At 33.8% G+C, this 144,179-nt stretch overlaps 6 protein-coding genes and 2 pseudogenes across 14 annotated transcripts in view; 3 read left to right on the top strand and 5 right to left on the bottom strand.

The window, feature by feature from the left end:
• Positions 1-38,833, top strand: part of LOC133200595 (tubby protein homolog) — a 56,899-nt gene extending 18,066 nt beyond the window's left edge. For 3 of the 6 annotated variants that reach the window (XM_061336389.1, XM_061336391.1, XM_061336388.1), the window contains 14 exons: positions 4,926-4,976; positions 6,486-6,537; positions 8,452-8,605; positions 9,301-9,345; positions 12,151-12,312; positions 13,339-13,554; positions 17,258-17,553; positions 17,885-18,088; positions 18,376-18,488; positions 18,885-18,984; positions 19,276-19,374; positions 20,144-20,231; positions 20,513-20,596; positions 21,002-23,968. In XM_061336389.1, the coding sequence (XP_061192373.1) occupies positions 4,926-4,976; positions 6,486-6,537; positions 8,452-8,605; positions 9,301-9,345; positions 12,151-12,312; positions 13,339-13,554; positions 17,258-17,553; positions 17,885-18,088; positions 18,376-18,488; positions 18,885-18,984; positions 19,276-19,374; positions 20,144-20,231; positions 20,513-20,596; positions 21,002-21,135 (1,798 nt within the window). In that variant the 3' untranslated portion in view covers positions 21,136-23,968. Of the gene's footprint in view, positions 1-4,925; positions 4,977-6,485; positions 6,538-8,451; positions 8,606-9,300; positions 9,346-12,150; positions 12,313-13,338; positions 13,555-17,257; positions 17,554-17,884; positions 18,089-18,375; positions 18,489-18,884; positions 18,985-19,275; positions 19,375-20,143; positions 20,232-20,512; positions 20,597-21,001; positions 23,969-38,784 lie in introns of those variants that run through there. The other 3 variants (XM_061336392.1, XM_061336390.1, XM_061336393.1) reach the window with 3 other exon arrangements.
• LOC133200597 (tripartite motif-containing protein 2-like) lies at positions 30,677-32,491 on the bottom strand. Its single transcript, XM_061336394.1, has one exon. The coding sequence runs from the start codon at positions 32,486-32,488 to the stop codon at positions 30,722-30,724; it is 1,767 nt and encodes a 588-aa protein (XP_061192378.1). The 5' UTR covers positions 32,489-32,491; the 3' UTR covers positions 30,677-30,721.
• Positions 38,834-44,251: 5,418 nt separating the features above from the next.
• On the bottom strand, positions 44,252-45,996 carry LOC133200612 (E3 ubiquitin-protein ligase TRIM36-like; annotated as a pseudogene).
• Positions 45,997-67,527: 21,531 nt separating this feature from the next.
• On the bottom strand, positions 67,528-72,802 carry LOC133200569 (uncharacterized; annotated as a pseudogene).
• Positions 72,803-80,719: 7,917 nt separating this feature from the next.
• On the top strand, positions 80,720-93,542 carry LOC133200568 (tubby protein homolog). The gene is made up of 8 exons (XM_061336349.1): positions 80,720-81,133; positions 89,263-89,466; positions 89,776-89,888; positions 90,231-90,330; positions 91,808-91,906; positions 92,572-92,659; positions 92,908-92,991; positions 93,409-93,542. The coding sequence occupies exons 1-8, from the start codon at positions 80,720-80,722 to the stop codon at positions 93,540-93,542; spliced, it is 1,236 nt and encodes a 411-aa protein (XP_061192333.1).
• Positions 93,543-113,751: 20,209 nt separating this feature from the next.
• Positions 113,752-115,502, bottom strand: LOC133200606 (uncharacterized). Its single transcript, XM_061336399.1, has one exon. It carries the CDS (start codon positions 115,482-115,484, stop codon positions 113,766-113,768), a length of 1,719 nt encoding a protein of 572 aa, XP_061192383.1. The 5' UTR covers positions 115,485-115,502; the 3' UTR covers positions 113,752-113,765.
• Positions 115,503-117,562: 2,060 nt separating this feature from the next.
• LOC133200594 (uncharacterized) lies at positions 117,563-128,926 on the top strand. Of its 3 annotated transcripts, XM_061336385.1 has the most exons (11): positions 117,563-117,650; positions 119,031-119,153; positions 119,291-119,454; positions 119,747-121,575; positions 122,258-122,345; positions 122,526-123,440; positions 123,748-123,885; positions 124,644-124,715; positions 125,914-125,993; positions 126,886-126,909; positions 128,005-128,926. In XM_061336385.1, the coding sequence occupies exons 1-11, from the start codon at positions 117,631-117,633 to the stop codon at positions 128,116-128,118; spliced, it is 3,567 nt and encodes a 1,188-aa protein (XP_061192369.1). In that variant the 5' UTR covers positions 117,563-117,630; the 3' UTR covers positions 128,119-128,926. The 3 variants fall into 3 exon arrangements, with proteins under 3 accessions (XP_061192369.1, XP_061192370.1, XP_061192371.1); XM_061336386.1 differs by lacking the exon at positions 126,886-126,909; XM_061336387.1 differs by lacking the exons at positions 126,886-126,909; positions 128,005-128,926 and adding an exon at positions 126,451-126,575.
• A 10,426-nt stretch (positions 128,927-139,352) lies between these two features.
• Positions 139,353-144,179, bottom strand: part of LOC133200609 (GDP-L-fucose synthase-like) — a 7,960-nt gene continuing 3,133 nt past the window's right edge. For both annotated transcript variants that reach the window (XM_061336403.1, XM_061336402.1), the window contains exons 2-9: positions 144,157-144,179; positions 143,660-143,774; positions 143,160-143,288; positions 142,658-142,731; positions 142,190-142,323; positions 141,720-141,851; positions 141,084-141,263; positions 139,353-139,678 (exon numbers count right to left, since the gene is read on the bottom strand). The exon at positions 144,157-144,179 is cut by the window's right edge and continues 125 nt beyond it. In XM_061336403.1, the coding sequence (XP_061192387.1) occupies positions 139,623-139,678; positions 141,084-141,263; positions 141,720-141,851; positions 142,190-142,323; positions 142,658-142,731; positions 143,160-143,288; positions 143,660-143,774; positions 144,157-144,179 (843 nt within the window). In that variant the 3' untranslated portion in view covers positions 139,353-139,622. The remainder of the gene's footprint in view (positions 139,679-141,083; positions 141,264-141,719; positions 141,852-142,189; positions 142,324-142,657; positions 142,732-143,159; positions 143,289-143,659; positions 143,775-144,156) is intronic.

The raw sequence follows: 144,179 nt of genomic DNA, 5'->3' as shown, positions 1-144,179 counted from the left end.
GCTTCTAGTAAATGCATTTGAGATGAAAAAATTTGTTTCAATCTAAGTATGTTATGACTTTGAGGTTATCATTGAGGTTGTCATCCTTGATATTTTTGAATTTGTTGTATTGAGTCATGGGATGCTTACTCCTCCATGGCACCTGATCCCACCTCTGATGTTTTTAGAGGTCCATGTTTGCTCTGCTCCCAATTTAATATATTCTTTCAGTGGACTTTTGAGCTTGATTTCTGTTCATTATCTTCATATTTCAATGTCTTTCCTTGATTTGCAAGTTATACTGCATAGCCATTGAACAATCATTTGCTGGCTACAGAGGAATGAGCACCAATTACATGACTGATAATTCCATTTATTTAGACTAGGTCAATATAAAAGTTATTGATGTTACTAAATAGTCAGCAGGCTTCGATGTTTGCATTGTTGGTATAATGCGTTACATGCTAAGTTAACACCATCATTTATTAATAACTCATTGCTTGTATATTTTCCATTACTTTGACATAAAATCTATATACCATCAGCACAATCTATGTGCAAAACATTGATCATCTTTGATTTTCTTTTTTTATAAAAAAAAACCAGCAACAGAGAATATTGGACTCCCATCTCTTGGTCTTGAACAGCATAACCTGCCAAAAATGTATAAATCTCTGCAGAGAAGGTATTTTGATTTGAAGGCATGTTAAGTTCAGATCAGAGCTAATGAAACATTGATTTGGGCTCAGAGCAGAAAGTTTATTAGCCAAAGGATCATTGTTCTTAGTAAGAGGATATATTGTTTACCTGCCATGTACCACCATTAAAATGACCTACCATACATCAGGATTTGCAGTCTGGAAACCAATATTTACAGGGAAAACATTCTCTATTTAAATTATAAAACAAGATTCTGATTTGCCTTGAACCGATTCTCTTTCGAAATATTTATCCTTCTTTTTGAAGCAAGGGATTTTTTCAAAGGGAGGAGCATATAAAGTTTTGGTTTTGGGAAGGCAGTATGTTCTTCTTAAAAAATATACTTTCCCATGCCTTAATTGAAACCTATCGTGGAAACAGATTTTTTAGGAAGGATATAATTTTGGGCATTATTTGAGAGAATGTTGATTAGAAGTAGTTTCAATTGAATGCTGCTGACAATTCATTCTTCATCAGAGGTAGAAGGAGAAGGTCCATAAATTTATGTCTTGCTAAAAATTCAACTAAGGTTTTAACTTGGAAGAGTAAAAATTATTATAAAAATGTATTATAAAAGCAATTATGCTATGTTCCTGTGCTATATGACTTTTAATGACTGTTTGAGTAAAATTACATGAAAGCATTAATTTAGGAAATGACGATGTTCATTGACATTGCCAGCTCTCTCACCATTGCAGTGTGACTCTGTGATAGAACATACTAAGGCATTATGATCTTATAAAGCAGACACTCCACTGCAACCCACTAAGGGACTATATATGATCAGATGCAGTTTTCGCATCAGTGTAGATTGATGTCGAGGTCACATCGACTTTTGCAAGACATCAGCTGTGACGAAATGAAAATTATTCAAAACCATAGGGATGTACGGATGGTACACCATGACAGTAAACTAATAATTGTCTTTATCAATTGTACCACGTCCCACATTGAAACAGAACATTGATTAGCAAATGATTCCTAATAAGTAATTGGGTGTTTGGAAAATTGAGTATCAAGATCAGGTCCACCTTTTACAAAATTACATTTGCCAAAAAGGGGGTGGTGAAGGTAAGATTAAAACACATTCAATAGTGTATATGAATTATTTTGCAAAGAACTAGACAGACAGGTTGCATGTGTAAAGACTGCAAATCTAGATTATTTTTCAACTTCAGCCTCAGGTCAAGCTCACTAGCAGACTAATAGTAGCAGCTGAGCTTTAAACAGTTCTTAAGATAAATAAATGTGATTTTATTTTAATTATCCCTACTGACATGCTATGCTGGTGTATTTAAGCTAGCTAACACATAAGTCCATATTAGTGCCTTCTTAAATGTTAGGGGATTACCATACAGGCATGAAAGAAAAAAATTGATTTTGCAGGGTTTTTTTTATTTTAGCTCACCTGAGCTTTTCTGATCAAAGTTTGTCCATTGTCCATCTGTATGTATACTTTTCTGAATCACGTTTTTTAGTTTAGTCTGCAGAACCGCTGATCAAGACCAATTTAAACCGAGCTTAGCACAGCATCCTTGGGTGAAGGGATTCAAAATTTTTTCAAATGAAGGGCCAGATCCTCATGATAGGGGAGATAATCAAGAAAATGTCAAAATAGGGTAGATGTATCAATAAAAATCTTTAAAAATCTTTTCTCAAAATCAGCAAGGCCATGAGTAGTGGTATGCAAGCATCCTCAACTGGTAGTCAAGATTCAGATTTATTTAAATCAAGTAGGGGAGCACAACAGAGGTTCGGAGTTTACATGGGAGTGTGTAGATTTTTTTAACAGCAGGGTCATGATAAGTCATATTTATGTGCAAGCACCCTCAGATAGTGTAATACACTAGATTGTTAAAGTCAAACCTCCAGGAGGTAAGGTGGGGCCATAACAGTATATTAAATTTTTACATGAGAATCTGTAGGGAAAAAAATTAAAACCCTCTCAAGAACAGCATGGTCATGATTAGTCATATTAATATGCAAGCATCCTCAGGTAATGCAGATTTAACTTTGTTCAAATCATAGCCTCATGGGGTAGGGTTGGGCAATTTATGAGGAACAACAGTCGGCTAAGATGACTCAGGTAAGCATTGTGGTCCATAGGCATCTTGTAACAGTTGATAATTCATTGTTGGTTGAATTAAAATCTTAGGTCACTGCTTAGTAATAGAATGCATGTTCAAGAAGTAAAAAAATAGTTAATGATAGAAGAGGGAGCCAAATAATAGGAAAGGGAAGCAGATTTTCAAGATTTACAGTGACTTTTCACAGGAACTTGCAGTACATATTACCATTCCACTTAGTAAATAATAATTTTTAAAATGATAGGGCAAATCAATTTATATGGAGAAATTGGCTCACCAAAAGACCCTTTAAGTAATGAATTTGTGAAAACATGAGATCAGAGCAGTCACTACTGAGAGATCTACTTGACTTCGACTTTAAATGATGTGCAGAGTTTTTATCCATGAAGCCTCTAACTATTTGTACCTTTATTAGGGTTTGATATAGGAGGGAGGCAAACATATGAAGACAATAACATGAAGTGTACTTGAGTTATCATGTTGCTATTAAATCAGTCAAAGCTTTTATAGTACTATCTAACTCTATAACTCAGTTACTTATCAGTTTGTTTTATATGTCATTGTGACAGTTATAAATCTCCATCATAAAAGGATAGATTCATAATGGATAGGTCATTGAGGGGCCAAATAAAATTAACATATTATGTTTATATTGAACTTTATATTTCTATTGTGTGTGAACAAATTAAAGAGGAGAATTCAGTAGACATATCAATGTTTAACATCAGAATGAAAAACCCAGATTATGGTATTATATTTTCTTACATTAATTTGAGAGGAGGGTATATATTAGATAGTCTTATTTTTGTATGAATTATGGTTTCATATGCAGATAAAATCTGTCAATGAGACACAATTTTTTAGGTTATAGTAAATTGTTATTATTAATATTTTAAATTCAGCAAATGAAAAACTAAACAAAAAAAAAAATAAAATAAAATAAAATAAATAAGATTTTTAAAAATCAATGACAGAGGAAAAATTGGAATTTAAGAAAAAGTCTATTTTCCACTTTTGTCTGGTAATTCTGGAAGTGATAGGTGTTCATTAATTAGTAGGTGTTAATTTCATCAATAATTAATGAGACTTAATTGTCACCTAATCAGCACAAAGTGAGGCACATCTGATACTTTGACATTCATGTAGCAGGAGCAAACAGTCAAATAATTAACTGATTAATTATTAAATTGATTAGTTTTTAGCTGTATAATGAACATTTTCACTGCATGTGACAGCATCAAAGTGAAGGCCTGTACTATATATTAAAGACAAGTTGTCTATATGCTGTGTTGTTTAAACAGAAGTACCTTTGAGCAGGGAACTTGCCTTAATGCCATAGGAAATTAAAACTGACCTAATTTGAAAGTGTGTTAATTCAGTGTATAGTTTTATTCTACCAAGGATATTGATTTTTTTTTTCTGAAAGAAAAACCATTGTGTTGATTAAATCAAGTAAGTAGTACACTGGAAAAAATGAGTGTATTTATTTTTAGTAGTGTCTTGATTGGAATTAAATTTGTGCTGAAAATTATTTTGAACCCTAATGTCCCTGCTGCCCTCATTCCCAGGGAAAACAAACCCCTGAAAAAATGACAAGAGAAAACATATAAGAAGGGGCAAATATAAAAGAATGTGATTGCCCCATCTTTTTTTATTTTTAAATAATTTTTGAGACCATTGTCATTGTCATCCCCTTTAGAGACATGTTGATTCTGCTTTTGTACTTCATACTAATCAACAAGTTCTTAGGCTAGTATTAATCTTATTGAAAACCGTATTCTTTTTTAAAGTACAACATTATTCAAGTGTGCGGTACAATATAATGATGTGTTGCATTTAATGTGCATTGTTATGAAAGTAATGACAGTGTGTATTAGGGGGAAAAAAGGTGTTTCCCTTCAAGGCATTTATTTATGGCAGTTACAGTGTAATAAAAGCAACAGAAAATCATTATATTTAAATGGAATTTGTTGCCGACTGCACTGAAAACATAACAGGTACTGTTACGTAAATGTGCATGCATGTTTGATTTCATCACATGTTTATTTGACTCCATTATTGAAACCATTAATTGATTCAGGAAATAGTTTGTAAAATATTGATAGAAATTAGGTTCACTGTATTGTATGATAATTTATTTGACTTTCCTTTTTTTTGCAGACAAGATTTTGAAGAGAACCACCAGTGGACAATGAGTGGCCCACCTGGCAGGTAATTAGTAAACTACATTAATTAAAATAATAATAGATAGTGGTCAGTTAGGCTACTTAAAGTTTCACCTGTACGATTTATCTTTCATTATATTGCCATCTACTGATGTGTCAATTATTATGGTATAAATCTTCCTGTCTGTCTGTTAGTTTTCTGGTTCACCTGGATTGAAGGCTCTATAGTGAGCTTTTCTGATTGAAAAGTGGCTGGCAACTGTCTGTCTGTCTGTCTGTCGCCTGTCATGTGTCATGTGCTGTTAGTCTATATACTTTCCTCATTTTCATATTGTTCTCCCGAACCACTGAGCCAATTTCAACCTAACTTGCCACCAGAGAATTCAAGTTTGTTCATATGAAGGGCCATGTCGTCTTTCAAGGGGAGATAATTAAGAATTAGTAAAATTTAAATTGCATCTTTTAAAAACCTTCTCAAGAACCAATGGGCCAGAAAATATGAAATATATGTGAAAACTTTATTACATAGTGTAGATTCAAGTGTGTTCAAATCATGACCCCCGGGTGTAGGGTTGGGCCACTACAGCTTGGATCAAATTTATAAAGAGGAATAAATATGATTGGGAATATATATAATGAAAAATCTTTGAAAATCTATTTCTCAAGAAAAGCAAAGCCATAATTATTCTTATTAATACAGAAGCATTGTCAGGTAGTGTAGATTGAAGGTTGTTCTAATCATGATCCCCTGGTGGGGTAGGGTGGGCCACAACAGGGGATCAAAGTTATACATAGGAATTTAAAGGAAATATCTTAAATCTTAAAATCTTCTAAAGAATAGGAAAACCAAGATAAGACATTGATATGAAAGCATCTATTAAGGTAGTGTAAATTCCAGTTTGTTCAAATCTTGACCCTGTGGGGATAGAGTGGGGTCACAACAGGGAATCAAAGTTATACATAGGAATATATTGGAAAAATATTTAAAAATCTTCTCCGAAGCATGATTAGTCATTTAAATATGAAGCATCCTCAGGTAGTGTAGATGCAAGTTTGTTCAAATCATCCCTCCCCCCACTTGGGGGTATTGGGTGGGACCACTTATATATTTAAACTTTTCAGTACTGTACTGATATATTCACATTTCTCTTGCCAATGTGCTCAGGTGAGTGATGTGGCCCATGTGCCTCTTGTTTGTGTCAGAGTCATACTTTTACACTTTGACCAGTATCAAACCTTGTCTTGAGAGTCCACAATGGTGTTGCACCCTGAATTGGCCTGAAAGTAGGTCACCATCTCCTCGTCTTTGAATTTCATGATAATACATAGTCACATTTTTGTCTACCGGTAGATCATATCTTGCACCCCGTAATACCTAGAACCATATTTACATTTGGAAACTGCTGATCTTCATCAACTTTTTCAGTTGATACATGATTGGGGGTGGGGTGGGGGGAGGTTTGTACTAACCCAAAAGTAGGTCACACCCTGGATTCTTTTGTGAACATTGTCAAATCGTCTTGATAATCAATCTTTTTTTAAATTTGTTTTTCAGCATTCAAGATCATGATAACTTCAATGTGCAACAGAAGAAGTTGGAAAAAGAGGTCTGTTTTATGATTTTCATAGGCAGCACAGAGATTTTTCTTTGGAAAAATATTTACTATAAGACTAAAATTGTCAGAAAAAAATATGCAACATGAAAGGTCCTCAAGTAATAAACTAGAATACTTAACCTAAAGCTTGGTCTTAAAAACAACGGAATTAATTTAGGGGGTTTATTACTCACTGACTTGTAAGGTATGTAGAGGCAGTAAAATAAACATGAAATCTGAAGAATCAGTTTTGCGACAGTGACTCATGCAGAATTGCAACTTAATTATTTTTTAAAAATGTACATACGTCACTTACTTGTATTTTGAGATGGGGATGTTTTTAGAATAGATATTAATTGATATTGATGATGAACCGTTAACCATCTTCATGCCTAGAAAAAAAGGAATGTCTAATTCATTTTTGACGTCTATGAAAGGAAAATTGCTCATGATCAAACTTCAAGCAAAAAAAACATATCAGATGTCACATTGAGAACTAAAGATGTAGACAATTAATTACTCTCACTACTACATACAAAATTGGTTTGTATTTTATCTTTCTACTTTTTAGTGTCTCTGATATTTGAGATCAAGGGGAAATTGCATTGATTTGGGTGTGACTGTTTTTCTGGCTGTCAGGTTAAACCTTGGCCATTATAAGCTTTTGAACATACAAGATATAATACCTTCATATTTGAGAAAGTTAAAGGGCAAAACCATAGCTTCATGTCAGGTTTAAGGCAACAAGATCAAAAAAAGGACTAACCCTCAGTAGGGAGGGATGGGGGGTTGCAGCTCATATTTCCTTATTTTTGCAAAGGAAGGTGTCAAGTTTGTCCCAAAAATATAGCATGTGTTAATATTTTTTAGAGATAACTAAGAATTTTTTTTTTTTTTTTGGTGTATTTACAATTAAAATAGTATTGATCCAAAAGTGATGAATCAAGGTCATTAGTTTAAACAGGGACCTATATACTAACGGGATAGGTAAGGCCAAAAAGAATAATAGTCTTGTTTCCTGCTACTGCCCTGAAAAAAATAGGGTAGGTAGGTAGGAAAATTATTTTATTTTATATTTTTATTTTATTTTTTTCCGACAGCAGTTTTTGGATATGAACTAATACAAGATCAAATTAAACATGTCACAGGTCAACGTTGTCTTTTAAAATTAAATTTCATGTCTTTTTATGCACAACTCAAGTGGTATTTTATGAAAGTCCATATTTAAAACAAGAATTTCATGAAATGCTTGTTTTGTGTTAACACGGAAACTGATTACGATGACAGAACAATGAAATTCTGGAAATTCCCGAGTTTTTTTCTTCCAAAACTTAAAAAAAAAACTTTAGGGTCGGGGGCTAAAAAATAGGGTAGGTCGGGTAGCAGGAAACAAGACTATTATTTTTTTTGGCCTAACTCTCTCAAGTCTTGCGATATCTCGTAAGTTGCGAGATTTCGTATGTCAATTCTAATTTAATATATCTCTTTTGCTATCAAATATTTCAGAATTAAACCTTAATTTATCTATCAAAAAATTATTCAAGATTTGTTGTTAGCACTGTTTTTACTCCTTATCTTAGTATATAGTAATTACGTTTATTTAAAAATCAGTGCATGCCCCTGATCGGCCGTATTTCCGAGAATTCGCAGATTTTGGTGGTTGTTTACTTAATATCTAAATTATTTTATAATATGTGCCTTAAAATTTATTAAAAATCCATTCAGATACACAAAAAGAATAGATTACATTCATTAGAAAACAAGCTTTTTACTGGGAAAAAATGTAGTTTGAAAAACTTGCAGTGTTGTTTGTGACGTTTGGGGTAAATAAACATCGGGCGGAAGGAGTTGCCTATCCCTGGTATTACATGTACTTGAAAGCTTAGGTTTAGTATTTCTTAATTTTGATATTTTCTACATTTTCAGAGAAGGCGGATTGAAGAACAATCTAGGAAAAAGAGACAGCAGTTAGGAATATTACAACACAACCCCGACAGTCGCCCGACCTCAGGCCGCAAACATCGCAGCGAAACACAACCCCTCGTGGGATCCAAACCGTCCACCCCCACAAATCTCCATGGTAACATATCAACAGTTCTTTAATTATCATTGTCGTCAAGCTTGGTGTGTCTATTAAGGAGAGCAGAACTTGCTAAATGTATAGTTGTCAAATAACATATTTAATGAGGTTTACAAATTTAAAATTAATTCATGCTTTGAAGTGAAATTTACCATATCTAAGATTATATTTGATTATTGAAAATCAAATGTTTGTAGACTTTAGAGATTTTAATCGAAAAAATGCCCAATAATTATAAAAATTTTGAAATATATATATTTTTAATAAATAATGTAATTAATCACTAACATTATTATAAATTGTTAATTATATTGTTAATTAATTGAAGTGTTGATTATATACTGACGGCAAGAACTATTAGAAAGAAAAGCAAGTTTTGTTTGAACAGCTGTGTTGTCCAGGATGAACACTTGTAATTATCATGTCATTTAGCACAGCGCACATGAATTTGCCATTCTTTTTCATTATCATTTTGTTTCATCTATGGTGGATAATAGAAGTCTCAAATTAAGCATTAGTTGGGAGTTTGTATAATTCTCAAAAACAACATGTCGTATTGATTTTGGTTTGTTTATTGTTTAGGCAGTTTCCCCATCTTTCACTTAATTGTTACTTTAAATTGTTAGAAGGTAATTGTCCCTTTTCCCCTTTTTTTGAAAGTTTTTATTTTGCTATTACTTCTTATTATGATATAGCCAAAAACAAGTCAAAAAAGAAATTATTGGAAAAGCATGAGCATGGTAAGTGAGACATTATTTTAGAGCTTGCATGAATTGGCTACTTAAATCTTTCAAGCATGAAAGCTATACTACGTATTACGAATTTAACGTTTCAGTCCAGTGTAGCATATATTTTGAATGGCCAAGTGATCATAGCCTGACACCTGATAAATTAATATGTGATAAATTAATATGTGATAAATTTGGAGACTGCAGATCTTCATCAAAATCAAAACAAGTTTGAATTGAACCCCCCCCTTCTCCCTACCCTAACCCCCTTTTCTATCCAAGGTCCTTAAAAATCCAGTATTCTTTTATAATCTAATCACATTTTGCATGAACAGAGCTCACCCGTAGTAAAATTTACAGATGCCTTTTTTTTTCTCAATCATGCTAACAGACAATCAAACACAAAGATATCACCTCTTCTTTTGAGGTAATGAGGTAAAATACCATCTTAGACATGATGGCATTTAGCCTCCTTTGACAAAACTGAGGAAAAACTTGAAATCTGCTTTGAGGAATTTTTAATTTTGGTCTGTCAGAAACAATTGTGCTGCAACAGATTTCTTATTCCATTAAAAATATTGATTGAATTACTCCAGTCAGTTGTATGGTATCAAAATGTTTGGTTCACCCGAGCCAGTGGGTCGAGTGAGCTTTTCTGATTGAAATTTGTCCGTTGTCTGTCGTTGTTGTAGTTGTCATCATTATTTAACTTAATTCTCACAGTTTCGTCTTCTTCTCCAGAACCACTTGGTCATTTTCAAACCAAACTTACCACAGAGCATCCTTGAGTAAATTTTAGGGGATTAATTCATGTTTGTTCAGATGAAGGGCCATGTCCTCTTTCAAGGGGAGGTAATTAAGAATTAGTGAAAAATTAATGGCATCTTTTAAAAATCGAGAACCATTGGGCCAGAAAAGATGAGATTTATGTGAAAGCTTTGTTACATAGTGTAGATTCAAGTTTGTTCAGATCTTGACCCCTGGGGGTTAAGGTGGGGTTACAATAGGTGATTAAAGTTTTACGTATAGGAATACATAGGAAAAAGGCATCCTCAGGTAGTGTAGAATCAATTTTGTTCAAATAATGATCCCCTGGGGGTAGGATGGGGCCAGAAAAGGTGATCTAAGTTTTACATAGGAAAATATGGGAAAAAATCTTCAAATAGCTCCTTCTCAAGAACAGCAAAGCAACTATTAATTATTCATGTATTTATTAGTATATGGAAGCCTCCTCAGGTATACAGTGTATAGATTGAAGTTTATTCAAATCATGATCCCCTTAAGGCAATGAGGGGCCATGATAGATCAAAGTTTTACTTGGGAATATATTTTTGACATGCAAACATCCTCAGATAGTTTAGATTCAAATTTTGATCAGATCAGAACCCCCATGCAGGAATGGGTTGAGGCTACAATAGGGGATCAGTGTTTTACATGGGAGTATGTTGGAAGAAATCTTTTCAAGAATGGTGGCAAGGCCACACTAAATCATAATCATATTTGTGGTTTCATTTTTTTAAAATTATGAATTATGGGATTAGAGTTGGCCTAAAATCAGAAATCCAAATTCTACATAATGCCTATGTATAGGATTAAAAAAATCATTTTTTTTCAAAAGGGCAGCTAGGGTCATGTTAGTTATATTGATGCATCCTGATGTTGTGTGGATTAATTCCCCCTTATCCCCCTAAGGACTAGGTTTTCATCAATAATATGGAGTCAAAATTTTTATGAAATTAAAGAGGAAATTTTTTTCCCCTAAATAATTTGATGATGAACAGCAAGCCATTAGTGTGACTCAAGTGAGCAATGTGGCCCATGGGCCTTGATCTTGTTAATGTAGGCTTTGAGATTTCAATTATTTATGATATTGAAGAGTTCATGCAACATTAAACAAGACCAGATATAGCTTCAAGTTGGCAGAATAGCATCTGGCTAAGCAATATCACGTGCAGTCCCAGAATTCTGAGTTCATTGGATGTCCTATTTTAAAATCATAAAGGACAAAATTAATTTTCATGCACTGTCTCATAAATTAACATGAAAATAATTCTATCTGTGAACTCTCCTTAGTAAGGAAAGCAACTTTGCATCAGTTAGAATGTATGATATATTGTCATTTCACCAACAGCGTTGTCTATACATGCATCATGGTCCAAGTATATGCATTTATTTTAATGACTTCTAGAACAGCTGATACTGTGTAGCTGAGGCTCTCAGACTTTGTATCAAATTTTTAGATAAGCATGTATTTCAAATAGTATGGACTATACTCTGTTAAATATTCACTGTTATTATTTTATTACTTATCAACCTAACCTTTTAATTTAATTTCTTCATAATCTTTTTTTTTTAATTTAACAATGTCTTGACATTTTCATGTTTAAAAAAAAAAATTGAAAAAAAAAAAAACAAGTTAACAGGCTTTGAGATATATAATTATTTATATATATTTAATATGTATATATATAGCACACTCACATATGATTTATCAGCAAAGGTTCAGTTCATAACAAATAATGTTAATTTTTTTTCTTTAATTCCTCTTAAGATTAGTGATCCTAATTTTGACATCTGAAATCATTATTTGAATCTTTACCAATGCCTTCATTTAAATTTTTAAAAAAATCCTATGAGACTTTTCTCACTGTAAAGAACTTTTATCTTGTTTACATGTAGGCCAGGGAGACAATAATCATAGTAACTATCAATTGAAAACAATCGTGATGTTTTGTGGTTCATTTATCATGTTATTTTTATTTTAGTGATTATCTTAATTCTATTAAATATTTTCATGTCTTATTTCATGTTTTGTAGAATACATCGGTCCTGCAGGTTTCGAGGACGAGGAGGAAATTCGAGGTCACTCGCCAAATCTCCGTCGGAACGATGGCTCGTATCCCGTCCTCAATGTTACGGAGGATAGTTATAGTGATGACCCAGATAGTGATATCCAAGACATTCCGATCATAAATCAAGGTAAACAAACCTGATAACTAATTTGTAATTGAAAATGGATGACTATATTTTTTCTCCTGCAAAATGTTGGGAAGAATTTTTTTTTGTAAGATTAAGGTCTTTAATAACTAAGTTGTGTAAAAAAAAAAAAAAAAAAAAAAAAAAAGAGAGAGAGATTATTTGTCATAAATTTATAGTATTACCATCACATTTATTTTTTCTAAGTTAAATATAGCTGCACATGAAGTCATTTCAGTGTATTTCGTCAGAGTTTGTGTATTCAATACATGTTCTGTCACTACATGTATCATAGACATGATAGAAAACTAAATGTTAGCTTATCTTGAGAACAGAATGCAGTGAACAAATACAATCAAACCTCGTTATCTTGAATTCGATGGGACCGAGAAAAAACTGAATTAAGTTCTGTTAAGTTCTGCTATGGTTTTAGCATTACGGTGAATTAAGTCCTGCTATGGTTTTAGTAAAACAGTGAACTAATTTTTTCAATGGTTTTAGTATAATAGTGAATGTAAGGATATATAATGTAAAAGAAAAAAAAAAAGAAAAAAAAAGAAGGTGTAGTACTTTCTTTGCTAGGATTTACACACTGTCAGTTGACAAACAAGATGACTGGGTCAATATTCACTAAAAACTGACCAGTGCAGAAAACAGCCTTTGAGCTTTGGAAAAATTTGGTGCCTGAAATGGTTTAATTTAACAGTGTCATTGGTGATGGGGATGGAATAACAGAAAAAGAGAGAACTAATTGCATGATGATTGTAAACCTTCATATGTTAACTTTCAAATTATTCCCCATATGCTTTCTATATTATGCATGTAATTATTCAATAAGAAATGTATGTATTTATTATGTATTTCGTTTGGACAGTGGAAGTATATGTGATTTATGTCATCCAAAAAAGTTATGCATGTTGATTGAGCAATTGGTTAGGAATTAAAGGTCTGCCTCCAAAATTTTCAGTGTGACGTAAATTTAAGCAGAAAGAAAAATTTAAATTCTCATGATCATCTCCAAAAAATTAGGTGAGGAATCAAACAAAAAGAAGAAAGACAAAAACAAGAAAGGCAAATCGGGGGGTGGAGGGCAGTGGACAGCCCTCACTCCAAATACCTCCTCAACCTCCCTCTCAAAGAACTCCCGCTCCCGTTCCCGAACCCCCGAGATCATGATTACGGGGGCGGATGATCGTCAGCCAGAGAATGATTCTGACGTGGATGATATCCCTATGTTGGATGCAGGTAGATCCTGAACCTTCTTCCAGTGTCTTGTTGCGGGCCTGTATAGCTAACATGTCATTTTATAACACTGCTAGTTGTAGCATTAGTTTTGTTATTATTCAGTTCTGAATGATGTTAGGCATTTTAAAGGAGAAAGGGAACGTGATCTACAGAGATGAAAGCTTATTTATAAAATTATAAAGATATTTTCATGAGATTTATATATAATTTTCCTGGTTTCTTAAATCACATAATGTAGATAATTTGAATTAACATTAGTATATAAATTGAACATACTCTTTTGTTATTTTTTAGACTTAAAATAATATTTAATTGTAAAATTTTAGTTGAGTTTAAAGTTGAAAATGACTTGAATCGCTGTGGTCACACAAACTAACACTTTTGGTGGGAGAATTTTTCATTGCTCAGAGGGATTTACTACTAACAGTACAGTTTTCTTTATTTATTTATTATCATGTCCTCAGATATAACATGTAGTTTTTGCATGCATTTAGTTGCTTATCAGTAGAAACATATGATATGCTTTTTGCAGATTTTCATAAATATAGGTATATGCGCTGTATATAGGCGACTGTTTTGGATTATGTGGTCAAATGTGTTTTCTGTGTTTGCCTGCTGTGTTGGACTTAAAAAGTGTTCAACATACTTCTTCAGTATATTGGATATTGTTTTTTTTCCCGGTTATATTTTTTCTTTCCCATTTGTGTTGTGAAAAACAAAAGTATCAATTATTAAGCCTCATGGGTAGTTCAAGTCATTGAGAAAATATATCTTTATGTATAAGTGGTCTGTGTTTGTAAGTTACATGTCTTCCCTAGATTTTAATTAATTTTTTTTTTTAAATTTGTATTTCTATATTTCTTGTTTTTCCCTTCCTTTGGCAATCCATGATAATTGGCAGCTCATGTGCATGCTTATTTGTTAATTATATTATACATGAATATTAATTGTATATTAATATGTTTTTAAGTTTCTGAACAAAATTTAACTTGTAAATCAAATCTCTATCATGAAAAGTCTACTTTTTTGTATTTTCTAGTGGTTAAATGGAAAATTCTATCAATTCATTGGTTGTTGGTTCAAGTCCTAGTTATGCCTCATCATTCTGTTAAAGGCATATTCGATGACTGCTGTCTGTAACATAACTTTGTCTCCTGATAGCCGTAGCATTAGCTCAGATGGACTTATGTCCTATCATGGACTGGTGGTATTTAACTATCAGGTCAAAAGGGCATAGCTTCTTTCTTACATGTACATTCCTTTATGTAATGTGGCAGCTATCAGTCTGGAGTTTCAGTGCATTCAGTGAGGGACAGATTGATATCATTGTTTGAATACTGATTAAAGTAAAATGTTTGACCTATTTTCTGCAGGAATACACAATCCCTCCCCCCCCCCCCCTCTTTCCTTTATAAAGAAATGCTTATTTTGTATGTGCATTTTTGGCCCATCATCATTTGTTTCTAAGTGATCATCCTTAAGTAATTAGTTGTTTGTACAACAGTAAATCATATTTGCTTCTCAGTGATCATCCAAAAGTACCGGTAAGTAATATAATGTTTGGACAAAGTAAAATAAAAGCCGAAATGCTATCTTGAAAAAGATGAAAGTAATATTATCATATTGGGAAAGGTTCATAGCTGGATATTTCTGTATTCCTGTAATATTGATTGTCATATGTGCATCATTTCTATAGCGATGTGTATCTTCTTCTTTCTTTGAAGTTCATCTTGGTTAAAGATATTTGAATAATGTAATTGAACAGTAAATGTTTGTCCTGATCAATGAAATTTGGACTCGTGTGATTAATGTCCCTGATAAGCAATTATCAATGAAAATAAACATGAGGGTATTTGTTTTTCTTGACCACATTAAACTAGACAAGGTCACAAGTTAATCACCAGACAAGTCAAAGTTTCAGTAACATTATTTCGTGTAACGTCTTCAAGAGTATAAGATCACAGAGTTGATTGTCTTTAGTGTTTCTGCTTGGAGAGGCACTGCCAGAGGTATATAGATCTCGACGTTTCACAAGACAACATACTGTGACATTATTCAATGAATTGGTTCAAGAAGCATTTAAACTGTTATTAAAGGTTCCTTTTTTTTCTCCTTTAATGCTCAGTGAACATCAATTTTTGGCAGAGGAGATCTTTTCACATTGATGCGCATGTTGTGACTTGTCAGTTGTGTATTTGATAACAAAATTAAAAGAGGGAAAAAGTCTCGGAAGAATAGGGCAAAGTTGTTGCAATTGATCGACGATGAGTTGATGTTTTTTTTCTTGCTTGGATAAATTGAGTTGCATTGATTCCTGCTAAATTTGCTGGAATTGATTAGCTAATTAACAGGAAGTGGCCCATTTCTGAACTCTTTCCTTCACCTGTCAAAGAAAAAATCACACTGTGAAGTTTTTTTAAACCCTGTGTTTTTTCGCACTGTGTAATACATGGTACGTGACTTTCTCATAATGTGAGAATTTTAAGGCAGTAAACCCATTTGGAGTTGTGTTAAGTGAAAAGGGACAATTATGGCAGAAGCCAATTCTGTGGGTGGGCAGTATTCTCCCGATTACAAGAGCCCTTATAGGACTAATGAAGCATTTCATTATGATCCCGCTGAAGAGGAAATTCTGGCTGGTCAACTTGAAGGTAAAAATGTAAACATGTTGTGTACAATACGGGCAGTCACCTGTTGATGAAGATGAAATGCTATTGTTGTTGTTTAGGGAAACTGAAAGACCAGTTTTAGACTCAGGCTTTAGCATATGGTTAAGATAGGAATTTTCTACTAATTATTGATAACCATGCATGGTTTGTCTGGCTCTTGTAGGGATTTTGATGACTTAATTAAAACCTTGGAGTATGTATATTCTCTTTTTTTTGATATACATTGGAGCTGAGGTTCCTTCCGAGTTGTCATTTGTAGAACTTTGACTTTCCAGTATTCATGCAAGTATATGATACTCATAGACATTGGTAGAATATCTGTTTTCTAGTGGATAATATCCTCACATCATGCATATGATGTTCTAATGATTAATGGCCTGGAGTTTTGGAAGATGTGATTGATACATAGAGAATTCGGTAACTTTTTGCCCCCCCCCCCCCCCCCTTCCCAACCCTAAACATTTGCTTAATGTACTACTCTGGTAGTTTACATAATAAGAGTCCAATGAAAAATGTGTTTATAAGATACTGACAAGTGGATTTAGTTTTATCATGGTGACAATTTAAATTTGATTAATTTTCTATTTCAGGATTCTTTATTTTTTTCTTGCTTTTTTTTTTTTTTTGATATAGATTACCTTTTTCAGTAACAGTTATAATAATTTTTTTTTTTATAATTCAAATCTTAGAAGAATTCTCTTTACATTTATTTAAATCTTCATAGCATAATAAACAGGCATTAGAATTCATTGTAGGTACTTTTTTCCTGTCATTACTTATTATCCTTGGTTTCCTTTAGATACTAACATGTTAAACATCGATCTGTTTGATTGATTTTTTTTTAATATTAAGAATTATTGATTTTTCATCTTCCACATGTGCAAAATATCTTTATTAAAATAAAGTGGGTACTGTTCATACAAAATTTCAAATTAAGGACAAAATAGTTGGATGGAAAAACTTTTTTTTTTAAATTAAATTGTCCATATATCTTAGATTCCATTCTTTAACAATAGGGTAATTTTTATTTTCAGAAAACTCGAACAAACCTAGCAAAGGCCAGAAGCCGAAAAACAAAAAAGCTGCCCCTAATAGGCCTCCGGCACCCCCCAGTACGGGCGGTGATCGTTCTGGAGGGCGGTCCCCGATACCCCCAGCAGCTCAGCAGAAACAGAGACAGAAACCCAGCAGCCAACCTGTACAGGGATTCCAACAACCAGACGTGGAGGAAGACGAAGACGACGGGGTGGATGAGACTAGTGCCCCCGTAGTACCCACCAAGTCCCCCAGCAGTAAAAATCTCAAAAAAATGGCTGCCTACAACAATGATGTGAGTCTTTTGAAGTATTTTAGCAGTCACATGATGTTGTTGGTTTAGTACAACTGTTTTAGGGATCATGCATAGTATCATATTTTGCTATTCATGAGTAAATTAAAAGTCTATAGCTTGCAGTTAGGGAGGTATACAGTAGTGTTCGTCATGAAATTTTTGTTTAAAAATTTATATGTATATAGGATAAACAAATTTGTCAATCAGTACATCAGCAAGTGTTTGATTTTAATATTTTCTGAATTATTTTACAAATGCGCAATATATGTCATGAAATTTTTTGGTAATTTTGAATACTGACCAAGGTTTGATATCAATTTTTTTTCCCCAGAATGATGAGCAAGAGGAGGCAGTAGAAGGTGCCGAGGGTCGAGACTACTCACCCGAGCTCACTGAAAACCTGGACGATTTTGTGCTCAGGCCAGCCCCTCAAGGTCATGTAATGAAATGTCGGATCACACGAGACAAAAAAGGTGTGGATCGAGGAATTTATCCAACGTACTTTCTCCATTTAGAGAAAGATGATGGCAAAAAGGTTGGTGGTTACCAGATAATTTTGGGTTTGTTTTTCACAAATATGGCAATAAAATTTTACTGCAACAGAATGTCTTCTATACTAGGGTAAATCCATTATTTTATAATTAAGGGTATACATATCTCTTATGTGAATTTTAATTAGAAAGGTTAGCATGATCACAAATCAATACAGCTAGTGAGCAGTGTTTTCTTCTGTATAAACTGTTGAGTTTGTAATTATAGGTACTTAAATCTCCTTTGATATCTTTCTACATGTGTATCCACTGTTTTTTTTTTTTTTTTTAGGTATTTTTACTGGCTGGTAGAAAGAGGAAGAAGAGTAAAACATCAAACTACCTGATATCCACGGATCCTACAGATCTGTCCAGGGGAGGCGAGGCCTATGTAGGCAAACTCAGGTAATACTTACCTCCCTTATCGGAAATCGTAAAAGTTTTATAGATTGTTGAATGTATAGAAAATCACTTTTAATCTGCAAGAACTAATATTTTTTGTAATTACACAAGGCTGTCTGCTAGTGAAAATGTCATTCTAGAGTACTTTTGTGTTTTTAAAGATGATAAAAAAAATTTCCTTGTTATAAATACTACAGAACCATGCTGCTAATGTAAGGTGTCACAAAAATTTGTCAATCTGTAGCAATTGGTTTCACATAAATTTCTGTCGTGAGCAAAAGAAAAAAAAATTATGCATGTTGTTATTATTGTATGAATTATTTTTTGTAATGTATCACTTTGCAGTGTCCCAATATAAGTGATTGGCCAAGATTTTAATTCCTCTTTGTATTTTTGTAGGGCCAACTTATTAGGGACCCAGTTCACTTTGTTTGACAATGGTGACAACCCAAAAAGCAATTATGAAAATGCTAGAAAAGAATTAGTTGGAATTATTTATGTAAGTATTAAATGAAGATTTTATTATTTATATTGATCAAATAATGTATCATGGATGTACAGTGAATTTAATTATTATTTACCAATTATTACCATATTACCAATATTTAAACAATGTTTATTTACATTTTAATAAAATCTTCACTTGGCTATTGAATATTTTGGTGTGTATGTTTATGTGTGTGTGTGTGGTGGGGGGGGGGGGGGGGGAGGGGGGTAAGAGATTGTTATTATTCTAGAGAATTATTTAATTGCTTATTTGATATGACTATTCCTGACTCATTTTTTGCAGGAAACAAATGTCTTAGGTTTTAAAGGACCAAGAAAAATGACCATTATTATTCCTGGGATGAATTTGGATCATGAACGAGTAGACATCAAGCCAAGATCTGTAAGTTGATCATCAACCTTTTATTCATTTATTTAAAAAAAAGTTGAATTAGTTCCTTCATTTCTTGCTAAGAAAAAGAGTGAGTCTATCCTCTGTCATACGAGTCATTAGTTCCTCCCTACCGGTGAAACTATAGGAGACTAAAGGTGTCCTCCTCATCCATCTGTGTGATTCAAAGACTCCTTCTAGATGTGCCACCAATTCATTGCTCAATGCAAAAGAAAAAATAAATAAATAAATAAAAAACAAAAAACATTTATTTGATTTCAATGCAAAAATAAAAAAAATAAAAAAAAAAATTTAAAAACTTATATTTGATTTTAAAACTTAATCTGTTGTTAAATATGCAACACATGGAAGCAATATAGAGAAGAAAGAAGGGAGATAAAAGAAAACTAAATTGTTTGTTTTGCTTCTCTATAATCACTTTTTTGTAAAGTTTTGCAAATCGGATCTAGCTGGTTTTCAATGAAGCAAATAATCAAACTGGTAGTGTTATTTAGATCATACATAAATGCTGTTTGGAAATTTATTGACCAGTCAGACTGTGTCAAAATACAATAAAACACTTATAATGAAGTGCCAGGGATGGACAATTTTTCATCGTTATAAACGAAATTTGTTATATCTGTAAAGTTCACAATATCTTTGAATGATGACCACTTCGGTGTAAGGGTCAATTCATTATAAGCTTATTTACTATAAGCTTGTTTTACTTTACCACAGATGAGGTTCAGATTTGGATAAATATTGATTTGTTGTTTTGCAGGACAATGATGGCTTGATTGACAGATACAAGAGGAAAAATATGGAGAATATATTGGAACTCCACAACAAGACCCCCGTCTGGAATGATGGTATGTTGTCAGAATGAAATTAAGTCGGCTCAGTAGTGGAATACACTTATTACAACAAATCATTATCAACTGAATTGCAATTACTAGAATATTATTGATTTAAGATTTTGAAATGGAAAATATCAGTTACTGATTGACTTGTATCTGAACTTCTTATGGAACAGTTGTAGATGTGTATAGGTTACTTGTTCACTGCTAAATTTCCCTGTCCTCTTATGAACAGAATTCATCAAAGTATTAGAGTAACAACAGTGTAAATGATTTTGTATTCTTTGTTGTAGAGACTCAATCATATGTGCTAAATTTCCATGGACGAGTCACTCAGGCTTCTGTAAAGAATTTCCAAATTGTGCATGACAATGATGGTAAGAATTAGGTTGCTTAAGCCAGCAAATTTACTTAACTTTTCATTCAGCATGATTGAAATGATTTCAGGAGGAATTACTTGTGTTATGTATTTGTTAGAGTAACTGTTTCAAAATAAAAAAAAATTTTTGTATGAATATTGTATAGGAAAAAATTCAATCAGGGTTAAATTTTGATTTATATATATCCAATGGTGATTTCATAGGAGTTTTATTATGATATTTTCATATCATTAATGATTGTGGTAGTGTTCCTGAGTAAATATTTTTGAAGGGGATATAATGTAGAATTTTATTCATTAAAAAAAAAACAAATTTTATTTTGTCACAAATATTTCTACCAAGAAATAAATCAACAAATATTTCTACCAAGAAATAAATCAGCAACTCTTTTCTTGCTTTCAGTTGAATATATTGTGATGCAGTTTGGCAGAGTGGCGGAAGACGTGTTTACCATGGATTTTAATTACCCTCTTTGTGCTGTTCAAGCTTTTGGAATAGCACTGAGTAGTTTTGACAGTAAACTAGCCTGTGAATAACCCCTACCCCCATATCTCTACCCCACCCACCATCATCTGAATCACAGCTCAATCCAATCTCATAAATTTTTTTATCTGTGCAGATAAATGTAGTGTTTCTTTGCTTCTTGTGTGAAAGTGATTATTTATGACTTGGTTATGAAATTGCACTTAAAAAAAACAATGGGTCCACATATTATATTTATCATTAGTTGTAAAATGAGTTCATTTATTTAAAGATTAAAATTTTACATGGCAGGAATACATTAGAAAGTTTTATTATTATTCTGGCTCGGAAATCTGCATGCACATTTTACTGTGTTCAATCTCAGCTTCATTTTGTGTTCATTTTTTTTTAATTTTTTAGAAAAATAAGTAGTGGACATTTTTTTTACTAGTTCCAGAGTATACAACTTGCTAGAGTATTGTTAAATTGGAAGGAAAAAAGTCATTGAAAAATCATACAATTTTTTTTTTTAATTCTTAATTTTATTTGAAAAACAGTTGTTTTAGGTCATTCTTTGTGGTTTGAATTTTCATTCAAAATATTACAATATTGTAGATCAATTTATTTATATCAGACTCATTTTCCCCTTGTGCTATTCCGAACAATTGAAGTGGACTACATAAAACCAAGAACAGATCATTCCTTCTGTGTAACATGATTGAAATATTTTCTTCATAAGTAGATGACCAGGGAATTCCAGGTTTTGTTAGAATTTGAGCTTGTAGTGTTTTCTCTAAGAGAATTGACATTATATTGGAAAATATTTTCAATATTTTTAATGTGATGATTTGTTTGTTAGATTATTTTAACAAGTGTGAATGAAACACGTTTTCATTGTATGAGTGAAAAATATCATATGACCATCCTTCAATATGATAATCAAGGTCACAATCGAATTGATTGAAATATGAATATTCATGCTGTGTTTTTGCTTAAATGTAGGTGTTGTGATTTGATTTTGTATATCACATGTTTCTAAGTACTATTGTGACATTTTTTTCCGTCCATATGCATATCACATGGGCATTTTAGTAAACCCCCCTCCCCTTTTTACGGTTGTCCCATGACATGAAATAAACGTGAGGCAACATAAACTTTTTCCCCGTTAGTCTTGAAAATCCCAGTTTGTTGTATTTTATATTGTGGTTGTGATAAATAGAAAAAAAAACAACACCCAACATATATAACATTATATTTTAGTGATTTTTTTATAACAAAAAATATTTGTATACGACTTGTTGTTATGGTGTTGGCTTTGCCAATTGTGCAATCTTTCTCCTCTCTCTCTCTCTCTCTGCCCCATACACTCACATCAATAAAATTGCACTAGCAAGAAAAAAACATTTGCCATATCTGTTAATATTATGGCTGAATTAAACTCGAGTTATGAGGCTTAGGCACCCTTGTAAAGTTAAATGCTGATGTAACAGTAGTTTATTATTGGGAGGGGAAATTTTATCAGTAGAGTGTCAGTAGAGACAGAACAGAGTGATATCCCTTTACCGTTGTGTTTCAGGTTATATCACTGTTATTCTTGCACAAACTTGAACTTCCTAATTAACCATTCTGGCCAAAGTTTTCTGATTAAAACATGTTAGATAAAATCTGTATATTTTCATCAGAAAAAGATTATTGAAGAGAATTTACATTGATAAAATTTCCCAGATTATTTTTACCTGTGTATTGCTTTCTTACCTAGTTGTGATATGTACAGTATTAGTGTGAAATAATTTATTTGTTAATATTTGGGGATAAAGTGCTATAATATTTTTGAAATACGTATTGAGTTAACAGCTAGTAAATATGTTGATTTGAAGCATTTTTAAAAATGTTAACTAATCTTTAAAAATTTAATTTAGCTTTAAATGGCATATTAAGCTAAAAAATACAATCTTTAAAGTCTGCTCTCAATCATTTTAATTTTTATTAAATTGAATGAAAATTTGTGGTTGTTGTAAAAGCAAATATAATATATACACGCATTCTTTGTAAAATGTGTATTAATATTTGAATAGGAATTAAGATTTGGTAAATAAAACATTGAGTGGAATTCTGAGGCATTGCAAAGAGTTATTCCCCTTTCCCAGTGATTTGTTATTTTCTTATTTTTGTTAGCTTTTGCTTTATTGCCTGCCAAATTAAAAAGAAAAACGGGATTCAACCTTTACAGAGTATTATCTGTATTGTATTTAAAATGATAAATTTTGTACCAATTTGATAATTCAGAACTTTCAACTTTAAAGTTTTGTATAATTTGCCAGGAATTAAGTTATGCTGAGTCATTGTACATTGTTAGGCTTGAGTTTGTTATCTTATTTAGTTTTGAAGTACATGTATATAAGCAAAATATCCAAATAATCCATAAGAAATGGGAGGATTTTTTTTTTTGTAACTTCAAATTTACAAATTTTTTAATCCAAAAATATTAAGCCGTAAACATGAAACAATTGCTTTAACAGTGTTTCAGTGAAACTCTTCTTTGGGCAAAATTTAAGTATCATGTATATTTGTGATCTTTTTTATCCCATTGATTATATCCTGAAGCAAATCAGAAACAGGGAAAAGAGTTTTAATTTATATGTTTATTATTATTTTATTATTTAATGAGTTTAGTTTTCAGTCAAATGAAGTTCAATTTTGCATTTCTCTGTAGAGAATTAAATTTCCTAGGTTGTATCCCCCCACCCTTACACCAGAAGTTGTCTGGTGTATAGTGTCGATCAAGAAAATGTCCGTCCACGTAGCTATTGATTGTACGATTATTATTTGTTTCTATTAGTTGACCATTTATTTATCATTGTCATTATATATTTCACAGTTTGTCGAAATTAAAATGTGCCACATCTATATCCTGTTTTGTTATATATGTGTGACTGGACGATCAAATTTACAAGAAATTATTTATACCAAGGAAAAAATATATTCAGTACAGCCTACTGTAAAATATTGAATTTTTTGAAAATATAATATTGGTTGTAGGTACAATGTTGGTATTTTCCTGCAATAACTTTTAAAAACAATTTTGTAACCTGAAAATAGATTTAGAATTTACACATGCAATGATAACAGAAAAAAGAAAATGTAAGTATGGAATCAGAATATGGGGGAGGGGGCAAAAAGATGTGTCCTGACCGCTCTGTAAAAAATATGTGAACAGCTCAAAAACAAATACATGTATAGAGGGTCATCGTACATAGCTTGCAGATATCAACATTTCATTTTGATGCAAGAAATGGATTTTTATTGCTAGAACTGTTTCAAAAACCCAAATCGAAATTCTAAAGTAAAGAATTTTTCTAATACATGTACATGTGTCAGACATGTCCGTTTAAACACAATAAGATCATTTCTATTCCTATTTAATCCCATACACAATTTTGATCTAATACTGTGGCCCACCATAGCTCAAAGAGGTTATAACTTAACCAAACATTAATTTAACCTACATGTGGATGCTTCACTAACACTAATATGAATAATACATGTATTACCATGATGTTACGGGGAAACACTTTTTTTAAACTCAGGCCCATGAAAGAAATTGAATCCAAATAACTTTGAAATGTTCTGCATAAACAAACTGTATTTAAATATTATTTTATTCTAGACCTGCATCTCATAAAAAGAAGCCTAATTTCTTGTATATTTCAATATAAATATTAAAAGCTCTGTTTTAGCTTTTTTCCTACACCCATTCATTCGAATTGGAATCTTCACTGCCTGAGGAACATTGCTTGCGTACATATATGTTGTTATATAACTACTTGTAATCATGTCCCAGGCCAGTGTCTCTTCTGAAAAGATTTTTCCTAAAGGATGACTGCACTTAAGGACTTGCGGAATTTGCGACAAAATAAACTTTCAAAACAAGCATTTTTATTTTCATTGCAAGAATGGTCAACATCCAATCTACAACTTTATGTAATTACGTATAATAAAATTGTGTATTTACGAAGTTCGAATCTGTTTTCAAAGGCAGGGGTCATCACAATTTCTTGAATCTCCGTTCGATAATGAGGACGCCCACTTTTTTTACTGACTTTATACATAGTCAGCGCATGTTTGTCTATTGTTCTACGTTTAACAGTAGTTGTATATTTGCATAAATAATAATGTGTCAAAAGGGATTAATAGACAAACATGCGTTCATGGTTAAAAAGAGAAAAAATTGCTTCTTCTTACATTCGCTCTCTGTGTTGGAACCAAGGATTGTGACATATTGAATTTTATAATTCACGTGGTTTCTTACCTCAGGTAACTTTGTGAATACTAAATTCCGTCACGTGACTTGTAAGGTAGCATGTTTTGTGCTAACTAGGACATTGTGTTCGAACACGTTAAGTCATCTGGTATTGATGTAAAATCTGCTTTAATTACATTGACGTGCTCATATTGTTAATTTCGTTTTGAAACCTTTGTCAGAAGTGTATTTGTACCTTACAAAAAGGAGAGGGAGATTGGAAAGAGTGATCACGTTCGCTTTTCCAAACATGCCATTGTTATTTATCTAGTCTAATTTTAGACCCATTCTTACAATGTTAGCCCCACCTCTCATGCATATCTAATGTTCAATCAAGGGCAGGTAAGTGTAAATTCGCTATGTTTGGAAAGCAGTAAGGACAAAAAACATTTAATCATTTTCTTGTACCACAGTCTAAAATCATTTTAAGATTTAAATTTGGTTCCAAACTGACAGGATTCTTTCATAAACATACAAAAGTGAGATAAGGTTTAGATATAAAAGCAACAGAAGCAACCGAAAAAGACCCCAAAACAGGCGTTAAGTGCAGTCATCCTTTTCCTCGGTAAATTCTATAATCTCTTCTTTGGATTTTGATATACTTTAAGATTGTTTGCTTTGATTGATTTAGAAGCTGTTCTTTATAAGTGCCAAATTTGTACCTTTACATGTCTGCAACTAATTCAAACAAATCCATGTAGCGAAGGAACTTATAATTACGTCCTGCTGAACTGTGTGTGTTTGTGTGTGTGTGTTTGTGTGTGAGGGAGGGTGTGTGTGTGTGTGTGTGTGGTATGTATCAGTTCAAACTATAATAATTTAACTCAATGTAGTGACAAGACAAAATCTTTTTGAATATTTTAGTGGACGTACTTAAGATACTTTTTTGTAACTTGTATATTACTTATGTTACAGTAAACTGGTTTTTAGTTTATGGCAAGTCAACATTGTGCTATAGTGTTCCAAGAAATTATTGAAATTTTTTTCGTGAAGTTTTTTTTTCAAAATATTTTAATACTGAAATATTTATAGTTTGAAATCAGTTTTTTTTTCAAATGACAATACTTGCTCCTTTTTTTATTTGCAGGTTTCATAAATAACTTACTGTTTTCTTTGTATACTTCTGATCGATTGTTTATGTTCAAAATGAGTGCTTTTGATAAAAAAGAAAGCCTATTGTAGATGTTTATTATCGAAGAAGAGCAAAACTAGCTAGACCTCTGAAACACTGAGTATTCCATTGTCTACTATTGATTCACATAAGACAAAATATTGAAAAATAGAAAGAAATTCGGCAGAGGGAGGACTAGGAATAAAACACCATTTTCTAAACTTAGTCTGGTTTTTACTGAGCAAATATCCAAGCCTTTTTTGAACTGTGATTGTCAGTTAACTAGACCTACAAACTCTTTTCCTTAACTGATTCCTTCTTCTTTTTTAATATTTTGTACCACACAATACAAAGTAGACGGTGAAATATTCGGTGTTCCAGAAATATCACCAGATTTAACAATCCCTTACTTATACATAATTTAAATATAGTTTTTAGCTCACCTGAGCCGGAGGCTCAAGTGAGCTTTTCTGATCACATTTTGTCCGGCGTCCGTCCGTCTGTCTGTCTGTAAACTTTTCACATTTTCGACTTCTTCTCAAGAACCACTGGACCAATTTCAACCAAACTTGCCACAAAGTATCCTTAGGTGAAGGGAACCAAATTTGTTCAAATGAAGTGCCACACCCTATTTCAAGGGGAGACAATTAGGAATTAGTGAAAAAATAATGGCATCATTTAAAAATCTTCTCAAGAACCACTGGGCCGGGAAAAGAAGATAAAACTTATGATGAAACATCCTCAGGTAGTGTAGATTCATGTTTGTTCAAATCATGACCCCAGGGGGTAGGATGAGGCCATAATGGGCGATTAAAGTTTTACGTAGGAATTAGGGATGTCAATTTTGTCAATAATTCATATTCCAATATTCAATGAAAGTATTCGAATATATTCGAATATTTGATAAAGTAAATAAAATCTGGTTTATTTTAAATATGCGTCATCCTACTCTAATGAAAGGTTTAGCATAGGTATACTTTTATTGGAAGTAAAATTGTATGAAGACTTTTGTAGTTGTACAATAAGAAATTCCATTTCATATTTGTCAATGTTTGAAATAAATAATTGTCTTCTATTGATTAGTCTTACCAAAGGCAAAATAGTCGTAACGGTATACTGTTCAGATTTCAATGAGTATAATAAATTACAATTATCTGCCTAATAAGAGATATGATTACTAGTATAATCAATGATACGATGTTTTTAAAATATAAACAAATATTTCCAAAGACAATTTTCCTAAGTAATTAAGTAATTTCCCGATAAAGAATATAAAATTCAGGATTATGTACAACCTAAGATATAATCATTTATTCTGAAATTGAGCCCTTTACAATATTAATGACAGTCTAATTCTATTGGACATTCATTTGAATGATCAATTAAAAATTATTTTGATAAGTATACATTGTACAATTCTTCAACACCTTACTCAAAACAAAATGCTTGAAATTTAGTAAATCTATAAGATAAGAAAGTAGTGAAAGAAATCAGGCGATCGAAATTGATCGCTAGTAAATTAATCAGGGATAATTCCAGCACTATTCTAATCAAAATTTATTAATTACAGTACTTCTTTTTATGAAATCTGAAAAACACCAAATATTCGAATCTTAAATTCATATTCGAATATCAACTCATCGAATGAATATTCGAATGTTCTAATATTCGTTGCAAACCCTAGTAGGAATACATAGGAAAATTCTTAAAAACTCTTCTTCTCAAGAACAGCAAAGCCATGATTAGTCATATTTATATGGAAGCATCCTTAGGTAGTGTAGATTCAAGTTTGGTCAAATACATGTAATGACCCCCGGGGGTAGGGTGGGGCCAGAACGGGCGATCAAAGTTTAGCAAAGGAATACATAGGAAAATTCTTAAAAACTGTTCTTCTCAAGAACAGCAAAGCCATGATTGGTCATATTTATTTGGAAGTATCCTTAGGTAATGTAGATTCATTTTTGTTCAAATCATGACCCTTTGGGGTAGGGTGGGGCCGTAATGGGCCATTAAAGTTTTACATAGGATTACATAGGAAAATTCTGAAAAACTCTTCTTCTCAAGAACAGCAAAGCCATGATTAGTCATATTTATATGGAAGCATCCTTAGGTAGTGTAGATTCAAGTTTGTTCAAATCATGACCCCCGGGGGTAGGTTAAAGCCACAATGGGGGATCAAAGTTTTACATAGGGATATGTAGGAAAAAATCTTTCTCAAGAATAGAAAAGTCATGATTAGTCATATTATTATGAAGGCATCCTCAGGTAGTGTAGAATCAAATTTGTTTAAATGGGGGCTCCTGGGGGTAGGGTAGGGCCACAATGGGGGATATCATTTTTACAAATGAATATATAGGAAAAAACCTGCTGCTCAAGAACAGCAAAGCCATTTGTTATATTGATATGGAAGCATCATCAGGTAGTTTAAAAATTAAGCCTCCACCTATGTTAACTTTTCAATACTATTTTTGCTTTTTTTCCTAGCCAGTGTGCTCAGGTGAGCGATGTGGCCCATGGGCCTCTTTTTTTCTATAGCAGTAATTTTGAACATCAGCAGACAACAAGAACTACATTAAATTAATGGGAGGCTATCCATGAAAACTGAGAGTACGGGGTATTGTCATTAAATAAAATAGTTACATTAAATTATATTGTATGTTATCAATCCAACATTTTAGATAAATGTACACTGTTTCATAAAAAAAATTCTCAATAATTTCTGGGAACACTATGTTACGAATTCGGTATTCTCCACTATGGTTATGTACAAGTAAACAAATGACAAGTTATTTCTTGTGGAATGAGTCATTAAAATAATGAGTGGATGAATGATTGGATGAAGAATATATACTTATGTTTCATTTTTATTTAGTAATTGTTATTATTAATTAAAGCCAGGATCTTAATAAGAAAATGTCGTATAGTGTACATCTCATTCCGAATTTCCTCCACGTGACTAGGGAAATTCAACACACAATGTAAATACACCATTAATGGTTCAATAACTACATTATTATAAAGCTGAATATGCTTACCTATAGTAATTTGGATAAATAATAAGTCCAGTGACTGATAATTTGGGTAAATTACACATCAGTTTTCATATTAAGCGGTAAAAGCTGTAAAGTACGTTCGGAACACCTCTGATGAGTACAGTAAACTAACTGCACCCGAAGTCTTCCAGTGATTTGAAGTTATGGCGCCAAATCATCATGCATGGGACGTCATAGAGGGTCTAACTGGTATAAATACGAGCTCCGCGGGCTCTGACAGACAGACGTTTGCAGTCTCACCTACAGTAAGGTTCTGCCACTGTAACAATGACGCTCGCAGAGCATGGTCCAGAAGAATTTAGATGGGTAATTATTATTAACCTAATCTAACACTGAATATTTGTTAGCAACTTTTGATTGCTTTATTTGTTTATGCATTTTAAAGTTTCTTTCAGACACAAGTAGTGATCTGAACTCACCGTTGTTGGTTACTATTTACTCAGGCACAAGAAGTGACCTGAAATTGATATTATAACTCCTGACATTATTATTAACAAATGCATGGTGCATTGCATTGAATTTTACTGAGAAATTAGCATAACTTTTTGTCCCTATACAAATAGTTGTTTGCTATAACCTCTAGTATTTCATATTTATATTCAGTAGTGAAGAAATCACTGATTCAATCTTTAAACTAAGACCTAAAGGCATTAGGTCTGTTCATGTTTACTAAAGGGTTTGTTTAAGGGTGGTTTAAGAATTAACATTTGGTGGAAAGGGTGGTTGGTTTGTTTTTATTTCAGGTGCAGACTGCAGAGCCAAAGAAGAGTTTTGTGTACATTTATTTGAATAAAATCTAATAAAATAATAAAAACAATTTATATCCTGTTGTCTTTCGTTCAACATTCAGATTAAGGAGCCCCACAATGTTACGCCGCTAAATATAGACAGCCGTAAGTCGTAACAACTATATGTTGATTTCATTCACATTCGGCAAAATGTGTAGTTTAATATAATTTTACATTATACGTGTTTTACGTAAATTTATGTGATTCTAAGCAATTAACAAAAAATAAGTGCCTAGTGCGCACCATAATATTAACCTGGTTACTTTAATTTTGACACATCAATATGCCGTGTAAAATAATGATAAAACAATTAAGAATCACTTTTTGTGATAATTGAATATAAAGTAACAAAACTGATGAGTAAATGCATATTTTGATTGGCAGTGTTTATGAAAGAATAAGAAATAATCACTGGAGATACTTGTACACAGTCAGTGTGTTGTTTACTTGCCCCACATAAAGATTGTTCTCTTCATCCACACACACACTACAGGGACGATGTACCCCTTGTTGTTGTGTGAGTAATAGCGACAAGATTTGACCGTCCTGATCAAGGATGTGAACAGTGTTACTATGAAAGAATCCATCACACACCAGGATGTGACCGAGGACATCAGTACAGATTCCATAGGGAAGGAACTCTGACTCCTGACCTGTATATGAGAACCTGTGTTGTCCCGATTTATTCACCACCACTACTGCTCTTATATCAAAGTCTGATGTACAGATATCTCCATTGATGTTTTCTGTGATGTAATGTGGTAGGTTATACAATTTCTGTCCTTTGTTATCCCTCTGTATGTTCTGTAGTTCTTTTCCTGTCTTATTGTACCTGGTGATTTTACTTTTCTCTTTTTTCTTCCCCTTTTTAAACAGTCCTTTAGCCTCTCTAACCCTCACCATCCCCACCAGTATGTCCCCATTGATGTGGGAGGAGTGTATGCTGAGTGGTTCCCAGTCTTCAGTTTTAATGAATTCAGTGATATTATTATCCTGTGTTATCCTATAGATGACTTTCGTGTCTTGGTCAGTAAATATCAGATCCCCATCTTGTGTGACTGTGTGATAACCTTCATCCCCACCACTGGTTTCTATCTTCTGTATCTCGTTCCCCTGTAGATCTGTTTGGACAAGATTACCATTACTGTCACTGATCCATAGTCTGTCTGATTGATCTAGTGATATATGGTATACATCATCAACACCTGGTACATTGAACTCCCTGACCTTGCTGACAGAGGCAGATAGAGATATTGTTTGTTTTTTGTCAGATTTCTCTCTGTCTTCTTCCTTCTGTTCTTGAGTCGGTTTCATTGTTGTATTGTGGACACTTTCAAAGGGCCTTATTTCTCTCTTTTCTGCCTTAGTGTTGGGGACATGTATTTCACCAAGTAATTTGGTAACATCAAATTTGCTGTATTGACCAGCAGTAAATCCTGGTGTGACTGGTTTTATTATCTCTGGTATGGATTGGATCTTTGGCTTCTTCTCAGACATTAATTTCTGGGGTTCTGTAGAGAACAGGCATCCGTGGAGCTCTTTGACAAGGTTATTAAGATAAGTGATGTAATCATCCAATGTCTTGTCTTGGGTGTTTAGATCATCCAACAGTGAATGCTCTATCTGGTCTAGCTGCTTCATATTCTCAGATACGACTGTGTCCACCAGACTTTTCAGGGACTCGCCTTCAGTCTTCATGGATGTTCTGATGTTGTCCATAATGTGTCTGATATCTGAGGAGTCTTTTTTAATTTCTCTTTGTAAATCTTGTGATGTGGGGAGAAAGTATTCATGGATTTTTCTAAATTCTTCTTGAAAGACTGCACATTTTTCTGCATAAATAGTTTCAAGATCAGTAAATATATGCCCCCGATGGTCTCCCTGTGTGGCACATTTGGAACATACTGAAACTTGGCATTCTTCACAGAGCATGTCGATATCTTTATTGGGGTGGATCTTGCATTTCTCCACAGGAAATTGTCTTTTACGTTGCTGGTAAAGGACCACCTCATGGTTCTTGTTTACTGGACTTTTCAGATGTTCTTCGCTGCATTGTTTGCACAATCTTTGATGACAAAGGTTGCAATAGAACTCACAGTTTCTTTCACATTCTTCAATGTCACATTCTAAAAAGTGTTGGGCATTGTGGGGTTTATCCATTTTAGATAATGCCATCTGAAAATGGATACATTATTGTATATATAAACACAAATCCAAGCATGACATAAGCTTATAACTGCTTCATAATTCATAAAAATGGGCTCAGTAACGGTTTTTTATATATATACTTACAGCATTTAGGAATTGTATATTTATAGATGAACTTTGGAATGGAAGAATGCGCACTCGGATTACCTCGGCCGATTCCATCTAAGTAAGATGTAGGGTACCGAAGCCGAGGTTTGCCGAATGAAGAGTGCGATTAGCACTGGTTCTCTGCCCTTGATTCCAGTCGCTGCCGCTAGGAATTACAAGGACAGGTAACCACCGCCGCCATGACAGTGGAAAATCTCACTGCTTTGTCGCGCATAGCAATTGCGCATTCTAAAAATAAATTGCATCCATGCTTGCGGAGAAGAATGTTAGGTGGATCCAGTGATCTAAATAACAGAGATAACAAAACGTAGCATATCTAAATTGAAGAAATAAAACAATGAAAAACGTGGGAAATATTTAAATAACATGACAGTGACTGTATTGACTGAGTATATAGTTTACAAATGTCACAATGAACCCGAGAATGTTCCAATAGTGTTAACATTGCGATCCTGACTCATAAACACATAAATATATTCTCTATTGAGAAGTTGATAGCTCGTTTTAATACTCCCCTTGAGGGGGAGTATTAAAACGAGCCATCAACTTCTCAATAGAGAATACAGAAAGAAGGCTTGTTTATAACAGTACTTATGGATTTACGCTAGTTAAAAATAGATTTTTATCATCATTGTTGTTTCCAGTGACGCGATAAAATGGCAGTGGTTACCTGTCGTTGGTTTTTTAGGGCGCTTGCGCCCGTTAACCAATGTCAGGGTACCAGTCTAGAGTGCGATAGCAGTAATTTACTTCCTGGTTGGAGATAAATATAGATTTACAAAGGATCCGGACTACTATTAGTTTGTAGCTTTTTTCTTCCAAAATAGTTTTTGGCGGAATGTCAGTAAAAATATATATAACCACGCCAGAAAAGTAAAATAAAAGTATGTTTTCCTTTCCACAACTGAAAGTACATAATATTTTTATCTTAAAAATTGTCAGTTTAAAGCTTTAAAAAAATGTGTTTCCAAAAAATTAAAAGTCCATATATGGATTATTTGAATACGGTACAGCAAAGAACGAATGTGATCGTCGCAATGCTACGTATGAATGACATACATGTTATATGTCTGCTTCAGCTAAAGATTTCAAATTATGCGTGACTTTCAAATTATATGTTTGATTTTTTATTGGATTTCCAAACCCTGCACTACAAATTGTCTGTTAAAATCGATGATACCAGTTATATTTGATATATATATTAGGGATGGCAATTTCTAATCGGTTAACCAGTTACTCGGTCGGAACGATGGTAATCGGTTAGGAAATCTGTAATCGGTTAGTCGGAAAGAAATAAAATTTGTGTCAATTTGAACACAGTTTCAAAAAAATTCAATAAAAAAAACCACAATATATCTGAGACTTTAGTTTTTTCACCTGTCTATTTAAGCTGATTGGGAGATAATTAATAATTAAGCCTCTCCGGATTGAAATCGCAGGGATAATTGGTCAGTTTTCGAGATGTTAATTGCTATATAAACACATGTCATTACCCAGTCTGTCCTGTGTTTCTTTAATGATTTTAATTAAATGATCGTTGAGTATTTTGAACTGATTTAAATGTGTTTTTACCTCTTCTTTCCTATGAAATTACCAATCTAATTATATTATAAAAGAAACACTGTAAATTAGTTCAGATTTAATAGTTAATTTTCAGTATTAAGACAATGCAGAATGAGCTTACAAGAGACATCTCTTCTTATTTTAATGGATCTGAGACTTCAAGCATGTTTCATGAGTATTTTAAAGCCACCTATGACGTATTTTTTGTTTTTCCTATTAAAATTGAAATAAAATATGAATAGTGTACTGATCAAATATAAACAGAATATTTCTACATGTAACATCTTTAGAGCATTGTTTATATGAATATAGAGCTTACAAGGATGAAATATGTCGAGAATTTTAGATACGATTAACCGATTAATCGGTCGGAACGTCTTGCGGTTAACCGATTGGCAATTATGTATTCGATTGCCATCCATAATATATATATATATATATTTATCCCATGTTTACCCCTTTATCCCGTGGATATGACTCATTGGATAAATTTTTCATAATCCACAGTTGTGACGTCACAATGGTTTTTGCGTTAGCGCGATGAAGTAAAATAAAGTGGAGTCCTATATAAAACAGTGTAAAACATTGGTTGTGAAGTATTAAACATGGGATAAAAAGAATCTCCCATGATTTGTAGTTGGATGTGATTTTTATCCAACTCGTTGTGTGTTTTTATCCCCTCGCCAAGGCTCGGGGATAAAAAAAACACACAACTCGTTGGATAAAAATCATATCCAACTACAAATCATGGGAGATCATATATATATATATATATATATATATATATATATATATATATATATATATATATATATTAATTGAATTCAAAAATTGAAATGATTCAAGCCCATTGTACACTGACTATAGATTCATCTAGGCGCGCCAGTTTATATTAGTTTATTAGTTTCTTTTTGGTTCTTATTCAGCATCATAGAGATCATAGTAACATAATATAACATTGACATAGATGCATGCGCAGACTATGTAACATAATTATATATAAATTGTGTTTACTACTTTAAATTTAGATATGAATAATCATGAGGTTTGACTCTCTCGTTTACAACGTTAATAAAAGAAAAAAAACCCAGTCTACTTAGTAAGCCTATTTTTTAGAAGAGACACAATTCATTAAACTTGATTATATTTGGTCTAAACATATAATTTATAATTTGAGAATATACAATTTTCTTATTTTCTTTCATCTTTTAACTTTTTACAACATAAAATATTTTGAAATTCGTCACCAATATCTTTTTTTTCTTTCAGTACCTTCCCATCTTACTGTTTCAATTGGTAGTTTATGATTTGAAGTTCTGAATCTAACTAGAATTTGTTTCTTATGATAACTTAAAATGCAATCTACATAAAATTGACGTCCAAAATTAAAATTCGTGAATAGATTATATGGCATGCCTTTAGAAAAATTATTGCAATTTTATTTCCAATTTTGTTGAAAGTGATCTAACTAATAATATTTGTTTTAAACTTTCAATTAGCCAAGTACTATTGAGTAATTGTTTCTGATTATATATATTATAATAGCCACACTCGTCTACAATTGATTTCAGATTCTTCAACCATTTAGGTTTATTACTATTGTCAAATTTATTGCATAGTAATTTATACATTATACAGCAATATTTTGATTGTTTTCCATATAATTGTTTTTAACAATATGCAATAATTCTTGTTTTGATATGTACAATTAAAGGTACTCTCCCCAATTCACCGTAAATCATAAAATTTGGAGATTTTGGTTTTAGTTTACAGAATTTAAGATGTACTCTCCTTATAATTTCAACATTACCATAACCCCATACCTCACATTAATATAACAGAATTAGAACACTAACGTATCAAACAAATACAATTGATCATCAAGAGAAATGTGTAATTGGTTACTTTTTTCAAAAATACCATACATAGCTTAAATCGCTCGTTTTACTGCACACCAGTCTGTTTTGTCTTAATAAATGAATCAGGTTTTTTTAAGGTTACATTGGTTACATCTATATTCCTTTGGTGGCAGTCAGTTACAATGATAACAGATTATCAGAAACCCAAGGGGCCTTTTGTTTAAGTTACACTGGTTACATCTATATTTCGTTGATTCATCTCAAACCTTGGTAGATGCAGATGTAACCACTGTAACCAATGTTACCATTGAACCAATGTAACCACTGTAACCACTGTAACCGATTAAATGAAAAATGTTGTTCAACAGACGTTGTTTAACGTCCCCTTCGAGAATTTTTCACTCATAAAGAGACTTCACTATTTACAGTCAAACCTGTATTAAGCAATCACATACGGGAACCATTAAAAGTGACCTTTATAGAGAGGTGACCTTTGAAAAGAGGTTCTTCTTTTCTCAAGAAAAATTCTTTTCCAATGAATGTAAGTTCTGTGTTTTAAAATACTTCATCATGGAATATTAAAGAAAGATGTGTTTTGGAAATCAATGATGGTCTCATTTAGATTTTCTTTTTGAATTTAAATAGTCTCAAGATTAAGTTCAAGCTAAATTTGATGACTCCAACAAAAAATATATTGAGTCTAATAGGGCATTGCATTATCCTCCCTCCAAACAACAACAAAACTTTCTTTTATTATAAGATTACATTATCATGTTGTGCCATGAATAAAATATAATGTATTTTTTTTATCTAAACTGCCTCTAAAAAACAAGTTTAGTTAGTCCTGATAATTGTATGTTTAATAATGCATAAATAGTAGCGTAATAAACAGACAAGTCAAAATATTCTCAGTTTATAAAAGTAGTGCATAATACAAATTGATATCAAATTCACAGGTGTTGTGAGAAATGAAGCTTGACTAATCCTAACGGTCGTCTTACCTAGTTTAAAATCACGAGATAATCAGAACACATTGAGTATACAAAACAGTTAATTAGCGTTTCTACAAATAAACCAGATTCCATAAGATTAAGATTTTCGGAAGTCCGTTTTCCTGATAACCTTTTCGGTCACTAGCACCCTTTTTTATTTTTGTTAAAAAAATAAATAAATTATCCAATATTTCAAATGGTTTTTAATAAGGCCAATTATTTTTTCCATGATCTCGCTACACAAGACCAGTTATTTACATTAGTGACAAAAACTGGGAGTCACCTGACTTAAGACCTGGTCTCGTGATCGGACAAAATGACCACTATATACAAGTGAAAACGGCGATATTACATGAAATTTGATGACCGCTGACCGCGTTACGCAGGTGACCGCTTAATAGAGCTACATCATATAGGAAAATTCATTGGGAGGAAATAAAATGACCGCATAGGACAGGTGACCGCAGGATAAAGGTGACCGCTATGACAAGTTTGAATGTACTTGTGAAGGGCTTCAAATTTAGACCTATACTCGGCACTCAGGGCCATTGAGCTGTGAGGGTTCTTTATCGTGTCAACGCCTGCTGTGACACGGGACCTTGGTTTTTAAGGTCTCATCCGGAAGACGCGTGACTTTCACCTCTAGCTAGTGCCGGGCGCAAGGCGAAGGAACAGTCACTACCTATGTTTACGTGTTAGGTTTGACGCGGCACGGGAAATAAATATACATGTAGAAATTTTCAATCAGTTATTGAATACTTTAAGTTGGAGGAAGGGAGGATTTTGATTATTGTATGATTCACTTGTCATAATATATTCTAGATACTGATTGTTGGTCTTAAGTTGAGTCTTGTGTAACTTATTTAATATGACTATTTCTGACTCATTTTTATTGGAAACAAATGTCTTAGGTTTTAAAGGACCCAGAAAAATGACCATTATTATTCCAAGGATGAATTTGGATCATGAACGAGTAGACATCAAGCGAAGATCTGTAAGTCTCGAGAAAAAAAATCCGCTGAACTAGTTCCCTTAATCTGTTTAAAGAGAAAAAGAGTTGAGTCCATCCCCTTTGTTGGAGTAATTAGTCCTCTAGAGGTGAAACCCGACTATAGGTTTTGTCCTGATCTGTTTGTCTGTCTGTTTCTTTGTCTGTCAGTCAATTCCTCTTGGTTTTCAACACTTATTTTCTAAATGCTTGCAGATATTGAGCTGAATTTTGGTATGTAAGTGTACCTTAATGACTTACAAATCAAAGTTGCGTTTCATTGTGCTTCAATGATTTGATTATGTGGTATTTCACAAATGAGATTCAGAATAGGATAAATATTGATTTGGTTTTGCAGGACAATGATGGCTTGATTGACAGATACAAGAGAAAAAATATGGAGAATATTCTGGAACTCCACAACAAGACCCAAGTCTGGAATGATGGTATGTTGTCAGAATGAAATTAAGTTTACTTGGTAAAGTATTGGGATACACATATTCCACCACAACAAATCACTATCTATTGTACTGCAGTTATTAATATATTATTGAAATAAGATTTTGGAATGAAAAATATCAATCAGTGAATGACATATCTGAAACTGTTATTGAACAGTTACAGTACTGTTGTAGATATGAAAATATTGAAATAAATGGTTCACTGCTAAAGTTTTTTGTCTACTTATAAATAGAATTTATCACAGTATTAGAATAACAACTGTGTAAATGATTTTTGTATTCTTTGTTTTAGAGACTTAATCATACGTGCTAAATTTCCATAAACGAGTCACTCAGGCTCCTGTAAAGAATATGTGCATGACGATGGTAAGAATTTAATTGCTTAAGCCAGCAAATTTACCTTACTTTTCATTCAGCAAGATTTACAAGATTTCAGGAGGAATTGCTTGTTTTACGTGTTTCTTAGAGTAACAGTTTCCAAAATAATATCTTTTTTGTATGAATACTGTGAAGGAAAAAAGTTGATTAGGGTTAAAATTTCTTAATTTATATGAATGATGATTTCATCAGAAATTCGTGATCATATTTTCATATCAATAATGATTGCGATAGTGTTCTGGAGTAAACTATTTTAGGAGATATAACATCTTTGAAGAATTTTATTCATTTAAACGAGCAAAATTTGTTTTGTCACAATTTTTCCTACCAAATATGCATTTTAAACTCTTTCCTTGCTTTCAGTTGAGTTCATCGTGATGCAGTTTAGCCGAGTGGCAGAAGATGTGTTTACCATGTTTACCATGGATTTTAACTATCCTCAGTGTGCTGTTCAAGCTTTTGGAATACCACTGAGTAGTTTTGACAGTAAACTAGCCTCTGAATAACCCATACCCCCAAATCTCCACCCCACCCGTCTTCATCTGAATCGCAGCTCAATCCAATCTCATAATTTTTTTTTATCTGTGAATGAAGTGTTTCTTTGCTTCTTGTGTGAAAGCAATTAACTATGACTTGGTTATGAAATTCCATATCTTTTTAAAAAATGCGTCCACATATTATATTTATCATTAGTTGTGAAATGAATACATTTATTTGAAGATTGAAGATTTTATATGGCAAGAAGTTTTGTTATTATTCTGGTTCGGAAATCTGCATGCACATTTTACTGTGTTCAATCTCATCTCCATTTTGTGTTCATTTGTTTAAATTCTGTAGGATAAATAAGTAGTGGACATTTTTTCTATGATTTACAGTGTATACTACTTAGAATTATTGAATTTTGAAAAGGGGGGGGGGTCATTTAAAACTACAATTCTTAAAATCCTTATTTTTATTTGAAAATGGTTGTTTAAGGGCATTCTTTGTTGTTTGAAATGTCATTCAAAATATTAATATATCATAGACCAATTTATTTATGTTGGACTCATTTTCCAGCTTGTGCTATTAATAATTGAAGCGGACTACAAAAAGACCAAGATGGACTATTCCTTCTGTGTAACTTATGATTGAAGTATTTCCTTCATAAGTAGATGACCAGGGAATTTTAGGTTTGTTAGAATTTGAGCTTGTAGTGTTTTCTCTAAGAGAATTGACATTATATTGGAAATTATTCTAAATATATTTATTGTGATGATTTATTTTTTAGATTATTTTAACAAGTGTGAATGAAACACTTTTTCATTGTATGAGTGAAAAAAATCATATAACCATCCATCAATATGATGATCAAGGTCACAATCGAATTGATTGAAATATGAATATTCATGCTGTGTTTTTGCTTAAATGTAGGTGTTGTGATTTTGTATATAACATGATTTCTAAGTACTATTGTGACATTTTTTCCCGTCCATATGCATATCACATGGGCATTTTTGTAACACACCCCTCCCCCTTCTACGGTTGTCGCATGAAATGGAATAAACTTGAGGCAACAGAAACTTTTTACCCAGTAGTCTTTGAAATCCTAATTTGTTGTATTTATATTGCGGTTGTGATAAATCGAAAAAAAAACAACATCCAACATCCAACATCTATAACATTATATTTTAGTGATTTTTAATAACAAAAAAAGTATTTGTATACGACTTGTTGTTATGGTGTTGGCTTTGCCAATTGTGCAATCGTTTTCCTCTATCTCTCTCTCTCTCCCTCTGCCCCATACACTCACGTCAATAAAATTGCACTAGCAAGAAAACACATTTGCCATATCTGTTAATATTATGGCTGAATTAAACTCGAGTTATGAGGCTTTTAGGTTAGGCACCTTCGCAAAATGCTGATTACATCATTTTTGAAGTCAGTTTTTTTTCTTTTTTATATATAGCAGAACAGGGAAATGCATAACTTTGTTAGGTAAATGATTTTTATCTTATTTTATATTTTTGTAATAAAGAGTTGTAAACATTTTAGAAGAAAATCAAATTTTGGCTGGCTGTAGATGGGAGGAGATTTAGTAGTCGACTTTATATGCCATGGTGTATTCTGAACCTCTTTAGTTTTGATATACAGCTTCTTTCAGGGTGAAATATCATTGTACAGTTGAACTTTGACCTATGATTATATTGATAGAATTTGTTTGCCTGGTAAATAGTGTTCTCATCATGCACATGATATAGGTGTTCAGGGTCGTGAGAATAGTTCCAGGAAATAAGATTTATACAGAAGAAATTGGCTGCATTTTTTGTCCTCCTCCTTCCCAAGCGCACACAAAATATTCGTTTAACGTGATAAGAGTGCTGATAAGATAAAATGTGCTTTTAAGATACATGGACATGACGTACATGAATTGACAGTTAGATGAGTTGTGTTGAATTATCTGTAATGGTGATAATCTAACTTGATTAATATTCTTTATTAGTTTTTTAATAGCTCTTAAAGTAACAGTTTTATGATTAAGTGATTACGTCTAGCAGTTAATTCTTTTTACGTTATTATTCAAATATTCATTGTATACGAGTATTTATCAACCTTTGGAATTCGTTGTAGGATACCATTTTTCCTTATAAATGTCCTTGGTTTCTTTTTATGCCCACACGTAAAGCAGATCCTCTGAAATCGTAAAGCGAAGCGACACGAAACCTTCACCCTTGTCTCCAATTACTTTAAGTGACTCTCCAATGAATTCATTGCGAAAAGATTCGTCAACCCCTTCTGATAGTTATTGAAAGTTTTTAAAGCTACAGTGTATCATAATCAAAGAATAACATCTTTATGAGTTGCAAAGACATGTAACTGTCTGCAAAGGTGACCTTTGACCTTGAGAATGGGTCAAGGTAAAAGGTCAAGTTCATTCAAAACCTCAAAACCCTGCTCATATAGCCAAAAACCATATGTGATCTGAACTTTGACCTTGACCTTCGACTTTGAGGAGAATCTAAAGGTACTTTTATCCAGCTTTCAATTTATTTGTTTCTAAGCAAAAACTAAAATTGTTCTTTTTTTAAATAATGATTTATGACCCATTGACCCATGGCACAAGGATCTGGACAAGCTTTAGAATATGTATTTAGTTTTTAACTTTAAGCTAATGACAGGATAAGAAAAATACTTTTAAGGTCAGAAAATATGAAGGGGGGAGGGGTAACTAATATCAATGTAGGAAATGAAATATTTCACGCTTTCATTATCTTGTTTTCTTCTTGAAATGCATGTAAAACATTTTATTTATTATAGCTGCATTTAATATAACCCACATGGAAGCTTGTTTCAACCAGGAATCTTCCTTCCAAACCTACAACAACCTTAGGATCCGCAGTCCGACCACTTTGAGTCCAATCCATGTGTTCCCATAGAGGACCTTTATACCTATATTTTCTCATTAGTTTAACATAATCAGTACATTTAACACCTCAAAATAAACCTTCAAATGCATAATGCACAAAAATAGAAATACGATTTGCACAGTAAAACACATGTCAGGCATTGCTTTTCCATGACTACTATTTAAACGATACATAAACACTGAAGCAAACGGTAGAAAATGAGAGAGAGAGGGGGGAGAAAGAAAGGGAGAGGAAAAGAAAGGAAGAGATTGATTGATTGATTATTGTTGTTTTACGCCGAGTCGGTAATATTTCAGCCATATTTTTGCGGTGAAAGGAAGAGAGAAGGGAAGGAGAGAAAAAATGGCCCCTAAATCGCAAAAAATAAAAACCCATCTTTTTTTGGAGATCCGCGAAGATCTTTTGAACTCTCCAGAGAAATGAGTCCGACAATAAATCTATAGCAAAAGACTAATTTTGGAGTTTTATTTATTTTCATTCATTTTTCTTTTTCTTTTCTTACCTTTTTTTTGGAAGCTAAATGACATGAAAACACTCAAGAAGGTGGAAAGGCCTCTAATTGTTCTCTGAACAATTAGTCTACTAGTTCTTAATATTTTTCTTCCACTGATTTTTTGTTTCGGGGTTTATCGAAAAATATTTTTTGTTCATCGTAAAGGTCATTAGAAATTATGAAGAGATTTGATACAACGACTATGGACTATGACCTCTTTTAGAGTTCTTGCCCTTGTACGAGAAATTTTGTTATCGCTACTCCTTCGAAACCGTATCCATAGAGATACGGAACCTTCACCGATGTCTTCGACTAATGTAGAAGACGCCTCAATTGTTTATTGCGAAAGTATTCGTTGACCCCTTTTAATGAGTTATTGCCCCTGAAAGTTTTTGATGTTCACGAATAATGAAAAAAAATTCAAAACGATGAGCTGTAGAGACATTGGACCAATTGAATTAGATTCATCTGCGTCTGGCATTGAAAGCTATGTGATAGTCAAAGGTCAAGGTCATTGAAAATATGAGAAATCAAGCTCTTTTTAAATCTCTTTTGTCTTTCAACGTATACTATATACGTATTCTATATATCTTTGCATCTTTAATATGTCCAATTAAAGCTATTTAAAAGATTTCATTCTTGTCCCCTAAGCTTGACCTCTTTAAAACTTATTGCCCCTTTCACTATAAACCTTGTTATCGCTACTCCTCCGAAACCATTAACCGTAGTGACACCAAACTTTCACTTATGTCTTCAGGGTCTTTGGACAAAACTTCATCTCATTCAGTACGAAAATATCTGATGCCTCCTTAAATGAGTTATTGCCTTTTTACGTCATTGTGCTTACTGTTAAACCCTATAACTTTAAAACTAAAAGTCGTAGAAACATGGGACCAATTGCAATGTGACCCTTGACCTTTGACCTTGAATATTTTTTTGAAGTTCAAAGGTCAAGGTCGTTTCATTTTTTATTTTTATATTTTTCATTTCTTCTATAATTTAGAATGGTAAAGAATTCTGGAATTTAATGGTAAAGAGTTAAATATAAAAAAAGTATTGAAATTCAAAGAAGGTGGAGAGACCTCTAATTGTTCTGTTAAGAATTATTCTACAAATATTAATGTTGAATTCCAGTTAAAAATGTTTTAGTTAGAACATAAATTGTTCAAATATTAATTATTGAAATCCTTTTATTTTGTTTTGTTTAATACTTATTTCAGAGTAAAATTATCTTTACCTCCTATTAAACATGTGAATTAAACTAATTTATTAAATTTTATTTATAGTCAAGTACTGTAATAGTTTGTTAAAATTTTGCATTATACATGTATTAGGTAAATAATTGTGAATCTGTGCAATGCATTTTTATTTTTTATGTGACAGTTCCAGTCATGAACTGATATAAAGTAGTACACAATTAACTCGATAGCTTAAAGTTTGATACAACATATATTATGTTTAAGACAGAATAAGAACCACATTAATCACTTTAGATATATGTACACTGTAAGTGTGTTGCCTAGTTGTCCCACATAGAGATTGTTCTCATCATCCACACACACACACTATGGGATATTTTACCCCTTGCTCTTCTGTGAGTAATAGAGACAAGAACTGACCGTCCTGACCAAGGAGGTGAATATTGTTACTGTACTGATCACACACCAGGATGTGACCGAGGACATCAGTACAGATTCCATAGGGCCAAAACACTGACTTCTGACCTGTGTAGGAGAACTTGTCTTGTCCTGATCTATTCACCACCACTACTCCATTACTAAAGTCTGATGTACAGATATCTCCATTGATGTTTTCTGTAATGTACTATGGTGATATATACAGTCCCTGTCCTTTGTTATCCCTCTGTATGTTCTGTAGTTCTTTTCCTGTCTTGTTGAACCTGGTGACTTTACTCTCTTCCTCATTCTTCATCAGTCTTAACAGTCCCTTAGACTCTCTAGCCATCCCCACAAGTATGTCCACGTTGATTAAGGAGGAGTATATGCTGTATGGTTTCCAGTCTCCAGTTTTAATGAATTCAGTGATATTATTATCCTGTGTTATCCTATTGATGACTTTCTTGTCTTGGTCTGTAAAGAACAGATCCCCGTCCTGTGTCACTGTGTGGTGACCTTCAGATCAACCACTGGTTTTTATCTTCTGTATCACGTTCCCCTGTAGATTTGTTTGGACAAGATTACCATACAAGTCACTGATCCAGAGTCTGCCTGACTGATCAAGTGATACATGAAATATATCATATACACCTGGAACATTGAACTCCCTGACCTTGGTGACAGAGGCAGATAGAGACATTGTTTTTTTCTTGTCAGATTTCTTTCTGTCTTCTTTCATCTGTTTTTGTGTAGGTTCCATTGCTGTATTGTAGACACTTTCAATTGGCCTTATTGCTTTTTTCTCTGCTTTAGTGTCAGGGATATGTAATTTACCAAGTAATTTGATGACATCACATTTGCTGTACTGACCAGCAGTAAATCCTGGTGTGACTGGTTTTGTTGTCTCTGGTATTGGTTGGATCGTTGGTTTCTTTTTAGACATTAATTTCTGGGATTTTGTTGAGGACAGACATCTGTGAAGCTCTTTGACAAGGTTATTAAGATAAGTGATGTAATCATCCATGATCTTGTCTTGGGCTTTTAGATCATCTAACAGTGAATGCTCTATCTTGTCTAACTGCTTCATGTTCTCAGATACAACTGTGTCCACCAGACTTTTGAGGGACTCACCTTCAGTCTTCAAGGATGTTCTGATGTTGTCCATGATGTGTTTGATTTCTGAGGAATCTTTTTTAATTTCTCCCTGTAAATCTTGCAATGTTGGGAGAAAGTACTTGTGTTTGGTGGACATTTCTTCTTGCAAATCTGAAATTCTGCATAAATTATTTCCAGATCAGCCCCCGGTGGTTTTGTTGTGTGACACATTTGGAACATACTGGAACTTGGCATTCTTCACAGAGCATTTCCACATCTTTAGTGGGGTGGATCTTGCATTTCTCCACAGGAAGTCGTCGATTGCGTTGCTGGTAAAGAACTACCTCATGGTTCTTGTTCTTCGGACTTTTCAGATGTTTATCGCTGCACTGTTTGCACAATCTTTGATGACAAGGGTTGCAATAGAACACACAGTTTCTTTCACATTCTTCAATGCCACACTCTAAAAAGTGTTGGGCTGGGCGGGGAATATCCATTTTAGATAAAGCCATCTGAAAATGAATAAGTTCCTGTATTAAAAAAAACAAAAATGAATGTGTTCTGTATTTCATGAGTACGATGTAGACTTACAAATAGAATTTCATATTTTAAAGTTTATATAAACAATAATTGATTAAGTCATCCTTAATCTTTTTAGCCTGTCTCTTCAACAAAAGCACGGGCACTGATAGTTCGAGCTGACCAGAATTCTTAAATACCCAGTTTTTTTATCATTGTACGACCTGTTTCATCCCCATTCGCCGTATTCCGTCATATTTCTTTCAGAATCCTTGTCTTATTGTAACAATATATACCCAAAATGAGCTCGTTACACTTGAGTGGCTGTCGACTCCATCGTGCACATCTCCGATAGTAAAGTGTTTGGGGGATATGCGAACTAATTGAAAAAGTTTAAAAACCAAAACAGAAATTAAAAAAACGAGTAGTTTAATTGTTCTCGAACAATTAGAGGTCTTTCCACCTTCTATAAATTTAATATAATATTTGTATTTAACTCTCAAGGACAAATTGTATGAAAAAAAAAACAGAATTGGCCTAGAAGATTGGAAAAAAAATATTTCAAAGAAATCAAAGTGACCTTGACCTTTGACTTGACCAAATGTTCAAGATGAACGGTCACATTGCAGTTGGTCCCATGTTTCTATAACTATCCGTTAAAAAGTTTTATTCTTTAACGACAAGCGAACGACACAAAAAGGTCAATAACTCACATAAGGGGTCGTAAGATCCTTTCACAGAGAATAAATTGAAATTTTATCTTCAGAAACAGTGAAAGTTTGGTGTTTCTACAGAGTACGATTTTGGAGGAGTAGAGATAGCAGGCTTTATGATGAAAGGGGAAATAACTTTGAAATGGTTCAGACTAAGGTTAAAGATAATAAATTTAAAACTGGTTTAAAAGGACTTCTTTAAGATGCATTGAAATGAATAATACGAGGGTTGTTCAGAAAGTTTGCGGACTATTGTCAGAACTTTTTTACTAAACGTCATATCGTATACAAATTTGGTAGCAATGTTTTAACAATGAATTAAAATGACATGTACCGGTATAAGAAATCTTAAAATGCCGTGATTTATTTCAAACTTAATTAGATTTTAAAATGGCGAAAATCGGATCGCGGAGGCGGTCAGAATTTCGTTATTTACAATTAAAACACTAAATAATGTCTGTAGTCATATATCCTCTGTGAAATTGCTCAAAAACAAAAAGTTCCAGTCTTTCAAATTGTTACATCGTTTCATATTCGATTTTATGACTTAATATTTTGCTTCCTTGAAAAGAAATCAATTTCAGAAGATAGGCAGTACTCATTGAAAAGGGCAAAAAAGATGACTTCGTAGAACGTCACGGAGCACCAGTTAACGATACAATTTTGTGTTGTAATCTGGAAAACTCAAAAAAAAATTTCTCAAAATGTTGGAGGAAGCATGCAATATGTCAAAAACGAGCTATGCATGTGTGTGTACATTGCACAGGTGGTATTTGAATGATAGAGACTGTATCAGACGAGACGATCAGTGAGATAACGGAGCATCTGTCAAAAGCTAATAAAAAGACTTTTTAAAAAACGTTAGTATGGTTATGGTAAGAATTATGCGTAGTTGCAGATCTTTTGAAAACACATTCATGCAGTAAAAAAATATAACATTCATAAACAAAATTATGCTACTGAAACAATTGTTAGCAAAATAAATTTCAAATGATAGGGAAATATTTTATTAAAGAATGCACTGGTATTTGGCCATAATGTGAAGTGTATAGGGAGAGTATTTTAAAAATCTCATGCAGCGTGTATGTTTTTGATCTTACAATGTTGTTAAGTATGCTCCGTGGTCACAAAACATGTTGATTTTAAAATTAAACTAGATGCTGTCATGAGACAGTAATACCCGCACTAAGGTGTTTGCTTCTAAATGCACACTCCTTCATATTGGGCTTACCAAGGAAAAAGTCCAAATAATTCTATAATTTACACAGTACATGTATTCGTCAAATCGAGCATAAAATGCTCATGCAGTTGACCATGTGACCCATGAACCTCTTATAAGTATTTCATTACCAGTCTGAAATAACAGAATTTAATTAATGATGTAAATTAGGTTTTGATAAAAGGGGGGGGATATAAATTTTTGGCCCATAATTGGAACTTTTTAAATTTATTTTCTCAACAACAAATAATATTATTTTAGTACAAAGCGTTTTTGATGAATTTATCAAAATGTGCAAACTTTTTTTAGTATTTGATTAGGCAAAAACCTCCTTGAAAAGCCATACCCAATCAATTTTGTCACCCCTCCCCCCAACACACACACACAATTTGCCTGTTTTTGGAAATAGGCCTAGATGGCAAAGTTATGTTAAAACATCGTTTGTTATAATTTAAAATTTGTTCTTGTACTGTACATGTATGTGAACACTTTTTTGAAAATTTCTACATCACATTGGGCTTGCGTCACCCTACCAGTACTAGTACTAGTTTTACCATTATCATTTTTAGATTGCACATGCCATGTGACATGGTGCAGTGTTACATGTATATCAGTGGAAATTAATTCATTTTGTGTTTTAATTGGATTATATTTCATGAAGTTGACAGGACCTATGACAGTCGGTATTAAGTATAGATTGGGGTAAAATAAACCGAAATGCAAATGGTTAGGTTAAAGTTTAAAAAGGATCAAAGATCATCGGCAATCTACTATGCAGAGTTGTCGTTCGTTTCTCTCTCAGACACTGAATGTATGAGCCGATGGTAGAGAGTGGATCATCGGATGCCACAATAGACGAATTTCACATTCTGAAGAGTTATCTCCCGTTGTCGACATTACATTCAGTTACAGGCACAGATCCGGGAATTTTTTTCCGGGGAGGGGGGGTCCACACCTCGGTCCAAAAAAATTCCAGCCCAGAATTTCCTGAGGAGCAAAAACAAACAAACAAAATAAAAACAATGATGGTGGGGTCCATGTTTTTTTAAGGGGGAGGGCATCCAAAGTCATTTTTTATTTGCTTCTGTAAATCAGTATATAGTCCTATTTAGATAACTCTGCAAAGTCCAGGGGTGGGGGGGGGGGGGTTCCAATCTCCCTAGCCGCTCCCTGTCCCTGAAATGACAAATGATCATGTGACTCCTAAATAGTAGAAACTTTTCCATTTGACTATACATAATTTTGTTTCTTGTGTTATTATGTTATGTACATCTAATGGTTTAAGGTTATGAACCCCTGGAGGTCATCCCCACTCTCTTAATGAACTGGAAATGTTCATAATATGACTACATCAAATTAAATAAAAGTGCATCAATGATAAGATTACTTGACATTTCATTCATGAATTTGGGTCAACCCATGTACCCTCCTAGAATTAGGAATGAAAATCATTCAAAGAGATGGACCATTAAACTATTTGAATGTATTCACATTTTTTTAAGTCAAACCCAAGTATTAGACTAGTTTGCATACATGAACAAACAGGGGTCTGGGAAGGGGGAGGGGCAAGGGGAAGGAGTTATCTCTTTACGTCTTAATTGTTGAAAATTCCTAAAATGAATGTTAACCTCAAATCTGACTTGTACGTCATCATTATTTTTAAAGTGGTGGTGTCTCCTTATGAGTGAAAAATTCCTGAGAGGGACATTTAACAACAAACAAACATTAATGACTTAAAAAACACAATATACATGTACATGTTTATTAGTCAATGGATATACTTCTGATCATATCTCTAGTTCTCCCTTGAATCAGAAATGATGATATAAATATTTTAAGAATGATTAAGAGTTGAAAAGGTTGTGCATTTTAAAATTCACTAAGCTCTGTGGTTGAATTAGCTATACCAGTTTAGCTTATTTTGCTACTCAAAGCACCTTGATTAACTATTTTTAATCATACTTTTTTCTGAAATGTGAAGTTTTTTCAACATGGATACAAGTCATACCTTTTCAGCTTCTGAAAACAATGCATGAAAAAAACTGCTTTTCAAATACTGTAACTCTTTCCAAGTACTTGTGATCATCAGTTTTTAGCTCACTTGAGTTTTTCTGGTTTTCTGATCACATTTTGTTTGTCATCCATCTGTCCGCCTGTAAACTTTTCACATTTTTGTCTTCTTCACCAGAACCGCTGGGCCAATTTCAACCAACCCTGCCACAAAGCATCTTCGGGTAAAGGGGATTCAAGTTTGTTCAAGTGAAGGGTCACACCCTCTTTCAAGGGGGGATAATCAAGAATTAGTGAAAATTTGGTGGTATCATTTTAAAAAAGTCTTATCAAGAACCACTGACTGGGCCCGAAAAGTTGAAACTTTCTTTACATAGACAGCGTAGCTTCAAATTTGTTAAAATTATGACCCACTGGGGTAGGGTGGGGCCACATATGGGGATCCAATGATTTACATAGAAAAATGCAGGGGATTTTTTCCATCATAAATCTTCTTCTCATGAACAGCAAGGGCATTATTGTCGTCCGTTTTCACAAAAGGGACCTAGGGGACATTAAATCTCATTTGTCTGTCAGTCTGTCCGTCTGTCACAATAAATTTAACCTTGGTCATAACTTCTGAATAATAAGAGATAGGGCTTTCATATTCCATGATTTTTTAACCCATGACCTTGACCTTGAAGTTTGATCTACTTTTCAAAAAATTTAACATTATTTTAAATGATCATTTTGAAAGAGAAAAGATAAGGCGTTCATATTATACATGTATATTACCTGTGACAAGACCTTTCTAAATATATCAGGACTTTTGACTCTGTGACATTGACCTTGAAGTTTAACCTACTTTTCAAAAATGTTATATTTCCTTATAACTTTTGATTGAGAAGAGATAGGACTTTTATATTTGGCATGTACATTACCTGTAACAAGATGTTTCCAAGCATGCTATGATTTTTTTACCCCTTGACCTTGATGTTTTACCTAATTTTCAAAAATTTTAACTTTGGTGATTACTTTTGAATGACATATGATAAGGCCTGCATATTTGAAACAATATGTCATAAATAATGGCATCCCATCCACTAGGACACGGAAAGCAGGGGACCACAATTCTTTGAATTTGCTTGTTAGTCATTTTGATATGGAAACATCCTCATATAGTGTAGATTCAATTTTTTATGCCCTGCAATAAATATGGCCGAGGCATATAGTGTTTGTCATGTCTGACTTCAATAAAACGTCATATGCTGATACATACTGATGTAAACTTTTCAACTGCATCAAAATTTTTGACCTTGACTTTTCCTTTGACCTTGACCTTACTTTTCTTAAATTAGTGTCTAGATCAGTTTTGAATAAACAATTCAAGATATATTTATCAAACTTCATATGCTGATATATACTGCTGAGAGATATCAATTGCATCAACTTTTTTGACCTTGACTTTTCCTTTGACCTTGACCTCACTTTTTTAAATTAGTGTTTATCTACGTTTTAAATAAACCATTTCTGATATTTTTATTGAACTTCTATGCTAATAGTAAATACATACTGATATAAGCTTTTCAACTGCATCAGCATTTTGACCTCAACCTTGAGGGGCAAGAACTCTGAAAGGGTCATAGTTCATTTTCATTGGGTCAAATCTTCTTATGATTTTTAATGACCTTTATGATGAACAAAACTTTTTCGATAAACCTTTTAACAAAAATCAGCGGAAGAAAAATATCAAGAAACATAACAACTTCAGTAGGTCTTTCAGAGAAAGACCTAATAAGGAAAATAAGAAGTAATTATGTTTTAAATAATATTGGAGCTAGTTCGATAAAAAAAAAGTTCAAATGCAGTTTATGTACATCAGTATATTTGCACAATAACTTTGATAACTGTAATAAGGCAACAAAATGAAAATAAAGAACTTCGTCAAATAATTAGCAATCATCTACTGCAAGAATGAAACAGGCAACCAATCTGAATGCTTTGTATATCATATGCATTCATTTACAATAGATTCAGACAAATGTATCTCGTGAAAACGAGTCGAACGCCATAAACCTATCTATAAGACTAATGTACTGGGTCGTAGATGTTCTATTTATTAAAATATGCACCAGAAAATAAAATAATAATCTCCATTGCTCAACAGGAAAAGAAATTTTCATTTAAATCACTGGCTCTTCCTCTTTTTATTGAGCTATCCCATATTATTGTAAACCATATACCCAAATATGTTTATGCCAAAAATGAAATGAGAACGGAATTGGCTCCACCCCTACTATTGAATACTTAAGCATTGTGGAACTATCTATTTCAAAGTTATTTTTCCAAAGTACTCATGGAGAATTATCCCCCCCCCCTCTTGAAAAAGAGTGCTACCTTCCTGTTTTATGTTCATGTAGGAATCCTTTTCAAATTTGAATGTGATGGAGGAGAAGGTTTTCTTGTCACAAAGAGATGTAAAATGGGGGGGGGGGCAAAATATCTTGACAATCAGACCAAAATAAAATCAGAAGCCCAGTAAAAGACACTTCAGAAGGTGGTTTTGTTGTCACAAAGTGTTGTGAAATGTCTGGGGAAGGATATCTTGATCAGACAAAAAAATTGAAACCCGATTAAAGCCACTACCTTTCTTTACCCGAATTTTGGGGTAAGGAGTAGAGGTAAAATATACAGACTTTTTCAGGGCATTACATACGTTGACAAAATACATATGGGTGACTCGTCCTATCTTGCTTCCTCTTTATAATGATACAATTAAACCACTAAATGTATGTATTATATTCAGAAGGAAGGAACTTCATTTCCGACGTAAATCGCGTATTTTGTGAAACTCTCGAAAGCCGAATATCGATACCAATTTATATAAAAAAAAAATAATTTGAATTTTGTACTTGCGACTTTTCAGCTCGAGTTCTTGTTTCATTTCTCTTATCACTACGATACTATGCTAGACATGGATTACTTGGATCTCGTCCCCATTGTTAAAATTAGTATTTTAGTACGTGTATGGAAATTTTCATTTAAAGGCCCGTAGCACCCCCCCCCCGTCCCAGTTCTTGCTGCAATGTGGCCAACAAACTTCAACCCCCAATTAATTTATCCCAAACATATTTTGTCAAAAAGAGACTTGTAACACCCACTCCTTTTGAAATACACACACGCGCACGAAAAGGGTTCCTCGTTTGAAACTTTTTTTTATTTGGCTTGTTAAAATTTCTTGCTAACGTATTTTTATTTTTTGCGAGTCAATTGCTTTTTGGCTGCTTAATTCTTCTCCTTTGAAAAACGATACCTTGTCTGTATTTTACATATAATACGTATTCCATTTTTTTAACCAACCCCAACCCCCCCCCCCCCCCCTTCATGATGTTAGACCTGTGACTGTAGAACATTATTATATGTTGTAATATACTGTCATGCAGTAAAATTGAATATTTTATTTACTGCTACCATAACTTCAATTTGTAAATGTTATAAGTTGTATATTTTTTTTCAGTCGAATTCCAGTGCTATTTCCGAATTTGATATTTTCCCTGGCCGTTGCAATCTGATTATGTGTACAACCGACCAATTGTTTACAATGAGTTATGATAGAATTTATTGCTTTATTTCGTCATGCATATTTCAATAAATGGAAAATATGGTGTAAATGAGTTTCTCTCGATATTTGCACATTCCCGAACCACTCCAGTATTCCAGGTAAAGAAAGAATTTACGGTGTTTGATGCGTTTTCTCATACATTTGTTATTGTTCACCTTTTATCTAACGTATTCAAAATGTAATTCTAATTAGTTTTCAAGTTTGCAACAGTATGATTTTGAGTTTTAGAACGTGTTTTAGGTTCGTTAATGATGTTTTTCGAATACATTTTTATCGGAGATGTGTACAGGTCGAGAATCAAACCAGAAAATCACTTAAGTGTAGCAATGTATTACGGTTTATATAGCCCGTAAAATAAGGCAAGGAATCTGAAAGAAATATGGCGGATTCTATGAGAAATATGGCGGCGAAAAGTGAACGCGGATAAATTAAGTCGTCAAGGATGAAAACAGATGAAAATGTTGCGTATTTAAGAATTCATGTCAGCTTTAATGTAAATATAAAGTATGTGCATGCATAAAAAACGAAGGGCAGGATATTCTTTTTGAGGCAAATTCGAGTTAAGGGTATTGTGGATGTTTTTCAAACGGCCTGGCGCAATAAATCGTTTCTGTATACTTTACTTACAATATACCTTGCTTTGTTCCGCTCCAAGGAATTTTACTTAAAGAAATAGACGTTTTTACACCTCTAAGTGCCCACGGTCACTGGAAGTTAATGTCCATGTAAATATAAAGTATGTGCATGTATAAAAAGGAATTCATACACATACTTAATATATTCACATTAACTTCCTTAAGGTCCAATGCCTGTTTGCACGTGAAAAATTCAAGGATGTCTTAAAATCATGTAACTGAATCATAATTCACAAAAAGATAATCTCAGTAATGTTTTTACTTACAGTTTTTAGGCTTTTAATAAATCTTGACAGACTTTGAGATGTAAGAATGCGATGACAGTAATTTACTTGAATATTACTTCCTGATCGGAAAAACAATCCATGACTTGTACTTTTCTATAAATTATATGCTTCCGTGGACTTTCTGTGCAATCGCAACTTCTCGGGTCTTTCCGACGGAAAAGCAACCTCGAATGTATTGTATAGGCGTCCAAGACAACCCGCTTTATAGAAAGATATGAATAAATGTAGCCTTTTCAAACAGGCGGACCCTCTTTTGTTTTTGAAAATAAGATTGTAGTTTAAATGTGGAAATAATTTCGTTTGTATGCTGCTTTGCTCCTGCACGTTTTACTGCAGTAAGGCCGAACTCTAGAAAATTCTAGCATTAAAAAACTTCCGCAAAGTGAGAGAAAGACCCTCCCCTCCGCGCAACAATGGAATAGGATTTTCGAGTTTAGGCGGTATGTTTGTTTTTTAAAATATTTTTATATTATCATTTATAATCATTTATTTTTGCTTGTAAAATTTTGGGGAACCTGCCCCCTCCCCTTAAATTTAAAAAAAAAACTTGCTAAAGGTCTGTCAAAATAACGCCTTTATAATATCTGCATTCAGACTCTTAATATATAGAGAATATTGCACGCTAAGTTTTTATGAAACTTGGCACACATTCCTATACATGTATGTGTTGTGTATGTGTCGTGATTTGGTTTTGCATAATACATGATTCCTAAATACTGTTATGACTTATGTTTTTTGTCCATATGTATAACACAAGGGCATTTTACCCTCCCCCCTTCCCCTTTTACAGCTGTAGCATAACATGAAATTAACATGAGGCAATGTAAACTTTTTTCCATTAGTCTTGAAAATCCCAATTTGTTGTATTTTATATTGCGGCTGTGATAAAACGAAAAAATATCCCACATGTGTCACGTTTTATTTTACTGTTTTTTTAAATAAAAAGAAATATTTGTATACGACTTCTTGTTATGGTGTTGGTTTTACCGATTGCGCAATCTTCTCTCTCTCTCTCTCTCTCTCTCTCTCTCTCTCTCTCTCTCTCATACACAATACACATACACCCACTTAAATACTGTCAAAATCATTGCAATTACAAGAAAACGCGTTTGTCAATTTCATTAGTATTGTACTGGCTGAATAAATACTGTATGTGATTTCTAGGCACCTTTGTGAATTCTAATTATATCAGTTTTCCAAGCAGACCTATAAGATAAGCTAAAGTATACTGAAAGGAAAAAGATACGCAGGGTAACATAATATGCGATTTTTTTTTTACTGCTTAACAGAAAATATGAAAATTGGTCAGAGGGATATCTTGCATTTAAATCAGTGTTCAGAATTACTCAATCGTGAAATATATGACGTCACGTAGGGAAAGTGGTAAAAAGCCAAAAACACGTGCATATTGATTACGACATGTTTTTCAACACATCTCTTAGTACCACTTGCTGCACTTAAGTTATACACACTGTTTTTCGGTATTTACAGACGATGTGCATTTCTTGCAATCATGGTACGGTTGACGGAAGTTCCATGGGGGCCTGGCTATTGCATTGCCAAAGTAAGGACAAAGGCAAAACCGGGGTTCTGTGCATTTTTTGTGAATATTTCCGCCATAAAACGTCTTATCCGTCCTCAAAAAGGGCCTAGAAAGGTTTCCAACCAACCGTGACGATGACGTTGACGCGTAAAAGCGCGACGTCAAGATCGGGCTATTTATCCTGCCACCTGCATAATCACCATCACATTGCCCTAAAACTGCTATTATTACAGTAGGCTATGATAGTCTTACATTCACCCCAAAACTGAAGGAAATCGATAGCGCGATTATGGTTTGTGAGCTCATCAATTTTACGTTGGTGTTTCACTCACTCGCGCCCGCGTGCTCGTTTGCCTATTTTTTTTTTCCGGCGTGTTTACCCCCGTCCCAATGCTGCCAGGGTTTGTCAACTTTCTCGCAAACTATCACATTCATCCACTGGTCTCCGTAAAGTCCATTTTTTCCTAATCTAAATCTTTAGGACTACATTGACGATAGGGTTCAAAATACCCAAGGTGGTCTAAATCAGCCTAGGGATTTCTTGTCGGAAGGGTTGAATAATATCCCTATTAGAAGGATAAACACACTGATGAACTCCTTGCATGGGAGAATCAAGGCTGTGACAGATGCGCGAGGGCACATGTGAGATAATGAGAATTTTCAATTTTCACTTTTGGGGGGTACCGTCATATGAGTTTCAATAACTCATGAATTATTAGGGAAAATCAAATGAGATTTTAGTTACGTGTTTGTTAAAGATGAAATTTAATGTTAGATAGGAATACTTAAAAATACGTCTGAAAAATACAACCTTATTTCACCTAAAAGGTTTACCCTGCGTTTCTTTTTCCTTTCAGTACGTATATTTACACTTTGCCATGTGTTTATGAATACTAATGACACAGAAAAGATGTAAGAGTACGTTATTATTCGGAGAGGAAATTATAGCAGAAGAGGAGTGTCAGTGGAGACAGAACAGAGTGATATCCCTTAGTGTTGTGTTTAGTTCAGTGATACATACCCCACTGTTACATTTGCACACACTTGAACTTTCTTCCTAATTCAAATTAACCATTTTAGACAATTCAGTTTTCTGATTTCAAACATGTCAGATAAATCTGTATATTTTCATCAGAAAAAAAATATTGAAGAGAATTTACATTGACAAAATTACCCATATTATTTTTTCCTGTATATTGAATTCTTACCTAGTTGTGATATGTATAGTATTACTGTGAAGTATAAAGTACTATAATATTTTTGAAATACGTATTGAGTGAACAACAAGTAATTAAGATATGTTGATTTGAAACGTTTTAAAAATGTTTTTTTTTTGTGAAATGTGTATTAATCTTTGAAATAAGAATTAAGATTTGGGAAACAAAACATTGAGTGCAATTCTGAACTTTTGCCCAGAGTTATCCCCCTTACCTTGTGATTTGTTATTTTCATATTTTTGTTAGCTTTTGCTTTATTGCCTGCCAGATTTAAAAAAAAAAAAACGAGATTCAACATTTACAGAAACTATTATTGTCTTTATAATGACAATTTTTTGTACCAACTTGATAATGCAGAACTTTTAACTTTAAAGTTTTGTTTAATTTGCCAGGAACTAGTGCTGTGTCTTTGTACATTGTTAGCCTCGAGTTTGTTAACTTATTAAATTTTGAATTACATGTATATTAGCAAATTATCCAAATAACCCATAACAAATGGGAAGAGGATTTTTTTTTTTTTTATTTTGTGACTTTTCCTTTCAACGATCTTCAAATTTACAAATTTTCCATTCAAAAATAGTAAGCTGTAACCAAGAAGCAAGTATTTGAATTTAAGGGGCCGACTGGGGTTTTCATTGCGCAATACTTCGCGCAGCATAGTAAAATAAAGCGTATTTACCCTTTTAAATCAACTATTTTTACATAATTTATAAAAATTAACAAAGGGGGAGTTTCGATAAGGCTGTTTTTCGGCCCCTCAAAAAAATAATGAAATTGTGATATGTTGTAGATAAAAGCGTTATCTTCCTTAAAATATGAAAAAAATTTATACTGCACATTTTCTGGTCACGTGATAATTAAAAATTTAAGTATACCCTCTTCCCCATATTTTTGGAGGGGTGATATTTAAAGGGGGTAATGGAGTTTATTTAACGTCAAAATCATAAATGAAATATTACGAATGTGAATAAAAACATCAAATAACCAATTTCAATATTTGAATTAACAGAAAATTAATGATGTTTATTTTATTTGAATGCGTTTTAAAGTGCAAGATTTTTCTCGTGTTTTAATTGTAACTCTTCTTTCAAAGAGGATGAATGTAACATATAAAACGTATATGAATAATAAAGACAGGAATTTTCAAAAAATGAATTAATCGACAGTTTATACTTAGACTGAATAATCAACATTTAACATTTTCCCGTACGTAGAAAAGCAAATGTAAAGATATATAGACAAGAGATAGATAAACTTAAACTGTCATTGACAGGTGTTTGACACTGCTTGCAACACATTTTTATCAACTAAAGTTATTGTGCTAAATATAGTATTAATAAAATGTACCGTAATTTCATTAAATTGAATTTTAAAAAAAATCTTGAAATTAACAGATTTCGGAATTCGGTACGATTAAAAAATGCAGTTATTTATATTTTTAAAGCATATTTAAAAGAATCATACTGCAATGTACATTGTATTAAATAATACCAGGCGTATTACTACCAGTCAAAATATTTTATCAAGCTAGTAATTATTAGTCCCATACCGGTGAAGCCGGAGGGGTCTATAAGTTTCCTCATCGTCTGTCCGCCTGTTTGTCCGTCCGTCTTTCTGTCTATCTGTCAGTCTGTTCCACTTAGTTTTTTGCACTTTTCTCTAAACGCTTGCAGATATTGAGCTGGTTTTGGTATTTATAGTGTATCCTGATGAGAAACAGAGTTTGAAATTCAAGTTTGAATTTCGTTAAATTCTGCTTCATTGATTTTTGACGGAATATTACAAATTCAAAAAAAGGGGGGGGGGGGTCGGCGTTTTTTGTTTTGTTTTGTTTTGTTTTTTTTAAATCGCATATATTGAGCTGATTTTTGTTTTGGTATATGTGTTAAACTTGGGTTGCATTTTCTTCCGCTTCAATGATTTTTTTAAATAGGGCATTTTCAATTTTTTATGGAAACCAGGTTATACTTGGTGTGCCGATAGTGGACTATTATTGCTAATGCAATGCTTACAGAATGTATGAATAAATAGCCAAATGATAAAAAAACTAAAATACATTGAGTGCATGTCTTCTATTCATTCTTAAACTTAAAAGTATTTACGCACATAAAGAGGTGCATTATGTTTTCAGCAAAAATGAGACAATCCAGGCAAGCGAGGACCTACATGTAATTCCTCGCGCTTCCCAACTACCTTTTGATGCTTATGTTGTTTCACCAACTCTAGTCACTATTTGATTTTCTAGACCATATCCGCAATTTGTAAATACCAAATGTATATGTTAAATCATATCCTGCAGAAACGTACAAATCAACATCAACATCCAGTCTTAAAAGTAATCTACGCTCCCTACATGTAGACCACACGGAAATATATATGAACCTTCTCTAACAGATTGAAGCGATGAGAGTTTCTATTCAAAGGAAAGGACCATATCCATGATAAAGAACGTTAATGAATGGACTAATTCTTAAACTTCTCTTTAGTTCAGTCAGTCATTCGGAAAATGTAAGATCCGGCATCTGTTACAGTTCTGGTAATGTGTAATGCATCATCGGTGCATATTTCTTCAAGATGGGGATTATAGTTACATGAAAATGAGACATGTTCCAAAATATATACCCTGAGCATTCATCAAGAAAATGTAAGTCAGATCTAGCATCTGAAGGAAGTCTGAAAGTGTGCATCCGAAGATGCATCATGAAGCACGTCTTCTCAACAAGTGCTTATGGCTGCACTGCTCCATAAACATTAACCTGCTTTAAAAACATTAACCTGGACATTCTTTAACTGAAAATGCAGCATCTAAAACCCTACAGATGACAAGAAAACACACTAAATCAGGCGACTCTGATGATATGAAAAAAAAATGATTAAAAACTTTTAATAACCTATACGCCTATAACGATGGTATTACAAAAGCTCCCCCAACGTCGTGTAGGTGAGCTAAATATGTGACGTTAACGTTATACGCGAGCGACAAAATAAGTAGGGAAATAACTATAGGATACGATTATGTTTTCTTATTTAATATTTTCGAGAGTTCTCTTTGGTTTAGAAAAAATATGCTACTTTTGGCTTAGTATTTTAACACGGTGTCAGATCAAGTAACCAGGAGCTTCTAATTTTAGATATGCAAATTTTAGACAATTTTCAATTTTTGGATATGAAGTGCACACGCGACACTCATCACATTTTAAGATATTAGTGTGCAGAGTATATCTAATTACTGAGCAAAACTAGGTGAGTGTCCCTCATGCACCACTTCATATTCTAACCATCGATTTATAAATGCCACCCTCTTATATTTTCCCATTAGCCTAATGTTAAAGCATTTGAGGGTACATCTAAGAATGTGCCAACTACGGCGTGAATTCATCTCATATAAACTCTTGAAATATAAACAACAAAAATTAACATATATTTCTTGAATTCTAAACCAATTTTGAAAAAATAAAACGAAATTGGTTTTTATGAAAATAAGTGGGCCGATAAGCGGTCTTATCGAAACTCCCCCTTTAGGAAATCTCAGGTTAAAATATCTAATTAAGTTTTTAAATTACTGATTTTTTAAACGATTTTTCAAATGATGGGTAGATAGACGTCGTAATAGTGTGTTTTTGACGTTATGAAAAACCGAAGTTCTTGAAGCGGGGTCATTAATTATGCCATAAAATAAAAAGTATAAAATACATGCTCTTGAAATTTTTAACATAGGGAATCGAGAATCTAACAATCATTTTTATAATTTTTTATGTCAATCTGTGGTATCTGTCATTTTTGTTGTACTCCATAAAAACAGGAAAATATCATGAATTTTGACATTTTGAGATGCCCCCTCTGGAAACCAGACGGTAGAATTTTGTGTTTTTTGCACAAAATGTACAATATAATATTACCCATCAAATAATATAATTTGAGCAAAAAGTCTATAGTAGCATTTGTATAATCTGCTCAGAAGTGCGAAAAAATGGTATTTTCCTATATAATCCTATAGTAAATGTACCTGTATTTTGAGATGGTCCCTAAAAATAACCAGACGGTGGATTTTCACTAAACTTGGTATGTATACTGAAGTCAGTGTAAGGTACATATGGTATAAAATTAAAGAGTTTCTCTATAGTAGTTTTCACACAATAAAACCCCAGTCGGCTCCCTTAAGTGTTTGTTTCAGTGAAACTCTTCTTTAGGCAAAATTAAAGTATCGTGTATATTTGTGGTCTTTTTTTCATTGAATATATACTGAAGCAAATGTGAAAAAGGGAAAAGAGTTTCAACTTATATGTTCATCATTATTTTATAATTGAATGAGTTTTGTTTTCAGTGAAATAAAATTCAGTTTTGCACTTCTCTGTGGAGAATTAAATTTCCTAGGTTGTATCCCCCCACCCTTACACCAGAAGTTGTCTGGTGTATAGTGTCGATCAAGAAAATGTCCGTCCACATAGCTATTGATTATACGATTATTATTTGTTTTTATTTAGTTGACCATTTATTTATCATTGTCATTATATATTTCGCAGTTTGTCGAAATTAAAATGTGCCACATCTATATCCTGTTTTGTTTTCTGTGTGTGACTTGACGATGAAATTTACAAGAGATTACTTATACCAAGGTAGGTGCAGAACTGGATTTATATATTAGTCTTTGACCTTAACACTACAGATCCCGTAATGCAAATAAGTGCAATTTACGGCATAAGATTTTTTGTTCACTGTTGGGGAGAATTTCTCCACTTTCCAGCATAGGTCAATCAACTGCCTTTCACTCCCTAATTTTAGACACATTTTTATCAACTTGTTTATTGCATCCACCTCCCAACACTTTATAGTCGTTTCTACAGACCAATAAACTCGCTTGTTTTGAATATTTTTACAATGGAAGTAAACAACATCTTTTCACTAATCTTTATTGGCTTTGAAAATTTTTCCTACAGATGTAAGGCAGATACTCATGTTGAAATCTAAATAAATTGAATTTGAACACTTTAATACATGTATGATACAATATTCTCAAAGTCAAAAATACATTTTTATTAGTGCATACTTAAAGCTTCCTTTAATAAAGTGTGTAGGTCATCGGCAGTTTGTTTACTTACCTTTTGAACACTCTTTTTATAAAACTTCTCAAAAAGTAAAGCAAATTCTCTGTTGCATATCCTTGGATAAATGGAATTTGACTTGATTATTTTAAGAAATGTTAATTTATTAAGTTATACATGTTTATATTACATTATTTAATTGTACTGTAAATTTAGCCTTATTCAAATCATGACCTCCACCAAAGATAGCTGAGGGCCACCGCAGGGAATCAAAATTAAGAAAATGCGTATCTAGGGAAGATTTTCATCTCAAGAACAGTGTTTTCACAATGAATCACATTATGTTTTTTCATCTTCAAATAGTGTAGTTTTCAAATCATGGTACGTATAAATGCACGGCTAGGGATGGGCAAAACTATGATATAAAGATATGTTTCCCAAGCACAGAAAGGCCCCAGTTAACTATTTAAAAATGCAAACAACTTCATGAAATGTAGATTTCCTGGCCCCAGGCTTGATTGAAGGGGGTGAAGTTTGTTTGTATGTTGTTTAACGTCCCTCTCGAGAATTTTTCACTCATATGGAGACGCCACCACTTGCCGGTGGAGAGCTGCAAATTTTGTCCTAAACTCGGCACTTACGGCCATTGAGCAGTAAGGGATCTTTTTCGTGCCAGCACCTACTGCGACACGGGACCTCGGTTTATACGGTCTCATCCGAAGGACCGGTCTCCACGTCCCACAGTGGGAATCGAACCCGCGACGTAAGGATCAAATCCTTACGCCGGACTCTAGAGCAGACGCTCTAACCACTGCGCCACGCGGGCGACGAAGGGGGTGAAGTAGGGAGGACGAAGTTAAATCCAAAAAGTAATGAAATTTTCAGCAAGGATAACAAAGCTACACAATGTAGAACCTACAGCTTGACATATAAATCTCAATATACTGTACAATTTATCAATGATTTTATGGTAAATGGTTGAATAAGGGGTCTTATTTTCATTTGACAGCACGAGATGGGCGACTCAGGTGAGCTTTGTGGCCCATTGAAATCCGAGCAAGGAGGCCACAGTAAGATGTCAAAGTGTTATTACACTGGATTATGCATAAGCATTCAAAAAAAACAAAAGAAAAGAAAAGAAAAAAAACAAAAAAAACAAAAAACAAAACAAAACAAAAAAAACCCCAAACAAACAAACAAACAAAAAAGGACAAGATTTAGTTAAATTAATATGCAAACATTTTGATATTGTCTAGTATCTCGTTCTCTGTGAATCATAACTCCCTATGGCTAGGATTGGGTTGTTATAATGAACTATATTAGAAAACTTTTATCAAAGAAAATCTTCACTAGAACTTTTGGCCTAAATTAAATGAGATTAATATGTTAGCGTCCTGTATATCTTGAATTTTCTTGTTGAACGTATGGTCCCCACGGCAATTGTGGATCACAAAAATGAAATAAAGTCTTGCATAGGGATTAAAAAAGAGGCCAATGGGCCAAATCACTCATCTTAATAATCTTGTGCCTATACTGTTCTTCTTGAGATTCGTTTTCCTATTTATTCCTGTCCACAACTTTGACTTCATCCTGTGGTCATCCTTAACTCCAAGGGGTCCTGACTGAACCAAACAAGAATCATCACAATTAACGGATGCTTCGCTATCACTGATATGACTAATACTAACATTGTCTTCGTGTTCTGGAGAAAAATATTTGCTTACCCCGGGCTCATAAAATGAGAGAACTTGAATCCAAACTGCATATTATATTAAATATGATTTATTGTGGACCTACCTCTTATGAAAAGAATTTTAATTTTTTGCACGATTAAAACCCTTTTTTTAGCCTTATCCTAGCCGAATACGACCAAATTTGAATCTGAATTACCTAAGGATGCTTGCATACATGCATGCATGTAGTTATAATTATGACCGAATAAAACATTTTTCCTAAACAATCTAAAATATTGTACAAATTGGAATTTTAAAATTAACATTTACAAAACAAAAGTCTTGATAATAAGTAAAGGAACGCAAAATGAAAAAAAAAATACGAATTTGTGTACGGCAAAAATATTATTGAAGTTATTAATGAAATTAATTACTATAGTATACGAGGGTATTTAATTTATAGCATCAGAAACATTAAAAAAGATAAACAGCTAAACAGTAAGTACACACACAAAAATATTTTAATTGTCCTGTCCTTTCATCCTTCCATCCTTCTGTCCTTTTATCCTTCTGTTTCTCCGTCCTGCTGTCCTTTCATCCTTCTGTCTCTCCGTCCTTCTATCCTTCCATCCTTCTGTCCTTTCATCCTTCTGTCTCTCCGTCCTTCTATCCTTCCATCCTTCTGTCCTTTCATCCTTCTGTCTCTCCATCCTTCTGTCTTTCCGTCCCTCTTTCCTTTCATCCTTCTGTCTCTCCGTCCTTCTGTCCTTTCATCCTTCTGTCCTTTTATCCTTCTGTCTCTCCGTCCTTCTGTCCTTCCATCATTCTGTTCTTTCATCCTTCTGTCTCTCCGTCCTTTTGTCCTTTCATCCTTCTGTCTCTCCGTCCATCTGTCCTTTCATCCTTCTGTCTCTCCGTCCTCCTGTCCTTTCATCCTTCCGGCCTTTCAATCTTTCTGTCTCCCCGCTCTTCTTGCCTTCCGCCTTTCTCTCCTTTCATCTGTTCGTCCGTAACACTTTACGTTTAGCTTAGTTTCAAAGAAATTACTGAAGATACTTTCATCAAATCTTATATCCTGATACATATTGATGAGAACATACCCAATAATTATCGATCAATTGCTTTAACAAGCTGCTTATTTATGTAAAACCATAGAACAGATGATCAATGAACACTTATTATGGTTTCTTGAAACAAATAACATTCTTACAAATATAAAATGTGCTTAAAAAAACGAAGTATAACTGACCAGCTAACTGGAAATCTATATTCGATATGCTTTTGCAAAAAAAGAGCATGCAGTATCTATATATTTTTGACTTAGAAAAGCATGCAGTATCTATATATTATGACTTAGAAAAAGCGTGCGATAACATGGAGATATGGTATCATAAAAGATCTTTACAATTTTGGCATTAAATTTCACCTTAAAATTCACCTAATTTTTGCTTGTCAAAGAATTTTCTCGTTAGTTTTCAATTATCTTCCACCCTAACCTATCCCACTCCTAACATGCTACATCCTAACATACTATGAAAGGATACTACGTGTAAGGTGTGCTGTTGAAGTTGAATAGGGGTCAACGGGTTTCTCTAATCATAAGATCTGTGCGATCAAAAGATGCATGCAATGAATATTTGTTTATAAAATGTAAATAGCTTTTTTTTCAACGAACTGCACTTTGAACAACCTTCTCGCATTCTACAGCTGTTCTACTGGTACCTCTATAAAGTCGGACAAAGTGGGGCGACTGCATCCCCCACCCCAAGCGTTCTACCGTCCTTCTAAAACGCCCTACCCAGTCTAGTGAATAGATATAGCTATCATAATATTGTACTATTTGTCTATTTCAATACTCATGCTATCTATAAGCCTGTTTTAATTTGTCACCATTGTTTATGCATATCTCTGTATACAATTCTAAAATCGTGATGATATTTATAAATTCAGTTCAGTTCAGTATATTTTTTTATATATCTTTCTTTGGATTTTGGGTACTCAAAGAATTGATCGCTTTGTTTATTTAGAACCTTTCTGCGTATATGCTAATTTTGTTACCCTGCGTGTACATTTTTGAAATTAATTCAAACTAATTCATGAAAATTAAAAAACGAGCATATAACTATACGTCCCACTGAAATGTTCATAAACAAATTGTTAATGTGATTTGTTCAATAATTATGAGACTTTTAACATCAAAATCTTAATATTTTATATACCGGTAATGTTGAATGTCAATTAAAAATATTTCACTTGATAGAACATAAATTGTTCAAATATTTATTATTGAAATGCTTTTACTTTGTTTTGTTTAATACATATTTTAGAGTAAAATTATTCCTTACTTCCAATAAAACATGACAAACTGATTTATTAAAGTTTATTTTTAGTAAAGTTCTGTAATAGTTTGTTATAATTTTGCTTTATACATATAGGATGTTTTTTGTTTGTTTGTGTATTGTTTAACGTCCCTCTCAAGAATTTTTCACTCATATGGAGACGCCACCACTTGCCAGTTGAGAGCTGCAAATTTAGACCTATACTCGGCACGTACGGCCATTGAGCAGTGAGGGATCTTTTTCGTGCCAGCATCTTCTGGAACACCGGACCGCGGTTTATACGGTCTCATCCGAAGGACCGGTCTCCACGTCCCACAGTGGGATTCGAAACCGCGACATATATAGGATGTAAATAAATATGATTCTATATATTACATTTTTATTTTTTATGTAACAATTAAAGTCGTGAACTGATATAAAGTACGGTAATAAAAATGATAGTTAAATACACAAGTAACTTCATAGCTTAAAGTTTGATACAACATACAATAATGTATATGCAAGAATAAGAATCATTAGAGATACAGTTAAACTGCCATAGCGACCCACTGTATTAAGCGAGTCGCTATCATATGTGACCGTAAAAATTCACCCCAACGCGTTTTCCTATATATTATACCTGTATTAAACGACCACCTGTCTAAGGCGACCAGAGACCATGATTTGTAATTCCGGGCAATTTTACCTGGATTTAACTACTATATAATTTCAGATTCTTACTTTCGATTTCGGTCGAGCATGCTACGTTTTTTGGTTCAAAACATCTACAGGCACGCGTTTATTTCATTTAATGATGCGAGTTTTACGAATAAAACAACATTTCAAAATAAATAGATTTACTTACGTTTTGATATTTATAGAATAAACATTGAATCTAATAACTAAACATTTACGTTTTTTTCTCTCCAAATCCAATGATCGAGTGCCATTTTGAAAATAGACGTTCGAGGTCGATCCCGATATCATTTCGTGCTATTAGGGCCAAATGGATATTCAGCTATAAAACCTGCATGTTTAATTTTAATTAACAAGTAACTAAATTCTAGATGTTTATTTAAGTGAATTGTGTCACCAACGGGGTATGTAAACACACGCTAGCTAGCACCCATATCAAGTGATAATTGAAGTACCTGGTGACAACAGGCAATTAGACGCGGTAGTTCAGTAATTAAACTTCTGTAAAATTAATTAGTTTAAATAAATTTTTTGTCATGAATATAATTTAATTAGTTACCAAGTGCATAACAAAAATCATGATACAGTTTTAATTCTTAGTATTGTGCAGTATACCTCTTGTTGTCGTGTGAGTAATAGAGACAAGAGCTGACCGTCCTGATAAAGGAGGTGAACAGTGTTACTGTAATGATCACTTACTAGGATGTGACCGAGGACATCAGTCCAGGTTCCATAGGGATAGAACACTGACTCTTGACCTGTGTAGGAAAACCTGTGTTGTCCTGATTTATTTACCACCACTACTCCATTACCATAGTCTGATGTACAGATATCTCCATTGATGTTTTCTGTGATGTAGTGTGGTAGTCTATACAGTTCTTGTCCTTTGTTATCCCTCTGTATGTTCTGTAGTTCTTTTCCTGTCTTATTGTACCTGGTGACTTTACCTAACATAACCACCAGTAAGTCCCCGTTGATGTGGGAGGAGTGTATGCTGTGTGGTTTCCAGTCTCCAGTTTTAATGAATTCAGTGATATTATTATCCTGTGTTATCCTATGGATTACTTTCTTATCTGTGTCTGTGAAGATCAAATCCCCATCCCGTGTCACTGTGTGGTAACCTTCAGATCCACCACTGGTTTTTATCTTCTGTATCACATTCCCCTGTAGATCTATTTGGACAAGATTACCATCACTGTCACTGATCCAGAGTCTGTCTGATTGATCTAGTGATACATGGTATACCTCATCAACACCTATAACATTGAACTCCCTGACCTTGGTGACAGAGGCAGATAGAGACAATGTTTGTTTCTTGTCAGATTTCTTTCTATCTCCTTTATCTGTTTATGTGTAGGTTTCATTGCTGTATTGTAGACAGTTTGAATGGGCCTTATTTCTCTCTTCTCTGAATTAGTGACATCACTTTTGCTGTATTGACCAGCAGTAAATTCTGCTGTGACTGGTTTTGTTGTCTGTGGTATGGATCGAATCTTTGGCTTCTTCTCAGACATTAATTTCTGGGGTTCTGTAGAGGACAGGCATCTGTGGAGCTCTTTGACAAGGTTATTAAGATAAGTGGTGTAATCATCCATTGTCTTGCCTTGAATGTTTAGATCTTCTAACGGTGAATGCTCTATCTGGTCTAACTGCTTTATGTTCTCAGATATGACTGTGTCCACCAGACTTTTCAGGGTCTCATCTTCTGTCTTCATGGATGTTCTGATGTTGCCCATGATGTGTTTGATTTCTGAGGAATCTTTATATATATATATATATATATATATATATATATATATATATATATATATATATATATATATATATATATATATATATATATCTTCTTGTTAATCTTGTAATGTAGAGAAAACGTATTCATGGATTTTTCTAATTTCTTCCTGAAAGACTGCATATTTTTCTGCATAAATTGTTTGTAGATCAGTAAATATATGCCCCCGATGATCTCCCTGTGTGGCACATTTAGAATTTATTGGGCATGTTTCTCAGAGCATGTCTTTAGCTTTAATGGGATGGATCTTGCATTTCTATACAGGAAGTTGTCGTTTACTTTGCTGGTAAAGTACTACCTCATGGTTCTTGTTTTTTTTTTTTACTTTGCATTGTTTGCACAACATTTGAGGAAAAGGATTGCAATAGAACTCACAATTTCTTTCACATTCCTCAATGCTGCACTCTAAACAGTGTTGGGCTCTGTCAGGAAAAGCCTTTTTGATAATGCATTCTGAAAAATGAATCTTTGTTATTTAACAAAAAGGAGAAAAATGAATAACTGTGTTCTATGTTGCATGAGTAAGATATAGATCCACAGAAAGAATTCCATATTTTAAAGACACATCCTCATATTGATTAAGCTGACTTTAATCTTTCCTAAGAACTTAATTTAGCCTATCTCTAAACGCAAGTACTGTACAGGTGACCAATCCAAGCATGTTTTAAAATCATAGCTGATTCAATAATTTATGAGGAAAAAAATAAGCTCAGTGTCTTGTTTTTATACTTACAGCTTACAGGTTACTTAGTCCTAAATGGCCTATAATTGAACTTCATAATGTAAGATTTGAATGCGATAACAGTACTTAAGTTCCAGATTTGAGATAAACATTGATCTATAAAGGATCAAGACTACAATAAGTTTACATGCAAAGACCTGTACCTCTTTTCCCAAAAACATTTAGCGCAATTTAGTAAAATATATAGATGTCAAAAATGTCAGATTAAAGCGTTTTATTTGGGTTCTGAGTCGCATGCGTGGCACAGTGGTTAGAGCATCTGCCCTAGAGTCGCAGAGTAAGGAGTTGATCCTTACGTCGCAGGTTCGAATCCCACTATTGGAAGTGGAAACTTCGGATGAGATCGTTTTAAATGAGATCCGTGTCGCAGTAGGTGCTGGCACGAAAAAGATCTCTCATTGCTCAATGGCCCTGAGTGCCGAGTATAAGTCTGCATTTGTAGCACTCCACCGACAAGTGATGGCGTCTCTATATGAGGGGAAAAAACTTGGGTTCTTAAAATTGTCAATTTCAAGAATTAAAAGAAATGGTTTCTGATAAATAATAATCCGTATAGTCTCTTTATATTATGGTTTATTTGAATATCGGACCAGAGAAGAACGGATATGATTTGCAATTACTTTCATGTGTGTGAATGGCATATATCTGCGTAAGGAATGTCGATTTTTCAAATTATTTTGATTTGTTCATTTTGTTTCCAAATCATACAACACAAATTGTCTGTAAAAATTAATGATACAAGTTATATCATATTTATTTTGAACTGATTTCAAAAATCGCAAATAATTTAGAACCATGGGATTCGCGGGAAAGGGGCACTGGATGGTTACATCATGGCCGATAATTTTACTGGTGTATGTCCACTATACAAGCTTATCTTTTAAAAAGATTGGTGAGCTAGCGCTGTGGCATAATAAAATACAGAAGAATTAAGATATCTGAACCATTTGTTAAATTTGCTGAATCGATTAATTATTAATAGGAAGGCAGATTGGTGCACTGGGGGTTGAGTTTGTGTGTGTGTGTGTGGGGGGGGGGTGTCACAATTCAGAATGGTGAATCTTAGAGTGTGCTTCACGTCGGCAATGGCATAACTCCTTACTGTGCTTTAAGCATTCTGTATTTTACTGTAATTTCAATTTCGAGGTGAAAAATAAAAGGTCAGTAGAACCAATGAGCACTTTCGGGCCTTTCCGGCAAGCTCGGAAAACATATCCGAGGTTGCCGCGGTTTACCGAGCTTGCCGGAAAGATCCATGAAGGTAGATTAGAAAAGCTATGTATTCATTACAACTTTAGAAATAACAGTTGGTTTTATAAGACCCAAGTTACTGTTACTTTTTGTTCATTTACGTTCAGGTTAGACAACAAAACACGAAACTTCAGATCATATGTATTTTCAGATGATAAACATTAAATTGACATGTCTTTCTGACATACTCTGAAAAAGATTTTTGTTGTTGTTTTTTTTTCCGAGCTTGCCGAAATTATCCAGGAAGGTGGTGTAATTGTGAGGAAAGCTAGATGTCTAGAATCTTGGCATTATATGACCTAAGTTTTTCTTGTACTTTTATGTGTAGGTTAGACAATAAATTAAAAAAAAAATCAGAATCCGGATCTAGACTGGTATTGCCTGTCTCTAACGTAAGAAATGTATATCGCACATACCAGACAGGAAAGGCTAGTGTAAATTCTGATCATATCTATATTTGTATGACAAAACGAAATTGTTATTGCACAGTCTATCTACAGTAGTTTTCCCAGAATGCCCGACCGTGAAGTCGAGCATGCGTATTCCAGAAATATAGACTAACGTAGTTGCTAGCGCTCGAGAGCGCTAGCAATAATCATGTAGGAGCTCCAAACTAAATCAATCAATAAATTAATAATTCAGTAATCTCATGCTATTACTATAAAGTATTAAATTATACTTTTTAACACTTAACTGCTTAAAAAGCAACATTGACCTTATAGCTTGGAAGATTTTTTAAAAAATATTTTCTACTTTTTATTCCCATGACAAAATTTGATAACATACTGTTGCCTCGTCTTAGCTCTAATGTATGGCACGCCGATTGCACCAAAATTATTTTCTGCACAACGATCATGATTTTATACACGAGGTTGATGAAAAATATACACGAGTAAAATAAAAATGCACGTATCGGTAAAAATTGCACACAGTTTGAAAGATTTTTACACAAACATAACGAAAAATACACGAATCTGAATTTTTTTACACGATTAAGGGGTATAAAATGCACAAACGTAAAATCAAAAACTGCACGAGCAGAGGAAACTAAAAATTACACAAACAATTTTACTGCGCATACAGCTGCGCACATCGTTATTATGCACATAGAATATTCATTGGGTTCTTGGTTTTCTGTACTCTTTATCTCTTCATGAAAGCTGGATGTAATCGAGAGAAAATGGCGTTGACCATGATATGCATATTTGTTTGCTTCTCTATTTCTTTGCTTAAACTCGATCCGATTTCTAGCTAATCCAATCGAACAAATGGAGTGTTTTCTTGTGAACTGTGTGAAAAAAAAATTAAAAGTTGTTCTGAGATATCTTTTTTTTTCTTACATTGACCGAGATTCTACCAAAATATGGTGGTATTATATGATGCCGGGCATAAATAATGGCAAGAAAGGAATCGCATGTTTGTGTGTTATAATGCGGGGGAAAAAGTACCATTGCATATGATGCACTCGACTCCGAACTAAAAGTAATACACAGCAAACTCTAAATTCCTAACGATAAACAGATCTTGCTTTAAAAATTGATAGAATTATTTAGTTATTTTTTAAATATACGCTCTATGGCCTTTTAAGATTCTCTAACTGATAGATACAACTTTAACGGAAAGTACTTGTATAAAATAAAATTAACACATGCATAATAAAACGATTAATAAAGTGGATTCTTCATGAAATTGATGGCAGAATTATTTCTGATTATAACTTATTTTGGTACTTCTCATTTGTACTAATTATGAATTCATTTGGGCAGATTTTTTTCATTTAGGAATAGGAAATTATTCAGTTGGTTGGATATATTTTTTATTTTCAAAAAGATTAAAAAGTGGGGATTACCTGGCCTTAGATATACAGAGTATGTTTTTAAAGTCAAACATAAAAAATATTTTATTTCTAATTATACGTGTGTCTTTACTTATAAAATATGAGGATGTCAATTTTAGTTGGATATCTGTAGCCTACACTATTATGAACTCCTTCCATGATATCGCATATTTTCAGTCATAAACAACTCGATAAAAAACACCTAAGGGTAAGCGTTACCCTCATTCATAATGGCGATTACTTGGTAAATGTTTTCACTTTTAAGAAATAGGACCAGATAAAGGGAAATATATATATACTCTATGTGCTTTAGTATGTTTATTACTTAAAATTTGTCCAAATGAAATAACAAAACTCTACTCAAATGATAAAACATATCATCAGTGACGGATCTGGTTCGTGGATTGATTGAGTCGCAACATCTGAATCTATGTATTTATTAAAGTTTCAAATCGTTGGACCATAATGACACATCAGAAATTTTAAAACATAGTGAATTACTAAATACATCTACATACAATGTTACTAATAAGAAAATGGGAATGGATATTATAATAAATAGAAAGAACATAGAATGTGTTTTGTCACTCTTAAATAATGCAAATAAATCATGTTCTTTATGGAGTTCGAGGTTTGACAAATATTTTCCAAGATAACAATTTCTCTTTACATTTCGAATTTGTATGCACAAAATTTTAATTATTTTCCGAACACTAAGTTTTTGTAATAACACTTTTTTACCCAACTCTATAGTCATTATAAAGAGAAAATGACTGTATAATTATAAAATGAAAATAATCTTCAATAACATTCAAGGAACATATTTGATACAAAATCCACTTTTTAAAAGACTATTCATGTGCATATCTAACGTTTTTGAAAATTCAGATTATGAGTTAAAAAACCTAATCTATGCAATTTGTATTTTGTACGTAAACATGTACAAGTTCTAGTAATTAAAAAGTTTGCTTTATAGCAATATTGTACATGTGTATCAATGGCATCAACCAGGTCTTGTTTTACTTCGAGCATGACTACGAATAAATATAAGAAAACATGATGAATATAAACCTCAAGAAATCTTTGTTTTCTTACCGTGTGCAAATTTATTATTGTAAAAATCTGCATTGAAAATAAATATGCATGTGTAGCCAAGTCCCAGCTAATTAAGTTCATCTTGTATGTCATCTTGAATTTGGTCTTACAATATCGTTACAGTTCAGTTGAATTGCAATCCTGATTTCGATAGACTATTGTACGTACCCTTAAATTCTTAGAAAATATTTCAGGCACATAGCATCAGGAGGGGTCTGCCCCCCCCCCCACTTTTTTCTAAACAAAACCAACTTCTATTGTAAATTTCCACTGAAAAGTTGGTTGCCCCCCCCCTCCCTTTGTTATAGGATAGTCTAAATCAAAGCAATTTGGTATTATGTGTTTCGAAAAGAAAGTGGAAGGTGGAACCCTCCTCCCCCACGAAATAGGATTTTCGAGTTTGGACACTTTACCCTATTTTTTTGCTTGTCAAGGTTTTTTCAGGTAGGTTGTCAAAAAAAATCTGACTGCCCCCCCCCCCCCCCCCACTAACCCCCCGCTTTCAAAAACGATACTTCGTGCCTGTATTTTATAATTTTAAATTTTCTTAACTCCTTTATATGCATTTTAACTATTCAAAATAGATTACCGCAGATACATTAAAAACAACATAAATTAAACTTTAATTCACATAAGTAAAATGAATGTATATTTTTCTATATTTTCATGGAGTTTTTATGAAATCACCACACGTTGTTCAAAAGTTAAGACTACATGTACTTTGTTACATACATATATCAAAAAGTGAGATATGCGTTTCAATTAGTTTTGTCAACGAGTACCCGGTTAACCGGTTAATCGTCAAACGATGCGAGTATCGGTTAGTTAAACTGCTACTCGGTTACTCGGATATACGAGTATATTGAATTTTATAAAGTAAATCAATAAGAATAAATGTATTTTTGTTTGTAATGTCCCCATTTTATTTACTATTATTTAACGTTAGTCTAGTCGAGTAAGACCTAGCGTTTTACAAATGCGATCGATTTGTTTTGATTAGTATTTCACAGTTTATCTAACTGATGGCTTTGATTGCCAAGTGGTATAAAGTTTTGAAGGCTTGATTTAACTATAATTACCTAACATAAACCTGTGCTAGTCCACAGTACAAGATAAAAGAAGATGCATCGAAAGCATGGAGTTATATATTTTTTTAAAAAATGACTGAATTTAAATCCGTGAGGTGTTAATTATGTGAAATGGAATTAACATACATTGGTAGGACAACTAATATGCTTAACCACCTCAGACTGAAGTTTAACTGTGAAACCAGCGATATATAAAGCGCAAAACAGCCGACGATTACGGGGTAGTCGAGAACAATTTTTTAGTAGATATTGTGTGTTTGTAATAAAGTTCATATATATGCAGTGCATTTGTGTTTTGTCTATACCGATATACAAATGATAAGATTAAGATAGAAATTGTTACGACATTACATACAATATACATTACAGCTGAGTATATATACCGCGAACAAGAATGTTTTGATGTCAAAAGAAAAACCACGAAAAATCGATTAGCGTACAGGTGTCTTTCGTTCCAGAACCAGCAGGGAGGAATCTCTGTATGAAAAGGTCACGCATGCACATCCTTGATTATTACCAAAAGTACACACAGTGGGTGGTGGAGGAGAATAGTGTGATTTGTTGATAACTCTCCTGTATTATACCACATGTTTTTATTTATTTTTATTTAGGCCTATATGTCATTGTTTTAAACTTTCAAAAGAAATAGCTATATAGAGGAATGACATACTTTAAAAAATCCAACAATTAAAAATACAGCTGGTAATATGCATCCCTCTTTTTTACGTTATCTATACAAGTATTTCTGTGTAGAATGTTTTTTATTCGGGGTTGTTCATATACTACAAGTTTAAGACTGTTGTTCATATACTACAAGTTTAAGACTTATGTTGCTCCATCCTCCTCCTCCCCCTCCCCCAAGGTCTTTGATTTGGAAAATTCCAATCTGCACTTGTTAAAGGACTTATCGCATGCTCTTAAAAATCGTAATTTTATGAAAAATATTATCTACAACCTTGTTCTTTAAAATACTGAACATAATAAATGGTGTTGCAAGCATATTTTCAGCGATATTTAGAGTTGAAATTCAAATACTGGGATATGCATATTTCAATATGATTTTTGCGCCATACTGCTTTGACGTTATATGCGACAATTCAGTGATAGAGAGATAAGAATATGTACACTATTAACGTAGTTGTAAACGACAAATGCAATAAAAAATACGAAAAATGCTGAAAACATAATTATTTACCTGCTTTTCAGTTACTACAGAAATTTGAACTAGTTTTAATTTTAAGTATTATAATTGAATAAAAGATGAAAGTACGAGTATGCATGTACTATTACAGGGCTACAGTGAATGTACATAGTGGCTTCATGTCAGTAGGTAAATAAAAAGTGATGGTAATGAACGAACAAAGTTGCAAAAAATTACTTCTTGGTTTCTCGAATTTTAGTTGTAGTCTATGACTATAAAAGAAGAGGTAATTTGTAAATATCACGTCTGACACCTTCTCTTCTCCAGGTATTACACATTGTTACATGTATTCTAATTATCCCCCGGCGTCCTTCTGAAATCGAATATAATTCAGTCGCTTATTTACAATTAAACTTGATTAAAATTAATGCTTTGTGAAAGCTGAGTTTTAAATTTATTTTATTTTACCAAACCAACTTCTATCTGAAAAATTAGTGTGCTTTCCTTGTTTGTTAGTTAAAAATTTGGATATGTATTTGTATCCAGTAATGTTTGTGAAAGGGAAATTATTATTCGAGACCGCCATTCTTTGCAAAATATATGCAGATATATTTGCATAAATTGATATTTTATCATAAAGAAAAAATACAAAAGATTTTACAATGTTGAATTTGTGAATAATAAAGGTTTGATGACAAATCACATTGTATTTTGAAGGCGAGTTTCTTCGTCTTCGCCGAGTACCCCTTCCTATCGTCGCTATTATTTTACCGTGTTTACAGATTTTACGGATTTTCTATTGATGGTATTTGAAACATATTAGGTTTGGTCTCCAACCTCAAATCGATAAAATTATTATTTGGTCTTTTATAACGCAGATAATATAGTTTATATCTCGAATATTTTAGTAAATTTAACGTAAACAAATGATCAGTCATTGTCTTTAAACGAGACTGCTGATATTCTTGTTTCATCAACTTGTTTGTCAATAATTTACCTCGTTTTAGAAATTGTACATACGTAGACATGCTCTTGCGTATCGAATTAACTAAGAGATATAAACCCCGTATGCAGGTGATGAACGTATATTGCTGCATAATTAAGGGAAGTTGACGATTGAAAAGTTAAAGTCATCACATTTATCATAAAGCTTGGTTGTTAGATTACCATTAACGTCTTTTTCAAGTAAAATATCCAAATATGAAACAGATGAGTCAGACTCTGTGGTATCTTTTATCTCAAGCTCACCGGGATTTATCGTATCGACATAAGAATGGAAATAACCATTGTTAATTGACAATACGTCGTCAATATATCTAAATGTCGAGTTGAAGGCCACAGCAAGTGTTTTCTTCTTTTCATGTATAAGATTTTGGACAAATTCTGCTTCATATGAATATAAAAAAGGTCTGCTAATAACCGGGCGCAATGGGTACCCATGGGTATTCCAATAGATTGTTGGAAGACCTGGTCTTCAACAACCACATCGATACTGTCAATCAGAAACTCAAGCATCTTTTTAATGTCAACTTTAGAGTACTTGTGTGTACAATCAGAATGCTTTTAACGAAATAATTTGGCAAAAGATGGTACACTAAAAACCCTTCATTTAAAAATGAATCCCTTACACCTGGATGACTATGCCACCTTTGGATGAAATTGTACAAGTAGTTGAACGGGAAAGACAGGCAGACGGCGGACAACGAAAAACCAGAAAAGCTCACAGGAATTAAGAAGGAATAATACAACAATGAAAATGCATGCCAAAACAGCAACCGAACAATCGGTGTTTTTTCATCCTATTCAGGAAATTTAAAAAAAAAATTCTACAGCATCATTTTTTATGCATCGATTTGAACTAGGATCACCTACGAAACGATGCCTTTGAGATTATGCTCGTTCAATTATAACACTTAAGGAATTTCTTTTTATTTTTTTTGTTTGCATACTTCAATGCTAATATTCGTGATGTTTTTGCGATCACACATATAATTAACTTAAAAAAATATATAAGTATGATTTTCGTAAACCACATACATGTACATGTATATTGCAGTTATTCCTAAAACAAAATTTAAAGACAAAAAACTGTTCCTTAAATGATTGCTCAAGTCTGTTTCTAGGAACTAAATAAATTATTTATAATGCTAATAATTAGTAATTCCCAAATTGTACTCCCTTATTTTTTTATTTGAATAACTAGTTGACATATCACTGTATTCGCAAAAAACCAAAACTGCTTTGAAAAAAAAATAGGTTGGAGACCTAAGAATGTTAGCATACATTAGTAATGACCCGTATCTATTTAAATGTAAATTTACCTACAACAAGGAAGTAAATTATACTTTGATAATTATCGATTTTGAAATTCCAAAATCTGTCAACAGTTCATAAAAAGCTGTAAGTATGAAAAACATTTCAATTATGATTGAAATATTTTTTTTTTTAAATAAATTAAGATGTGGTGCGTATCCAAAAAAAATTGAAACGAGGTAGAGTGTAGCATATTTTTTTTCTGTAGCATAACGTGTGTTTGCATAATTTACAAATAATAGTTTATTGTTGTCAAAGCAACGGTAATGTCACAACCAAATTCTTTTCTTTTTTGCATAAATCTATTCAGACGATTATAAAGCCCTGATTTCTGAATCCATTTACATTCTATTTTAACATGGTTAATGTATTAATGGTAAAAACGATAACTCTTTTGTTTACTCAATTTAACTTTATTGTTGTGATTTTTTTATGTTCGATTGTCACAACGGTTTACGTATCCGGTCTTATTTTTTTCTAAACTTATATACATAAAGTTTTATTACTTATACTTTCTGTTATATTTGTTTTCATAAAGCGAGACTGGGTTATACTTAGATCTATTTTTTATGATTGTGAACATAAAACATTTTGTTCAAGGACAAACCTGATTGTAAGGATCGTCTACCTAACAAAAGATTGCCTTAATTTATGGGTCGGGCACAGCTAACATAAAAACATACCCAAACCGTGTGAGACAGTAACAATAAATAAAAGAAACTTGCTATATAAAGAAACTGGCACACGCTATGACAACTTTAATTCATGAACATGAATTGTAAAAATATATTACTTTAAATGGCGGAGTCCGCCAAAGTACAATGCTTGTACAGATAAGGCAGACGTTTGGGGCCTTGGGCCACCTTGGGGCTCCCACTGAGATCAGGGCAAAACCTTGTTTAAGATAAATAAGTCATCTGGATTTTGGCAATTTGAAAGACAGATTTTGTTTAACGAAAATGCATAGATTTTATAATTGCATTGGTATATTTTACTCATAGTTACTGCATGTAGAACACAAACATGATGGCAACACAATTTGTAATATCGAAGGAATTTTTAACACCATTATTTTATATATACATAAATTTCAATTCAACAAAGTGAAAGCTTAATTATAACAGTGTCGATATATATTTTGATTATTAGATTAAATACATGCATTATGTATTTCTATTGATTTCACAATAGAATTAGCAAATCTTAAGATTTTTCTTTTATATATATAAAACGGGTAAGACAGATCAGAAATCATATGTATAATATCTACCACATCTGTACACCGTCTTATCTAGGTGAAAACTTTAATTCACTCAATACTAGAACATCATCTAATAAGGATTTTTATACCTCATATGAAGGCCTGCCAGGCAGACACTTTTCAATATAATGGCATTAAGGAGTGGAATTTTTTACCATCTTCTATTAAATATACTAAAGGAAATAGTACTTTAAGAAACAAGATAAGAATTTTATCTTACAAAATGGCATTTTAAAGCATGAAAATGGAATGTTTTACTACTAGTTTATAAAACTTTTTTTTTTATTATTGTTAGATATTATCAATGTTGCCATACCTAAAACTATGTTTGAAGTTTAAGCAATACAGTGCGTAAAATTATCGTGACAAATATAATATAGTGCTTTAATGATGAAAGATTGCATCAATTATATTATTTTAAAAAGGACCCCATTGAAAATAAACTTTCGAGCTTAAATGGGTTATCCTCGTATCATCTAGTCACAGTAATTACATTTCTAAAAATATGATTACCTGAATATTTTATTATTTTATTTATTTACAAATCTGTGTTATTTTATGTTTCCAAAATATGTCTTTCAAAGGATTATGTGTATTTGTTTTATGTACGATGACTTGAAACCAAATAAATGATAATGATTTTCTTTCATTTAATTACTCTCTAAAATCAGATCATAATATACACATATAGTTTTTAAATTGGATTTTCCCCATTTTATTCATTTACTATATATACATATATATACATTGTATTTTCTTGTTTTAGAGGCCCAATATACATTAATTTTTCAAAATTGTTTCCTCTTACCATCTTATTTATTATTGCAGAGCCTATGGAAGAAAATGTTGACATAGAAATTAACCTATTTTTCTATCCCATTTGTACTCGGGATAAACTTGAATTATTGAACGATTTAATAAAGCTGAACAAGTCAGATCATTATCAAAATATAATTCATATGTATAAACAACTCTCTTTCTCTTTTACCTCATCTTTTTTTAACCAAAAACAAAGAGGAGGATGCAACCCTCGTAGCCCCCTTTAGTTGCAACTGATAATGTAGATTTGTTGGGATATCCCCAGTAGATATATAAAAAAAAATCATTATTTGTTCTCTGGAAATATTTAAGGTATTTAAATTTGTACCTAAAACATGAATGTGTACTTAAAAATATGGAATTGTACAGGCAAAGATCTTCCCATGTATTATAAAAACATTTTCTACACAAAAACTTTTATCGTTTCAGATGGCATTTTCTAAATTGGATATTCCACTAATGGCCCAACACTTTCTAGTATGTAACACTGAAAAATGCGAAAGAAACTGTGAGTTCTATTGCAACCATTGTCATCACAGATTATGCAAACAATGCACAGATGAACATCGGAGAAGTCCAAAAACCAAGAACCATGAGGTGGTCCTTTACCAGCAACGAAAACGACCAATTCCTGTGAAAAAATGCAAGATCCACCCAACTAAAGATATGGACATGTTCTGTGAAGAATGCCAAAGTCCAGTATGTTCCAAATGTGCCACACAAGTAGAACATCGGGGACATATATTTACCGATTTAGAATCATGTTATGCTAAAAACTTTCAAGAGGAAATCTCAAATATCTACAAGTCCCCTGACGAATACATTTCATCTGAATTTCAGACGGTATGTATTTGGCATCCATGTATTTATAAGTTCTCCTTACTTTAGATTAATTTTAGACGGACATAAAAATTTCATTTAAGAAAATTCGGTGGACCTTCTTAGCTTTGAAGCGGATTCCACCTTTTTCTTTAAGCGTATTTAATGATTTTTATGCCCCCGTATCGAAGATTCGGGGGTATATAGTTTTTGCCCTGTCCGTCCATCTGTTTGTCAGTTTGTCCGCAAAAACTTTTACATTGCTCATGACTTTTTGATTGGTTGAAGCTATGGCTTTAATATTTCACATGTGTATTCCTTGTGACAAGATCTTTCTTTGGATGCCATCATATTTGACCTTTTGACCTTGACCTTGGTGTTTGACCCAGTTTTACAAACCTTTTCCCAATTTTAACCTTGGCCATAACTTTTTAACGGTTGGTGCTAGGGCTTTAATACTTCACTTGTGTAATTCTTCTGACAAGACCTTTCTTTGGATACCAACAACTTTGACCCTTTGACCTTGGTGTTTGACCTACTTTTGAAAAACTTTAACATTGGCTATAACTTTTGATCGGTTGATGCTAGGGCTTTCATACATCACATATGTTATCCTTGTGACAAGACCTTCCCTTGGATACCAACAATTCTAGCCCATTGACCTTGACCTTGGAGTTTGACATACTTTTGAAAAACTTTAACCTTGGCCATATCTTTCAAATGGTTGGTGCTAGGGCTTTCACATTTCACATGAGTATTTCTTGTGAGAAGGCCTTTCCTTGGGCACCATTAATTTTGACCTTGACCTTGATGTTTGACTTACTTTTGAAAAATTTTAACCTTTTCCATATCTTTCCAATGGTTGCTGCTAGGGTTTTCATATTTTACAAGTATATTCCTCGGTATAAGACCTTACTTTGGGTACCAACATATTTGATTTGCATTTGAGAAAGTTTAACCTTCGCTATAAGTTGCCATACGGGGGCATCAGTGTTTCACAATCACATCTTGTTTTAAATTACTTCAAAAGTAAATTTAAACTAGGTCACTTAGACAAAGTTTATTTTTCAGTAAAATGAAATGTTGAAATTTGTCAATTTTGTTGTCTATTAAATCTTTCAAATTATAACTGAACTTTTGCTGATATGATCAAGCATAATTATCCTAGCATTCATTGAAGTTTCAAGTAAAATGACAAATATTTTGAAGTAAGCACGAGAAAATAAAAACAAGCTTAAGCGTAATATTCTTATAAAAAATGATTTACACTGAGAGAATTGATATCCATAAATAAAATGATGATAAGATATAACGTCTTGGCACAAAAATAGTCATATAAATTCTTAAATATTTTAAATACTAGTAGCACAAATTTTTAGCCTAGTTGAATAATCTGAAGCTTTAGTCGAACGATAGTAAAATACTCATTACAGACAACGTATTTCTCAATATAAGTATTTAGAAATTAGTTTAACTTATTAACTCGAAATAAGTATGATACTTGTATCTTAATTCAAATTATATTTTTTACCTTACATCTTATCCAAATACATCGATCAAATATTATGCATATGGCTTGCATTTCTCTGGACGCCAATGCATATATATATAATTTATCTGTACTTTTTGAAGCCTTTTTACGTGTCTAATTCCAGCTGATTTTTTGACCCGTAACTAGAAAATGGTAAGTGTGCAGATGAAAAACATTTTTTTAAAAAAGCTGGAGAGTTCGTAAAGCGCATAATCTTAATTATGCAATATTGTGCAAACAATAAATACAATCGTGAAATTAAAGACGCCGAGTCTAATTAATTCTACCCAAGAGATTTTGATAAATTTTCTTGAATTAATTTTTACTATCAAATTAATTGTTTTAAGATCAAAAAATCGAATGTTTACCGTCCCGATTTCTTACGGAGCCATCTCAAAGTTGTCAAATTTTACTATTGGATCCTATGCATAGGAATGTGTTGGAAAAGCACCAAATTATCACATTTTTTCCATATTTTTTTGTATTTCTGCCCTAGAGATTTCTTTTTCAGCCAAGTACATGAAAGTTATTGTAAAAGTCACCAAATTGTAAAGTTTCAAAAAGTTGACCATCTAGGTTGGTGTAGGAATTATTACAAAGTTTATTTTTTCAATGCCTTGTACCTCCAAAATTATTGCGGTATATGCCTATATCGGTGCAGATGATTATATATTTTGGTTAAAATATTTATGTTCCCCAAACGAAGTTTGGGAACATATTGTTTTTACTCTGTTTCTTATTATTATTATTATTATTATTATTTTTCTTCCTGGGTACTTTTTTGTCCGTGAGTGATCTCCGAAACTACACATCCGATTGAGGTGGAACCTTTTTAGGGTTAATAAGAATGTTATGTAGATTTGCGGAACGAAGGTCATTTTGCGCGCACGTGCATGCACGTGCGTGCGCGTGCAATGAGTAAAATGACTAATATACTTGATATAGCCATAACTTTCATATCTTTTGATGAAATACTTTGATACTCAGAATATAAGGATATATTAATAGTGTAGACAAGATGACATGGTCAGAATGCACATGCATGCACGTGCGCGCATGCGCATTGATTGAAATTACAAATACAATTGATATAGACTTAACTTGTACATTTTTTGATGAATTGCTTTGAAACTCAGAATATAAATATATATTAGAAGTGTAGACAAGATGACATTGTCAGCACACACATGCAAGCACGCGCGTGCACGTGCGTGCGCTTGCAATGAGTAAAATGACCAATATACTTGATATAGCCACATAACTTTCATATCTTTTGATGAAATGCTTTGATACTCAGTATATCAGGGTATATTAATAGTGTAGACAAGATGACATGGTCAGAATGCACATGCATGCACGTGTGCGCATGCGCAATGATTGATTTAACCAATACAATTGATATAGACTTAACTTGTACATTTTTTGATGAATTGCTTTGAAACTCGGAATATAAAGATATATTAGAAGTGTAGACAAGATGACATGGTCAGCGCACTCATGCATGCACGTGCGTACACGTGCAATGAGTAAAATTACAAATATACTTGATATAGCCATAACTTTTACATTTCTTGATGAAATGCTTTGATACTCAGAATATATAGACATAATATAAATGTTGACAAGACGACATTGTCAACATGCACATGCAAGCACGTGCGCGCGCATGCAATGCTAAAATGACCAATATACTTGATATGGCTGTAACTTTTATACTGTTTGATGAAATGCTTTGATACTCAAAATATGTATATATATTAATAGTGTTGACAAGATGACATGGTCATCATGGACATGCATGCACGTGCGCGCGCGTGCAATGCGTAAAATGACAGATATACTTTATATAGCCGATTTTTTTTTCTTTTGATGAAATTTGAATATAAAGATGTATTAAAAGTGTAGAAAAGTTGACATGGTCATTTTGTACATGCATGTAAGTGCGCACGCATGCAATGTGTAAAAAAAAACCCAATATACTTGATTGCCTTATTTAACAAAACTTACAGGGAATAAGACACCAAAAGGAAGTTGGGGAGCGTTTGGGGAACATCTGTAACGGTCCCCGTTACAATTAATACTAGTTTATTGTAATTTATAATTACAAAGGGATTGGGCACAAGTTCTGAAAACTTATTACGCCCTCTCCCTACATGCAAAGTACACATTAAAATTGTCACAGTTAAACATGTTAAACATAGTGTTTTTAAAGTATACAATATTTGCAAAAGTTTACAAATTGATGCATTTTACAGATATATATAAATACAAATAATTTTGTACATATACATATACTGATATATTAATTAATGCTAACAAGGAAATCTACCTAAATGTTTAATAAATGTTTGAACAAAAGAAAGGAGACGTTCATTCTCTGCAGTATTCAATGCATCTACCCCCATAATAAGACATGTGTATCTAGAATGTTGATTTTGTCAAATTGTAAAAATTTATTTAAAAATTCATTTCTGGCTTTCACATAATTTGGACATACAAAAAATAATGATATGTATCCTCTACTTTACCACACGGGCATAAAGGACTTGATATTAAACTGCATCTATAAAGGTTCGTTATTCAAAACACAATTGTGCCGTAGTCTAGTTTGAAGAACATTTAGTCGTCTGTTACCGTAATCAAAGTATGATCGTGGAGCGGATTTTTTAGTACTAATTTAAGATTTGAATTTTGACATTGACTGTAAATTTCGAATTTCGAATGGAATTGAGTTCCATTCATTAACAACAGTATGAATAAATGTAGACTTAAAAGTTTGTAATCGACATTTTGGAATATCATAATTTTGAGAATTTCTTGTTAAGTAAATAGATGAGTTACAGCGCGTATCTGGAAGTATATTGATTAAGTAATCAGGCACTAAATTATATTATGAAGCTTGAACGTTCTTTTAATGCAGCTTCTTGTCTTCTACAACTAAGAGGTTCCCATCCCGTTTCAAAATAGAGTGAATCTTTGGAAGCTATTGTTGTATTGCTGTAACAATTCTAGCAGCATAAAGTTGCAGTTTTTCTAACTTATCCTTATCACTATATTGACAGCATCCCCATACCACTGAAGCATATTCAAGTTGCGGTCTTATGAATGACGTATACATGAGTGAGAGAGTTTTTCGACTTACTTTAAATTTTAATTTTTCAAAAGAGATAATTTTTTGTAGGCATTAGACAGTAGATTTTCAATATGCGGTGACAAACTAGCGTCGTGTGAAAAAAAAATACTCCAAGGTGTTTGTGTTCAGAGATGAAGTCCAATTGGCATTGTTGAAAAAGAAGCTTAGGATATTCTATGTTTTTCTTTGTACTAAACATTATTGCTTTAGTTTTAGTGGGATTAAATTTCAATAGCCATTTTTAGACAGAGTTCCAGTGCATTTAGATCTTTGTTTAAGTCTCTTTCAATAATTTTCATATTATGAGACGAATGCTGCAAATAATTATCATCAGCAAATAGTCTACAAAAAGTAACCATATTATCAGCAACATCATTCACATAAATTAAAAACAAAAGTGGTCCTAAAACTGAACCCTGAGGAACACCAGCATGTAAGGGTTAGGGTGTTGATAAACAAGTTACGATACATCACCCTTTGATATCTACATTCAAGATAATTCTCAAGCCATTTATACAAACTTCCAGTAATCCCATATGTTTTAAGTTAAAATACCTTTATGCCAAACACGATCAAATGCTTTTGAGAGATTACAAAATATCATACAGCAAAATTTTTCATCATCAATAGCTTTTACGATATTGTCATATGTTTCTATTAACTGGTATACTGTTGAGTGACCAGGTAAAAAACCAGCCTGATGTTTATAAAAAAAGATTGTTGTCATGAAAATAATTATAAATATATTTTAACACAACTCTTTCTATGATTTTTCCAACACAGCTCAACAGTGAAACTGGTCTATAGTTAGACATCACAGAAGGATCTTCTTTTTTAAAAGGACTAAGTACATTGGCTAATTTCCATCCGGAGAGAAAAATACATTCATTCAGAAATCTATTAAACAGTAAACAAAGGGGTTCGGTAATAGTAAATTTGCTGATTTTAACATCTTGTGACTAATATTGTAAGGACCAATAGCTTTGTTTGTAGGAAGTATTGTTACAATATCAATTATTTCTAAGTATTGTTATAATATCAATTATTTCTTGCTCACTAATACATACATAATTTCACTGTTACATACATAATATGCCTCAGGTAATTCTGGCCCAATATCATCAACACATGATACAGATGTAAAATAATTATTGAGTACATTTTTGTCGTAAAAGCACAATTTCAGACCCATAGGCGTTACAGATAATGTTAATTTTGTATTAAAATCACAATATTTGGAAAAGGAGTAATGTCGCACATATGACTGCATGAAATTGAAAAGCTGCGCAATGTCATGCGCACTCGAATTAGGCTCGGCCTCGTTAATTTAAATAAGACATCAAAAGCAATATCAAAGTAAAATCAAAGTACACACATATCCATTTCCATATTACAGATATGCTAAAGTACGTAATCATTAAAAAAGTAGCTTGTTTCACAACATCAGAGGGTCGCCCGCGTGGCGCAGTGGTTAGAGCGTCTGCTCTAGAGTCGCGAAGTAAGGAGTTGATCCTTACGTCGCGGGTTCGAATCCCACTGTGGGACGTGGAGACCGGTCCTTCAGATGAGACCGTATAAACTGAGGTCCCATGTCGCAGTAAGTGCTGGCACGAAAAAGATCCCTCACTGCTCAATGGCCGTAAGTGCCGAGCATAGGACAAAATTTGCAGCTCTCCACCGGCAAGTGGTGGCGTCTCCATATGAGTGAAAAATTCTCGAGAGGGACGTTAAACAACATACATACAAACAAACACAACATCAGAGGAGTGTCTGGGCTTTGACACCAATAAACCAGACCAGAAAAAATCTCTTAATTTATTTACTTGAACGTAGACTTACTATTACATAGCACGTTTCTAACAAATAACCGAGTCAAAATTTTTGTCGATAGTCGGCATGACCGACCTCGGTTTATTACGGTCTCAGTTTCCACGTCGCCTATGCTACCTAAGGGAGATGGCTAAGATGGGCTTTGCTTGCCCGTCCCATTCATCTTTGTAAATAAAATGTTTGCATTAATTTTAATTTTAAATTACAAATACGATGAAAAATAATATACTCTTTTAATTTGAATATGCAAAAAAATATTTACATTACACGTGTATTTTGCTTATAAAGTGTGTGGAAAGCTACGACATTCGAAACACAATTACACGGACGGAAAGGTCAAAAGGTTAAAAGTATGCGTTCTATTTTGACGTCACAAACGTTGAAAGCTGTGCAAGTGCAACGTCATTCGAAATTCGCGCCAGCATTGAACAGAACCTGTTGCAATGGATCTTCCATTAATTGTAACTTACACGAATGATAGTACAGGGATTTTGAAATATAAATCACATTAGCAGAAAAGGCAAGGAGTTAAAAATATACATATAAGCATCGAATGGAATCATTATTTTTTAAGATGTAGTCTCATACATGTAATTACAACGGTGTGCACAAACAAATTTTCACCTTAATTTGCTTGCACACACCGTTGCAGTTATGAACTTTTCAAAACTCTTTCAAAAACTAATGAATGCCTAAAAATCTTCTGCACTCCTAGTAAGACACTATGCATATCGTTAGTTGCAATGTCAGATATAATGTTAAAATTGGTCACAAAGAAAACCCACCATGGTCCTTTCATTTCCTTTTCCGGCCTTCCCAACACAACTTGTTTGTCTTGTACCGCTGTCCTTGCATTTTCGAACACTTTTCTTTGTTGGCATTGTTCTTTGGGTTCTGAATGGGATAAAAAGCGCCTTTTAATTTGGGTTCTTCACTTTGAAATGGTAAAATCCCTGCATGGGCACTCCTAGATGCAGCCACTCATTCGTGCTCAAATTTCCAGCAGAAAAAATCCTCCATCGTACCTACATGGTTGCAAAGCAAACTTCTGGTGAATTAGCTATCTAAAATAACAATAGTCCTCTGCAAAGAAATTGGTCTCATTAAGTAAATGCATATTCGATTCCTTTATTAATATTTTGTCAAAATTTTAAAGATAGTTTTAAATGTGTTGCTATCGATGCTTTTCTATTTATAAATGCAGCTTGTGCGTTCTTTTTCTGCATCCTTTCCCAAGTTGGTATTTCATAGATAATGAAACACCCTGGGCAAATCGCTGTCTTATTTCTTAAAAAGCAGGAAAGAAAGCAAAATATATGTTTTCCTGAAAACTCAAAAATCATCTATTCCCAGCCAAGTGGTTTAAAATTCTCCTGCAATAAATACTTTCTAAGTTATGTCTTAACTCTTATAAAATTCTTTTTGGGCAAATAGATTTTTTTATTTGATTTTCTGAAGGCAATGCAATGAAATAGGAGTCATTTTAAACACAAAATTCATGTTTACCTATACATACTTTGCACATTAGTTTTCTCTATTTTTCCAAGAAGTGATGAGAGTGTAGTTATGGATAATGAGAGGATTCCTTAAATTCTTGAAAAATGATTTAACTATAACAATGACATGCAATGTTCAGTATTGAGGTATATTATTTTCCAGAATGATGATCAAGAGGAGGCGGCAGAAAGTGCTATGGCTGGAGACGAACCTCCCGAGCTCACTGATAACCTTGATGATTTTTTGCTAAGGCCAGCCCCTCAAGGTCACGTAATGAAGTGTCGGATCACACGAGACAAAAAAGGCGTGGAGCGAGGGATTTATCCCACATACTTCCTCCATTTAGAAAAAGATGATGGCAAAAAGGTTAGCTGCCAGATAATTTTTGGATTAATTTTTAATTACTAGGTATATCTATATAACTCTTCCAGTGATATTTGAAAAAAAGTGTGATTGTTTTCTAAAGATTATTAGTATATATCATATATACTTTGGTAAATATACTTCTGTATGATTTGTATCGATTAAAACATATCAGAATCAAGGGTACGCATCTGAAATTTACTAAAATAAAAGGGTTTGCATGGTAACAGATTAGTACAAAAAGTGTTTCCAATGTACATTCTAAAATTTTTGAATATATAAAAACTTTTAAAGATACATGCATTTTAAAAGGTATTTTTGCTGGCTGGTAGAAAGAGGAAGAAGAGTAAAACATCAAACTACCTGATATCCACGGATCCTACAGATCTGTCCAGGGGAGGTGAGGCCTATGTAGGCAAACTCAGGTAATACTTGCCTCCCTTATCAGAAATTTGGAAAAGTTCGACAAATTGTTGAATATACAAATTATCACTTTTTATATGGAAAAACTTTTGTGCATTTACACGAGACTGTCTGTTCATTAGAATGTCATTCTTAAGTATTTTTGTACTTCTAAAGATTACAAACAACAAAACTCATCATTCCCTTGTAATAAATACCAGATAATCATCTCGCTAAAGTAAGGTGTCGCAAAAATTTATCAGTGTCCTCATGTAAATTTCTACCATGGACATAAGAAATATATAACGTAGTCCTTGATATACATAGTGTCTGTATTAAAAGATTTGCCACTTTTCTTTTTAAAGGGCAAACTTATTAGGGACCCAGTTCACATTGTTTGACAATGGTGACAACCCAAAAAGCAATTATGAAAATGCTAGAAAAGAATTAGTTGGAATCATTTATGTAAGTATGAAATGAAGACTTTATTATACATATTTATGCATCAATGATGAACGATGGTTGTTATAGAAAAAAATCGCGGACAAATTCATTTACAGAAAATTTATTGTGTACTTTGAAGAATGATATATATCTAATAAAATTCATGTCTTTTGATTATTAGTATGTAAAAAAAAACAGGTCCATTTACTAACATTTTGAAAATATACAATGATTTTTATTTTGCGGTTATAGAGTTTACGGAGCAATCACTTAACGTTTTTTGACGCTAGGTGACGCGATAACCTAATTCCAAACCAGTCAATCTTTATTACAGTTTAAAATATCTTTCATTTCTATAGACTTTTCCTGTCTTTTTTCCTACTTAAATAACTATTTTTAGACATGATGCATTTTTTCTAAAACGTCTTTTGTGGAGTGTCGGATATTGGTGAGATCTAGCTTAAAATGAATGTCTACACAGTTAATCGATAAGGTATGGAAAAAATGCAAATCCATAGGCGCAACGTCCGTGCGATATGTTGGGTTTTAGGATATCACAGGAGTTGATCATCAAAAATTTCCATCCTTCCATTCTTACAAAACCTACTACCCTTTGAACACTTTGGCCTAAGGTACGTGTAGGCAATCCCCAACAGCAACTAAAACAATTTAGTCTCTTTGGGACATTTTCCTGTCTGTACACATAATTTTTCAATAACTCGGTGCTCAAAAACGTTCAATGACGTTCCATTCTTAACTTTGTTTTTACGCATTGATCATCTATAGTTAACGAAAAACCAGTCATATCCCCTCCAATTTAATTCAAACTTTCTCCAAAAGACGTCTATGAATATTATAGCGACAGGTAAATATCATAAATATTTATGCGCCACAACAGTGCAATTTTTCATTTTAAAAAAATGTCTATGTAATGAAAACATGCGAAAAAATGACATGCCCCGCTAAATATGTTTTACATAAATAATATAGCTGTATATTTTCTTAAGGATCATCGGAAAACACCAAATTTGTGAATATTTATTGGAAAATAATGGATGATTCATCTAAGGATGCACACTACTGGACTTGCTTCAGATGCTGGATCTGACCTATATTTTCCGGATAAGTGGCCAGGTTAAAGTTTTTTGGAGCAAATCTCATTTCCATGTAACTATAAGCCCTATATTGACCACACATGCATGGATGATACATCTAAGGAAGCACACTACTTTACTCGTTTCATGCAAATAGCACGCTTACAATAGAACTTCTCCGCAAACCTTTCTAACATATTTATTTATTATCATAATAATTTATTCACCAAATATTTCCAATATTGAAATCAGGTACTTACTTTAGGGAAGTATTACTTAAGGGAAGGAAGGGGGGGGGGGGAGAGAGAGAGACATTCTTGTAAGCTTTACATGTCATGTATATTCTATTCTAGAGAATTACTCAGTGACTATTTGATATAAATATTTCTGCTTCATCTTTTCAGGAAACAAATGTCTTAGGTTTTAAGGGACCCAGAAAAATGACCATCATTATTCCTGGGATGAATTTAGATCATGAACGAGTAGACATCAAGCCAAGATCTGTGAGTCAATAAAAAGTTTGATTAGTTCCTCCATTTTGTGTAAAGAGTAGAGTTGAGTCCATCCTCTGTCAAAGTTATTAGTTCCCTACCGGTGAAACTTGGGTTGGGGGTGGGACAGGGGGAGTTATAAATCTGCTCCGCGTCTTTTTATCAGTCTGCTCCTCTGAATGTCTGTCATTCTGTCCCACTTGGTTTTTAACAAATGTCCACAAGTTTGCATTTTGTTCTACTTCCAGTTATACAATATTCAAAGAATGTTTGATTTGAATGCTTATACCCAAACCTAAGTTGTCTAGTGGACAAAAGTCAAAGATTCTTTTTAGATGTGCCACCAATTCATTGCTTGATGCAAAAAATGATTTATTTGATTTTTAAACTTAATCTGTTTTAAATAGAAAAAGCATAGAAGTAATATAAGGGAGGGGAAAATAATATTAAAAATGAAATTGTTCTTGTTTTGCTTGTTTAGCTCTTGCTGGTTTTTCGATAAATCTGATCTACGAATGTTTATTAAAGATGTTATATGCTCAACAAACAACCAAACTGATGGTGCTTACTCAGTCACACATAAACCATGTTTTGAACTTATTAATTAACAAGTCAGACTAAGTGGTATACTACAAATGAGGTTCTGACGAGGGTAAGTATTGATATGTGTTTTGTAGGACAATGATGGCTTGATTGGCAGGTACCAGAGGAAAAATATGGAGAATATACTGGAACTCCACAACAAGACCCCCGTCTGGAATGGTGGTATGTCGTCAGAATCAAATTAAGTCGGCACAGTAACGGAATATACAGATTACAGCACATCATAATCAATTGTACTGCAATTTCTAGAATATCATTGATTTAAGATTTCGAAATGAAAAATATCAGTCAGTGAATGGCTTGTATCTGAACCCGTTATAGTTGTAGATGTGAAATGATTGGAAAAAGTTGTTAACTGCTAAATTCCCTGTCCTCTTATTAAGTTATCACAATTGTATTCTTTGTTGTAGAGACTCAATCATATGTGCTGAATTTCCATGGCAGAGTTACTGAGGAATCTGTAAAGAATTTCCAAATCGTGCATGACAATGATGGTAAGAATTAGGTCACTTGTTAATTATAAAAATATGGTTAGATCATGAGCAAGCAGAGGAAATCTACTTATCCTTTTCATCCAGCATGATTTACCAGATTTCGAGAGGAGTTACTAATATTATATTAGTTAGAGCAAATGTTTAAAAAAAAATGTTTTTTTGTGTATGAATGCTGTAAAGGAAAAAAATCAATTAGGTTATAATTCTTAGTTTAATTTGTATCCAGTAGTGATTTCAAGCATCAAGAGAGTTTTATTATGATATTTCTATATCATAAATGATTTTAGTAGTGTATTATTCCTGAGAATTTTTTATGAGATTTAATATCTTTGAAGAACTATTCGCTAAAAAGCAAACTTTATTCCGTCGTAAATGTTTCTACCAAGTATGAATTTTCAACTCATTTCTACCTTTCAGTTGAATACATTGTGATGCAGTTTGGCCGAGTAGCAGAAGACGTGTTTACCATGGATTTTAATTACCCTCTTTGTGCAGTTCAAGCTTTTGGAATAGCACTGAGTAGTTTTGACAGTAAACTAGCCTGTGAATAACACCTACCCCCATATCTCCACCCCCACCCCCATCAATTTTTTTTTATCTGTGCAGATAAATGTAGTCAAAAAAGTCAATAAAAAATCGTACAATTTTCTTTTTTTTTTAATTCTTAATCTTATTAGAAAACGGTTGTTTTAGATCATTCTTTGTGGTTTGAAATTTCATTCAAAAAATTACAGTATCATAGATCAACTTTTTTTTTTATATCAGACTCATTTTCCCCTTATGCTATTCCGAACAGTTGAAATGGACTACATAAAACCAAGATGGACAATTCCTTCTGTGTAACTTATGATTGACGCATTTCCTTCATAAACAGATGACAAGGGAATTCCAGGTTTTGTTTGAAATTGAGCTTGTAGTGTTTTCTCTAAGAGAATTGACATTATATTGGAAAATATTTTAAATATTTTTAATGTGATGATTTGTTTGTTAGATTATTTTAACAAGTGTGAATGAAACACGTTTTTATTGTATAAGTGAAAAATATCATATGACCATCCATCAATATGACACTCGAATTTGATTGAAATGTGAATATTCATGCTGTGTTTTTGCTTAAATGTAGGTGTTGTGATTTGATTTTGTACATCATATGATTTCTAAGTACTATTGTGACATTTTTTTCGTCCATATGCATATCACATGGGCATTTTAGTTACACCCCCTTTTCCCAATTATTAGTCTTGAAATTCCCAGTTTGTTGTATTTTATATTGTGGGTGTGATAAATAGGAAAAAAAACAACATCCAACATATATATTGATTGATTGATTGTATGTTGTTTTACGTCCTATTCGAGAATTTTTCACTCATATAGAGACGTCACAATATATCGGTGAAGGGCTTCAAATTTTGACCTTTACTCGGCAATCAGGGCCATTGAGCAGTGAGGGATCTTTATCGTGCCAACATCTGCCGTGACACGGGGCCTCGGTTTTAAGGTCTCATCCGAAGGATCCGCAACTTTCACTTCAAAGTGCCGAGCGCATGGCAAAGGAACAGTTGCTACCCATTTTTTTTTATCGATTTAGGTCAGTCGAGGCCGAGATTCGAACTCACGACCTTCCGATCACAGAGCGAGCGCTCTACCGACTGAGCTACCGTGAACGTAACATTATATTTTAATGATTTTTTATAATAAAAATATTTGCATACATGTTGTTATGGTGTTGGCTTTGCCAATTGTGCAATCTTCTCTCTCTCTCTCTCTCTCTCTCTCTCTCTCTCTCTCTCTCTCTCTCTCTGTGTGTGTGTGTGTGTGCGTGTGCGTGTGTGTGTGTGTGTGTGTGTGTGTGCGTGTCTCATACACTCACGTCAATTAAATTGCACTAGCAAGAAAACGCATTTGCCACATCTCTTAATATTATGGCTGAATTAAACTAAGAGTTATGAGGATTCTAGGCACTCTTGTAAAATAATGATTACATCATTTTCAAGTCAGTTCTTTCTTTTTTATATATAGCAGAACAGGGAAATGCATAACGTTGTTAGATAAATGTTTGTATTTTTTCTTATTTTATATTTTTTTTATATAGAGTTGTTAACAATTTTAGAAGAAACAACACATTGAATAATCTATATAAAATAAATACGCTATGTCAAGTGTTTATGAATACTATTGACAAAGAAAAGATGTTACAGTAGTTTATTATTGGGAGGGGACATTTTATCAGTAAAGAGTCAGTAGAGACAGGACAGAGTGATGTCCCTTTACTGTTGTGTTTAGCTAAGGTGATATCACTGTTTTCCTTGCACAAACTTGAACTTTCTTCCTAATTTGATCAAATTAATCATTCTAGACAATTAAAACTTTTCTGATTTCAAACATGTTAGATAAAATCTGTATATTTTCATCAGAAAAAGAATATTGAAGAGAATTTACATTGATAAAATTTCCCAGTTTTTTTTAACTCTATATTGATTTCTTACCTAGTTGTGATATGTACAGTATAAGTGAGAAGTAATTTATTTACTAATAATTTAATTTTAGCTGCAATACGTCATTTGATTGGATAAATGACTTTGTTTATAGCGTATAACATAAGTTGCCTACGTAACAATGAGTTACGTCAAAAACGTATTACTCCGCTTGGCGTTACTTTTAAACTATGCTTAATTTGAAGCCATTTTTGGAGGAAAATTGTGTAATTGTCTACACTGAAATTAAATTATAAGGAATGAAGCTTATTTTAACCTATGTTATACGATATAACATAACTTGGGGCAGTTTACGCTTTTTATAAACCGCATCGCGGTTTATAAAGCGTAATCTGCCCCAAGTTATGTTATATCGTATAACATAGGTTAAAATAAGCTTCATTCCTTAAATATTGGGGATAAAGTGCTATAATATTTTTGAAATACGTATTGAGTGAACAACTAGTAAATATGTTAATTTGAAGATTTTTTAAAATGTTATCCATTCATCTTTAAAAAAAAAGTTTTAAATGGCATGTTAAGCTGAAAAATACAATCTTTAAAGTGTGCTCTCAGTCATTTTAATTTTTATACATTGAATGAAAATTAATAGTTGTTGTAAAAGCAAATACATGTATAATATATACAAGCATTTTTGTGAAATGTGTATTAATCTTTGAATTAAGAATTAAGATTTGGGAAACAAAACATTGAGTGCAATTCTGAACTTTTGCTCAGAGTTATCCCCCTTACCCAGTGATTTGTTATTTTCATATTTTTGTTAGCTTTTGCTTTATTGCCTGCCAGATTTTAAAAAAACGGGATTCAACATTTACAGAAATTATCTGTATTGTCTTTATAATGACAATATTTTGTACCAACTTTATAATGCATAATATTTAACTTTAAAGTTTTGTTTAATTTGCCAGGAACTTGTGCCGTGTCTTTATACATTGTTAGCCTTGAGTTTGTTATCTTATTAAATTTTGAAGTACATGTATATGAAGCAAAAAAATATCCAAATAATCCGTTACAAATGGGAGGAGTTTTTTCAATTTTGTAACTTTTTCTTTCAACGATCTTTAGATTTACAATTTTTTCAATTCAAAAATATTGAGCTGTAACCAAGAAGCAAGTGCTTGAATTTAACATTGTTTGTTTCAGTGAAACTCTTCTTTAGGCAAAATTAAAGTATCGTGAATATTTGTGGTCTTTTTTTTCATTGAGTATATCCTGAAGCAAATCTGAAAAAGGGAAAAGAGTTTTATCTTATATGTTTATTATTATTTTATAATTGAAAGATTTTAGTTTTCAGAGAAATAAAATTCAGTTTTGCACTTCTCTGTGGAGAATTAAATTTCCTAGGTTGTATCCCCCCACCCTTACATCAGAAGTTGTCTGGTGTATAGTGTCGATCAAGACAATGTCCGTCCACGTATCTATTGATTGTACGATTATTATTTGTTTTTATTTTGTTGACCATTTATTTATCATTGTCATTATATATTTCACAGTTTGTCGAAATTAAAATGTACCACATCTATATCCTGTTTTGTTATCTATGTGTGACTGGACGATCATATTTACAAGAAATTATATATACCAAGGAAAAAATAAAATATGTGCAGTTCTACCTACTTGAAAATATTGTATTTTTTAAATATAGTAAAGTAATTTTTGGGTATTTTTTAATAACCTTTTAAAACAATTTTGCAACAAGGTAAAGGATTTCAAAATTTACACACACACACACACACACACACACAAAGTATGGGGGGTGTCCTGACTGCTATAGAACAATTATCAGAGGAACAACTCAAGAACGATTATAGAAGATCAACATGGCACAATTCGGCTAACACTTCATCAGGATGCATCAAAATGTTTAATTAATTCATGCAGTCTTTCAAAATCTTCTTTACTCCTGGACATCAAGCAGTCAAACTGTTGGCATGATTGTAATAAGCAATGAGCCCTCTACCAAAATTGTGAAATTAATGGCCCAAGGGTCAGGGGTTCTGCTGATTATATAATGAAAATGCAATAATTCTTTGAAAATCTTCGCCTCTGTTCCTGGGTATTAAGCCGATGAACTAAGAACATAGTTATGATGATGAAGAGTGCCTCTTCCAAAATTGTGGCCCCTGGGTCAGGGGTTCGGTGTTAGGGCAGGGCTCTACTGTTTATATAGTGAAAGTGCATTAATTCTTTGAAAATATACTTCCTCTACTCCTGGGTATTAACCTGATGAACTAAGTACATAGTTATGATGAGGAAGAGTTGTGAATTTCAAGGCCCCTGGCTCAGGGGTTCTGGTGTTAGGGCGGGGCTCTACTGATTCTACAGTGAAAATGCATTGATTCTTTAAAAATCTTCTCCTATGCTTCTTGGAATTAATCCGATGAACTAAGTACATAGTTATGATGAGGAAGAGTGCTTTTTCCAAAATTGTGAATTTCATGGTCCTGGGTCAGGGGCTCCGAGGGAGGGGGGGGGGGGGTGGCTTATTTATTCGAAAATGAATTAATTCTTTGAAAATCTTCTCCTCTGTCCCATGGTATTAAGCAAACAAACTAAATACATAGTTATGATGAGAAAGGGTACCTCTTCCAAAATTATGAATTTCATGGCCCCTGGGTCAGGGTTCTGGTGCTTGGGTGAGGCTCTATTGATTAATTAGCAAAAATGCATTAATGTTTTGAAAATCTTCTCCTCTGCCCCTGAGTAATAAGCAAACAAACTAAATGCAAACATCAATGTAAATGTAGAAAATATTATTATAAGTTAATGTGCCTTTTCTTTGCTCCTGGTCGCCTGCGTGGCGCAGTGGTTAGAGCGTCTGCTCTAGAATTGCAGAGTAAGGAGTTGATCCTTCCGTCGCGGGTTCGCATCAACTTTGAGACATGGAGACCGGTCCTTCGGATGAGACCGTATAAACCGAGGTCCCGTGTCGCACTAGGTGCTGGTACGAAAAAGATCCCTCACTGCTCAATAGCCCTGAGTATGTTGAGTATAGGTCAGAATTTGTAGCCCTCCACCGGCAAGTGGTGGCGTCTCCATACGAGTGAAAAATTTTCTCGAGAGGGACGTTAAACAACATACAAACAATTGTATACAGAGATATACATAACCTTGGTGACAAATTAAAACAGGATTAATAGCATGCATGAGTATGGAGAGAGACAATTAAGAATTATAGATAAATATGTATTCGCTAGATAACGAGAAGCACGTTTCAGCAGAACCCTAAAACTCCCCTTTTTTCTTGAGTAGAGTCTTAAGTCTGTAATTTTGGCAAATAGCAACATTGTATAGCCAAGTCTCTGTGTACTGAATTGTAGCACTAGGCAAGTGACAAAAACATATCTGTATATATTGAATACCTTACACAATAGGCAAATGTCTATTGTATTTGTATATTCTGCATTCATTATCATCCCTGTAAGACTTGGGGAAACCAAGTATGATCCCGAGGAGATCACTCGGGTCTACCACGTTACAATAAGCAAGGGTATTTTTACCAGATTTTTGAAATTCTTGGACAACATTGCTTCGTCTATCAGTTAATTTTGTTTTATACTTCTAAGGATCCTTTACAGTGTTGTATTGTACTCAGGTGACCGTTAAGGCCCTTGGGCCTCTTGTTTATTGTTAGTATTGTTTTAGAAAGTTCAATTAAAATTCTTAAAATCGATTATAAAACAAATCTCAGAGGAATCACGTTCGTTCAATCAAAATTAAATATCCACAAGACATAACTTTCTTGAGCATATTATGTCCTTATGTCTAGCTCCTAAATAAGCTTTTCTTGAGGAAGCTCTAAACAATGCTCACTGTAGAGTTCTTATTTCATGGTAGTTTTATGCTAATTGAGTGATCTGTCCTTTGATAGAAAATTAATGGAAAACACGGAAATATACAGTAAATTATTCAATCTGAAATAGCTTAAAGTATTCTTATTATTATATTACACCAAGTTAAAGTAGATAAAAGTTGAAACATTATTTGTATGTATTTTCCAAATAAGTGATACTGCATGCATGGGTGTCTTTGAACATTTTTTTCCTGCAGAAGTACGGCAGGTACCTAAATTGTAAAAGTAGATAAATTAAAGTGAACACTCTAAACATATAAGATAGAATTTTCGGTCCAGAATAAATTTTTCATTAGTGCTTAGAGCTTCCTTAAATGAAGTGTATAAACTTTTCTTTTATATACAAAACTTCTCAAAAAAAAAACAGCTCAATTTTAATCAATTTCTTTTTTATATATCCATGGATAAATGGAATGTACATTTGAAGGAATGTAATTTATTTAACCTATAATTGTACTGTAAATGAAAGATCATTCAAATTATGTCCCCGACCAGGGATTGCTGAGGGCCACCACAGGGAATCAAAATTAAGGATAGAAATACCACGGATAATTTTTCTCTCGAGAACAATACTAGTCTATTCACAGCGAATCATATTAATGTGCTTGAATCCTCAAGTTCAAATCATGGTACTCAAGCCACTATTAACTAATTTGTAATGCAAGCAATTCCATGTAATGTAGATTTTGATTTCTTAAAATCCTGGCCCATGGCTTGATTGAAGTTGTGGAGTTGGTGAGTGCAATGTTTTATCTAGAGGTAATAAATTTCAGCAGCATAACAAAAACCAAACAGTGTAGAATTTTGCAACTTTCCACATAAGCCTCAATGTACTGTAAAATCAATGACTTAATTATGAAAAGTTCAATAAGGGGTCTCACATTTATATATTTGACAGAAAGAGATAGGTGACTCAGGTTAGCACTGTAACCCATTGACATCAGTGCAGAGTGGCCACAAAAGGGTTCAAAAATTCAAAGAAGAATAGAGCAAGATTTAGTCAAATTAATATGAAAGCATTTTCATGTTGTTTAAGATCATGCTTTTTTGACATTTAGTTCAGCTAGGCTCTTCATTTGGAACGTTTAGACTTTGACATTACATGACGTGGTATGTAAATCATGACTCTCTATAAGTTAGGGGTTGGGTTGTTGTAAAATGGACAAAGCAATATAAATAATTAAACTTTGTAAAACAACTTCTTCAGGAACTTTTGGGCCACAATTAATGATACTGATATGTTAGCGTCTTGATTTGAAGTTTTTTTTAATGTTTTGAAGTTTCCATGTACCTGTATATATGGCTAACATGGGTATTGTGAACCACGGAAAGGTAACAAAGTTTGACATACAGGGATTAAAAGAGGCCAATGGGCAACATTGCTCTTCTGAGTGTCCTTGGCCCTACTGTTCTTCTTCAGATTCGTTTCTTTATTTATTCCCATACACGATATCGACTTAATACCATGGCCCACCCTTGCTCCAAGGGGTCCTTAACCAAACATGAATCTGCAAAACAATTCAATTCAATTAGTGTATTGACTAATTAAGGGCCCTCATGAGGCAGAAAGCAGTATATTTACCGCATATATAGTCATGTGTACATGTAATTATACAATATACATACAAACAAGAGAGAAAGAGTTGTACGTTTGAACATACATTAAAAGGTCAATAAACCGTATAGTATATACACATAAGTTTTGAGCAAAAGTATTTTTTTATATATAAATTTTCTATATGCATTCGTACTCATATCATGCACATATGAAAGTATATACTTTTGCGCATGGTTCACTTCACTATCATTAATATGACTAGAATTATCATTATGTTCTGGAAACTAGAAATATGTCCATAGGACATGAATGCCCCGCCAAGGGTATATTAGTAATGCAACATTTTAACACAAATTGAGAAAAGTGAGGTCAAGGTCAAAGGAAAGGTCAAGGTCAAAAAATATTGCTGCAGTTGAATAGCTTACATCAGTATGTATCAGCATATGACGTTTGATTCAGAAACTAATTTAAGAAAAGTGAGGTCAAGATCAAAGGAAAGGTCAAGATCAAAAAATGTTGATGTAGTTGAAAAGGTTACATCAGTATGTATTAGCATATGAAGTTTGATGAAAATATTATGAATGGTTTCTTTAAAACTTAGCTAAACACTAATTTAAGAAAAGTGAGGTCAAGGTCAAAGGAAAGGTCAAGGTCAAAAAATATTGATGCAGTTGAATAGCTCTCATCAGTATGTATCAGCATATGAAGTTTGACACTAATTTAAGAAAAGTGAGGTCAAAGGAAAGGTCAAGGTCAAAAATGTTGATGCAGTTGAAAAGGTTACATCAGTATGTATTAGCATATGAAGTTTGATGAAAATATTATGAATGGTTTCTTAAAAAGTGAGCTAAACACTTATTTAAAAAAAGTGAGGTCAAGGTCAAAGGAAAGGTCAAGGTCAAAAAATATTGATGCAGTTGAATAGCTCTCATCAGTATGTATCAGCATATGAAGTTTGACACTAATTTAAGAAAAGTGAGGTCAAGGTCAAGGGAAAGGTCAAGGTCAAAAAATGTTGATGCAGTTGAATAGCTCTCATCAGTATGTATCAGCATATGAAGTTTGTTAAAAATATCTTGAATGGTTTCATTAAAACAGAGCTAAACATTAATTTAAGAAAAGTGAGGTCAAGGTCAAAATAAAGGTCAAGGTCAAAAAAATGTTGATGCAATTGAATAGCTTACATCAGTATGTATCAACATATGAAGTTTGATTACACTATCTTGAATGGTATCTTTAAAACTGAGCTAAACACTAATTTAAGAAAAGTGAGGTCAAGGTCAAAGGAAAGGTCAAGGTCAAAAAATGTTGATGCAGTTGCATAGCCCTCATCAATATCTATCAGCATATGAAGTTTGATAAAAATATCTTGGATAGTTTCTTTGAAACTGAGCTTTGAACAGAGCTAAACGCAAAGTGTGACGGAAGGACAGACGGAAGGACAGAAGGACGGAAGGACGGAAGGACGGAAGACGGACATGACAAACACTATATGCCCCGGCCATATTCATGGCGGGGCATAAAAAAATATTTCTTTCAATCCCAGGCCCATAAAATGAAAGAACTTGAAGCAAAGCAACTTTTTGCAATGTTCTGCGTAATAGGAATTATATTGAATTAAATTTATTGTGGACCTAGCACTCGTGAAAAGAAATATAATTTCTTATATAATTAAATCTCTGTCTTACCTTATCCTAACCTAATACCGCCGAAATTTGAATCTGCATCCTAAGGATGCTTATTTACATGTATGTATGTAGTTATATGACTATATGTAATCATGGCCCAGTGGCTACAATGAAAATTTTTTTCTTAAACATTCTCAAATATTTTTGCAATCGGAATTTTAAGATTAACAATAACAAATAAAATTTATAATAAGTAAAGGAAAACAAAAACAACAAGATGCGTTTGTGAAATACTGATGCCCCTTCGGCAGCTTATGGCGAAGGTTAAAGTTTCTCAAATACAAGTCAAACTGTAAGGTCAAGGTCAAGAGATAAAAAATGTTGTTACCCAAGGAAAGGACTTGTGTCAAGTGATATACCTGGTAAATATGAAAGTCCAGCCACAAACCATTCAAAAGTTATGATCAAAGTTAATGTTTTCTCAAAGTGGGTCAAACTCAAGGTCAAAGGGTCAAAATTAATGTACGCAGGGGAAGGCTTTGTCATATGAAATACACATGCAAAAAATAAAAGCCATGGCACCAATTGTTCAAAGTTATTGCCAAGGTTAAAGTTTCTCGAAAGTTAGTCAAACTTCAAGGTCCAGGTCAATGGTCAAAGTTGTTGGTATCCAAAAGGAAGGTCTTGTCACATGGAGTGGACCTGTGAAATTTAAAAAAAAAAACCTAGTCAAAAGTTATGGCCAAAGTTAAAGTTTTTTAAAAGTGGGTCAAACTCCAAGGTCAAGGTCAAAAGGTCGAGGATATTTATACCAATGGAAAGGTCTTGTCACAATGAATACACGTGTGAAATATGAAAGCCCTAGCACCAAATGTTCAAAAATTGGGTAATTTATTGCAAAAGTGGGTCAAACTCCGAGGTAAATGTCAAGAGGTCAAATATGTTCGTACCTAAAGGAAGGTCTTGTCACAAGAAATACACATACAAACAGACAGACGGACGGACAGGGCAAAAACTATATACCCCGAATCTTAAATTACAGGCGCATAAACCAAGAATTTAAATACAAGGGGCGGGTCTTACTGGCGGCAAGATTAAAGCGGGGTCCGCTTCATGCATAAGTGCGTAAAGCGAACCCGGAAAGCGAACGCCGGGTTCGCTCTAGCGGACCCAGAGCTGACCCCAAGCAAACGCAGAGCGAACCCGAAGCGCACCCATAGCGGTCCCAAATTTTCTTAAAAAGCGGACCCGCAGCGGACCCCGAGCGAACCCAGGAAGCGAACCCGGGATGCGCTTTGGGTTCGCTCTGGTGTTAGGTTGTGTCCGGTCGTTACTGTATCTGTCATGTCCGTCTTACATGTATGTCTCGTCTCTCCATCCTTCCGTCACACTTTGCGTTTAGCTCAGTTTCAAAGAAACTATTTAAGATATTTCTATCAAACCTTATATGCTGATTCATATCAATTAATGAGAACTATTCAACTTCATCAACATTTTTTTTACCTTGACCTTTCCTTTGACCTTGTCTTCACTTCTAAAAATTGTATTTAGCTCAGTTTCAAAGAAACTTAATACTTTTATAATCATCAAAAGCAAAACAGTAATGACACAAAAACTTAAAATATCTATTCAAAATTTCTTGAATAAAAATGTTTTTCAAAATTATTTGAAAAAAAAAATCATAACGCTGATTAACAAAATAATATAGAGAAGAAAATTATTTAAAAATATATATTTTCTTAATTGTAAGTTCTTAAAAACGGAGCCCAGGGTATCAACTAAGTTGGAAACGTGGTATAATCTGAATAACGGGCGCAGTCATTTATGTCCCTGGCATACCCAACCCAACAAACTAAACAGTTATTCCTTATATTTACATTTATATGTGAAATAAAAATGTGATTATAAATAAAAAATGCTGTCTAATAGAGTTAAAATACACCAGGTACTCCATGTTAATTTGTATGTGAACTGTACGTGATGAATTCCATTATAATATTAAATTCCACAGCCATCATATAAGAAAAAAATGTTTATCGCCAAAGCAGTTACGATTTAGAAGTATATTTTTACATTCAGGGAAATTAGAAAAAAAATCAAGAAAGAGAAATAATAAGAATTTTAAAAAAAAAATCCCTTTTAAGAAAACCGTGTACATTAATTAGAAATATTACAGAAATGCAGGCCCTTAGCAGCGAGTTTAAAAGGAGGTCTAGAGGTCTGCTTAAAAGGGTGGGTCAACCTAAAAAACAAATTGTCAAACCAAACAACAACAACAGCAAAAAGCCACAAAAACCAAAATGCAAACAAGCAAAAAGAAAATAAAAAACAAATCAAAAAAAACAAAAACAAAAAACACGTAAACTTCCAAAATTCAAAAAATATGGGGTGTTATATCTTTTTTTAACCTTTTGGTACATTTTTTTTTTATAAATGCTGGAATTTGCCAGTGTTTAACCTAACAGAAACAAAACGTGGGGGGAGGGGGCAACCAGCACCTACATATATAAATGAAAATTTCCACATTAAAATTACAGACTTAAGACTGTACTCAAGAAGAAAGGGGCGTTTTAGGGTTCTGCTAAAACGTGCTCCTCGTCATCTAGTTTTTCATTCATTCATTCATTCATTCTTTATTTCCTCCTATTGGAGATTCAATAATTATACAAAATACATATTCAATGAAAGTAACTTCTCATAGGTGCTATTATGTACATTAGTGTAAAAGTTAACAAAAGGATAAACTTAATCTGGAAAATATTCGCATGTAAGTTTGCAATGGAGTGAGAGCACAGAGGCTACACCTGTCCGGTCCATTAAAGGGAACACGGTTGTCCTTCTGTAGTACGTCGCTGCCACATCTCTTATAAAACGAAAATTAAGAAGATGGAGTTCTGACGTGTCATAGTCCGAGAGTGAGGTAGTTAGACATCTAGCACCAAGAAGAAACAAGTATAATTCACTTTCTGACAGTCCTGATAGCTCGGCGCCTAGTGAGATGTCGTAGTCCTCAATCACAGTTTCCCACCAGGTATCGCGATACAGAGATGTTTCCGGGCAGACTGTGGTAATGTGCTCGAACACGTTCGTGAAAGATTTTGCTCAGATGCAGCACGATTCCGGCGATGTATCTAGAAGGGTCCATAATTTTACAATAAATTTACACACTACAATTTCATGAATATTACTGGGGATGATCCACAGACGCTTAGGTGGTTTGTTTGCACAGAGGATGTTAAATTGAGCGAAGTCAGGATCGGCAAGCATTCGGTTGCGCCTAGAGGCAGAGTGAAACGAGATGACGGAGGATTTCACTGATGTCTTCCATTGAGACTTGTTGGGAAAGAATCCACTTTCGAGATAATCAGTTAACACGCTGTATAAATTTTATTTTAACAGTATGGGAATGATGTCTTGAATAAACCCATAATGCTTAGTACTGACATTGAACAAGTAGGAGAAAAGACGGATGATGAATATACGCTTAGTAAGGTAAGTTGTGTTGAGTTCACAGAGACGGCCAAAGAATTGCAGTTTCTTAATGTCGATCTCTGCTGTAATTGGTAGGAAACCGAGAAGGCTTTCGCACATGTCTGATCTGGTGTGATGGGGTAGTCCCATAACATGTTTAACGACAAAATGTTGGAAAGCGTTGAGTGATCTAATGTCCTTTGTCCAAAGATCGCACCATAGTTCGCTTCCATAAAGAACTGATGGTAAGACAACTTTTTTTTTTACATTTTGGCCACTGTTATAGGGTTGAGCTGTTCGGCGTTTTAAGAGCGAAATATGCTTGTCGTCCTTTCCTGCAAGCATTAGATGTTCTTTCGCCAGGGTCAAAATTGGAGTTTAAGAGAATTCCAAGATGATTGTATGAGTTGGAAAATTCAATACGTTCTTTACCGAGACGCCAGCTTAAGGTGTCAGCAGGATTGGGACCTTTTTGATGGAAGTAAAGAACATTGGATTTTGCAGCATTAAAAGTAAACCGCCAGCGTGTTGAGTATTGGAATATGTTGTCCAGAACTTTTTGGAGCTCACGTGGATTGAGAGCAATGACGCAAATGTCATCTGCTAAGGTTGGGTTTGAACTTTGAACGTTGAAGACTCCGATGTTCAAACTAAGGTTTTGAATTTCTAATAGTAAACCATTAATGAATAGATACAGGAAAGTCGAAAGTACTTCTCTCTGTCGGACGCCTTGTGATACTTGAAACCACTGGGAGCTGGTCTGGTTAACTACAACGGAGAGGTATGTGTTGGAGTGGCAGTCATTTATCGAAGACCACATTGTGCCCGATATTCTGAGTTCGTGAAGTTTGCACATGAGACCATGCTTCCATACAGTGTCAAAGGCTTTCTGTGTGTCTAAAAAGGCAACATAAACAGAGCTATTGTGTTCAATGTTGTGAAAAATAGTCTCTTGCAAATTAAAGGACGCTGTTAGACACCCAAGTTTTTGCTGGAAACCTTGTTGTTGAGAACAAGGAAATGAGATTGAGGGCAGTAAGTTTGACTGTATCCTAGTGAGAATAAACTTTTCAAACACTTTAAACTCGCAAGGGAGGAGAGCAATTGGTCTGTAACTATCGGGAGACTTCCGAGGTTTGTTATTGCCTTTATAGATGGGCACAATCAAGTCTTTTTTCCAACAGGATGGGATATACCCGACCTCCAGAATTGCGTTGAAAAGGTGAGTAATGCATATAGCTAATTGTATACCACCATGAATAAAATGTTCGTTTTGAATGAGATCGTGACCAGGCGCTTTTCTGCGTTTGAGATTTCGAATGATGATTTGTATTTCGTTGACGGTCGCGGGACCTCCTGGGAAACTATCATTTGATGAACTGGAAACGCGTTCGAGTTCACTATAACGGTTTTCAATTGAAGTGAGGAATTCTGAATGATAATTTGCATTTTCTTTGGCATTATACCGTTCACGGTAGCTCAGTCGATAGAGCGCTCGCTCCGTGATCGGGAGGTCGTGAGTTCGAATCTCGGCCGCGACTGACCTAAGTCGATAAAAAATGGGTAGCAACTGTTCCTTCGCCATGCGCTCGGCACTTTGAAGTGAAAGTTGCGGGTCCTTCGGATGAGACCTCAAAAACCGAGGTCCCGTGTCACGGTGGGCGTTGCACGATAAAGATCCTTCACTGCTCAATGGCCCTGAGTGCCGAGTATAGGTCAAAATTTGAAGCCCTTCACCGGTATATGGTGACGTCTCTATATGAGTGAAAAATGCTCGAATGGGACGTAAAACAACATACAATCAATCAATCTTTGGCATTATAAATATCTGAGAAATGCTTTGCAAATGCAAAAGAGACGCCAGGGGGGTCATCGAACTGTTCGTCATTGTACTCAATAATAGGATAAGTATGAGAGGAACGTGGTTTTAACTGTCTGATTAACTTCCAGAATAGGCGAACATCACACTCTGATGATTCCGCTAAAACCTGAAAGACACCAGATATGTATCGATCATGTTCGTCGTTGAGTTCGTTCCGGAAGTTTCGTTTCGCTTGTTTGTAATTTTTGTAGGAGCTGTGTGTCATTCTTCGAGGGTGACCTTCATTTATCCACACCCTTTGCATTTGACGCTCTGTTTCGTGTACTGTGGGGGTCCATTCTGGTCTCAAAAAGGGTTTGTACTTTGCCGTGGGGATAGACAGCGATGATGCAGAATGTAGAACAGTGTTTAACTCTGTGCAGAACTTGTCAAGTTCTATAGTTTTAAGACTTTTTTCTAGAAAGTCTGCATGATGATGAATATTTTTCGTATTCCTTTATTTGATCAGGTTTAGCTTTATGCCAGGCTGGGAGCGAGACGGATGGTTTACATAGAACATGTGTTTTAATGTCAGTTTGTAGTTCCATACTAATTGGCAGATGGGCAGAAGTAGAGCTGAAAGAGCCCGCTTCAAGAACATGATAGTTTATGACATAATTGCACATAGTTTTGCTGCAGATGATGTAGTTAATGTAGTGCGTGTCGTATTAAAAGTGTAGTTCGAGTCAGTTGTTTTGAAGTCTATGTCGGGGCATGCCAGGTCGCTTCGAGTAATAAAGTCTTTTAAGACATTTGATTTATGCAAATTACAGCGCGAGTAGCCTTTGGTATGAAGACTGGCATTAAAATCACTCCCAATAAGCTCATCACCATATGCAGAGTAGAGGTTATATAAGGCTTCAAGTAGGTTTATCTCGTCTATATAAGATTGTGTATTGCTATCCGACGGAAGATATACACCAAAAATAAACAACGACTTTTGATTGTAGCGCTTGAGTTCTACGCCAATAATGCGAATGTCAATAATTTCGATAACTGAGAACTGGATGTTTTTCCTGTACATTATACTTACTCCACCCTTGCCCAAAAATCGACAAATATCGGTTAGAGTGTCATTAGTAGATTTTTCTATACGTGTGATACTACAATAATCTGAACATATGGAATCTAGGTAATTTACACTGCTTGATTTTAATTTATGTTCTGTTATTATTGCAACATCACAGTTTGTTTTTGCTAAGAGTTCAGCTAAAGAAAGTGACGACGATATGACACCACGGACATTCCAGGTCAAAATATTTATGGATTTAAAAATTTTATGATAGGACAAAATACTTGTTTATTGCAGGGCGAGAGAATCAAGTGTTAGACTGTTCGGTTTCCCAGTCTTCTTCCTCTGTAGTATCATTTTCAGCAGGTCTAATTGCGCAATCTTTGATTCCCAGTCCTTTTCACTCAGCCACAATCGACAAGAGATTACTTGCGGCCAAAATCCAGGAGCTTCCACGGTTTGGGCGTCGGACAGAGCTACATTTATTTTGCGTTGCGGCGAGACCTAGGGTGTTTCGGTTTAAAGAACACACAATGAGAGACGGATATTCCTTTGCGTTTGAGGAAGTTTAGCATGCCTGGTTGTGCGTTGATCTTTGACCGATTCCTGATATATAGTACCTCGCATTGCGTTTATAGGTTACACCTTCAAAGATTTCGTTATCGTCATTGCTGAGTGAAGACATTTCTGAAGAGGTTTTGTTAGATACTGTAGCACCCGTTACCGAAGTGCCCGCATCCACTGTATAACTATACTGTTGGCTTATAGTATTCGCAATGTTAAAAGAATGATCAGATAATCGGACACTCTTAGACGACAAAGAGCATGAGTCTGGTATGAGGTTACGCTTGTGTTGGCGGGAATTGTCGTGCGTTGACTTTTTGTCCAGAGGCGATGGCTGATTTACGGCGTATGCATTTTTGCTACCACTAGTACCTTTGCTCACGACCGGGTTGATTTTGTCTGAACAGTCGAGTTAGTCTTGTGTATTTGGTCTGATCGTTGGAGACAGGTCAGGTTTGCTATTGACGTATATGGGCGGGTGCACAATGGAACAATCAGCACTGTCTGCATGGGAACAGTTAGCTTGATCGTTCAGGTGTGAAGTCCCTTTAAATTCCACCTCGGCTGAAGGAGGGGTCCTCTGAGGGGAAATAGCTGATGCATATGCTATTTGTGTTTTTGTGTTAGAAATTTGTTTTTGTAAATTAAAACAAACTTTGGATACTCTTGATAGTTCTTCATTCAATTTCTTGTTCACAACTTGGTATTCAGTTAAGTCAAGACCATCAAGTTTTTTCAAGTGTGCTTTGGTGTTTTTGCGAGAGGTCTCGCATCCTGTTGTGTGTGAAACAAAATCATATCAACCACATCAGATATATATGAACTATCACCATTGCAGAGCATGTAAAGGGCAAAACAGTCTAGCATATTTAGTGGAACTAGTGTTACTTTTAGTTGTTTTTCCGGTGATAAGTTTACCCGTTGGGCACCCCTAAATATTTTTTGCTTTCACCAGTAGTGCATATCTGTATTCTATAATAAGCTGTTCGCTGTTCGATGTAATTTTAAGAAGTTTTTGCACATATAAGTCCCTCGGAAGATTTTGAAGTGCATGATCAAAGGATGCATAGTCATTTTGGCAAGACGTTATTGTAGATTCCATTGTAGAGTGAGCATCACTCATTCTACAACATAAGCCGCTAGTAACTGCTTGCACAGAGTTTTGAGGACAGTACGCAAAATCTTAGATTCAACCTGATTTTCTGACAGAACACAACTAAATTGAGGATCTTGACTACTTACAGGCAGGAGACTGGCTCCACAATTCTGTAGTTCAAGGATATCACTCTCAGGCGAATTGGGGGCGTCCTCACCAGGCGACGCCATTTTTTTTTTTTTCTTTTTCTTTTTTTTTTTTTTTTTTGGCATGCTATTAAACCTGTTTTAATTTGTCACATATGTTATGTTTATCTCTGTATACAATTGTTTGTTTCTTGTTTAACGTCCCTCTCGAGAATTTTTCAATCGTATGGAGACGTCACCACTTGCCGGTAGAGAGCTGCAAATTTTGACCTATACTCGGCACTTAGGGCCATTGAGCAGTGAGGGATCATTTTCGTCCCAGCATCTACTGCGACACGGGGCCTCGGTTTATACGGTCTCATCCGAAGGACCTGCCTCCACGTCCCACAGTGGGATTCGAACCCGCGACGTTGTATACAATCCTAAAATTTTGATGAGATTAACTATAGGTACTGTAGGCAAACTCACAAAATAGTACCCCCTCCCTCGTCGCAATTTTTTTAAAGTGCCCATTCAGACTTGTAAATGTCACCTTGAATTTGCCAAACAGACCTTGGTTCAAAAGTGACACATCCTCTGGTCATAAGTAATCTTTCAGTGAAATATGGACATGCAGTGTTTCTCCATAAAGAAATGCATTTTGTATATTTTACACTTTTTATACAAGTGACCTTGAACTTGCTGGAGTGACCTTGGGTCACGGTCATGAGACACTCTCATTTCATAAACAATCTCTGTACCAAGTATGAGCTTCCAAAGATTCCCTTTACAAATTTATACCTTCGACAAGAATTTTTTACTTTTTCTGCCAGTGACCTTGAACTTGCCGAAATGCCATTGGTTCAAGGTCAGGACACACCCCTGGATTATAAACAAACCCTGTACTAAATATTAGCTTCCATTGATTTTCCATTACAAAGATATGGCCCAGACAAAATTGCACAGATAGACAGATGGACGGAAGGACAGACAGATAAGGTGATTCCTACATAACTCCCCCCCCCCAACATTGTTTGCGGGGCTATAATAAATTCAGTTTAGTCCAGTAAATTTTTGATACAAATTCTTTCTTTGGATTTTGGAGTACTCAAATAATTGGTTGCTTTCATTGGTTTAGAACTTCTTTTTCTCTAAAAACGCCAATTTTGTTTCCCTGCATGTACATTTTTATACCCCCAGCTTGAAAAGCAGGGGGGTATATAGTGATGGGGGTGCCCGTCAAAAAAAATTTTTTTTTTGGCTTGTCAAGAAATTTTCTTCGTTTATTACGTTTGGGATGGGAATTTAGCTTTTTTTTATTTTGCTTATCAAGAAATTTTTTGACAAGCAATATTAAAAAAAAACAAAAAAAAAAACAGAGGCCCATGGGCCACATCGCTCACCTGAGTAACTTTGGCCGTGCTGTTCTTTACCAGATTTCCCCCTTTGTAATACCTATTGTGGCCCTGCCCTACCCCCGGGGGTCATGATTTGAACAATTTAGAATCTACACTACCCCAGGATGCTTCCACATAAGTTTCAGCTTTTCTGGTCCAGTGGTTCTTGAGAAGAAGATTTTTAAAGATGTTTCCTATATATTTCAATGTAAAACTTGGATTCCCTATTGTGGCCCCGCCCTACCCCCGGGTGTCATTATTTGAACAATTAAGATTTTACACTACCCCAGGATGCTTCCACATAAGTTTCAGCTTTTCTGGTCCAGTGGTTCTTGAAAAGAAGATTTTTAAAATATTTTCCTATGTATTTCATTGTAAAACTTGGATTCCCTATTGTGGCCCCGCCCTACCCCCGGGGGTCCTGATTTTAACAATTTAGAATCTACACTATCCCAGGATGCTTCCACATAAGTTTCAGCTTTTCTAGGCTAGTGGTTCTTGAGAAGAAGATTTTTAATGACCCCACCCCATTTTTTTCCTTTCTTGATTATCTCCCCTTGTAAACAGACTTGGCCCTCTATTTTAACAATTTAAACTCCCCTTTACCCAAGGATACATTGTACCAAGTTTGGTTAAAATTGGCCCAGTGGTTCTTGAGAAGTTGAAAATGTGAAGAGTTTTCAGACCGGCAGACGGACGGACAATGGGTGATCAGAAAAGCTCACTTGAGCTTTCAGCTCAGGTGAGCTAAAAAAAAAAAGGCAAATCAATTTTCCAAATGTGAAAAACACCTATTTTGTGGTGGTGATAGTGGGGTCCACATTTTCTAAGGGGGGGGAGGGAGGGGGAGGGGGCCAAAGTCAATTTTTATTTGCTTCAGTATATACTTTTTATAACTCTGCAAATTCCAGGAGGGGGTCCTGACCCCCCCCCCCCCCCCTCTGAATCACATGTCCATCCATCTAGCTGTACGTCCAACTGTCCGTTACGCTTTGGGGAACTCATCTCTTATCCGCAACTCCTCCTATACCATTGAATGAAATTTAATGACACTTTCACATTCTTTATTACATAATGCCATTGTGCACCTCCTATTTTACCTTCTGATCTGACACTTATTTCGGGTCTCGGTGCCGCCGCCCTTAGCAAAACATGGACTTTGTCATTATAATCATATGGGAGGCGGGGGTATCATTTTGTGAGCTCAGTGCTCACAATACCTCTATAGTTTTAAACTTCATTCAATCAAATCTATATAGAGAAGGAACTAATAAATATATGTTTCCCTGAAATGTTCAAAAGCAAATTACTATAAGGCTTGAACTACAAAATGTTAATACATTATAGTATTGTTGGATTAAGTTTCAAATGTTTTGATATAATATAAATTGTTCAAAAATTGATTATTGGGATTCTTTTGTTGACTTCCCTATTACATGTACTTATTTTAGAGTAAAATGATGCTTTAGTTTCAGCTATTAAACAATAAAACTTACTGAGTATTAATTATATTAACTTACCCAAAAGTTTGTTATATTTTTTTGAAAATATTATTTAAATAAATTTGATTTTATGCAATACTTTTTATTTTTATGTGACAATTAAAGTCATGAACTGATACAAAATAATAAAATGATAGCTTAATACACAATTTGATATTACTTAAAGCCTGCTGCAACATTCACTATCCTTGATGTTTATGCTAGAATAAGAATCACTGGAGATACTTGTACACTGTCAGTGTGTTGGTTAATTGTCCCAAATAGAGATTGTTCTCACCATCCACATACACACTACGGGGACGGTGTACCCCTTGTTGTTGAGGGAGTAATAGAGACAAGAACAGACCATCCTGATTAAGGAGGTAAACAGTGTCACTGTACTGATCACACACCAGGATGTGACCGAGGACATCAGTACAGATTCCATAGGGACGGAACTCTGACTCCTGACCTGTGTAGGAGAACCTGTGTTGTCCTGATTTATTCACCACCACTACTCCATTACTAAAGTCTGATGTACAGATATCACCATTGATGTTTTCTGTGATGTATAGTGGTAGTCTATACAGTCTCTGTCCTTTGTTATCTCTCTGTATGTTCTGTAGTTCTTTTCCTGTCTTGTTGTACCTGGTGACTTTACCCTCTGTATAATCAGTCATCCCCACCAGTAGGTCCTTATTGATGTGGGAGGAGTGTATACTGAGTGGTTCCCAGTCTCCAGTTTTAATGAATTCAGTAATATTATTATCCTGTGTTATCCTACTGATGACTTTCTTGTCTCTGTCTGTAAAGATCAGATCCCCGTCCTGTGTCACTGTGTGGTAACCTTCATCTTCACCACTGGTTTTTATCTTCTGTATCACATTCCCCTGTAGATCTATTTGGACAAGATTACCATCATCGTCACTGATCCAGAGTCTGTCTGATTGATCTAGTGATACATGGTATACATCATAAACACCTGGTACATTGAACTCCCTGACCTTGGTGACAGAGGCAGATAGAGACATTGTTTGTTTCTTGTCAGATTTCTTTCTGTCTTCTTTCATCTGTTTATGTGTAGGTTTCATTGCTGTATCGTAGACACTTTCTAAGGGCCTTATTTCTCTTTTCTCTGCTTTAGTGTTGGGGACATGTATTTTACCAAATAATTTGGTGACATCACTTTTGCTGTATTGACCAGCAGTAAATCCAGGTGTGACTGGTTTTGTTGTCTCTGGTATGGATCGGATCTTTGGCTTCTTCTCAGACATTAATTTCTGGGTTTCTGTAGAGGACAGACATATGTGGAGCTCTTTGACAAGATTATTAAGATATGTGATGTAATCATCCATGGTCTTGTCTTGGGTGTTTAGATCTTCTAACAGTGAATGCTCTATCTGGTCTAACTGCTTCATGTTCTCAGAAACGACTGTGTCCACTAGACTTTTCAGAGACTCACCTTCAGTCTTCATGGATGTTCTGATGTTGTCCATGATGTGTTTGATTTCTGATGAATCTTTTTTAATTCTTTCCTGTAAATCTTGTGATATAGGGAGAAAGTATTCATGGATTTTTCTAATTTCTTCTTGAAAGTCTGTATATTTTTCTGCATAAACAGTCTCTAGGTCAGTAAATATATGCCCCCGATGCTCTCTTTGTGTGACACATTTGGAACATACTGGAATTTGGCATTCTTCACAGAGCATGTCTACATCTTTAGTGGGGTGGATCTTACATTTCTCCACAGGAAGTTGACGTTTGCGTTGCTGGTAAAGAACCACCTCATGGTTCTTGTTTTCTTGACTTCTCAGATGTTCCTCGCTGCATTGCTTGCACAATCTTAGATGACAAGGGTTGCAATAGAACTCGCAGTTTCTTTCACATTCTTCAATGCCACATTCTAAAAAGTGTTGGGCTCTGCGGGGTATATCTATTTTAGATAATGCCATCTGAAAATGAATAAGTTTGTGTATAAAAAAAAGAAGAAAATGAATGTATTCTTTGTTACATTTGTAAGATATAGATCTACAATACAGCTATGTTTTCTATAGTATTCTATATATCGGCAAAATTATTGTGGGGGGGGGGGAGGCGTGGCACGCCCCCCGTGCCCCTCAGGTTCCTACGGCCATGATTTATTAAGTTGTCCTTAATCTTTTTAGCCTGTCTCTAGATAAAAGCACTGCAGTGCAAGAAACAAGTCCACGCATGTCATAAAATCATAACTGAGCTTCAAGGCTCAGTAATGATTGATATATATATATATATATATATATATATATACTTACGGTTTTAGAATTGCCTGAACTTCGAAGTGGAAGAATGCGATAACATTAATTCACTTCCTCATTGGAGATAAAGTTCTATAGATTTAAAACGGACCGGACTACTAAATATTTTTTGCGGAAATGTTAGTAAAATATATTAGTATCAGAAAGAAGTGTTAAATGAAAGCATGTGTTCATTAGGTTCAGATAGTACATAATATTTTTTAACTTGAAAATTGTCCAATAAATTTAAAGAGTAAAATAAAATGGTTTCCGAATAAAAAAAATCCATACAGGACTGTTTGTTTTCTATAGATTATCTGAATGCCGGTACAGCGAAGAACGAATGAGATAATTAATTGCAATGTTATGCATATATAAATGACATACATTTATGTCTGCTTGAACCTTGAGGAATTTCGTAGAGTTTTAATTTCGAATTAATTTTGATTTTTTTTTTTCATTTGATTTCCAAACCATACAATACAACAGGCGCGGATCCAGGAATTTTTTTCCGGGGAGGGGGGGGGGTCCACCCCAGTCAAAAAAAAAATTCAAACCAAAAAATTTCTTGACAAGCAAAAAAAAAAAAAAAAAAAAGAAAAAAAAAAAGAAAAAAATAATAAAAAGAAAAGAAAGAAACCAAAATTCCTATCCCTATCCAAAAAATTTCTTGACAAGCAAAAAAAACAAAAACAAAAACAAAACAAAACAAAAAACAAAAAAAAAAAAACAGAAACGTAAAATCCATTTCCATAACGTGAAAAACACCTATTTCCTGGTGGTGAGGGTGGGGTCCACGTTTTTTAGGGGGGGGGGGGTCCAAAGACGTTTTTTATTTGCTTCAGTATATACTTTTAGTAACTCTGCAAATTCCAGGGGGGGGGTCCGGACCCCCCCCCCCAGATATGCGCATGTACAAACTGTCTGTTAAAATCGAGTAATATTTGTATATTTATGTTGAATTGCATTCAGAAATCGAAAATAGTTCAGGTCCATGGGATTCTGGGGAAGGGGTACATGAATGATCATGGCCAAAAGTGCTGCCAGTGTAGGAACACTATACATGTATTATATAGTAATACAATCATATAGGCGCTCCCATTCCAATTTAGTCAATATAAATAAATGTCTTAATATCCTCATACTATTAGGGTATTAAATTATTATATCCTACACTAAACTACTTAAAAATCAATGTTGACTTAAATTTATAGTATAGGGGTACATTATGTTTTAAGTACTGATTTGGTTTGGGAGCTTTTGATAACTTCACAAGAAAACCAACTTAAAAATAACAGTTTCAACCCCCCCCCCCCCAAAAAAAATAATTTATAGTAAAGAAATTTCAGTCCCCCCCCCCCTTCCGCCTCAACTGAATTGCACCCCATTCGACTGATTTTCTTTATTTATGTTTTTTCTTTCTTTCTTTTTTCTATCTTTATTTATTTATTTCTTTATTTATTTGTTTGTTTTTGTGTTTTTATTTATTTATTTTTAAATTGAAGAAGTGTCGTTTTTATCCGGAAAAATTATCTGTCGCCTTTAATATACCGGAAATACCACTAGAGCATGGAGACGTTGCGCATTCTGTAACCAAAACAACATGGCGGCACTGTGAGCCAACATTCCTGGCTGATCAGATAAAACATTTTAAATTTTAGGTTGGAATTGGAAATATCTTAATTTTAGCTACACTGCTAAGATTTTAAGTGCTTTGTAAGAAGTTTGGAAAAAGTCGAATTGTCTAGAATTCTTGGAACGTTTGAGATCAGTGCGTGAGTGCTTCAAAATGAAGATACATTACGTATGAAAGGAAAACTAGAAAATGTTAGCTGGTGCTTATTCGTATCCTTTTTCATATATTGAAGAAGTTTAATCTTTACATTGTCTTGATGAACCCGGGAGTACAAGTGGAGAATATTGAAGTATAACAAAATAATCAAGTTACATTTGTATGATTTCCCATGGTTTGTGATAGGATGTGATTATTATCCAACTCGATTTTTCCTCCAAGGCATGACGAGGGAACAAAAATCCACAAAATCATCTGGGTAAAAGTCATATCTTACCGCATACCACGGGGTATTCTTTTTTATGACATGTTTTACACATTGTTGTCACGTGTTTTACACAGTTTCTAAATATAAGTCCACATTTATGAGCTTCATATAAACATTCATGCAAAAAGCATTGACATCTCAACGATGTGATATGAAACAAAAATGTATGTCCTGTTATCAACTTAAGGAGTAAAGTTAAAACTAAATAAAGCACAGGCACCTGAAGTGTGGATACGTACCCCTAGCCCACCTCCAATTCCAATTTCTTCATTGACAGTGATAAAGGGGGTTTTGGTCTTATCACTTCATTTTTCTTTATCTGCTTGGTTAACAGTTATACTGTATACAGTTTGAATTATTATCTAATCAGATAAAGCGAAACAGATCGGCATACATCAGAACCTCCTTTATTGCCGTCAATGATAAAATGTTACACTGTATGTGTCCGTTTAATAAATTGTCCGATTACAGCATATAAGACACTAAGGATACAGTTTAGGTTAAAGAAACTAGTAGGAGAACATCTCCGTGACAGAGTTCTTGGAGAAAAAAAAAGATAGGTAACATTGTTATTACCTTGGAAATATGTCTCAAAGCAGGGAACCTCCTGTTTGTTTATCAATTTTGTTTCTTAATGTGTATTTTTATTATACCATATATAGCCAATCTCTAAATGTAAGAAAAATTACAATCTGCTTGCATAGAATGGAATATGGATGTCATTGATCTGGAAATCTCATAATTTTTTTAATCAAGGTGGGGAAGGGGGGATATCCACTTCTCAGCCAAGGTGCCTATGGATAAACAAGAGCATCGCAAAGCATAGCATCCCCTCGTAAAAGAGCACATCGATCCCAAAATAAATTATTAACTTCCATTACCCACTCACGCACATACAAGCTCACTCACAAACACAGTCACAAGCACATTACTAATTTACTTTATCCCCTCCAACTTCATTGTGTGGGGATAATAATTCTGTAAAATATTTTAATTGTTTGATCTGATAAAAACTATAAATATCAGCCATCGATCATGAGATATTAACATCATGCTGAACTTGTGATAAAAACATTTTCTGTATCATGATAGATATCTCAATGAAGAAAGTGGTATTTTTTCAAATATTTTATAAACAAGTATTCTGTCCTTAATATCATGTCAGAAAAACATACCAATACTTAGAGAAACAGCGTATAGATCAGTTAAAACAGCTGAAGACTGATGAAGTGGGAGATGCTGTTGCCAGAGCAAAGAAGCTCTCGGTGGAGACCAACAAAAGACGGAAGTATGAATTGTGTTCTCAAAATATATGGAACAAACTTAGTCCCAGACCTATTAGACACTGTACAGATTTTCTTTTATAAGGTCATATAAAATCAAATAAAAAAAAGCAAATCACCTAATATAATTGTGTATTTTCAGAGCACAAGCCACAAAGAGAAAATTGGAGAAAGAGAGAGAAGAAAAAAGAAGACAACAGATTTTAATAAAACGGAGAGAGGAACAACAGGAGGCTACAGAGAAATATCAGCGATCTCACGTCCCATCACGGCCGCCAAGTGGTAGGCACTCAAGGTCAAGGAAAAGTAAGTGTCTAAACAGAGAGAATATTGTAGTTTTTTTTTTTATTGTTGCAACAGAATTAGAGCTTTGTGACCATGCTGTGTATTTAGAATTGAAGATAGCATTCATACTTGCTCTGTTTAGAAGTACACTAGTGTAAATAATGTATAGTTTCATAATAAGATCTGTTCACATTCAGACTACTCGTCTTTAGCACAGAGAATTTACAAAGTGGGTTACTGATGTGAAATTTATTATCACAGATATGTATTTTCTACCCAAAATGAATTTTCTCTTCAATACTTTTTATTGCAGATGCCCCATCCCCAAGTCGGAATCTGGAAGAGACACTGAGACTGGTCAGAGGAAATTCTGGTGTACAGAGACAGAACAGTGCAGGTTCAACAGGCAGTCACACAAGTCCTCGACAGACCTACACTGAGGCTCTAAATAGACCATACTTCAATAAATACTCTCACTTCCACTCCCCTATTATCCAGAACGACAGACCAAGGGTCAATAGTTCACAGGATAAACTGCACAACAGGAGCTTGAAGAACTTGAACAGCAGCAAAAGTTTGTTTGAGCAAAAATTAGAACAACAGCAACAGCAGTTGATTGATCAGCAGAGAAGAGCTTTTAATGAATTCAGTGAAGAAGTTCAGAAAGAGATTGACAATGGAGAATATGTTGCAGATGACAGTGTTAGTCTGTCCAGTGCTGATAGTTTGGACGAATCTCATAATTTCACGGAAGGAGTTCCGACAAGCTTGCCACAGCAAAATAATCTCTTAAAAAATGAACAAGTGATCAATTCAAAGTCCTCATTGCAGGACAATGTTCACACACATCAAAGTGTCAGAGACATTTCTTTTCATTTGAACAGTGCTTATGGACAAAATAATGGAGTTGAATACCCAGACAGAAATGAGAAAATTGACTCATACAATGTAGAACAAACATGGGGAAATAATAATAATCTTCCCTTAAGTGGGATCCCCAGACCGGAAGTGCAAAAGACTGTGTCTCAAAACACAGATGTGAAAAACAGACCAAAGGTTCAGCTACGTGCATGGTCCACACCATCTCCTGTGGATTCCCAGCATTCATCTGTGTCAAACGCTCACATGACCAATAGTAACCCTTATAGTTCAAGGCCATCCATGACAGCTGTGACCTCAACAACTGCATATCAGGACAGGAATTCCCAAAGAAATTATGGCCCAAACAGTGGAGGGAGGGATGATAGAAATGTCACCTGGGACGGTACAACTGGCTCCCAAAACCAGAATTTAAATGGTTACAGTGACTCTCAGGGTGTGAACATCAACAATCCGCCAAGGAGTGTGAGTGATGTCAGTAGAGGGTACACCAATGGTTATCTGTATACCTCAGAAAATCCCAAAAGTGCTCAATCCAATGGCAACAGAATACCAGACACTGGTCCTTCCAAACCTATGGAATTCCTACATACAGTCACTAATACACCGGATACCTCTGACAGATCAGTAAACCCTGACAGGGAGATGGTGGCGCCCCCTGTTCAGGAGACAAAGCCCAGTCGGGTCCCCCGGCCTGTGAGTGCAGTGAGGATACAGAAGGTGGTGAAGTACAATGTAATCCCCCCTCCTTCCACCAATGAGGACAGTACACACCCAACATCTGATGCTCTATTGGAGGACAAGATGGAAAGTGGAAAAAACGGTGCTGTGCAAAAAGTGGAAATAGTTCCCAAACAACCTCAAGTCTTCATTAATACCACCTCTGGGGACCGACCACAGGTCAAACAAGTCACACAGGTCAAGTTTACAGCCAATGTTGTAAATGGGGGTGTTAATATGAACAATTATGGTAAAATGAATGTGCAACCTCTTCCTAATAAACCATTGATAGCTGGAGTGACTGAGAAAAAAGAGCATCCTCCAGCTGCCACCACGGTAACGAGGAAGGCTAAGGATGATGCAGACCTGGTGGTGAGGAATCACAGTGAGGCTAGGGAGGATGACTCGGGGGTCAAGGGCATTCTAAAAAGACCTGGGCCCAAACTGAAAAAAGCTGGATCTACTGGCAGTGTTAACAGTATGGATGTGAAGGATAGTATAGAAATAGCTCGCATTCATATGCATCATCACCATCCCAAGCAGGTAAAATGGCTGTACTATACATACTTAATTCAATATTTTGTGAATTCTACCAGATTTATTTAGTCGGACTGTTCTTGTTAAAATTATTTTAGGAATTTTAGCTCTATCCTTTGATAACAAACCTTGGTCCTTGAATAACTCTTGTATAAGTATCTTGAAGTTCAATCCTGACTAAATTAAGTAAACATTAAAATATTTCCTTGTATTTACGTTTTCAAAAAAATATTTCCTAATTGACACCACTACTTCTAGACTGCTTTTTCCCTACTGAGAGATCACATTCAAATGTTAGCCACACCTAGTGAAATCAAGTGATCTCTTAATAATAAAGGAATAATCCCGACTTTAACTGTCATTATTATTATGTTGGCAAGCTTAAGTCTAGATATAAACATGATTAATTTTAAAAAAAAATTGTTGTTTGTCTATATGGAGAAATCAACTTTGAAAGCTGTGTCTAATATAGATATCATTCATCCAATTTATTAATGAGTCAGTTGGCAGACAAATGTTTCATGAATGGTCAATCTGGTTAAAATCAGATCCTCAATTTCTTCTTTTTCTTCACATGTAGCAACAATAAAAAAAAGCATGCTTCAAGGTTTTGATCAGATTGCATGAAAGTAAGCTTAGACCTATATTTACTTTTGATATCTTGTTTATTGCAATAAATATATTTTAGATACCAAGAAAGAAGAGTGTTCGATTTGCAGACTTGCATTACCCGAGCGAAGAGGAAGCGGAACCTGAGGCGAACAGTGAGAGCTCTGGTGAGTCCACTGAAATATAAACACTTTAGAGTTTATTACTTAATTATTTATAATCTCTTCTCATATGTATTACAATTTATATGTATGTTTAGTGATTAGTAAACATGTTGCTTCTTTTTAAGTAACCCCCTTGTCAATAAGAAAATATGATCATTAAAATTCCAAATATTTAATTTTCAGGAGCCAGTGGACATGGTCATTCCTCCAGACCTGTGTCAGCCAAAGTGACCTCTCATGCTGCAAAGGCCCAGAGTAATGTCCCCCGAGCGATGAGTGCCGGGCATCGGCCACAGATAAGACACAAGTCCACTATCCGCCCCCAGGCTGCGGCCCACATCATCACTCAGAGTAATTCACCAGCCTCTGCCATGTTGAATGCCCAGAAGGCCACCGATAAGAAAGTAACAGTGGTCAATAATAACTTCATGGCCAAGGTGCCAACTTCACTGACTCCTGCCTATACTGAGGCCACGGTGTACACAGTGCCAGGGGTCAAGATGAATTATACGAAAACGACCCCTGGCACAATGCCAAGACAGGAGGATCTTGGTTACTATGGGAAAGAAAATGGTGTCCAAATGGCTGCAGGTTCAGATGTACCTATTCAACACTCTAGCATTCAGGGACCAGTTTTCAATGAAAATGGCATGAGAATTGATAGAACTCCTACCGATGAAGAAATTAACTTTTTATGGGAGAAAGTGAGAACTTGTCTGCACAGGCCTACAGGTCCAAATGACAACATGCCAGCTTCAGAAAATCACCAGGTATCTCAGCCCACAGAACCTCCAAGACAAGCAGCACAAATGTCCCACCAGTACATAGATGGTGCTGCGCTCAATAAAATTGTTGCTGCTGGCAGGACACAGCCAGTTATGACTGCCCCTCCCAGTGGGGTGCAGAGCACAGTTAAAAACGGTGAGCAGACGTATGCCAGGAGGTATGGTCTGCTTCAACAACGCAAACAGCAGAATCCGAACAGTTTGAACAAGGGACCAGTGGTCTCACAGAGGCAGTTTGTTACGACATACAATGGACCTGTGTATAGTAACAATGAGCCCTCCCAGAATCCAGCCTACCAACCCCCACAGGATGGTGAGAAAAATATCTTTTGAAATTTTAATTTTTCTAAAAGTCTGAAATGAAAATTAAAATCTTATATTTTGCATTAAGAAAAGATTTTAGGACTGCTTTTGAACTGACAAGATCAATGCAAAAAAAAAGAAGATGAAAATACACACTGTGATTTTATTTAAATTCATCATCAAGCTGATTTAAAACAAGATCTCTTTATCATCTTACAGGGATTGCTATTCACATAATTCATCAGCATCTTTTTTTGTCAGTGGTTATGACTAAAAAAAAGTAAAATGCCGTTACTAATGTATCCTTGATGTTACAGTTTCAGAAAGTATGGCTGCCTTCTTGACAGCTGAGCACCTAGCCCAGCATTCCATGTCCGAGAGTCAGATCCAGAACGCCATGGATCAGGCTCAGCGGAACCAGCAACTCATTGTGGCCAGTAAACCAGCACAAAAGAGTAAGTAACTGACCCGCATACATCAATTATGTAATGTTACTCAGGCTTTTCAAAATCTGCTGGTACCTTTTACTTTTTCCTGGCTGAAATCATGATTGCGGTGTACCTCTCAAAATATTCGATGGAGAAAAATTTGATAACATATTTTAATAAAATTGCTTCCACAAGGTACATGTAACTCCAGGACCTATTTTTGTAAAAGTACCACCTGTTTCTAATCTTTTTGAAAGCCCTGTAACTGAAGAAATTTGAAGTCTCTTGTACAGTTTCTAAAGTCTGGTTATTTCCCTTGTAGGATGGCCGTTGGTCAATTTTGGAAAATGAAAAATAGTTTATATTAATCAAAGTGATTGGAGTATTCATTGCTAACAGTTTATACTTTTGGCACGTAGGGGCTGGTAAATACCAGTGTAAAAGAATTTAATGAATGAAATTGCTACAGTAAAACTCGTTTAGTACGAACATGGATATTGCAAATTCACGGATATAGTGAAGTTTTCTTGGATTCCCAGCTATATAATTTTTATGAATTCCTTATACGGATATAAGGAATTATGGATATAGTGAAGTAATTTCACAGGTCCCAGTGACTTCGTTATAACAGAGTTTTTACTGTAGTAAATACCAGCTAGTGTAAAAGAAATTTTAATTACAACAGTAGTTTGATATGCAGAAATATGTTGCAGGGTCAAAAGCATAATCAAATTATTTTCATGATTTTGAAATCAATTTTACAATTCTCCATTAATTTATTGTAGTTCCTTCTGCACTTTCGATAGAAGAGCAAAGATTGTTAGACTCTTTGGATCGACTGAATGAAAGACTGAAAAGTAAGTCAAGTGTGGAACAAACTGAATGGCTAAAAAGAACCATGTCTCCTGGCTAAAAGTACACTGATTTAGATGGTTTATAAATGCACATATTTTTACACACAGGCATTTGATGATTCAAATGTTTATCTTCATGAAATTTTTTTTTCTTTTATTTATCAACTTCAAGGGAATTTTTTATAAATGTCAAGTTCCTGTGAATTTAAGTGTATGAAGTGATTTCTTTTTAAAAACCTTAAGCCTTGCATTATAAATGAACAGTAATTTTAATGTTTATTGCATTAAAAAGATGCTGTAGGTGTTTAATAGGTGTAATACTCTAAACATGCAAACTTTCCTTTGCGTGCAACTGTCTTTGAGTCTGCAGGTAATTAAGAAAAAAATATTGTCAAAAATTCATCACTCTAAATAAATACAGTCAAACCACATTATCTTGAACTCAATGGGACTGAGAAAAAACAGAGACATCCAGGGTATGAAATTGAGGTATGAGATTGAGATTTAGGTGAAGAAACTTTGAACTCACTTCGACATACCCATTGTATTCGAGATATATCAACGTTCAAGATACTTAAGTTCAGTGGTATTTTATTAGTCCCCTACCGGTGAAACCGGAGGGGACTATAGGTTTCCTCTGAGTCTGTCCGTCCGTCTGTCTGTCTGTCCATCTGTCTGTCTGTCCCTCTGTCTGTCTGTCAGTCTGTCCCACTTGGTTTTCCGCACTTTTTTCCTAAACGCTTGCAGATATTGAGCTGATTTTTGGTATGTGAGTGTATATTGATGAGTTACAGATCAAGTTTGCATTTCGTTCCGCTTCATTGATTTTTGACGGAATTTTTAAGGGTTTTCCGCAATTTTCTTCTAAACGCTTGTAGATATTGAGCTGATTTTTGGTATGTAGCTTTACCTTGATTAGTTATAGATCAAGTTTGCATTTCGTCCCGCTTTATTAATTTTTGACAGAATTATGGCATTTTCAATTCTTAACGGAAACCAGATTACACTTGCCGGTAGGGGACTAGTATTGCTAATGCAATACTCTCAGAATGCTTGTTAATTTAATTAATGCAAAACTTTTAGACAGTTCGGGACAAAATACTCATAGAAGAAAAACTGTGGAAGAAATAAGCTATGAATGAGATATAGTTATCCTTAAAGGTTAACAAAAATGAAAATTGTTTTTTCTTCTTTTTTTCAGTCACAGAATTCCCAGGGAATTTGTTACAAGAGCAAACACAACCTCTAGCCCCCCAGCCAGAGCCTCAACAGTATATCTATGTAAGTAAAATTAATGAGTCCATATCGTTACTGTTTACTTTCTTTATATATTGTTTTTCAACAATTCTACAGTGTCTCTGTCTTTAAAGTTAATAATCACCAAAATTGACATGAGTAGAGTTCTAGTGCTTATGTAGCACTGAATTCAAATCATAAATAAAATCCCTTTTTCTTTTGGAGTTGTTTTAATCACATTAGGCCTTCTATAATTACGTTTACTCAAGTATCGGTAGTAAAAAGGTAATACATATGTGTAGAAAACAAAATCTGATTCTTTATATGCCAGCATGCATGTAGCATTGCTTAGAAATATATGCATCATAATTATACAACTTTATATTCATTGTGTATACTGTAAATGTTTTGCCGTTTTAAGGTTTTCCATTTGTTTTTATAATCTTATGCTTAATTAAATGAACATATATTTTTTTTTTTAGAATATTTTATTGTTTTGTAGATTGATATAGAAAATGACTGTGAATATTAAGAAATCAGGTTATTTCTATTTTATTTTGGAATTAAAACAGGAAATGTAGAAGGCTGTGTTGCTATATTTGGAAATAGGCTGTGTATGGTAGATTTTGCAGGAATTCCCTTTTTTCCTCCCTTTTTTTTCAATTTGATTATAATTAAAATTCAGACATGTATAAATTATTTGGTCCGTTACAAATATATCAACAAATTTGATTTCATTATTAATGAAATTAAAAAGCATGGAATGAAATGTATATGATCATAATTAAAGTGTGATTATGAATTAAATATATTACTCATCTTGTGAAATCTTGGATTTTACTAGTAATTAAAAATTTGTTAATTTGTTTATATTTCTTGTGAAATCTTGGGGGTTTCTAGTATTAATTAAAAATCTGTTAATTTGTGTGAATTTCAGCCAGAAGCTACAAATATAGAGAATGTAAGCTAAGTTTCTACGATGGATTTTTTTTATGGTAGTGGACTATCAATACACATGTTTTGTGTTGTTTTTAAGTTGCACATTATAAGCCTGATTTGGGACCAAAATGAATTAGAATATATTTTATTTACCATTTACTCTGCTTGTATTGTTGTTGGATAGTAAAAAATGTTGTTGACTAATTTGTATTATGATGATGCAGCAAAGCTTTTTTATTTCTTTTAAAGAGGTTTGTCTAATTTAATTTTTAATTTTTTTTCTTTCAATTGGTAGAACTCAGATAAGATTTTGGGCTAGTTGGTTTAATTGTGCGCAGTATATATATATGTTTTATGTTTTTTTTTAAAACTTGACATACAAGATAGCTGCTATTTACTGGATTCGTAAGACAACTGACGCAATGACTATTTAGTGCAAAATACATGGCTCACACATGTGTACCTTGTATTGATTGTATAGACCATGGTTTAACTTCAGAGATGTTATTTATATACACGTTTCATGCTTTAGAAAAGAGATTAAAACCTTACCTTTCCAACAACTTATTGAAAAAGATTTTATTGACAACACAGAAATGATCTTAAAGGGGAGACAAATTGATGCAATGTGCATGGGGAGCTTATTTGTGTTGCTTGGTTGTAGAATATTATATTAAACAAAAGGGGTATTTAAATGTCTATTGATTTAATTTTAATTTCAAATTAATAAGAGTATCCTTAAACACTATTATGTTGGGGGTGTTTGGAAATTAACATGTACCAAAAAATATAAGAAATACAAACAAACAAAAAAGAAAAAAAATTGCATGGCATGTGCATGCATTCAAACAAAAAAAAGAATGGATGATTGATTTTAATATTTTACATTGAACATGCATGGACGTAATTTTATTTTAGTTTTCTGAACTGGTACCAATTACTAGCATTTTGGCTACAGGATGAATATAATTCTTATTATAAGTGACTGTTAATTTTCGATAGACTGAATCTACAATATAGTCTAAGATGATTTCATATCTTCACATTGATTATCACTGTATATGATTTGCATTTTCTATTGTAAAAATTAATCTTGATTTTAACATTTCATTTTTAGCCAACTGGGGCATTTAAAGGAAAACAACCCTTGAATTCTCAGAGAAGATTAACAGACAGTGCTCGAGGGGGATACCGAGGAGGGGTCAGGCAACAAATATACAGATATCCATAGATTATACACACCTTGGTCGTATTGCTGCAGATATCTCCTAGTGTAGAAATTTCAGATATCCATAGATTATACACACTTACCTCTATTGTATAGCTACAGATATCCCTGTCCCAGAGTCCAAAAAGTTCAGATATCCACAAAGGTGCTGACATCTGTAAATCCATAAAGAGCAGATATCCACAATGGTGCAGATATCCATAAATTCAGAAGGAACAGATATCCACAATGGTGCAGATATCCATAAATCCAGAAAGAACAGATTTCCACAATGTGCAGATATCCTTGAGTTCATCAATGAAAGTACAGATATCTAGAATGGTGCAGCTGTAGTATTGAAGGATTACTACAGGTATCCCTAGTAGGGATTCTGTTCCAGACCTTGTAATTTTTTCCAAGTGGCCAGAAAAAGCAATGGCTGTTCTGGCAAGTAGCCAGTATTCTAACAAAATGGGTCTGGTTTGATCTGGCAACAGATATCTCAAATTGTTGTGGCAAAAGATGTTTGTTTTTTTTCAAATGACAACTACATAAATGTTGAATTGTTCTGACAACAGATATCTAGTACATGTATTGTTTTGACAACAGATACCTAAAATTGTTCTGGCATTAAATATCAAAAGCTGTTATGACAGTAGTTGTAATCTAAAATTGCTCAGAAAATGGATATCCAAAGTTGTCATGGAAAAAGATCCAGAAATCCGTTAATATTTTTTTTGCATAATCAGCTCATTGTTTGACGGTGCTACATTGTGTTTTATTTAGGACGCAATATATTTTAACATTGAGATGAAATGTGTCTTTTTTTTAATTAGAAACTTTTTTTTCACAAATATTTGTTATTGATAGATACATTCCAGCCAATTTTACTTTCCGTCCTAAAAAAAAATGATTTTTATACATTTTATTTTTCTCATTTAATAGTTTAATCAAATGTACATGAATTAATTCTTTTTCTTTCTTTTTAACTCTTTTTTAATGCAAAAAGTTATTTTTTTCCCACACATTCCATATAATGTGTAAATGTATACATGTGTTGTTATACAAAGTCACCTAATATATATTTTAGTTTTCTATAGATTGACACATTGCCACTTTTTAATAAACTTTGTTAGTTATTCACGCAATTCATGCAGTTACATGTATAACAATGCTATTAAAATGAAGTTCTATTGTTTTTTTGTTTTTTTAATTTTTTTTTTTTTTTTTAAATCAAATTAAAATATTTTGTGCTTTATGGCATTTTATATTTCACAGTGCCAACTCTTTCTTGAAATGAATACAATGAAATGTATGCCATGTACAAGATAATCAAACATAACAAAGGGCACCAATTCCTGTAGAGAACAAATAGTTTAATATATTTGAACCATTAGAAATGTAACATGTGGTTTTTTTTGTGTGTGTTTGTTTTTTTTTTTTTTTAGAAACTGTGAAAATTAAAAATTAAAGTTTATTTGCATACATATTATGAAACATTTTACAATATTTGTAATCAGCTAAATTATGATCCAAGTATTTGAAATTTTCAGCACAATTTGAAAGATTTAATTTAAAATAGAAAAGTAATTGTTAGACACAAATCCTGTTCACATGTATGTACTTAACAGAAAGCATGATCAACTTAATTCTGTGCAAAATTTTTTTGCTGATGTGTCATATTATCTGTACTGCATTTTAATGCATTTATTTATTGAAGACCCAAATACATGTATATCAAAATGCCATATTGTTTAAATGAGAAATTTTTTATTTAATTGTAATTGAAATACATTGTAAATCATCTAGTCGTGTAATATACAGTTGAACTTCATTATCTCGAACACCGATATCTCGAATACCAGGGATATGTCAAAGTGATTTGGCAGTCCCAACAACTTGCTCTTTATGTTTTTTAAGCTTGTTATCTCAAATCCTCAGATATCTCAAAGTTTAATCTCAGTTCTGTCAAGTTTGAGATAATGAGGTTTGACTGTACTATAGTTTCAGCATCTCTTTTGTAAAATTCTATATTCAGTCTTGTAAAGGTATACAGTATATACTTTACAATTTCTACAGAAATTGTAGAATATATTAACTCAAATTTATTTTTGATTTGTTAAAAGACACAGTCAGCTGTCAAATACCTTCATTCTAATTAAGCCACATTGTTTAATCTGCTTCAAATGAAAATGGATTAAAACCAGTGTCTTGGGATGTTGATGAATCACTGAAAACTTTTATTATTTTGACAAAAAGTATTATTGAATCCAAGTTACAGTGTCGGGAAAAACATTTTACAACAATTACAGATGTTAGATTTTATAGATTTTTAAATCAAATGAAAGTTGTATGTCAGACAAGGGGGAAAATTTTTCTAAAAGTTTATCTATTAGACCATGTTTCATCTTGTTTGAGTTGTGGATGTGCCAAGTTAGATAGATATTTTAAACTAGGCCAATTTTAACTCTAGTTAATTTGTATTTAAAAGGGTAGAAAAATAATTTTATACTTGATATAATTTTTGTTATCAAATGAAAGAGATATATATAGTAACATGACATCACAACTTTTTCCTAATGGAAAGTGACAATTTAATAGGTAGTTACATGTATACAAACATACATGCATGTATTTATTTAATTTATCCCAATATACTAGTATACATGTATATATATTTATTTTAAATTAGTACAAGTAATATACATTATACTAAACACTTTAGGGAAATGTATATGCTGAATTTTCTTTCACTTGATTTCAGTTTATAGAATCGTAATTTCTTAAATTTGAATTTTAATGGAACTAAAATTAAATGATATGTAATAATAATTTTATTAAATATACCAACAAGTTTCTTGTGCCGGGAATTCAGATAGCTTGAGTGTGATATGCATTTCTAATACTCAGACCAGGAAAAATGTTTCCTTTTATGCTTTTGCAAAGGTAGAATCTAGTCCAAGAATTGATTTCATATATACGTGTACTAAGCTTTCTATTGCTAAAGGGGGGTAACTCTAACTATAATTGGTATTTGCTTTGTATATTATTATATTTTCATTCATAATTCAGGTATAGGAAATTAAGAAATTAAGTGCAAAAACGGCATATGATTTAGTCTATAGTCAATCAGGTTTCAAATAGATCTCTTTATTTTCAGCATCTTAAAGTATATCAAGAATTTATTAAGAATTGATTTCATATTTATGTTTACATTTTGTGAATTCGTGTTTCAATTGGTTGATGAAAAACACATTTTGCTTTGAAGGTTCACATATTACGTCAAATGTTACAGTCTTTTTAATTTTTTTTTCTTGTAAAGAAAATATGTGTACATTCAGTGTTTAGACAGAGCTAGATTTTTTTTAATACATGTTGAATGAAAGAACATGTAAATACTTTGTACATGCGGAATACAACATGTACACAAGACATCGATTTTTACATTGTATGTAAAATGTACTTGGAAAATTGTTTAATTCTTCAATGTGTTGTTACATTGCACTGTTAGACTAAAGTAATAAAAAAAGAAATACCTACAAATATTTTAATTTATTTCATTTTTAGAACGGAGGCAAATTAATTCAGTTTGTTTAATATGTTGAATATTGGAACTATTCAGAAAACTTTGGGAGTTGGCTGTTAGTTAAATTGTAATGAGAATTAAGCACTTAATTCTGTTTAAAAAAAATTCAAAATTAATAGCTTTTTAGCTCACCTGAGCCGAAGGCTCAAGTGAGCTTTTCTGATCACATTTTGTCTGTAGTCCGTCTGTCTGTCCGTCTGTAAACTTTTCACATTTTCGACTTCTTCTCAAGAACCACTGGGCCAATTTCAACCAAACTTGCCACAAAGTATCCCTGGGTAAAGGGGATTCAAGTTTGTTCAAATGAAGGACCACGCCTTCTTCCAAGGGGAGATAATTAAGAATTCGTGAAAAATTAATGGCATCATTAAAAAATCTTCTTCTCAAGAACCACTGTGCTTGAAAACATGAAACTTATGTGGAAGCATCCCCAGGTAGTGTAGATTCAAGTTTGTTCAAATCATGACCCCCGGGGATAGGGTGGGGCCGCAATGGGCCATCAAAGTTTTACATAGGAAATATACAGGAAAAATCTTTAAAAATCTTCTTCTCAAGAACAGCAAAACCATAATTGGTCATATTTATATGGTAGCATCCTCAGATAGTGTAGATTCAAGTTTGTTCAAATCATGACCCCCGGGGGTCGGGTGGGGCCACAATGGGCGATCAAAGTTTTATATAGGAATATATAGGAAAAGTCTTCAAAAATCTTCTTCTCAAGAACAGCAAAGCCATGATTGGTCATATTTACTTGGAAGCATCCTCAGGTAGTGTAGATTCAAGTTTGTTCAAATCAAGACCCCCGGGGGTAGGGTGGGGCCACAATGGGCGATCAAAGTTTTACATAGGAATATATAGGAAAAATCTTTAAAAATCTTCTTCTCAAGAACAGCAAAGCCATAATTGGTCATATTTACTTGGAAGCATCCTCAGGTAGTGTAGATTCAAGTTTGTTTAAATCATGACCCCCGGGGGTCGGGTGGGGCCGCAATGGGCCATCAAAGTTTTACATAGGAAATATACAGGAAAAATCTTTAAAAATCTTCTTCTCAAGAACAGCAAAACCATAATTGGTCATATTTATATGGTAGCATCCTCAGATAGTGTAGATTCAAGTTTGTTCAAATCATGACCCCCGGGGGTCGGGTGGGGCCACAATGGGCGATCAAAGTTTTGCATAGGAATATATATGAAAAATCTTTAAAAATCTTCTTCTCAAGAACAACAAAGCCATGATTGGTCATATTTATATGTTAATTAGCATCCTCAGGTAGTGTAGATTCAAGTTTGTTCAACTCATGACCCCCGGGGGTCGGGTGGGGACACAATGGGCGATCAAAGTTTTACATAGGAACACATAGTAAAAATCTTCTTCTCAAGAACAGCAAAGCCATGATTGGTCATATTTATATGTTAGCATCCTCAGGTAGTGTAGATTCAAGTTTGTTCAACTCATGACCCCCGGGGGTCGGGTGGGACCACAATGGGCGATCAAAGTTTTACATAGGAATATATAGGAAAAATCTTTAAAAATCTTCTTCTCAAGAACAGCAAAGCCATGATTGGTCATATTTACATGGAAGTATCCTCAGATAGTGTACATTCAAATTTATTCAACTCATGACCCCCGGGGGTCGGGTGGGGCCACAATGGGCGATCAAAGTTTTACATAGGAACACATAGTAAAAATCTTCTTCTCAAGAACAGCAAAGCCATGATTGGTCATATTTATATGGTAGCATCCTCAGATAGTGTACATTCAAATTTGTTCAAATCATGACCCCCGGGGGTCGGGTGGGGCCACAATGGGCAATCAAAGTTTTATATAGGAACACATAGTAAAAATTCTAAAAAAAAAAACAATTTGTTAAGAATAGCAAAGTCATGATTGGTCATATTTATATGGTAGCATCCTCGTATAGTGTACATACAAATTTGTTCGAATCATGACCCCCGGAGGTCGGGTGGGGCCACAATGGGCAATCAAAGTTTTACATTGGAACACATAGTAAAAATCTTTAAAAAAAACTATTTGTTAAGAATAGCAAAGCCATGATTGGTCATATTTATATGGAAGCATTCTTAGATAGTGTACATTCAAGTTTGTTCAAACATGACCCCTGGGGGTCGGGTGGGGCCACAATTGGTGATCAAAGTTTTACATAGGAATACATAGGTTAAATCTTTAAAAATCTTCTACTCAAGAACAGCAAAGCCATGATTGATCATATTTAAATGGAAGCATCCTCAGATAATGTAGATTCAAATTTGTTCAATTCATGACACCCCCCCCCCCCCAACCACTTTTATATTTAAACTTTTCAACCTTTCAAGATTGAAGTGATTTCTGCTTTTTCCTAGTCATAGTGCTCAGGTGAGCGATGTGGCCCCTGGGCCTCTTGTTTAAACAAAAGAATGACCGAGTCGAATAATTATATACGTTAGTGTTTGAATTTTTTTTTCCAGTAGAATTTATATGACTGTACAATTATTATTTTTCCCCATCGTCCTAGCCTATACTGACTGAGTAGTGCATTTAGAAGTGCATATAAGAAGGATCAAACATCAGAGAAATAAAAGATTTTTTTTTTTTAATCTCTCCAAGTCAATGACAAACTAATTACGAAATGGTCGACTATACACCGCAAATTTTTAATGTGAAAATGATCATTGTCTTCATATACATGTAACCGCTAGTAGACCCCCCCTCCCCCCCCCCCCCCCAGCTGGCTGGGGGCAATGTTGGTGAGAAAATGCGTAAATCCTATTGATGGACAAGTGTTCGACTAATAAACATTGTTAAAAGTGTAAAAAAAGATCTGGGAGCGGACAGCTCAAGATGATGTAAGGAACAGACAATGATATAAGTAGTCAGCGCATATATATACGTCGAGCAACTTTATAAATAAAAAGTACACACATACACAGTGTACAAGTCGTGTAATTATGTAAAATTTCCATTTGACTGCATAAAAACAATTCTTCATTTTGTTAACCATGCAAAGAACTTGTTTGTCTGGTCAAATTAAATGTTTTGCATGAAATATATAATTAAGAAGTGTAGTCAGTTTAGTACAAGTAACCATGGTAACTGGTTTATTAAACAGTTAAAGTCATATTACAATTTTATCTGGATACAATTGGTCATTTTATGATTTAGTACCAAATACATCATTTAACTTGTAATACCTTATTTTTAAATATTTTCCTCTTAAATTGGGAGGAAATGTGGCACCCCTCCCCTATTCTGTTTAAAGTTTTCATTTTGACTGAAATAAAAATTAACGATTACTGGTTTATCAGCAGTTTATAATGAGGCTGCTATTGGCTTTAATATTATCTATCAGGCACCTAGCTAGCATCGTTTTTGAGGAGAGGGGGCAGCCAGAAAAAAAAATATTTGACATCTTTCCTGAAAAATCTTTGACTAGCAAAAAGAATAGGGGGGTCCCAACTTCAAAATCCTTTTTCGGGGTTTCCAACTTTCAACTTTTTTTTTCAAAAACCAATTTTTTTTTTTTGTTCATAATTTACATTTAGTACATTACCATATGTTTAGAAAAAAGAAGACGCCCCTCTCCCCTCCTCCCAATTTATGGCAGTAATCTGCAAAAATTTCTGTATCATTTATGGCAGTAATCTATAAAAATTTCGGTATCATTAGTCACCATGGTCACTGCATTGAAAAATAATTTATTTTGTGGACTACGGCTAAGCTTATGTTTTCATACATGGAAAAAAAAAGATTGCTGTCCGAGCATAGTAATTTGGGGGAGAAATTTTTGTATATTATATTGTTACACAAGAGCGTCTCCAAGTCTTTTCGTTTCCCCATGGTTTACACAGCAGGTGCGTCTAAGATCCAATGTGTATACACAGCGGTCCAGCGTCCAGCTAGGGCAGCCCTCAAAAGCAGGCCGACATCACACACCAACAGAAACGTATGTTATACTGCAAGGCTGAGAATCCACGAAAGACAACAAACATTGCAGAACTTAGGTAAGGTTTGTGAAATTTATAAACTTGACAGTTACTCGATCTTTGTTTAGTTTAATTATTCTAATTTAGTCTTTAAATTTTTTTTTGTACCAATTCTGATATTGCTATCATAAAATTTTGATTTACCAAGCATGTTGAGAGCGAACGATTTTCAGTATAAAATACAAGAACTTCAGTAACTTCACCTTGTGGACTTAGGAGCTAGCTTAACCACTGTTAACAATTTGAAAGGGTTATGAACATGATGACAAACGTGTATATATATAATCAACAATTAAGCGAAAAATGCTTTGAAATATATGCCTAGAAAGTGGCAGGTTACATGCCTAAGTGCCCCCCCCCCCCCAAAATTGCTATTACTGTCACAGACGCCCCTTTCTGTCCAGAGATTATGCGACATTGAGAAAAACTACCTGATAAATTGTTGTGTAAAAATAAAATACATGTAATTTAATTATTATGATAATTTCCCGATTGCAGTGTAATCGTGGTCAGGTTTAGCAGGGACTTATATACTAAGTTAGTATATAGATCCCTGGGTTCAGTAATCAATGCATGGTGTTAGTTTTAATTATTAATTTATTATATTAATTAATTATTATTTATTATAATTGAACATTATGTATGGCGGACAGCTTTTGTTGAAAATGACTTAAAGATAACCTCAGAACTTAACACCTAAGATACATTTTCTAGTTTGAGAGCCTAATACTTGGAACAAGAAAAGTAGCCGATTCATTATAATCAAATATGAAAGATTTACCACCTTCACTGTACTTTCCATACTATCGTAAATAACACGAGGATTAACAGATTAAGGTGAAAGTGCCCAGTGGAGATCAGAGCAAGGGGTCTTTACATAAACTTATCTTAACATCATTACTATGGCATTATCCATTCATTGATCGTTCATTTTCCATTTCTTACTTCATGTCCAGTAAAACAGCAGAGATGAACTGTCTTCAAACTTCGTCTCTATACGTACATTTTTAAATAACATGCAAACCTGTAAAATCATTTATTTTCTTGGGATCAGTTTTTCGTGGTTCGAGGAAAAAAAAATTGGTTCGATAGGATTGATTTTGTGTTTTTGTTGTAGTTGTTTTTTTACATTTCAGGAAGACATAAATTCGATGGTCTCTTCATACCACAAAAGCAACACCCCCCCCCCCCCCCCCGCAACAATATAGAAGCGGAGCGTTAGGTTTTTTTTGTAAAATTGTTAATATATTTACACATTTCCATCATATAGCAAGTTTGTTTTTTGTCTTTACTTTATTAATGAGCTGGGTTTTTATGCATTTATGTTCAGATCGCCATCTGCTGTTTCGGTATAAGTTTTGGGGGCATCGGTTATATCTACGCTTCAAAAAGAAATGTCTAGGAAAATTCAAATCTCGGTTTCAGATTTTGTTGAGAAAATCTGATTATTAGCATAGGAAGTTATTTGCTAATCAGACAAGCTTTTCAGGAAATCTTTCATATGTTTTTTTTAGTTTTACGGACAATTTCTTTAATCAATCAGATTTTTTTTCCCGTGTTCAACAACTTTTGACAGATCTCTCCATAGCTATTCATCACTTGTCAATTAATCAGTGTCCCTGCTGTGCTGTAATGTGATCCCGCTAACGACCAGGGGCCCGTTTTACATAAGAACTTACGACTAAGACCCAAATTTAATTCTGATGATAACTTTCTAATTTAAATTAAATTGAAAATGATTTTTATCTTTTTAAAAGAATGTAGAGAGATATTTTTACCCCACCAATTTAAACAGAATTTTGCAAAATTTTACAATTTTCTAAAGTTTTCGGTCTTAGTCGTAAGTTCTTTTGTAAAACAGGCCCCAGAATGTCGGTTCTTATTCGAGAGCAGCATATATGAGGCTAGATGCAATATCTTTGTGGGGGGGGGGGGGGGGGCTTTCTACATATTTCACCTAAATACAAGAGGCCCAAGGGCCTTAACGGTCACCTGAGTATAAAACAACAATCCATAGAAGATCCATAGAGTATAAAATAAACTGAAAGAAGGAGCTTTTGTAAATCTTTGATCGTCCATTGTGGCCCCACCCAATCCCTAGAGTCCAGAGTCATGATTTGAACAAACTTGAATCTATACTACCTGATGTTTCCATGTAAATATAACCAATCAAGGCTTTGCTGTTCCTGAGAAGAAGATTTTTTAAAGATTTTTCCTATATATTTCTTTGTAAACTTTGATCATCCACTGTGGCCCTGCCCTACCCCTGGGGGTCATGATTTGAACAAATTTGAGTCTACACTACCTGATGATGCTTCCATATAAATATGACTCATCACAACTTTGCTGTTCTTGAGAAAAAGATTTTTAAAGATTTTTCCTATATATTTCTATGTAAACTTTGATCATCCATTGTGGCCCCACCCTACCCCCGGGGGTCATAATTTGAACAAACTTGAATCTACACTACCTGAGGATGCTTCCATATAAATATGACTCATCACAACTTTGCTGTTCTTGAGAAGAAGATTTTTAAAGATTTTTCCTATATATTTCTATGTAAACTTTGATCATCCATTGTGGCCCTGCCCTACCCCCGGGGGTCATGATTTGAACAAACTTGAATCTACACTACCTGAGGATGCTTCCATATATATATGACTCATCACAACTTTGCTGTTCTTGAGAAGAAGATTTTTCCTATATATTTCTATGTAAACTTTTATCATCCATTGTGGCCCTGCCCTACCCCCGGGGGTCATAATTTGAACAAACTTGAATCTACACTACCTGAGGATGCTTCCATATAAATATGACCAATCAGGGCTTAGCTGTTCCTGAGAAGAAGATTTTTAAAGATTTTTCCTATATATCTCTATGTAAAAATTTGAGCGTCCATTGTGGCCCCACCCTACCCCTGGGGGTCATGATTTTAACAAACTTGAGTCTACACAACCTGAGGATGTTTCCATATAAGTTTCATCTTACCTGGTCCAGTGGTTCTTGAGAAGAAGATTTTAAAAGATACCATTAATTTTTCACTAATTCTTAATTATCTCCCCTTGGAAGAAGGCGTGGCCCTTCATTTGAACAAACTTGAATCATCTTTACCCAAGGATAGTTTGTGGCAAGTTTGGTGGAAATTGGCCCAGTGGTTCTTGAGAAGAAGTCGAAAATGTGAAAAGTTTATGCACGACGCACACCCGCACGCCGACGGACGAAAACAGATAGCAATAGGTCACCTGAGTGATTCAGGTGACCTAATAACAGAATCCCCTCCTGAATAAAAATAACTGACATACATGTATATAGTGTTCAATTCCACATTTATTAAAATGAGAAAGTAAGCTCACAGATGATGTTGGATTTCAAGATTAATAGATATACAATGTACAATTGTAAAAGGAAAAATAATTAACTTTTCAATAAGACTAAAAAAAAATAATAGTACACAAGTAAATGGAATGGTGAGCAAAATTAGATGAACACAATATATACAATGGTTCATACACACTAAAAAGTATATACTTAATGAATAATGGAATAGATTACCAACATATTATGCATGACAAAAAAAAATCCCTCATTACAAAAATGTTTGAATAGGCCACCTATCAAATAAATTATTATTATTTTTTTTTTTTAAATTAATACCAGAGACAAAGAGTTCATTTTTAGCACTTCCTTTAAAAAAAAAAATATTCTCATGTGATCAATAATTCTCCCCCAGAATGAACTTCTCATATAAGATCATCTCACAGAAATTAATCTCACAGCATATGACAATGTATACATGAGAAACAGAGAAACAGCCACACTAGATACAGTACACATAAGTAAACCAATGATTATATGCCCTCTTGTGCTCTCCAAATGTTAGGCCCAATAAATAGTATGTTTGTTCATCTCGAGTCGTTGATTTTCAACCTCGGAACTGACGATACAGATGCAGGAGATTCTCTCACTTTCTCGCTGTTTCATAATTGGCTGCAAACCAGTCACATGATTCTTTCACAGCTAAAAATAGCACATAGAATATTAATGAAACATGTATTTACAGAAAAATTTAATTGAGAAAGAGAATTTCAATCGGCCTATGATACAGTGAATTTAGAGCATCTGGTCTATGGTGCATACTCAATACAAGGTAACTTCTGTACTTATACACTGATTAGGAGATCTTCAATTTTTGTAATGATACTGAAAAATAGCTTAAAATTTGTTTGTTTATCTCTATCACCACCAAATGAAATGAAGAAACTGAAAACCTAGAAAATTGAATACACTACAAAAGTACTAAATGGTCAAAGACCTAATACAGTAAAACTCGTTTAGTATGAACACAGATGTAGTGAAACAAGCATTCTGAGAGTATTGCATTAGCAATACTAGTCCCCTACTGGCAAGTGTAATCTGGTTCCTGTTAAGAATTGAAAATGCCATAATTCCGTCAAAAATTAATGAAGCGGGACGAAATGCAAACTTGATCTATAACCAATCAAGGTAAAGCCACATACCAAAAATCAGCTCAATATCTGAAAGCGTTTAGAAGAAAATTGCGGAAAACCCGTAAAAATTGAAAAGACCGTAATTCCGTCAAAAATCAATGAAGCGGAACGAAATGCAAACTTGATCTGTAACTCATCAAGATACACTCACATACCAAAAATCAGCTCAATATTTGCAAGCGTTTAGGAAAAAAGTGCGGAAAACCAAGTGGGACAGACAGACAGAGGGACAGACAGACAGACAGACAGACAGACAGACGGACGGACAGACGGATGGACGGACAGACTCAGAGGAAACCTATAGTCCCCTCCAGTTTCACCGGTAGGGGACTAATTAAGGATATAGCAAAGTTTTTTCCAATCCCCGATGAAATCCTTAACAATTCCTTGTAAAATTTTATGGATATAACAAACTAGGATACAGTGAATTTACGGTTATAACAAACTGATTTTGTGTCCCCTAGAAGTTGAAAATAACAAAATTTATATCTTTTATAGCGAATTTTCAAAGATCAAAATTTCTAAAATATTGAACAGACATTAATTTTGTAAGTATTTTTATTTGAAACTCAAATTTCCAAAAACTTTTGAACCCAGATAAATTTTGTATTTTACACTCCCCTAAATACATGTGGTAGTCATTCTTGAATGAAATATCGATGTTTTGAATTCACTATGTATCCTTTAAAGAATTCGTTATATGGACTTAATGAATTGGGGATATAGTGAGGTAAATTCACAGGTCCCCAAAACTTCCCTATAACCAAATTTTACTGTATATCATGTAGACATATTATTATATATCAGTATATCATGTAGACATAGTACATGTATATCATGTAGACAAGTTATATAATCTAGACAAAGTATATCGTGTAAACATACATCACATAAATTGTGTAGTTCTTGCTTACCTTGTTTGAATGGTGTGAATTTGAAGTCTGGTCGGTACTTTCGTAGTTTGGCATTACTGGCAGTCTTTTTGAACTGACCATCAGACTTGGTGGTGTCATACTTGACCTCTCCCTTGAACTCCATGGCCTCGATAACCGCCTCGGCCGCTTCCTTAATACTGACCTCGTCCTCCTCTCCCACTACAAAACATGGCAAGAATTTCACTGAATGTCAACCCAACAGACCTCAGCACTACATTGATAAGACACAGTCTTGAACTTGATGAGGCTAGCTCAGATACATTTTTTTTTTTTACATATATCAGAGGAGTCAACAGATCAAAAGTTAAAATACATATAAAAAGAAAAAGTGGATTGGCTTTCCAACTCACTTTGACAAATCTATGGTGTTCAAGATCTTCATTTTTGACATACAGAAAATTCAATTATATCATAATTATTATAAATATTTATTAGTCCAAAAAATAATCCCTAGGCATAAGCCTAGCTGGCACTATCAGACAGGAAGTTGATGGTTCCAGAAAAAAGATTCTTCTTATACAAGTTTTTATTTTGAAAGGAAAAACACAATGAATTTTTTCTCAATTCCAAATTGTTACTTTCAGCTTATCATTTCAAGATGAAGGTCATTCTTACCAGAGAGGATGATTGGATCGATTTCGGGGTATTCCCTCAACACCCAGATCATCAAACGGGCAAGGTCAAGGGAGTAGATAAACTGTCGACGGGGAGATCCTGTCCCCCAGACCGTGAATGGAGTGTTGTCCCCTACAAACCAGTAATAGGAGGGTTATTACATTCTTTCTGTACCTAACACTGAAAAGAATCCTGCACTTAGATTTTAGAGTAAAACATGCTTATAGCGAACATACTAATAATGAAAGTGACACATATAGCAAAGTAATTTTCATTCCCCGTAGCTTTAAAATATATTGTAAACTTAACGGATATAATGATTTACATTTATAACGTTTATAACGAAGCAAAATTGTCTGTCCCTGGCACTTCGTATAAGCGTGTTTTACTGTAGGATATTGACTTTTTGCTTGTTTAATGGGTAACATTTGGAAAAGTTTGACACCCGTTTTCCCCTTGGGAATATTTACTTTTAGCACAGTAGATCTTATTGATGAGTCCAGGCAGCACGTGCCCGTCCTCCAGATTAAAGTTGTCATGCGCTCCGAAAACATTTGTAGGTACAACCGAAGTAAATTGACAGCCATGTTGCTTGTTGTAGGCTCTGTAAACATTTATTGAACATAATATTGAATATATTGTAAGTAAAAAGTAAGCTGTTTTTATTTAGAAGTTTAATCCTTTTTCCACAGTTAGCAATATTTACATGTTTTATAAATTGATGATGATTGGAATATCTATTACTCATCAAGGACTAACAAAACTTTGCTGTAGGTAATGGGCATTTCCTTCACAACTCAACAATTGCTTATATACACAATTAACTTTTGGAGTTAAATAGTTAATTGAAGGAAGCAGTGAAGAAATTGCTTAAATACTTGAACAATAATGAAAATTAAAACATAATTATTGATATTAGAATTAAGATTTTTACAAACCTATTTTGGACATCTATCATTCTCTTGGAGTAAGAATATCCAAAGTTAGAATCATGGGGAGGACCATTATGGACCTGTAATAAAAATGGAAATGTTGGAATTTTACGACGGGTCTGTCACCCAGTAGAGACTGTCATCACTGCTGCATACACAGCTCTATTCATACCCTAGCGTCTGATACATATCAAGTGTAACCTAATACAGGACTATCAACAGTGTATGAATTTGCTGCAAAAAAGACGACAGGAATTCACAGAATTCCATCATAAGAGAATTGTGACAAAAATATTTGCAGAATATTCATTATCTCTTGTATTTAATTACATGTATTAACTTTAACTGCAGTTCTGGGTTTTGTTTTGTTTTTTTTTTTATTCTACAGATTGTTCTTTTACAAATATGTAGTGATGATTTTTTTTTGTTTTTTAAAGATTGATTAATTCAATGATTGTCTTCAATTCAGGTCCTGTCCTGTCCCACCGAGGTTTAATGATGTACGTACCATTGTTTCATCTATAGGATACGTGGTTTTGTCAGGAAATATACAAGTAGACAGGCAGGAAACTACTTTCTTGACACCGGTTTTGAAGCTCGTGTTCAGGACATTGTCATTAATTAAGGTGTTAATCCTCTAGAAAAAGAAAATTCAGAAAAATGACCTTCTATTGCAATTTTTGAAAATTACCTGTAATTAGATTTTATTTTGTAATTTGAAGATTCTATATATTAAAGAGAAATTAAGAATTAATTGTAATAATTTCAATTACTGATTTACTGTAAATATGAACACCTAACATAAGAAATTGTATTGAAACAATATATGCAATTATAATGAACCCCCCCCCCCAATTTTTTTTAAAAACAATAATGATCTGTATTTATCAATGTTCATATATATTTGGGAAGATAATTTTTATGCATTTTTTCTTAGGATGCATCAAACAATACACATGGAAGGATTATAGGAATTTCTTTTTGGGAAAATTAATAAGTAACACTTACATAGAAGTCCAGATTATACTTGAGATTACGGAACAACCCTCCAACCATGGCAGCCAAATGAATTACATGTGTTGGCTTTACTCTCTCAAACAGCTTCTCTGTAGCAGCACGATCTCTGAAGATTTGAAATTGGTCAAGGTAACAAAACAAATTCAAAGTTGAATCCAATCACCACACACAAAAAAAATGCTAACACTGTGAATTTTTAACAATACTGTTAAATGCTGACATATTTTAAACAATTTGACATTAATTATTGAATAAATAGCTCTTCATGATGATGCCTGGAAGTACACATAACAAATCTGTTCTTATAAAGTGTACATTCATGTATGTGCTACGGCTACATGGCATCCACATACATTGCTATGAACTTTGCAGTTTCTAATGTACATATCTTTTGATATAAAAATAAGTTTATTTTATTTCTTGCAAATTTCTTTTCAGTTTATTCCACTGCATTTTAGTTTTCTTTTGAAATCATTTAGTCTACATACGAGAGATCCCCATCCTTTGAGCT

The sequence above is a fragment of the Saccostrea echinata genome, unplaced genomic scaffold, assembly GCF_033153115.1.
Source record: "Saccostrea echinata isolate AGI-Se365-2 ecotype Australia unplaced genomic scaffold, CSIRO_AGI_Sech_v1 ptg000040l, whole genome shotgun sequence".
Classification (NCBI taxonomy): domain Eukaryota; kingdom Metazoa; phylum Mollusca; class Bivalvia; order Ostreida; family Ostreidae; genus Saccostrea; species Saccostrea echinata.
The sequence above is the reverse complement of the archived record's forward strand: the minus strand, read 5'-3'. Positions and strand labels throughout refer to the sequence as shown.

Coding starts and splice junctions, on each gene's coding strand:
- LOC133200597 (XM_061336394.1), bottom strand. CDS start 32,488: ATGGCATTATCTAAAATGGATAAACCCCACAATGCCCAACACTTTTTA.
- LOC133200568 (XM_061336349.1), top strand. CDS start 80,720: ATGGCATTTTCTAAATTGGATATTCCACTAATGGCCCAACACTTTCTA. Junction 89,889..90,230: donor GCCTATGTAGGCAAACTCAG/GTAATACTTGCC, acceptor TTCTTTTTAAAG/GGCAAACTTATTAGGGACCC. Junction 92,992..93,408: donor AATCGTGCATGACAATGATG/GTAAGAATTAGG, acceptor TCTACCTTTCAG/TTGAATACATTGTGATGCAG.
- LOC133200606 (XM_061336399.1), bottom strand. CDS start 115,484: ATGGCATTATCTAAAATAGATATACCCCGCAGAGCCCAACACTTTTTA.
- LOC133200594 (XM_061336385.1), top strand. CDS start 117,631: ATGTTAGCTGGTGCTTATTC. Junction 123,441..123,747: donor CTACCAACCCCCACAGGATG/GTGAGAAAAATA, acceptor TTGATGTTACAG/TTTCAGAAAGTATGGCTGCC. Junction 125,994..126,885: donor AGCCTCAACAGTATATCTAT/GTAAGTAAAATT, acceptor TGTGAATTTCAG/CCAGAAGCTACAAATATAGA.